The sequence below is a fragment of the Platalea leucorodia genome, assembly GCF_965183815.1.
Source record: "Platalea leucorodia genome assembly, chromosome: 7".
In the NCBI taxonomy this organism is placed as follows: domain Eukaryota; kingdom Metazoa; phylum Chordata; class Aves; order Pelecaniformes; family Threskiornithidae; genus Platalea; species Platalea leucorodia.
This window is the reverse complement of record NC_138829.1, coordinates 68,004,092-68,148,270: the sequence shown is the minus strand read 5'-3', so window position 1 is coordinate 68,148,270 and position 144,179 is coordinate 68,004,092. Positions and strand designations below refer to the sequence as shown.

At 40.4% G+C, this 144,179-nt stretch overlaps 2 protein-coding genes across 2 annotated transcripts; both read left to right on the top strand.

Annotated features, from left to right (window-relative positions):
• Nucleotides 1-24,151: 24,151 nt before the first annotated feature.
• On the top strand, nt 24,152-85,358 carry ANO5 (anoctamin 5; the record flags this gene model as incomplete). The annotated part of the gene is given in 23 exon segments (XM_082318430.1): nt 24,152-24,205; nt 24,208-24,319; nt 36,207-36,251; nt 39,021-39,091; nt 50,630-50,671; nt 51,864-51,977; nt 58,261-58,329; nt 59,537-59,821; nt 60,177-60,290; nt 62,381-62,496; nt 63,408-63,542; nt 64,787-64,892; nt 64,981-65,041; nt 66,674-66,825; nt 71,136-71,210; nt 71,871-72,093; nt 74,553-74,722; nt 75,851-75,948; nt 76,213-76,343; nt 78,212-78,417; nt 79,494-79,675; nt 80,793-80,898; nt 81,604-85,358. Coding segments are annotated over 23 exon segments (2,889 nt in total). The 3' UTR covers nt 81,826-85,358.
• Nucleotides 85,359-104,844: 19,486 nt separating this feature from the next.
• SLC17A6 (solute carrier family 17 member 6) lies at nt 104,845-135,967 on the top strand (the record flags this gene model as incomplete). The annotated part of the gene is made up of 12 exons (XM_082317735.1): nt 104,845-104,930; nt 107,827-108,079; nt 109,150-109,268; nt 125,826-125,940; nt 127,786-127,873; nt 127,973-128,059; nt 128,973-129,115; nt 130,348-130,497; nt 132,671-132,803; nt 133,577-133,687; nt 135,156-135,283; nt 135,635-135,967. The coding sequence occupies 12 exons, from the start codon at nt 104,845-104,847 to the stop codon at nt 135,965-135,967; spliced, it is 1,746 nt and encodes a 581-aa protein (XP_082173861.1).
• Between the last annotated feature and the right edge of the window lie 8,212 nt (nt 135,968-144,179).

Sequence of the window (144,179 nt, the reverse complement as noted above, 5' to 3'; positions counted from 1 at the left end):
ACAGGGAGTAAAAACAATCACAGTAAGAAGGAAGAAATTACTTTTAACTATGTCATTTCACTGATTAAGTAAAATATCAGGTATCAGTAATTTTAGCAATAGCAAGGCTTCAAGTAGCAGTTAGCAAGATGCTTCTGAAAAAAAAATATTTGTTATTCTCTTGGTGTCTGAAATAACTGACAATTTTTTGTCTTGATGTTTTCATCTTCTACCACTGCAATACCCAACCAGAAAAATATGTGATGTCTTTTGGGCTTCGTTTAGACTTCATCAATGAATGGTGGATAAGGGCTTTTCTGACCACCCTGAGGTTGGAATTCCTTTCTATTTTCCTGTGTCCATATTCCAGTACAAGTCTGTGGACACTTCACACTTAAAAACCACTGTGATTCATAACACAGACATTCCCCTTCATTTCTCACCAATAGGACCTAAATGATATGTTCTGAGCATGTTCAGCCCAATGAAAGAGAGGAGAGGAACTCTCCATAAAGTCATTAGAATATTTATTTAGGTACTGCACAATCCAGATCAAGAAAGCTTCATCACATAATAAAGCTGGGGCTTATCAAGCCTCCCAGCAGGACAGTATCCCACTGGAAACCACAAGACAAGTGCTTCTCAGTGTTTCCTTGTGAAGCTTTTCTTCTTTGCATAGAAAAATTAAAAATATTTGTCATTAGTTTGAGACAGATTCTTGGAATTCACATGGGGTAAAAGCAAAATGAATTAAATTCCTCGTGGAAATTAACATTTGTTTCTTAGAAGTAGAGAGAAGTTGGGGAGGGCCATGAGAGACAGGGAGCTCCCCAAAGCCACTGACATCTGGGCCGTCCCCTCTGCTGGCCTTCCCCATCACCTAGCCGTTTTGCCATTTCTGCACGCTGACTTTTATAAATCCATTTTTAGGTAAATACTAGATCCAAGGACTGGGTGACAGAATTTATAAACTTATCTCTGGGCTGTGAACTCATCTAGCCCTCTGGGTATGAAAAGTTAGGAATTACGTAGGTTAGTACTGCAGCAACAGAAATCCCCTTGAGAATCTACCCTCAATGTCTCAGTTCTGCGTTGCCTGAAGAAGGGCAGGGGTCAGGTTATTCTACAGAACAAAACATAATAAAAACAATAATTTTTTTTGCCATCTAAATCACCACCGCCTGAGACAAGAAGCAAATTGTAAGCTCTAATTGCAGGTTGTCAGAACCAAGTATTTTTCCCAGTTCAGTATAATGGAGAACAGTAGTGACAAACTGATCCCACATCTAAAAACATGACTTACTGTCTCCTATTTGTGACTTTGAAAAGGCTGAAAAGCCTTTGTCTTATTAATAGGGCATACATTTTTAGAAGTACAAAATACATATTTGTCCAGAATATTTCTGGATTAGATTTCAGGACAGCCATAAATCTACATTAGAAAATGCCTTGGCAAGCAGCTAAGGGTCAATTGTACAAAATGCTTCCGAGTAGCAGATTATGCTGCAAATTTTTTAAAGGCTGAAATCAGATCTAATCTAATCAAAAACAATTCAGCTGAACTTCCTGGAGGAAAGGAGAGGCAGGTGGACTGCTTACATGACATCTTTACTTTTTTCTAGGATTTTCAGAAATATGGATGTTAACGTAGAAATGCTCACACTCCAAAGCCACTGAGTGCTTGGAAAAGCCATTTATAGTAAAACTTTAAGCAGCACTTTGATGACTTAGGGACCTAGATTCCTTCTTTGAAAGTGAGGTAGGAACTGACAAGCTTAACTCTTCTAAAAATATAAGTGACTCAACACCATAATTCCCCAAGTCTCATGTACATAACCAATGTGAATTAAGCTTTTCATCTTTTAAAGAAAAAAATTATTGCAAATGGCAACTATTTTTCTACTGATATTCAAGCAAATAGACTATGTATACTTTCTACAGACTCTGTTTTTACATCCAGATCTGAAATTATTTCATCTTGGAGTTCGTTACGGGTAATTTTTTTCCATATTGCATTGAGCAACATCACTTCCATAGCTGTGGGTAGTTTGTAGTAGACAAAGAGCATCAAAACCAAACCAGAAAATACAAATGCTTATTATGAAAATGTTTCTATTTAGAACGGGGGTAAATATTTTAAATAGTTATTTCCATGGGAAGGGATTGCCGGAAAAGGAAGAGGGTGGCAACACGTTTGCACCTCTTGCTAGTTGGGAAAAAGAAAGGCAATTTTAGTTTCTTTCTACAAACCCGCTCTAGGTAGTCTGCCAAAATCTTAGCACCGAAGCCCCGCTCCCCTTCTGCCAGGTAAGGGGGCTGCAAGGCAAGCCGTGCACCCAAACCTGTATTTCCTTCCCTTGCCATGCTGTCTGATAAATGGTCCAACTCGCTGCTTCCTCAGCCTCGACACGGAGCTGCCTGCCTTTCAATGCAATCACTTGCCTTTCAATTTTGCTTTTTCCTTGCATCCAGAAATATCTTCAGTGCCTTAATTTCTCAAGTGGATTTTCCATCAGCTAAATATTTAAAAAAAATTCCCCAGACATTTTCTAACATTCAGCAATCTGCTGAGTTTTGGAGCAGATGATTACTTATTTGAGCACAGACTTTCCTTTTTCTTCATTTTTGTACAGTGCTTTGCACAAAAGGGGCCTAATTATATTAATGGTCCTTTGCCTCTAAAGCCTGTAGCTTGAAAGGGCCATTTCAGAGACGGGCATTTCCATCTGTGACAAGCCTCTAACAACCCATTATTCTGAAAAAAAAAAAAAAATTGCTAACAACATTTAAAGGATCTAGCAGATCACTAAGGATCTACTTGAGACAATAATATAAATATATCGACTCACAGAAACCAATCTGGTTCTATGAATTCACAGTTTGTTTCCAGACAGTATCAGATACCTTGTCTAAAAGAACTGCACTCATCTAACCTGTTGACGATAACCTTTTCCCATTTCATATAACACATACGCTGTGATGAACTAATACCGGTATTCGTACCTGAATCTGGAAGATAGAACACAATATTTGCAAACTCAACAGGATCACTCGATGCACTAAGGTACTCAGGCATAAAACTACTCGGTAAGGGATCTTAAACTTGTAAATAAATATTATTGAAGAATACTCCTGAGAGCAAGTGTGAAGAAAAATGGTTGTCAATAGTATATTTTAAATCAATGAGCTGCTGTAGTATTGGAAATTAGTGATGCTTGTGCCCTTTCTGACATTATGGTGCTTGCCGTGCTTGCTTTGTCTGATCAGAGCCTGTAATCTTTGCTGTTGCTATATTTCAAGCTGCTGATGAAACAGCTTGAGGAAGACTGGAAATACCTCTTTGAAATGCACAGTAGGATTTCTCAAAAATGAACCAACAAAACTTTGAGAAAACTCTGCTGCAGAACCAAAAGCAAGAGAAAACTATGCGCATTACAAGCGTACAGATATTTTGACGTCTGGGAAATGCTCAGATAGGATTAAAATGGAGGGCAAATAATTGTCTAAAAAAATAATCAAGTATGGACAAGAGTCCATGCACAGATGTAAGATTTCCCCAACTAAAAGTAAATATTTGTCCTTTATTGTTTCGCTCCCCTTGTGTATCCAGCAGATACACAAGGGCAGACGGACAACTAACCCCGATTCTTTGCCATGGTCTACATTAGGAGATATAGGGGTCACTTTGAATTATTTCAATTGCAGAAAATCATTTGGTGAAAGTACACAGCAAAATTTTTCTTTCTCAGATGAAAGGCTGGAGGTTGGGGGAACAGAAATTGATGATGATCTCCAACTGATGATTTCATGGTAAGGAGACAAATAGGAAGGGTTCTGTAGCATCATGCTACCAGAAAATTAGGACATTCTTTCTCACAAGGTTTTGCTGATATTTTATTATTGGTGACTTTTCTGTGAGTACTCTGTGTGCAAAAGATGGAGCACTGCACTACAAAGCCTGTCATGAAAAGCAATCCCAACCAATGCTGATTTCATTTAAAGGTAACAACACAGGAAAAAACTGAGCAGAAACCCAACACTCTCCTTTGCTATATGTGGAACTTTCTTGCCAAGAATAGTGCTCCAGAAAATTTTTTCCCTCTTTCTGCTTTTGCTACACCTGTAAAAGAAGATAACTGCCAGCATGCAGCAATCAGTACTACTTTGTAAAACAGATGATAAAACAAACCTGCTTGCGATAGCACATAGCTGGAACCATTGATTTAGGGACTTTCCTCCAGCGCTGCATTCCTATAGATGGTCATAAAGTATTTGAAAAGGAAGCCTTAATACGTTTTACTTATTTTATATTTACTTAAACAGAAGAAGCTTTAAGTTTCAAGCCTTGTGACCCTCATCAAGAAAAACTTCAACAAGACTTGTACATCCTGAATGATGTACATCACTGGTAAGTAAATTACAGCTTAGCACCTCAGAGTAGCATTGTGCAAAGGTAATACTTTGCCAATGTCACCTATAGGCAAACTGAATTACAAAGCACCCAGGACAGTACCTGCAACACCCTTCTCTCAAACAGCTGATCATTACCCAGGGACATAGCTCGCTTGGCACGCAGGTACTTGGGAGCTCTCTGCGGCAGAGACCATCTTGTTCTTCTGTGTATTTTTATTATGCCCCACGGCAGAAGGCAGTCTCACTTCACGACTGAGGCTCTGGGATTCTCTGGTGCAAATATAAATAAACAAGCCCACCAAACAGCACTGCACGCAGCTCTGACATTTTTCATGGCCTCTTCTGGAAATAGAAGCCGGCCTGTATATGATTGTCAGTGTTCACTCATTCTAACCATTTCCCTTCTCAGTCTGAGAAATGTGGCAAGATTAGAGGGTTTCTATTGGAATTAGAATTATTCATCATCCTTGAGCCACCTCAGGTCTTTAAAATATTTTAAAACAAAAGGGAGTGTTTAGTTTTACCCTGCACAGCGTGAGACTTATGTGCACTATATTAACAATTAATCTTAAAAGTGACCTTCAATCTAATGCTTGCCAAGTAAGGGGTAATGTTAAATACTAGCTGCCCCAAACTTGACCTGCTTAAATGGCGAGGAGTGTTTTATTCTGTCTGGAGGCTTGCATTGCCGCTGGCAGGCGGAGGCGTTGGCGCAGGCTGCCAGCCCCCCGGCCGGCTCCGTGCCGCCCGAGCCGCGCAGCCCCTGCGCAGCCCCTGCGCAGCAGGCTGGGGCCACCGCACCGCGGGGCAGCGTGGGGATGACTGGCAACTCAGTGTGAAAAAAACCAAACCAAAACAAAAAAACAGAGTCCCTTTTACTAAGGTTTACCTACCGTAAAAACAGTTTTAACTTTATCTATGTGTGTCTTGAAATATGCATATTTTCACTTTACATATGCACAAATTCATATGTTTGTGCATGCTCTGCAGTTTCCAAAGAGTCACTTGCCTGGCAGCATGTGCGTGCCAACAGATGCCCATGCTAACCACGACAGATAATCTGTGAGGAAGAGTGACCTTGACCCGTATGCGAGAGATCTGGGTTAGCATCCAGACTCTGCCCATGCTCATGCAGATGGACAGGGTTTGCTTGCTCGAGTTTCTTGCCTGCGAGGAGAGGATTTTAAGTAACACCTGCTTTATCTTGCAGGGCTACCCTCGGGGTGCACGATGGGGACCCTGCATGACCTGGAGGGCCTGGCAGCTGCCCCAGTCCCGCTGCCCCAGCCAGGAGCAGGGCAGCTGGGGGGCACCAGGGCAGCCCCAGCCCCGGGCACTGGGCACCTCCGTGGGGATGGGGATGGGCTGAGGCCAGGTGGGGACATCAGCCAGGCTCATCTCGGTGGGGCCCATGGCCAAGCAGGGAGGTGGGCAGGGCAGGCAGGGCTGGTGGTGCCCCCAGGGTCCTGGCAAGTTTCTCTTGTGTCTTCTGGGTCCTCCTGCTTCAACAGTCCTCCCAGCTTGAGGGTTTCTCTTCTTTTCTGCATTTATAAAGGAAAAGGAAAGGAAGTGCACCGATCTGGACACGGCAGGGGAGCTGGGCTCCCATGCAACACAGAGGGCAGGTTTGCATCACGGTGAGTGCAGGGCTGGTTCTTGATTATTAAAGCTGATGGATAAAGACTATTAGGTCTCCTTGCCTGCCTAGTATGCAAATTAAATACTTTCCTATACCACCCCCAAAGAGCTTAAACAAACCCTGAAGCAGATTAAGCAGCTAGGAAAAGGAAAATTTCCTAAATTTGGCAGGATGGAGTGAATAAAATAGTTTTTAAAAATATGAATAAGCATCTCAAAGCGGCCACGTAGGTCCTTAACTGTACCATCTCTAGGCTGCTCTGGTGCCCAACCAAAGCCCAGAAATTAACATCTCATAATCAGACATTTTTAGCACTTGTTATCTCATGTCACCAATTTATATTGAAAACATATATTTTAGTAGTCATGCTTAAAGCTGCCATTTTGTTTTGCTGCAGATATAATTTTTTTTTTTTAAATGTGAAGAAATAAAAGCACGATTATATGGAGTAAGTATGCAATTGGGACTTCGGAAATAATGGTCCCTTAATTAGTTTCCTTAGGATGATATCAAGTACCTAAGAAATAACATAATAGAATAGAAATTTAATCACTGGAAGGTTTGAGTTCTGGCAGGACTGCTTTCACTTATTATAAAAAGAACAGAACAAATTTCCCAAAATGTTTAATGTCAGTACTTGCAGTTCTCCTTTCATAACAGCAGGAGGAAAAAAATTGTCTAATGCCCAAAAATGACATCTGTGAAAAAAATCTGTGCTAAAAAGGACAAAAAGAACATCTAGTACAATTTATTCACAGAAATGCCCTTAATAGACTAAATTTACACCGTAAACCCCCTTTTCTACCCAATTTGTATAATAAAGAAAATTATGTTATTGACAGTACTGTTAAACCAGCTTTGTGCGGTATAGTAAATCAGACTCATGCTATGCTTAGCAGATGGACACATTTCTGCTATGTGCTAGGGACTGTATCACTTAGCCATCCAAGAAAGCCTTACCAGCACATTCATCCCTGTCATCTAACTTTCATTTAAGGGCATGACTAAAATCAGTAGCTGAGATTCAAAAGGTTGAGAAAGCAACCAGATCACTAGAACACTCTTTTCTTATACAGCCCATCTCAGATAGTCCTTGCCACAGATTTGAAACTGGTGCTGCAGGCAGAGAGCAACAGAGTGAAATCAAGTAGCAACCATGTTCCCAGAACAGCATTTGAAATTTCACTTGAGGAGGCACATAGTAGAGTCAACCGAATTAACATTTTCACCATTATTGACACTACAAGATTTATTACTCCCTGTTCAATTTAAAAAAAATTCCCTGGGGAAATTTTTAAGGGGTGCTTGCTTTATTAGTTGGTATTGAATTGGACCATTTGACAGCTTGTGGGGAATGCCTGAATAACAACATCCTTGCTAGAAAGAGATCAAGAGACCCCTGGTGACTGATACGGATGACATTGATTTCATTTTAGCATGATGCATTTAGTTTCCGTTATTAAAAGAATATAGCAGATTAATTTATAGAATGAATAGTAACTATATGAACTGTATACACAAAGGAGTCTGACTGGGGCTGACAGAACCTGGAGCCCTACACTGCCCGCAGCTCTTGCTCCCCCAATAAGCAATAAATTTCAGCAAGATTACTATATAGAGCTGGATTACTGAGGGGAGGAAGCACTAGGGCTGAACCCTACAACTTCTACGCTTGATATTCACAGAATCACTCCATTAGTGTATTACAGTGGCTGTGAGGTGGGGAGAGAAGGAAAGATGGGAGAGCAATATTTCTGTCATCTTAAAGCTCATGAATAACTTTCTTCCAGCATAAAGAAACCATGAAACACTCTTGTATAAGCAGGATGTTGAAACAATAGAAGTGCTCTGGCAAATACAAATACAGGGTGAATCAGAGTCACACAGTCACGCAGTTTAAGAGGTATGCTTTGAATTAAAATACAAACCACAAGGCTAGCTAACAAGCAACAAAACACTGTGTTAAGCACTGATAAGACTGGAACTATTTTTTCTGAGGGATTATGAGAAAAACAGAGAGAGTCTAGGAAAGCGGAGACAGGAAAGACCATAAGTTTAATGAATTCACCCAGACACTAGAGCTTTTATAGAACTATGCACAAAGACACCACCTTCCTCTAATATGCTGATAAGAAGAATTTTTAGAAAAGCAGGAGTGCATCAAGTTTACATGATTACATCACCAGCATCGTTTGCTAATTGCCATAACCTGTAAATCCCTCATTTTAGATTTAGTCAGTAATCAAAAGTTGTATTGCTGCTGTCAAAATGGCTTTCACTTTTCAAAGAACGGGTTGGTGAATATTCCTGTTACACCAAGAAACAGTAGGCAGTGGAGGGATATAATGTACTCAAAGATGGTTGAAATCAACTTATCTGAAGCTTAAACTAAAAGCTGAAGATTTTTTAAATGGACTTAAAATATGTCCTTAAAAAAATGCCTCAAAAAGTCTGAGGTGTTTCAATTTCAGATTAAGTGTCTTCTGGATGGGCAGCAGCTGTAATACATATTCTACACTTAGAACTGCACTAAGATACCTTTCTACCATGGTTCCAAAAAATTCCCTAGCCTCATGTATTTATTTTCCACCCCCTAGTCCCCTGGCAAATGTTTAGTTGTGGCCTGGTTGATCATCCCTACAATTCCAACCTGCGACCACTGAGAGCCTGAAAAATTACCATGTGAAGGAAGCAAAGGGGTTTTATTCAGTCTGCGAGCGTTTGGGGGCATATCAGATCTAAATTGTCCAATCCTAGAGTTCATCTGAGGCTTAATATGAATCGATCGTTAACCCCACATCTGTGCTACATACTGAGCTTTGGCAAAAAAGTGTGCCAGGCAAATATTCAGCTTATAGAAACCAAAGGAAGCCTGGAATCTGTTTCTCCAAGCACACCAAGGTTACTCAGCAGGAATAGCATTTGTCCCACTGTTTTTCTACCCATCTATACTTTGCTGTGTACAGCTACTGTAATTACACTTAACTCTCTCTGTGTTACATATGCTAATGTAATTTTCTGTACTGTGTTTGATTCATCCATAATTCACTCCTGCCTTTCTAACAGAAAGCTTTATGCCTGTGGGGCTGGAACACACAGTTGGTTTTCCCATATGCCAGATGAATGCCCAAACCTGTGAATTACCGTCAGTTTCCTTAACCTTGACTCTGTCATCAACAAGTCTGTAGAACAAAACAGTTTTAATAGCAAGAGATTCTATGGGTTAGGAGATATTCACAAGCAATAGCTCTAACTCACCACTTCTGGTGATCTGGCATTTCTCCATTGCCAGGTTAGTATCCTTGTCATTGACCTACACAATTACCTTGTGCTCATTTTCTCTTGTTTTGGCCAGAACAAGAGAAATCCTTTTTATAGAACAAAAAGAGTCTCAAGAATAGTAAACTTCTTACTAAAAGCATCAACTTCAAATTATTAACGTTAGCTCTTGAAAATCAACACTGGACTCTCAGTTTGAATGATACGCCTGTTGTTCCAGGTCTGAGACCAAAAAAGTCAGTAACTGTGAATCTCTAAATGGTGGCTAAAAAAGACAGAAAAATTATTGCCGGGTGTTCCCCAAATGAGAGCTTTGCACATCTTCCTAACTACTCTGCTTATAGGAGGAGCAATTCAAGGGAGCTCTGTGAGGTACTGCAGTGCAATTCCATTCCTTACACATTGCTGTATGCTGTGAAAGCCAAAGACAAGGCACAAATACTTCTTGAAAAGCGTTTAACAATGAAAGAAAGGAAGAACACACTTCTTCACATGAAACCAAATCAAAATACCATGTTTAAGAACATAGCCACAGATGACTAAACCTAGCAAACTGGATGATCATATGGTCAGCCACAGCCATGGGTATCACACAGCAAGCAGTATCCTGCAACCAAAGAGCAGCACGTAAGATGGGCCTCACTGAAAGAATGATTGATTGCAAGCAAAGAAGAAATTACATGGGATAGCTTTTTCTGGGGACAGTATTCTTCTTTGTGCTCTTTAAACCCAAGACAAAGCCTCTGGGAATGTAAGATGCTAATTTAAAAAAACATGAAAATGATTTCTAACTTGTCATATCAAACCCTTATATAAAAGCATTTCTATTCACTGTGTAATGCCTGTAATGCCTAAAGATCTTCTCAATTATATTTGTTTTCCGGTTGATTCTCCTCATCTAAGAAAGAGATACATTGCTATCTAAGAATGAATGCTTCTGACAGGCTTTTTCTCTTTTTCAATGACATTATAACAGTAACAAAAAATCTTGAGCCATTAACTTTAGTGCAAATTTTGTCTGAAAATGAACAAACTAAATGTTTCAGGATTAGGTCCATAGAATTACACCACATTAGATTCAAATAGATAAATATTTATTCACTGTGAATGATATCTTAACACCTCCAAAGGGACCGTGCTGGGAACAAAGGATGACAGTATCAGCAACAGCCCACAGTAGTCAGATGCTGAAGCATTTTATATATTCAAATGTTAAATGTCAAATACTTGCAGACAAAGAGACAGGGATGCATTCAAAGGTGACATAAAATACTTGCTGCTCCCCAAGGGTAACTGCTGGACACCGGGAGACGACTGTGACAGCACCTATCCCCTGAACCAGCAATCTCTGGTTCCTTTCAGACAGCAGGAAACCTAGATTCGCTAGGGAGGAAAAGGGAGAATATGTGGCTGTGTAAGAAAAGCAGAAGGCCAGTTGTGGAAGCAGCAAAAATCCTGCACTGTTGCCATACCCTCATTTCCTTAAGGGAAAAGCACTGAAAACTCTGAGAAGAGGAAGAGTTACTCTGAGCTGGCTGGGAAGAGAACGAGAAATGAACCTGAGGGTAGGAGGGAAGGCTGATTAGGGAGGAATGGAAGAAAGAGGGATATCAGAATCAGGTGGAAAGGGAAGGAATCTGGAGGTGGGTAAGAAAAGCTAGGTAGCACCAGAGGGACAAGAAGAGAACAGAGGTGGAGAACGCAAATGCTCTGGGAAATTCAGTTACATGCCAGAGGAATCCTTGGTAAAAAAAAGTTTGGAAATCACTGACATAAAAAATTGTACGAGATACAGCAGTAAACCTACACGAATTATTATTCAGATTACACATAATTTTCACTCTGTGTAGAAGTGTGAGACTGTAACAGGAAAAGAACAAAATAAGAGCTGTGAAGTGTGAAAGAAAGTAGAGAGGGGAGGACTTGTTTTTCTCGGGTTATGATTTTTACATACAGAGAGGAATATGTTTTCACCCTGAAATACTAAGAAAAACAATGAAAAAACTACAAAGTCTCCATTAAAAAAGAGTACCTTCTGGATTGATTCACAGTATTACACTTGTCCAGGTAGGACTGGGAGAGCTTAATGGAGACTGAATAGACTCTTCTATTAGGAAGTACTCCTACTATTCATAATCTTTTCTATTATACAGTGTTACTGCCTTGCTCTTCAATTTTGTAGGAAGAGACATACACAGGCAAATAAGAGTATATACTATACTTCCTACACAATTACAGCAGCCTAAGAAAATTGTTGGGAACATTGTGAAATACCATTTCATGTATTTTTGCTTTCGAAAGCAAGCTTTATGTGTGGGGAATTGCAAATTGTATATTAGGTTAGGTCTTCTGATTTTGCAAATGGACATTTTGTTAATAGATGACAAAACATTTCTCTTCAAATATCACAAAATTATTAAAGGACTGTACATGATATGACTTAAACTTGGATCCCTACTTTTCAGAAATTCACTGTCTAGAGCTGTTTCCACATATATCTTGCTCTGTGGTTTGTCTTACCTGTTACTTTTTCTTCTTCCAACTACTCTTTCAACATCTAAATCTGTATTTTAGATGTATATGCCTAATGATCCCTAGCGATTGAGTACACCTGTCACATATAAGAATCACCACCCTGCCAGCTCTGCTAAGTCTCACTCAGGCTCTATACTAGGAGATATCTGTATATGCCTCCTGCCACCAGGAAAAAGTATTATTTCTAGTCATGTCCACAACACAGCAGGCTCACTGAAAGGTGGTCTGGAAGCGAAGCTCCTAAAGGACAAAGCTGACTAAACCACATCAAAGCAGTGCCTTTTGAATTCGCAAGAGTGAAAAATTAGAAAAGAATTAGCAGGAGAATAGGTTAAGTTTTTATACCTGGAAGCCATTAAATTGTACGTGAGGTAGTTCAGGTTTTAGGATAACCTAGATAGGTATGAGGTGGGAGAGATCAAGGTACAAACTTAGGCAGGAGAGAAAAACTAAGCTAAGGTCAGATCACTCTGGCAGGAGTTAAATACAACGCTATTATGGACTGTAACACTAAGGGCATTGTGAATCCCCTACCTCCTCGTGATGCCTGCTGGTGACTTTGCATTTTGAAACAGCAAAGCGGGGCTCCAGCCAAGCTGTTTGTTTGGATTTGGCTCAGATATGTCTACGCCCCACTGAACCGACTGATTTCCCTGGCAAATTGATAGTAGCTTGAAACCTATCACTGGAAATTATTTGTTGCACAAAGCCAAGCTCACTTGGCCAAGTTCACAACAGGTGTAGTAAAACTAAGGAAAATTCTCTGGCACATTTTTCATACAACTCACCCAGGATCCTTTTTCCTGGCATACCCCTTATCTGCCAGCTAAGCAACTTCTGAGATGCATAGTGTAAAAACATGGAGCAATGTTCCTGTTGTTAATAATTTTATCACTGAAATTTGAGTTGACAGATTATCACTGGACTGTTTCGATCAAAAATAATGATGACTTGTGACAAGGGGAACTGTTCTGGAAGAGCGGCTGATGACAATGCTTATCCCATCACTGTCTGGGCCTGTTTTTTATCTGAATTAAAATCAGCAGTGAAAGGGTCAGTGTTAGGAATCCACACAGGGAAAGTTTCAAGTCTGTTTCTCATATAGTATCCAGTCATGGTGATTGCACTCGATGCACCACATAATCACGGTGGGGAACATAACTGTGTTTCAGAGTTTCTTGTGAGAGAAAAGCCAAAGAAAGAATCACATCATTCCAGCTCTAAAAACAACGAATGACACCAACAAGAAAAAATCAGTGAAAGGTTATGGGAGACACGTGACACAGGTTTCTCAAAATGTAAAAGAAGGGCTCATGAAGCAGTGTGGGATGCTGACTGTATTTCAGGAAAGGATTGTATAAAAGTTGCTTGTCTTTGGAGGAGGAAGCTCTCTTGTATGATTTAGTAAGATGAACCATAGTAGAAGAACACTAATAATCAAATCTCCATTGTCTGATAACACCACTAAAAAGATTAGTGTTAAGAAAGGTTGATTAAAGCAAGTGCTGCAACTGCTGTTGACCCTGACAACATATGCAATTGTGCTGAATTAGAGAATATGAGCCCCAATCTAGCAGCAAAGCATGATCTTGAAAATCAATTCAGAACAAAGATTATCAGATGTCTGGTTAAAAAGCATTACAACAGAAGAAGAATAAGAGATTTTAAACATGAGTTCTGGGACATGCAGATAGAAAAACAATGATGGACTCTTAGACCATCAGCATTTCTTAAGGGCTGTGGTATGGAGATACTAAACCATAAGCAGACAGCCAGAAATATTATTTTAACATAGTGTGGATGCTCGTAAGTGCAAGGTAAAGAGAAATGCTCTGCCTCTTTCAGCTTTCATTTGAGCGTGACAGGAAATGTGTGGGGAAGATATCAATTTTACAAACAGAAACAGAGGGATGAAGCTTAATAACTTCATTACTTTGTGAAAGTACAAAGGAAATGAAGGAAAAAGCTGCAGCAGGCCAAGGCAAAGTTAGCTGATACAGATCGTGCCTCATTGGCTAATGATTGATAAGAGCAGTGATTACTGACAGTTTTAAAAAATGTCATTCTATTTTAATTCTCAATATGTCAGACCCAGGAAAATTAAATCACATCAAAAGCCACAGACCTATTACTGAAAGGCCAATTTTTATGAAACTTTTCCTCAATAATTTTAACAGAGAGATTAACTAAAGCCTACTCCATTAACTTGAGTCAGACAAGTTTTAGGAGAACATGAGGCAAAAATGGACTAAGAACTGTTCTACTTACAGATCCTGCACGAGGCTTTGCTTCTATTTCCAAAGATTGTTTGGAAATCAAAGAGTAAATGACCTTGATATTCATAGTAGTAATATCGTTCAAGTCTTCTACCAAAACATGCAGATATGCTTGGAACTGAAAAATGAAGCAGCATCACTTGTCTTAATTAACGTAGGGATGGATCAGGAAAAGCCAGTGTTACCCCTCCTATGTAAAGTCACATTCACTCCTCTAACGCACCCATCAGAAGTGACGGGGCAGGGTAGGAGGCGATTCGGAGTCAGACCACTACACTTGCAAATCCTGATGCTGCAGCTTCTTCAGTAACCCATGGAAGGGCATGAAGGAAAATATTATGATCACCGAGTCCTTGTGCAATTGACCGGTTTTAAAAGCCAGGCCAAAAAGTGCTGTGTGTTTTATACTAGCTCATTTCTTGATCCATGCACAATCTACAATTGTGAAGCACGGACTACGCCTCTGAGAAGCTGAGTATGATTGTGCTAGAAAACTGTGAGAAAATCAAGGACCAAGTTTGGTCCAAGAAAAGGAGAGGTTATTCTAGACTATAAAGGTCCAGCTTGAAAAAAAAAAAAACAAAAAACCAGGAGTTCTTGAAAAACAGGCCTACTAATATATTTGCAGTCCCAGAGTTTACATACCAGATCACACAAATATCACTTTCTCCTCTTTACAATACAGAGGGCTTACGAATACGAATGTCTGTGCGTTCATCTTTTATGTTTGATGATAAGGATAAGCCCAATGATTTCAAGCATTTGATAGGTACACTAATACCATCTATCTTAGCAGACTGACTTACCTGAAGATTTAACTTAAAGGGAATCATCCAAAACTATATATTGTATGCTCATTAATAAGAGAAGTAATGAATTCAACAATCAGGAAAAATCTTCACAATTAATACAGTAAGACTCGAGGATTTCAGAAATGATCCAATTAGTAATCACCGGATAAGTAACTACCATGGTATCTTCTTGCCTCTTGTCACACTGGAACTGAAGTGTGAAACAGTAGAACTTTTAAAATGACGGAAACAAGAAATGACAAATGAGACTCTTCCTCATATATTATGCACTTGAATGGGTATCCAAGAGGGCATAGTTAGAAGGCACAACTAGTTTGTCTTCTGAGAAACAATACAATTTACAATTCATAAGAAGAACTATATTATAGACAATAGCAACGATCTCAAGAAAAGAGATTTGACTTTTATTAGAGATGGCATAGTTCCTCTTATGAATTCAGCAGTTTGACAGGGAAGGAGAATTAACATTCTGAGAGGTAGCCACCGAAAAAGTGTTCAAATAGCAGATTTGCTCTACAGAAATTACAGAATTATGCGCTGGCTTATTTGTGTTACACTTTGGCTTTCTTACCTGAAGCCAGAGGTAAACAGCAAAAAAAGAAATTATATTATTGGCACCAGTAGGCCTCTTTGAGACCAGATGAAACAAAGTAGCATCTTGCATTTTGAGGGCTTTTATCTATTCCCCTGAAATTTTAAATATACTTCCCAGCCAATGAACATTTTAATTTGATATTACATTTTTCTTATTTATTGCTTCTATTCTTTTTCACTCTGTTCTTCACAGGCTCTGCTTTTCCCTGTCTAGAATGTGTACATAAATTATTAGATTATATTGATTTCATCCTACTATTCATACTTCCTATCTTGCTTTTAAAGTACTGACTTTTAGATACATTTTTTCTGCTTAAATTTGTCACTTTGCTTTTTTGCCCGATCCTTCCAATTCTGTTTGATGTGGCTGAGGGTACCTGTGTGCTTGTGCTGGTTTTGGCTGGGGTAGAGTTAAATTTCTTCATAGTAGCTTGTCTGGGGCTATGTTCTGGGTTGGTGCTGAAAACAGCGTTGATAACACAGGGATTTTTAGTTGTTGCTGAGCAGTGCTTACACAGAGCCAAGGCCTTTTCTGCTTCTCGCCCCACCCCACCAGCGAGCAGGCTGGGGGTGCACAAGGAGCTGGGAGGGGGCACAGCAGGGACTGGTGACCCCAACTGACCCAAGGGATAGCCCACGCCATATGATGTCATGCTCAGCATATAAAGCTGGGGGAAGAAGCAGGAAGCAGGGGACGTTCAGAGTGATGGCGTTTGTCTTCCCAAGTAACCGTTACACGTGATGGAGCCCTGCTTTCCTGGAGATGGCTGAACACCTACCTGCCAATGGGAAGCAGTGAATGAATTTCTTGTTTCTCTTTGCCTGTGCATGCAGCTTTTGCTTTACCTATTAAACTGTCTTTATCTCAATGCACGAGTTTTCTTACTTTTACTCTTCTGATTCTGTCCCCCATCCCACGAGGGGGGAGTGAGCGAGCCGCTGCATGGTGCTTAGTTGCCAGCTGAGGTTAAACCACGACAGCGTTTCATGGCTCCTGCTGCTCCTGGATGCTTATCGTGTTCACAGAGCTCACACAACCAATCTGTATGCCCAGCCTGAGCTGCGGCTGGATGGACAGGCCAGCTGGGGCAGCCCTGACAGCTTTGCACAAGGGCTCCCCTGGGTGGGGAGATAAGCACTACATTATTCAGACAGGATCTGGGATAGGGATCAGCTAGGGCTAGAGACTGGGGAAAGGCTGGCAACCATACGGTCACTGTATCTCACACAGTTGCGTGGAAAAGCTGTGAAAATGAGGAGGAAATTGAAGGGCTGCAACAACCAAGAGCTACCAGCTCACTTATCAGTTTTATCAGAACTAAAAACAAGACCGTATCAAGTAGTACTGGATCAAGGCTGATGTCATCCACTATTTAATTTACCTCTTATGAGAAAGGCTCCCTTCCAGCATATATTAGTGTTACTACATCCATCGGGGTACAGGCCAGCACAGACATCCACATCCCCAGACAATAGCACCTTGAAGCACGCAGCTGGGTTGTGAGATGTTATCAGCCCGTGCACAGCCCCAAAAAACTGGGAAAACCTGTGCGTGCTTGGGTAGGGCTGGTTACTGCAGAAACGCCTTAGTCACCTTCCTTTCTGCCTATGACCATCACACAGCCTTCCCTAAGGCAGACAGCCCTGCGCACACCCCCTCATCTTGCTTGCTCCTATAAATGCTAGTTTCTAACTTTTTCTCCTTCTGTCCGATCTTTTCTGTCTCTATAGAAAACTGCATATTGTTTTCTTTCCTGCGCCATCTATCTTCACCTATTTCTGCTTAGAAGTGCTATCTGCAGCCCTTCCCCTAGACCACTCTGTAAGGTATGAGGCCTTTGCAGCTTCTTCTCTCTGCTTTTGCAGGGAAGGAGGAGAATGGGAATGCTGGCAAAGAAGGGGAAAATAGGAAGCTGCACGAGCTTGTGAAGGATGGAAACCTTCAGCCAAGGCACTGGAGCTAAGCCTGCAGAGCCTACCCAAGGAGATGGCCTAAAAAGAGATGATGTAGCTTGATCATTTGATGTCAGAAAAGCCAACATGGAAAGATGCTTCCTTTGTTTAAGTTGTTTATAGGGGTGCTGTATATGTCCGCTACAATGAATGGAAGCTTTGAAAACGAAGTGTAGGTCTACCAAATATGTAGAATTTAACAATAATTTATAACAGCGAATGTGACACATTTTCTTAAAGCTCACATTATAGCTACTATTATTCTTTGTGGAGAATGTTATAAACAGCAGAGCAGAACACGGTTTGTCAATACTGCCCATATGATTAGACAATCACTTGCACTATTATTTCTATTATTTTCACCAGCCTGCCAGTTAAATAAGTTGTGCTTGAATATCTTGCACAAAATAACTTGTGCTTGAATACCTTGAAGGGCTTATATTTTTCTAGAATTTTTTACAAAGCTGCTAATCTCTTGATATAGTTTTTATACACTGTGTAATAAAATATGTAATCAAGGACAGTTAAAAATGTGCACATATGAGAGATGCACAAGTAATTAAAAGGTGTATACAAAAATTTGTGGTTATCACAAATTTATTTGTGATGACACACAATATTATTTGTGTGTATCTCATATGTAACAGCATTTTCTTGTTCTCTTGTACTTTTATGGTACCTTTATCATTCAGTTCTGCTTTACTGTCCAAGCTGATTAATGCACACTGAACTGAACTGAATTTTTTAATGTTTTTGCTAGAGCTACTGAGCTCTCTGCATCATTTCAGTGCTCTGGCTTTCACACATCAGCCTCATTTACTCATTCCACAATCCTCTGTATTTCAAAAAATAATATAATTCGATTTTATTTATCTATTTTTCACTCTGGGATAATCAACAGATACAGGTAAAAAGCCAAAAGGAAGCATGAGGTGTCAGCACATCTAGTTTCATAGGCAAAAAACACTATTACCACCAGAGGGCACTAAACCCTGAGAAACGATATTGTCTATAAAAGGACAAGCGAGAAAATGGATGATTTCACTAGAAGCACACAGGAATTTACTAAGATGATGCAACTTCTTATCTTAACATTGTCACTTAAGTGACAGAACGGATGAAGTGGCTTTATCTCAACCCTACCGCATTGAATAATCTTTTATGTGAGCTATCAGTGCACAACCCATCAGAATTAAATACTGATCTTTGCTCATGCTATTTAGGAGCAGTTTAGCAAAATCAGTAGAACTATAGCCACGGAGACATGATGAGAGTGAAGAATCGTGCCTCAGACATTGTTAGTGAAGAGATTTTGTACATACTCAAGTGTCCTTAAGAATGTCTCTACCAGCAGGAAAGAGATTAATTCTCTCTACTCCCCAAAACACACTGAAGTAATTTTTTCCTGTCGTCTTTTTTTGTGGTTTCTTTGGATTATTTTTTTTAAGAAGGCTTTGATGGCAGCTGTAAACTGGGAAATCCATTTATGGGAGTGTAACTGCAGGATTACAGAACTAAAATGTCTGCTTGTGCTTGAAACGGGATACAGGCTTCTGTTAAGATTACCTTGATCTCTAGCAGCCCTCTCAAAAATCTCTGTTGCTCACGCAGAGCGCACAGAGCCGGTGTCCCCGTCTCAGGCTTTCCTCCTCCAGCAGCCAGCACCGCAGGGACGTGGCGGGGCTTAGCTGGGACCGCGCCCGTGCAGTTTTCCTTGCCCTGGGGAGAGTGCAAACTGGGTAGCTGATTTTAGTTCTCCTGTTGCAAATGTGTAGTAACTCCAGCCAAGAAGAAGGTCGATTATAGTCTGTAAAGTCATGTTTGTCTAGAGATCGTAGGTATTATTCTTTCCTGCACTGCTTATTGCAAACAGATGACTAACAGAAAAGTGATGGAGTAGAAAAAAAATGCAGTGAGTAATGATGAACTTTCACATGCTTTGTAAAACTTTTTACTTCCTTTGGGAAATGCTTGCATTCTGCTGCCCTGCACCACAACTCTTTACAGCACTCTGTTTTGTTTTCCTGATGGCTTTAGGGCAGTGTGGCAGCACGCAAAAAAAATCATCTGTCTCGATATACAAATTCAAATGCCCATCCCATCAGCAAGTGTTGCTGTATTTCTTAGTGCCCGACCCTGGAGTGGTATTCAAGCAGCTGGGTTCAGCCTTAGGAACTGTGTATAGCAGGAGGGGAAGGGTCAGATGTCAAACAGCCTCTGAGTAAAATGCAGGAGCTTAGGGAGCCCATACTGCATCTCCAGACAGACTGACTCTCTGGTCAGTGGCTATTACATTCCCTTCTTTACAGTGGCAACCTTCGCAGGAGAGCACGCAGTACTTCCCCGTCATCCCTGTCTGCTGCCTAGCTGCTCGCTCCCTCCCCACACCCAGCCCAGCCTGCAGGCTGGTGGGGCAGCCTTACCTCAGGAGAGGCTGAACCCCTCCGGTCACAGTAACTGGCCTGTGATCCCCCACACTCCAGGCAGGTGTGGAAACTTTAACTGATGTTATTGCCTGGGACACAGAAGCTGCGCTTCCTTTCTGGTGCATTAAAAAGAAAAAAGCTTGTGGAAGTTCCAAGGTTACGTGATAACTGAATGGCAGTTTTGGGTATCATAATGCTGGATTGGGGCACCTAACTTCCATCTGAGTCCCACTTTACCTTTTGAAGCCTGTTTTGTATCTGGCCCTACTGGTCTCTAAAAGATTCATTTATTTCCAAATGACACTATTACTTATATTCTAAAGGGCTAATTCAAAGACAGGGGAAGAAATTGGTTAGCTCTTCAACTAGAAAGCCTCAACGGCCTTTAATCGGTTGACAAAAGCACACTCACAGAGATGTGGGAGGCAGCAACAATTGTTTCTGGGATGCAGCTCATGTGTGCTGAAATCTCACAGCAAAGCGACCGTCTGTGTGGTTGTTCAGCCATCAGAGGAGAAAAAGCAGGCTGAAGAGGCTGGGAAGGAGATACACCGCTTCCCTTTTCTTCCCGTATTGGTTTCAAATTTGTGTTTTTTTATTGTATCTATTTCTAACTTGTGCTCACAGTCTGATTTGAAAACTTACTAAAACTCTGCATATATATACAAAACTTTTTTAAACAAAAGGAGCGTATGCAACACACATATCTTCAATAGCAGAAAGTTGCTGCACCTTCTGAGACTGACATGGATATATGACATGAACAGCATAGGGAATCCTGAAAGCATACATTACCTGAACAACTTATAGGTAGGTCCCCAAGTGGTAAATGCAAAAGCTGTATAGACTAGATTCTTTCCCAGAGGACAGATAATAGAGAATGAAATTTTTCAAAGCGTCTAACTGATAGACACAAAAGCTCCATTTTCCACATGATTTAGGACTCCAGGTCGTATTTTCAGAGATGCTTTGGTGCCAAAAGGTTTAGACAATCCTCGAACAGGACTTTCAAAAGTTGGGATCTCAGGTTGCGAGTTGTGAGTGGTTTTGCACAGGTCCTGGGGTACCTACCTGAGACAATGATGGGCGCAGAGGTATCTTTGATATCTGGCCCTCCAATCCCACCAATTTTCTGTGTTTAAATAATAATTTTTTAAAATATGAAATCAGTTCCATGCTTTTGAAAAAGCCCATCAATGGAAAGCAAGACTTTGTAAGGGCTACAAAGTATCTGCTCTCCTTTAGCAGATACAGTTAAGGATTATGCTTTGGTGCTGAACATCCTAAGTGTGATCACTACTAATAATTTCTGGTGTTGCTTATTACCTATACCCATAGCCTTCTAGGCATTTTTATTATTTCTGTTTTATTAGAAACAGTGTTTGAACTCCAGACCACCAAAAGCAGAAATACTATGGTGTACCTGGTTATTGTATTGCTATTTCAGGAATAAGATGGTCCTGCCGTTGTGTGATTCCCCATTTCCTCCTTTGTTTTGGCAGTACCTGTTGCTTGCAGCAAGTCGTGGAACTGAAAACCCAGGAAAAAAAAAAAAAGATCAGTCAGTTTAACAGGTTGATCCGACTCATTGTATCACCTTAGATTGAGCAGCAGTGAAAATGCAAGGTGGGAGGGGAAAAGGTCTGTGCCCTTTGAAGGAAGTGTGGTCCTGGATCGCTTAGGCATACTGTGAAACCACCGAGTCAGACAATGGCTGCTTAAACTCTGAATATAGAAGAAACCTCAAGGCTGGGTATTGCATGGACCTCCTGTGCGCCCGCCACGGGCACAAGGCCGTCCATAAATAGCTAATTCTGGGAGAGCAGGCTGCTGGCCCACCCCTAACACAGATAACTGTATAATTTACACAGATTCAGTGCCTCAACAAACCATGAGCTTGTCCAATTACAGAGATCCGCAAAATCATCTTTGGCATTCTGGATATGGTACTTAGACAGCTTTAGGTATGGTTGGCTTCGCCACTGCACATGCTGGGTGGAGCTGGGAAGAGCGAGCACGTAATTAGAAGGCAAAACCCAGTGATGGCCGCTGCAATTCTTGCTGTTTCTGGCTCTTATGGAATATTGTCTCTAATTGCATCTTGTATGGGCATAAAAGCATTTATCCGAGATACATGATGCTGTGAGGAAATTAAAGGCTTAGAAAATACAGCTTTTAAACTGAACCTTGGGACCTGGTGCGTTGTATGCAGTCACAAGCTATCTAAAGGCGTCCTTGGGTGCACCGTGGCTCTTTGTTCCTGCCACCCTGAATTGTGAGATTAAAAACCAAGCTAAACATTTCAGACTTTGGAAAGCAACCAGACACATTTTTAGGTCTTGCTCCTGGCTAAAAATATAATTCTCGAAGCAGTAATGCCACACAGTACTAATAAAGGCCTAATACTGTACATAGGCCTGAACGCAAGCCCAGCACCTTAACCGACTTACTTTACTTGATTAACTTTGTGATTAAGAAATCCTGTCATGAAACCGCTGTTGTGTTACAGTTGCCCAAGTAACAAAACTCCGTATCAGTTTGGTGCATAAAATGGTTACTTAGGCAGTAAAAGCTGAATATACAAAAAGTTAATCTGAAAGAAGGCCTCAGATTATATTAATGAACAAAATATATGCGAAATAGATGCACTGAACAAACAGCCTGCTGGAAACTACCTCAGATTATTGAAGGAAGCGATGAGGAGACGGGGCTGTTTGAGACACAGAAATGGCGCCAGCTCCAGGAGAAGGGACAGCAGCTGTGCCTGGAGCCTCGCGTCCTCCCCGGCACCATCGGGCTCTGGTCCTGGGAGATGCCCTCTGCTTCAGAGATCCTGAGGGAGCTTAGACTAGATTCAGCCAGACTGACGGACCAAGATGGTGTTTCTTTTCCGAAACCTGGAGTGAAAGACTTATGTTTCTTCTGCTACCTTTTCATGCCTCATTTCCCCTTCCTCAGGCTTTATTCTCACTTCTTTCTCTCTCCCGACTACTACTTGTAAAGAAACCGGGATTGTTAGCCAAAACAATGTTTTTGCTAGCTTTGAATCTGTAATCAGGATGGTGAACAGCATTATCCTTTATTGCCTGACACCAGCTTAAATTTGCCCTGTAGGCGGGAGAACTGTGTGCTGTTCTTAATGTCATTGCAGGATCAAAAGTAGGAATAAATTTATCCTCAGTAAAGAATAACCAGTGACTGTGCTGGTTTTAGCTGGGATAGTGTTAAAATTTCTTCATAGTAGCTTGTCTGGGGCTATGTTTTGGGTTGGTGCTGGAAACAGTGTTGATAACACAGGGATGTTTTTGTTATTGCTGAGCAGTGCTTACACAGAGCCAAGGCCTTTTCTGCTTCTCACCCCACCCCACCAGCGAGCAGGCTGGGGGTGCACAAGGAGCTGGGAGGGGGCACAGCAGGGACTGGTGACCCCAACTGACCCAAGGGATAGGATAGCCCACGCCATACGATATCACGCTCAGAAATAAAACTGGTGGGGGTGGAGGTTGGCAGGGGCTGCCGTCGCTCAGGGACTGGCTGGGCATCGGTCAGTTGCTGGTAAGCAATTGTTTTCTTTTGCATCACTTGGTCTTCTTGTTTGTTGTTTTTTGGTTTTTTTTTTGTTATTTTAAAAAAATTATTAAACTGTGTTTATATTAATGCCCTCGTTTTCTCAATTTTACTCTTCAGATTCTCCCCCCCCCCCCCATCCCACTGCGGGGGGAGCGAGCTGGGGCCTGTGTGGGACTTCGTGGCCAGCCAGCTTTAAACCACCACACGGACCCACGCAGGGAATATTACTGTACCCCACTTTCTTTCCCCTCTTCTCTCACGAAAGATCAACTACCACAAAAGACGCAGACAGGCAAAAAGGACAAACCCGTTGCTGTATCTAAACGAAGAAATCAAAGGGGTTGCTTTTACCAAATGCCACTAAAGGAGCAAACGCTCGAGAGATAATCAATAGCCACATTTTGGATGTTTTCCCAGTTCCTCTTCGGTCATTTCTCTCTACGTAGCGGAAAAGCAAAGGGTTTAATGCAGATTTTACAGAGGAAAGGACCTTCTCCCCGGCGAACCAGCCGCCCCCCGTCGGGCGCGGTTCCCGCCCGGGGCGGCCGACGGGCGGGAAACCCGCCCGTCGGCCGCCCCGGGCGGGAACCGCGCCCCACCGGGGGTGGCCCGCGGTTTCCCCTCCCTCCTCCGGTCCCCCCCCCTCTCCCCGCTCCGCCTCTGCGGACAGTGCGCATGTATGGGGCGGCCACCCAGCCCCTGACTCACCCCCTCTTCTCCCATCCGTTCCTCCGGAGGTATTTCCCCGCCGCGGGCGAGGAGGGAGAGAAAAGGCGGCCGCCATGAATCGCTTGGGGAAGAAAGGGAATGAGACCCTTATCGAGATGGCTCTGTCTGCGGATGGTAGGAGACGACGGGGATGGCGCGGCGCGGGGCGGGGGGGGGGGATCGGTGCTTTGTTCCGCCTCCCCCCTGTGAGGGGGGTGCTGCGGGGACGGGCGCGGCCGCGGCTTCCTGCCCGGCGGTGGCTCGGGGCCCGTGGAAGCGTCGCGGGTGGGAGGCAGAGCCGGAGGGCGGCCGGGGGTCCCGGTCCGCCCCGGGCCTCTGCAGGCGGGGGTCTGGGGGATGGGGCTGGTCCCGGAGGACTCCTGCCGCCTCCCGAGTCGGTCTTTCATCCTCCGGCTTCCACTCAAAACAGCAAGGACGTTTGCATGAGCCCGAGCGCGGTTTCATTAAGTCTTCATTAACCCTAAATAAACCTTGAACAGAACGGTTCCTGCATCAGCACGCTGCTCTGAACCAATACTAGACATAGCCCTTAATTTTTATTTTCAAACACACTTCAAACGCAAAGCTTGCCTTGGCCTAACAGCAAACTTTCAGCCTTTCGCGAAGCACCAGCTGGGTTCAAGGTTGCGGTGAGCCTTCAGGCCCAGGTGAGCTGCAGGCGGAGCTCTCCCAGAGGGGCTGCGCTGGCCGTGAGGAGCGGGGTCAGCGCAGACCCCGTCACCCCGCATCGGAGGGTGGGAGCAGCCCCCCGCTCCCGCCCCGGTGCCCGGGGCCTCGGCACCAGCTGCAGCGCGGCCGGTGGGTTCGTGTTGGGGCCTTGCTTTTTTGCAATAGCCAGGTTACAGTTTCCAATTGGTGTCAGCGTGTAATGTAATTACTTATACTAAATGTGGTAATAGTATGATTTCGTAAAATAACATGATGCAAATGCTAAGTGTGTATTTATCAGTACCTCACCTGGCAACATGAATCAACAGTCAGATGTGAGACAGTACGTTGATATTTTCAGACGCATTCTAAGATATTTAAAACCAAAAGAAAAATGCTGACCTAGAAAAATTTCTTCATGCTTTGCCATCAGTCCTAGAAGTGAAGATCTTCAAGCAGGAAAGAACCACTAAGAGCTTCTGGGTTGGCTGCTTGGGTTGTATGTTTTCCCTCACAGCTTGACTACACTCTTTCTTTCAGAAAAACATATAATGCCATTTTAAACACCTCAAGCACTAGTGTAAAATCATGATTTTCGAAATATTTGACAGTCTTGTTTCAGAGAGATAATGGCTATGAAAATTATCCAAAAGAAGCTGCTTACAGTGACAGCAAGGAGCGGTGTCCAGCTGCGGCGAGGCAGGTGTCCGCAGCAAGCGTCAGACAAACGTTTGCCCTCTCTGTGGAGGCCCGGTGGAGCTGGCAGGCTTGCTCGGGAACCGGAGCAGATGGGTGTTACAGCCTCTTGGCCAGCAATGCATTTCCAAAGTCTTGTGGGGAGGCCTGAGTCATTGCCCGTCCCGCTGCCTGTGAGCAATGAAAAGTGCTTAGGACTGAGCTGCTCTAACCAGTGGTTGTTCTTGAGACTAAAAAATATTTACAAAAATACGCAATAACCATTTAGGGAATGATGTTGGAAGCCAGGTTTGTAACTTAATTCTGCAGCATTCAGTTTTCCCATGAGCGTTTTGTGGGTTTTTTTGTACTCATAAACATCAAATATAAGGAGATTTGAGGGGTTTCAGTGAATGAGGATGATTTAGTAGGATTTACCATACAGTAGCACATAACTGTCCGTACAAAATCCTACACCACTTCAATTCTTTTTTTTTATTCGAACACTTTTCTGAAACAGAAACAAATTGAATTTGGGGTAAAGTGAGTAGACTTCTTAAAGTTTATGTTAATTTGTTGTCCAAAAAATCTCTCGGGGATAAAAAAAATAAAATCTTCTTTAAATTATTGTTTAGAAAAGTTAACAGTATGTATTTATTGCCGTTGGGACTTTTCATAGATCTAAACATCTGCTTTGTGCTTTTAAGGAACAGATAGCCTCTTAAGGAGGCTCCAGGCTATAGATGTCTGACGTGCACAAGCAGGGTCTGTGGGAGTCAATAGGAACAAGGCAGAAGAAAAAGCATCTGCTACTCATTTTCCTTAAATATCTGCTTATATTTGGATAGTACATGTATATTTAATTCTGGTTTACTACTGCATTTCATCAAACTTGAATGCTGAGGAACAGGTTGTGGGGGTGAAAAACTACTTACCAGCAGCAGAAAGTTTAGCTTGCAGAGCCTGTGTTTAGAGACTGTGTGCCAAAAGCCACCTTGAAGGAGGCTTTCTGGCTTCCTGTTGAATTACACCCATGTGAGGTAATAACTTCCATTTTCGTGTGCGTGATTTTGCTTTCTGTTGGAAGATGTGTGGCATTTATCTCAAATATTAAAAACTAAGAAAAGTGAACTTGCAAAAGCAGAATGCAGATATCAGAGGAAGAAGACCACAGTATGTTGTTAGGAATATTTCTTTATGTCCATGCTATCTTTCAGCATTTTTTTTCCCAGCATGAAATGTCAGTGCTACAGTAGCTGTGTTGTGGGATATATCCCCAAGACTGTGGATCTTCTGGAAACTCTGAATTGGCTCCATGACGCGATTTGAAATATGCTGCCTTTATATGTCTGGTTCCTTTTTCAAAACTTCCAGGAGTCTGGTTTGAACTCAAAATGCTCTAAGACTGATCTAAGTTCAAACACTTTCTTGGGTTGGTTGTCACCTTGCTCGTGTTCCTTCTGAGAAAGGCAGCAAAACATCGGGAAAAGCCAATGGCGTGACTTGCAAATGGCGCTTGTGGCAGTGTGTCGGTTTCTCAGAATGCTTCAGCATTCAGGGCCAAATACTGCTGTCGTTTAATAGAATGATACTTCATTTATTTAATCGGAATTATTATGATTCATACTTGTAAAGTACAGGCCTCTGTTCAAAACTACATCTGTCTCTATTTGCTGGAGCAATGTATGTAGTTATTTCTGATCTATTTGTGGAAACGCTGAATGGGATATCATGTTCCCACAGGGCCAAAGCAGAGGGTTTGTTAATGTGAAAGCTTTTTTTAAAGATTATTACTGGGTAATAAAATAAAAGCTCCGAGAATTTAGACACAGTTCAGAATATAAAAGGCAGGAGAGAAAATACTCCCTTAGACCAACCAACGGGTAGTTCCTGAGTGGAATTTCTTTACTGGCTGCGATGCGTCACTGCGGGGGCACAGTGTAAATGCAGGTTGGTTGTCGGAAGGTAAACCTCCTTTTAACGGAAAACTCTGGTTTGTAGTAGGAAAGCCTGCTTTTGGGAACTGATCCCAACAACTTGCATAATATCGCCTTATATATTTTTTTTTGTGTACATGCTGTGGTTCTTTTAATGAGAAAATGAAAATGTCAAGCCCATTCCACCACAGCTGTTAAATATGGATTTTATCCAGAGATTGTGTCAGTTTAAAAAAAAAAAAATAATTGCTCTTGGACTGGTGACTGAGATGTATAGCACTTTTCTTTTAGATGAGGACCCTGCATATGAGGTTAAAGTCACTTTTATACCCTCTCTCTGCAGCCTGGTGAGTGGCAAAGCAGAGCAGCTCCAGAGGAGGGATTAAGCGTCTCTCGCATGCCTTCTTAACCCAGTGGCAATTATGTGGGAAGTTTAGGCCATGCTTCAGAGAGCTGGGAAATACAGCTGAATTCCCTCAGGTAAAGAACTGAGTGACTGTGCTGCCCATTGCAGGTAAATGTAGTTTAGCCTCTATTTAAAAAAGGGGTCTGCAGGTTCACCTTTTTGCTGAGAAAATGGAAGAAAATGCTCTTCAGCTTTTTCTCCCTTGGACGGGTTCCTGGAGGAAGGGCTTGGTTCCAGCTGGGGGCAGAGGTTCTGGGCTGGGAATGCCAAATAAATGCTAAGGAAGCAACTGAAACCCAACTGCAATGTGAGGCAGAGAGATGTTCTCTCCGTGTTTCCTTCCCAGGCAGTTTCCAGCTAAGGTACTGTCTGGTGTGGTGTCCCATTCTGAGGTGTTTATAGGACTAATGGAAAGGCAGGTTTCCAGTGCATAGGGGTTTGACTATCTTTTTTTTTTTTTTTTTTTAAATAAAAATTTCACTTTGGATCTGACTAAAATTCAAAATTTTGAAAGTATAACTACAGCTGGAAAATTTCTAGTCTTTGCTGCTGGTCAATGAAATTGTGCCCTAAGTATGGTGTCACACCCTGGAAGTTTTTTTTAGGTAATTCTTCTCAACTTACAAACAAAATTCAAAGTTACTTTGCTTTTCAAGCTTTTATTTAACAGGTGCATTAGCAGCACGTGTAGAGAACTGAAAGCTGTGTTGAAATGTGAGTTTTTGCATTCTGGAAAAGTCTCTACAGAAATGAGATAACTGTATCATGAAATGGAAGGGCACTTTAACATTTATGTACAAATGATTAATAATTACTATGATGCAAGGAAAAACTAGGATAAGATATAAGGGAATTACTGAAAATGTGCTTTTAAAATTATGCTGAGAACTGTTGGCAGATATTTTGTAAAAAAACCAACCAACCAAACAACAAAAACAGCAAACCAAACCCCATTGTCTTCATATTTAGTATCTGTAAACTAATTAATGAGTTTTATATACACGTGGAGAAGTACAATCACGTAATATAAACGTGTAATTAAGAAGCTATAGGTGATGTAAAAATGTGGTGAGAGTTGCTGTGTCAGATGTTAAGCGGCAAGGTAATAATGCAGTGAACTTTTCCGCTAGTTTTTTATTGGTTTCTGGGGGTTGACCTGAAGGGCAGTGTAGTTGCCAGGTTGTGCCTCATTATCTAGCAGTAATTTCATTATATTTGGTAGTAGCTTTTCACACGCGCACGTGTATAAGTGCAGGAAGGGGAAGGAAGATCCTTGCGTCGTGTTGCTAGGGGTAGTTCTTGCAATTATAACACAGTTATGGAAGGATTCTGGGGTGTCAGCTATCTGCAGGAAGCTGAATAATATGTCAGAAATTATTTATAGATTAAACATTGTGTGGGGGAGGAGTTGATTCTAGGTTGGGACTTCGTTACTTGGATTATACTAGAGAGACGTGTGTTTTTCTTTGAAGGGCCTCTTGCAAGAACCTACAGCTGTTAAACCTACGGCGTTCATTGCTTTAGTCCGCTGCGTGCCAAGAAGAGGCGTGCTAGCAGGCTGCTTGGCTGCTGACGATAAAAAGGCGCAGCATAAGGCAGGACGCCTGAACCCGTGCTGGAAACTTCATGTCTTGTGCAACTGTGCTGACATGCGTTGTAAGCACTAATTACCTCTCTTAATGTAACGTAATACAATTCTTAACTCGCCTATCTGCTAGGCTAAGGGATGTAACGTGAAAATCTGTGTGTCAGTGTAGTTCTCCAGAACAGCTGAGAGAACACCTTAATTCCATACCTGCAATACTCGTATTGCAGTAATCCAATAAAGGCTTCTGAATCTATTTCTGTGTACTCAGAATACGTCCACGTGTAAATTTAGATCACTCTCTTCACACCGCATCAAGGCAGAACTAGCATGTATTCTCACACATTGTAGGCCTGCCTCCAGTCTCTTTAGCCCGTTTTCATCATTGATTTCTGCTAATGCAGGGTTTCTGCTTTAGTTGTATCTGGTGCCCAAGAAATGAGGAGAGAAATTGTTTTAGGTCCTGTTTGCACAGTTGTAATCTGGAATTTTCATTAGATCCTGTAGATTAAAGGGTTATGGGATTAATGACTTTTTTTTTTGCATTTGTAGTACAGTAGTCTGTTACAGATCTGGCCATTAAGAATCAATTAAGAATAGACCAACATTTGATGTTACTTGTGTTAAAAGACTTCATTCTAGGCTTCAAATCAGACTTTTTTTCCAGCGCACATGGGTCACTCATTTACACACAACAGTATGATATAAGCACCTCATTATTTCATCTTGTTGGTTTGTCTGGATCTTTTGGTCCAGTCAGAGCCATTCTCCTCTGGTTCTCAGTGAGGACCAGTAGAGGTAGTGAAGTTCCAAACGCTGTTTTTTAGGAAGTGAGAGTATCTTTGGGTGAAGTGCAGTCTTATAACTGGAAATCCCAAGTGATCCCCTTGTCTTCCTTAGCAGGTTCCCAAGGGTAAATGTGAAATTTGAGGCCTTTGGCAAGATAGCAGAACCCCAGCGAGCCATGTGGGTAGGGCTCGTGATGCAGATGGCTGGCCTTTAATTTTCTGTGCTAGCTCTAAATTAGAAAGGGCCTTGTGGTTTGTTATTCAAAGAGGTTTTCTTAACTATCAGGTAGGAAATCAGAGAGCCTATGTTTGCACAACTTCAAGTGTGCTAGAAATATACCATGCTAAGGAGTAATGACTAGCAGACGTGGTTTTGAGGCCATTGGCAAGTTGGATGCCTTTGGGTACTTCGGTCCTGTTAATCGACTGGTGCTTACATAAATGACTGTAAGTGATGGGAGCCATGGTCCATTGCCCTGCTCATTTTCTTGATTGATAGGAACTGTTTCTCTTTGGGGTCAGTATATGACTGCAGAGTTATTCTGTCATCTTTAAAGTAATTTGGACAGAAAATGTTATGTCTTGCAAACTCATACTTCAGAAAAAAAAATAATTGGGATTTGTTTATAGAAAGTCTTTCTATACCGGTATATTTTTATGTTGTTTAATATGAGAAAATGCAGTACTTGTCCTGGTGAACACAGTAGCAGAATTCTCAGTGACATATTTCATTGGAAGCATAACCAAAATAGCATTGAACTAGGTAGAGCATGAGGACCAGAAGGAACAAAAAATAGCAGATGAACTTGGCCATCTGAAGTTAAGTGTCCAGGTAGCATGAAACTGAGGAATACTGCCAGAGGATAGTAAATTTGAGGTGCAGTTTTTTATATATTGCTTTTCACTTTCTTAATAAACGTACAAGTCTCACGTTCCTAGTTTACGCTGAACTTATCCCCACCCTTTTCACTGTTTCCCTATCTGTAGTTCCCTGTTCACGTATCGCTTTTCTTTTACAGTATCTATAGAAGATCTCTCATACGAAGATGGGAATGTGCTGTGTGTCCGTGGAATCAACAGTAGGTTGGGCCCTCCGCTGCCCCTCCGCTACTGTTGAAAACTTGTGTATTGCAAATGAGGAAAGATAGCAGAGACTGTGTTGCTTCAGGGTTACATCGGTGATTCCAGTGGAAGTTGGAGAAATGCATTAATGAATAATGCTATAAGATTTTAAGTGTGCCTCTGGGAACACTGGGAAAGCAGGTCTATGCCTAACACTTTTTGAAGTCCTTGTGACTCCCTCGGGCTGTGATGAAAAGCAATACCACCGCTCCCCTTTCTTCATTCCTTTTCTTGAAGGAGATGTGAGTGCACCTAGCACTTTCTTATATGTGCAAGGCCATTGCCTGAGCTGTTTGTCTGCCTCTGCAGTCAGATAGTGCTGATGACATCTGGCCCTGCGCATATAAATAGTCTAAGTGCAAACAAGCACAGCCGTAGTGCTTCAGGAGTTGTCGAGACTTCTGCAGTCTGGTATTTTACCACTCTGCTCTTCTGAGGTTTATTTGCCGTTCTATTTCCCTTACTAACATGCATCTAAATGCTACACAATTTAAAAATACCTGACTTTATCCGGCTCTCTCTGGTCTGGGCTTTCTTTTTTTAATTGCATTTCAACCTATTAATCAATTTACGTGTGTCATTCTGCAAAATGATGATACCTAAAAGGTATAAGTGCTAACTTCAGTGCTCACAGATGCTTTAAGTCTTGTCTATGCTGGTACATACAATACGGTAATGGTTATTGCCTTAACCGCGTTAAAATGCCGTGCAAGTTCTGTGTTGCAACACTATGCTTGTGGTTTTTTTGCTAAAAACAGATTTACACAACTTTTTTTTTTCTTTTTTTTTTAACCCAGCGCCTTTTAATCAAAAGGGATTGGTTTTATGGTTCTTTAAAAGGAAGGCAGCTGAGGGTAAACTTCAGTTCTGATTTAAAGTACCCTTTTACTATACTAGAGATTAGAACTGTGGACTTCATGTCTTTTCCAAATACTAAATGAGATTTTCTTATTGTTAGGAACAGATTTCTCTTCTGTATATTTATGCCTATATAAAACACTGTTATTTTTTCTTTTGCTTTCTGTGTTGATAAATACCTGTTCTCTGGAATCGCTTGTTCGATAATAAAACACATGCTGAAAATTAAGATGTCCGTGAAGTAGACTATGCTTGAATGCAATCTTTTTTTTTTTTTTTTTTTTTAAAAGGGAATCATAAATTTCTTTTAAAATGTTCCCAATAAATTTTCTTGGATTTACTGAGAATTAATGTTTTCATTGTTAAGGAATAGTTTTAAATTTTTAGGAGCAGCTCTGAGTATGCATAAACCACCACTTCAAGCATAATTTTGAGATGGAATCTTTGGTTCGGCAGTGCAGTTATTACTCTTTAGATGATGCCAGGTGAAGGAATAACACTTATTTTACTTGCTCAGGAGCCAGCATACTGGGTGGGTCCTCAGTTCCCCTAGGCAACTCAGTTGTCCAGCTCTGGGAGGGTATGGTCAATATGTGCATAAATTTAGTTAAGAAGTCATTTTAAAGCCATGTTTTTCTTAGATACGGAAGCACAACAGCTTACTTGGAACGAGTGACCTTATTCTGGAGAGGTCTTTGTTCAGTATGCATTTTTGTTAGTGACTCAGTGTTGAATCAGACTCCTTATCAAAGATGGAAATCGGTCCACGTAGATCCCACTACAGCAGGAATTCCATGGTGACCTTTTGGGAGCAAAGGACACAGTACCATAAATAGTGCATTGATTTAGTATAAATAATAATGTTTTAAATTGAATTCTCTTTTCTGTCAGGCAGGCCAAGTTATTGAATAATGGCAGGGTTTTATTAAGATGGTAACTTCAAGATATCCAGGAATAAAATTTTCTTTCATTGCTTGGTGAGAATGAATATTAAGAAGTTTCTATGTAATGCAAAGTAGCTACCTCATAACAACTGCAATGTAAACTTTTTTTTTTTTTTATTTTACCCAGACCATCAAAAATTTGCTCTAGGGATATGTGCGTGTGTAAACTGATCTGCCGAAGGCATGAGACATATGCAGGACAGTATGACAGGTCTGAAAGTTGTTTTTACCTACTTGGTTTTGTTGACTGAAAGGGATGCTGTTACTATGTCTAAGAAAATTGTGGAAACAAATGGAAGCAGTATTTTGGAAACAATGTTGAAAGTAATAGCAGTACCGGTAGTTATACTGTCTTACTGCTGCTAAACAATGAACAGTTTGTCAGCACCTGCCTGAGAATCCTGGCTCCAACTTTGCCTTTGGAATAGCTCTGTCAGAGGTCTTAGGTGTGAAAGTGCAGATGATGTCCTAGTTTTAGTAGCAAAATGAAAATTTTGATCCCTAAAACTGTCTATTCAGCTGCCACTGGGCTTTAGAAGCACCTAATATGTTAACATTTTTACTGGTAGAAAGACACCTATCAAGAGCAGGTGAATCAGGGTGATAGAAGTCGAGAGAAGGGAGAACTGAAATGCCTTCTCTTGCTCGGTTTTCTGACGCAGAGTTGCTCTGAACTGTGCCAGACTGCAGCATCTACACACCAGCTGCTCTGTGCCCCGCTGTACCTTGAGTGCAGCAGCATCGACCAAGCTTTTTTTCCTTCCCATCTCCCAGCAGACCACAGCTTACCTAAGGATGCTGAAGTGACATAGATCATCATCTTCCAGGGAAATTGCTGTTGGGTACTGTTAAAGATGCTAGAGCATCCCAGGCTGTGCCTGTGCTAGTAATTAAAAAAGCCAAGAATTTTTCATTGGCCTAGAGGGCAAGTAGCACAGTCCAGCCACATCCATACAGCTAAACTCCCTTCTTCCCCAAGCAGGGCAGACTTCTCCAAAGACCAGATCTTGGCGTGTGGTGTCCTCCAGGGTGTGTTTCTGCTCTGTCGGGGAGAGTGCTAGAAGCCAAAAGCCATTCCACAAAGTGCACTAATAATTAAGTTGAGTGAGCAGTCCTGTGGCCCGCATCCTGGACCTTTTATTTTCCTAGTTGAGGCACAGCTGTTGTGACCAGGACGTGGCCTGTGAGGGGCTGCACTTCTGGAGAACGTGCAGCTCGTTTTTGGTGCGGAGGGATGCATCGCTAGTCCTGTGGCATCATTGAGCCGTGCTGCTTACCTTGCCCCAGCTGTCAGAAAATAGGAGGCTACAGGAGACCTTGATTTATAACAGCATCCTTACTTTTTTGCGACAGCGCTGAATACACTTATTTGTGTTTTATGAGGTTTTATAAATGAAATTAAACAGCACTTGTCAAAATAAACAGAATTTATTTTCAGCTGCTTGTTTTCTTGCAGGTGACTTTAATTTTTAATTTTATAAAGCCTGTGTTACCATCGTAGTCATCAAAGAGAATTTTCCACTTTGTGTCATACTGTCGTATAAAGGGTAAATAGGTCATGCATGCAGTCTCCCATCCATTTGTCTGATTTTAAGTACGTGACGGCCAGTCGTCCTTGAATAGCTTACGTGCCAATTCTGTAAACTGCAGCTACAGTAGCATCTTTGAAAAACTGTGAGCATGTTGGCATCTAGACCGCTAAGGGTTTTTGTGTTTCATCATGGAATGAATAGGAAGGTTTTTAAGGATGACTTTTTGGTTCCTGAAATACTAACCATATTAAACCACTTCTTTTAACCAGTAGATACAGACGTGGAATTTAATTCCTTTTATTTTTTCCGAAAATGTCAGTTTTGCAATGTAGAAAAGAAAGGCACTGTGAACAAAGTTAAACTATTGTAGAATGACTAATCATTTCATTACACGAGGGCCATTTTCCATGCTTGTTACAGGAATCATAAGATTGCACTAATAAAAGTACCTTCTTTTTGAGGGGGTAAACTATTTATATTTTAAGAGGCGAAATCAATCTTGATTATGTTCTCCAGTCTTCAGTTCTGAATGTTGATTTCTGTGAGCTGTTTTGAATTACTGTTGGTCTGATCATCTGGGTCTGTAATTGAAATAGAAACGGTCTGTAATTCTTAGGAGCAGCGTACCGAAAGTTTATACGTAGGTCGCCCTGCGGTAGGGCGTAGTCTGGGACAGCATATGTTAATACTGCAAAATTATAGGCCATGTGAAGCTCACTTATTTCCAATAATGTACAAACTCCTAAGGCACGCATGTTTAAGGAGTTACAAATAGCTGTGTGCAGAACTATAGGGCTGTTGGAGACAACGGTTACATTGAGAAAGAGGTATTTCTTTCAGATGGGATAGGTGCATGCCCATGAAAGGCCAATGATTTGGATAAATATTAAAATTATATATGTTTGAAACAATTTTAATGGGTTCTGATAGTCATAGTGTGGTTCTGGGACTAATTTTGAACAAAAAATTTGCAAGGAGTGACTGCAATTTGTACAAATGTATTTTATTTTGTCTTGAAGGGCCACTTATGTTTAGTAGGTGTCCTCATTCGTTCTCCTTGGTGTGCTGGCATTTCTAGATCTCTTTACATACAGTAGAGCGTGAAGTGTCGCAGAACAAGGCCGTTCCCTTAAATATGATGGTTTTATCAGAATATTATTGTTTTACTCCATCTTTAGATACGAAGTTGTAATTTCTTGAAGAATTTGAAAGGCGTTTTCTTGGCTAGCAGAAACTATTATTGGCCCCCCTGGTGCTGATACGGGAAAGTGGCATCCTGGTTTGTGTTGCTGAATAAGGTGCCTGGACAAGAAGGTGAATGTTGGCGTTTCAAGCAGAACCTGCTCCGTGCTTCTGTCTTGGCCGCAGCCTCTTGTTTCCAGGGCTTGCTCTTTTGTTTGGATATGGTGGCCGTAGTGTAAAGGGTAGAGGAGAATTATTAAATGGGTTCATGCTAAAAGTGGATTTTACTTCTGGTTCTTACTGAAGTGTTTTTTCCTTTTAAAGATGACATTGCGATTCTCACCAAGTTCAAGCCATTGCGGTCAGAAGGTATTGTACTAACCGGCGTTACGCCTTCCTCCCTTTTGTGTGTGTCCTCTGTCCTTTTTTTTTTTTTTTTTTTTGCCTGCTGAGAGCCTCTTGGAAATCAGACTTAAGTTTATGTGAGTCATCGATATCACATATGAGCCGAGTTTTTTTGCAATGTGATTTACAAGGCAATTTTTAGCTCTCTGTGGGCAGCTCTCTTGGTTAAGAACTAATTGGGCATCTCCATTCCTGGTGCTTGTTGCAGTTCTGGGTTGCGGCTCCTTTATACCTTCCTACATGACTTGGACATGCATTCCTTACACCCCTTGGGAACCTGTTTATGTGTTTTTCAAGGAGTGAGCATATTAAGTATGTTGTACTTCTCAGTTAATACATGTTTTGCATTCTCTTTTCTCCTTCTTGCGTGCTGCACTAGGGTTATTCAGTTTTATTCCCCTGGATCAGAGACACCAAGAGGATTTCCTTTCACAAGTTCCATAAGTAACCAGCTATGGTACTGGGAGAGCATTTAAAATATAGAATTCTGAATCCTGCTTGTCCCTGAGGTAAAACTTTCACAACTACAGAAAGGGTAATCCAGAAAAAACAAACAGCAAGGCTGCTGCTGTAGGCCGTGGGATCAGTTCAAGTCCTCTCAGCAGCACAGGCAAATTGAGCGTTACTGCTCCAGGGACAAGGCCGGGCTGCTCCTGCCATGGAGGGCTGTGGGACCAAATGCTTGGGCTTTCTGCTCCTGGGCTCGCTACCTGCAGCCAAAGCTGCCGCAGCCGCCTGCTGCCCCGGGCTGCAGGCAGAGCAGGCAGCAGAGCGTGGTGGTGATGATCCCTTTCTTCAATCAGGCAGCGGTCCGCTGTCCTGGGCAGCTGCCACGTTTGCGTGTGCTTAGAGCCAGCCCTGTATGAAGGTAGACCCTCTGCTTAGGAGTATTCTTGCAAAAGCAGTGCCTCAAGGAAGTTAATCTGAATATTTTGCTAGTTGTTTTTTTTTTTTTTGAGTCAAGACTTCTGTGTTCTTATTATAATATTCTCCCATTTTGTGCCATTTGTTTCTCATACATGTTGAACGCTTGTGCTGTGTTGGGAGGTGAAGTGAATTCAGTTCTATGCTGAAGCTGTTCCTGTAAACCTTTTCTGTGTTTGGTGGTCTGTCTTACAGTGTAGTCCCTGTAGCATTTATGATATATTTGGGTAGGCAGAATGATCCCAAATTATTTACTTCCACGCTAGCTTTTTAGTGGTGGCTTAACACTGGTCTCCCAACTTGTATCAGCATATGCAAACATCCTTCTACAGGTGCATGAATAAAACTTCGGTGTTCAGATTATATCAACTAATACAGATTTTGCAGGCATAGTTTGCTTTAGCAAAATAGCATGCAACAACTTTGAACGTCTTAGCATTCAGAAACTTCATTATATGTTATATACCATTGAATACTATTGCCCAGTTTCTCATCACATCATATGTGCAGTTACAAATTACAGAGACCATTTTCTGTAAGTCAGCTTAGGCACAGCTTGAGAGCATTTTGTTTCCTCTATTTTTTTTTCTTTTGTCTAAGTAGTTTATTACAAATTTTAGGAAAAACAGTTTATATCCTGCCTGGATGCAATTTTGACATCAAATATTTGCAGGTTACAAAAAAAAAAAAAAAAAAAAGTAGGTTGGTTTTATTGGTAGGAGTAATCTAGCCATAGCTGTCTGACAGTAGTCGAGTCTAAGCTGTGCTAGTCAGTCTGTCCAGTCTAAGCTATACCCATCAATGCTCCCTTGCTGTTTGATGAAGAAAGGAGTATGATGAATCCTTTTTTTTTTTTTTTTTTGGAAGAAAAAGGCAACTTTAGTAGATGCCTGCTCTAGGTTGTGATGAGCTGTTTTCAAAACTGCTTATCCTTTTCCATTGGTGGTGGAGTTATTTAGATGCCTGATTTAGAAGACTGGACCGTCTGTCTAATCAGCAGAGAGATGGTTGTTTACAAAAACTTTTTGGAGCAGGAGCCTAGCTTCTGGGCTCTGAATTGCTCTCCAGAGGGAATTGTTGACAGAGCAGGTTCAGCGCCACAAACCCAGCAAATGTCTCAGTATCGCTCAGGGGTCTGAAGATATTCAGTGTGATTTTTCCCTATAATGTTAACATTTAAGTAACAGCGTCCTTGGTGGACTGACTATATTTGTGGGTAAGTTATGTTGGAGTTCAGTACTGTTGTTAAAGTGAAGGTGGTTTTTAGTTTTTTTTTTTTCTTTTTGAACAACAAGTAGCGTGGTAATTTAAGTTGATAATACTATTCTTGATCCTGTCGTCATATCTCCATTATGTGGGCAATCTTGAGGTTATGCACCATTAATCCCTTAGCAACAAAAAATTAATTCAATTTCTAGCAAGCAACCCCAGAGATAATTGAACTTTCATAACTGAGGCAGCAGAACTCCAGTTGTGAGACTCTCATAGACAGTCACCTATCAGACATTTGAGAGAGGAAAGAGTTTTATCTTATCAAATAGGTGATGCTGACAGATTTTTGTTTGTCACATTTAAAAATGTGTTTCTGTGACTGCAAGGTAGTACAGACTGAGTATATTGTGTCTCGCAGTGTTTTTTTCCCTTCAAAGAGCCATTCTTGAAGATTTTATGTAGCTGAGTGTTATTTTCCATCTTTTGCTTTTGCTTGTTCATAGTTCCATGCCTTCAAGGTTCACTTCATTTTCAGATACAATCATATTTTAAAATAAGAAATGTATTTATGTGAATCTTTCTTTCAATGTTCCTTAGGGGAAGAATGCAATGGACCTTTGTGTGAAACTATTTCAACTTCAGGATCAGAAATCCCAAGCAGCTCTGAGGTAAGCTCCAGTACAGACGGCGTTAACACACTGCTGGTAGGAAGAAAGAAGAACAGTTGCTGTGAAAGAGAGAATTAGTTTTAAAAATAATATTTCTTTTAGATTGTCTTATACCTTCTTTTTCATCCAGGTAAAAATTTTCTTCCTCTAGTGTTCTGAAGGAGCAAAACCGTGAAAGCAACGCTGATACTCATTGAGTCTTATAAGAGGCTTCGAAGTGTTAGCGCTACAACACAGTAGTGGTAGTAGAAAACGGTATGGGCTTAACAGTGTTTCTAGTATCAGTCTTGAAATGAGAGTCACACGATCATTTAATGTTTTGGCAATTGGAAAAACATAATGCTTCTGCGCAAACCCAACACTTTTTTTTTTATGCTGCATATTATATTGCTGGCTTGATAGGGAAATCACGGCACTCTTGCATTTCTCTGCTCTAGGAACTTTTTGACAGTGCGGCAAGATTTATGAGAAAGCAAATGAAGATTTGAGTTGTAAGAATACCTCTTCCTTGCAACGTGTGCAATCCAAATAGCATCGTCAGCTATTAATTTTTTTCACAGTACCTCATTGCTTAATATGTACAGTACACAATAGCTTAAATAGGATAAGAAACAGATTAAAAAAGAATATTGAAAGTATGAATTCTTGAAATCGGTATTTTATTTTAATATCTATGTCTGATTTCTTTATTATGGTTATTATATGCTTAGAGGAAGACAGGAAGAGTTTTAGATAGGAAAACAAATAGTTGCTCAGTCAAAGTGGAGTCTCGTACTCGCCAGGAGCACTCATCAGAAATGATGTCTGTTGAATTAAGTGTTGGAAAATTGGTGTTGTTCTGCGGAACATGTAAAACATGTCCTCACCTACCTCTAAGAGGCAACTTTGGAGATGGTCCTGTGAAGGCAGAACTCAGAAGTGCTTCCTAGATTACACAGATCTTTATCTTGGTAGCGCATGCAACCATATCACCGAAATGTTTTCATAAATCTGCCATTCCATCTTAAAAATTGTTAGTATGTTCACCCTGCTACTTTCTCAGTCTGTTGTAGGAGTTGTAGTAATCTTTTTCTCCAGGAAAATTTTCAGTGAACAGCCGTATGGAATACTTCACTGAACACGATTTCAAATTACAGCGTATGAATCATCATACCATAATAAGCATTAGAGTCTGAAGCCGATGCTGAGCTCCTTTTGAGTGTCTCTGAGTAGACGGAGATGACCTATTTCACCAAAGCCTGAAAGAATTCACTTGATGACTTAGGACGTAGGAAAAGGCAGGAAACATGGGAGAAAGGGTGGAATGCATGAGTCATATACGTAAAGGCACGGGACATCATTATTTTTTCTTATAATTTGTTCTTAAACATCACAAAGATTGTCATATTAGCACTGTTAGTCTGTAGTTGAATTGATGACTCGGGTTTTTTGTTTTGTTGTTTTCCTCTCTCCCTCTGAGAAGAGACGGCTGATTTGGCTTTAGATAGTTTGTTTCTCCAGATCAGCTGGTTGCCTGATGTTCGCTTACATTTAAGTTACTACTTTTCTGTGCTTTGCATTATCCTAGCTCATGTCCCCTAATACAGTCTCATTTATCTGATTTTTGCTTTCTATGCATTAGCCACACATGAAGTTACAGAGTTACTCTTAATTTTGCCCAGTTCCACACTCTTACCAGCCAGAACAAGCTTAGCTCTTTATGATTAATGTCCTAGATATTCAGGTTAAGTCTATCCTTAAAGTTTTTCCATGAATTCATTCCAACAGTAAGATAGTCCTGATTTTTTTTTTTTTTCGTACAACGCTAATCCTTTATCTTCATGTGTTGTCACACCTTTGGTTTTCTTCTCTGTAAACTGGAAGAATTTCTGTTCCCTCAGTTCTTCAGTAGGCTGCCTTTTGTCATCCTTGATGCATTCCCATAGGAATTGAGCAGGGTCGTCTGTCCTGGCGTGAAAGACAAGCCATGGTTTCTCCTCTTTTCACCAAGACCCTTTTGAGCTCAGGTCAACATACATTGTTCTTGTTTTGACAGATAGCACATTTCTCTATAATTTTACTCTGCTGATAGTTGGTAACTTTCTTGTTGCTTAACCATGTACTTAACTTTGTTCCTGCAATTGTAAAATATGAATGCTTGGAAGTCTTAAAACAATTTAAGTCAGGTAATTTTAAATAAGAAATGAAATTCATTCATAAAAAGACCATTGGGAAAGAGTTAAATGAATTTACATTCAGGTCACAACTTCATTATGCTTGGGCTGTTTTTTCCTTTGGAAGAGAAGGAATGTAGCACACAATGACAGTATGCTTCTGCTCAGCAGTAGGGAGAAAAAGCTATGGCCTTATTGTTGATTTAGCAACAGAGGAGGGGAAAAAAAGAAATCTAGATTCAAATATGGAGAGCAGAAAACATTACCTATCCGTAATCCAGTGGCATTTTTTTTCTTTTGTAATCCGTAAAGGAATACGTGATTTCTACATAAGGAATGATGCAAGTAAAACAAAAATGAAGGTGAAACATTGTAGTGAAGTGTGCCAACATGTACAAAAGTCAGAAGAAGTCCAGGACTCAAAAAGCAATTGAGTCTCCCATCAATGGCGCATTTGGTCCTTCCTCCTGATTTTGCATTTGTGCTCTAATCCACTGCTTGTTCCCTACTTTTACCCTGTTTTTTTCTTTTATCTCTTCTTGTTGAGTCGCCTTATTTTTTTTCTTTTTAATCTCCCGCAAAGACAAAAGAAACAGGATCGCTTGGAGTTCAACAGCTTTTCATATTACAAGCCTTCTAGTACGCATCATTTCTAGATGCTTTGTCATGCAGGGAGGCAAGGAGGTGGTTTCAGCACGGTGCATCTCTGTTCAGTGATTATCATTGGTTGCTCAAGTTGCAAAGTAAATGAGGATGAGGCCCACTGACAAAACAGAGTTCCTATTCTTAAGAGGGAAGAAGGTCAGTTAAATAATTCAAGATTGGAAGAAAGGTTAAAAAATGGAATTTATATTAAATTTCCTGATAGTAAAATCTTAGGTCATTCAAGTGGGGTAATTGTAAAATTAGTACAGATTTTATGGAAGATTGAATCACTAACTAGTTTGTTGTTTATCAACATCTGTAAGAGGTGCATACCGAGGACTGTTTGTTTGTCTGCTATTCCAATTAAGTAGTACAAAGTCACTTAAAATGTTTGCTTCGTATGCATGTGGACCCTGAGTTTCTCACCCTCATAAAAGGCAGGTGCTTGCACTACTCTCTGAATAAAGCTGCAGGATTGTAGCCTATTCTAGTTGTGAGAAGATAGGAATTAATTTTGCACAGTTAGATATGAAGTTTTCACCTTTCCTGTTAATTTCACACCAGTGAAATGCTCACTAAAAATTTCTGTTCATCAGGATTTTCCATATGGTAATTTGATCATGAGAAAATCTGAGAACAAGCACTCTTTATTTAAACCAGGTTGGCAGAAGTAAATTGGCAGAGCTCCATCAAATGTATTAAAGCAATGCATTTTACCAAAATTAGGGGTATGACACCTAGATTTTTTTTTTTTTTTGAGAGCAGCAGGTACTGCAGGTGTTGCAAATTAATTGATTTTTTTTTTTCTGAAGAAACACCGTCGTAATGTACATTACTTTTCATGCTTGTTCATTTTTCAATTCAGACCAGTGGGTTTTCAAGTAGAGAGAAACATAAAATACCATTATTACTATTGTGAAGACAGACCAAATCAGTTTCAAAATCTGGAAGGAAATACAAAAAGGCTTCTTTCAAGTGTAGCTACAAAACACAAGGAGTATTTTGGGGAGAGAGAGAGAGGGCATTAAAGACTTACGAGAGTGGATTCCAAAGTACAAAGGACCAACCCAACACTGCTGCCACCACTGCCAACCTTCTTTATTCTTGGTTTTCATCTCAACAAAGGTGGACGGTTTGAGCGTTTCTGAAAGCGCTGGTTGGTTCTTGTTTCGAGGGTCATGTGTTATCAAGTTTGGAGCCCCTTTGTGTTGTACAGAGACTTTGGCATATAATGAAAAAGTGGAGTCTCTCTACAAGAGTCCTTACATTTTAAATGTGCAGGAAAAGGTATGTTGACTATCACCGGTTTTACAATACTTGCCCCCATGACTTGAGCTAATTGATTTCAGGCAGTTGTATTGAGAGCAGGGTGAGTTCCCTAGTTTAACAGGAAAGCATTTCACAAAACGCATGGGAATGTACAAAGGATTTTTAGCAGCTGGACTCTGCCAGCTGTGCGTCTTCCTCCCCCAGTTTACTGTTTCACTAAATGTATTAGAAGTTTATGTTGGAGTGAAGCAGTGTGGGCAGCATATGAGGGCAGTGGGTGGCTAAAACCCATATTTACATCTCATCGTGGAGGAGGTGGGAGGCTGTGGGTGGGAGGAGCACAGGGCGGAGAGGTGGAAGGAAAGCAGATGGAAGGGCGCCAGCTTGGACGGGGGCAAGTGTGCAATGGAGAGGTCAGGAGCCGTAGGGCAGCAGTGAAAAGCAAGGCTGCACTCTTATTGATGCAAATTCGTACAGTACTTTCCATGGCAAATATTTTCAGTGTATAATTGAAGAAAAACTTTCTGCTTAACTGTCTCAGCCCTTACTTCTCTACAACTAGTGTCATTTTTCCAGTAGCATCAGTGACACGAGGATTAGACTTCTAAACCCAGTTCAGACTATCTTAGGGCAAGAGCACAGTGCAGCCGCTTATATTTGCACTGTTTCTCATGTGGATTCCTTGCCAAAAAACAGATCGATCTTTTTGTGTTGATATGACTGAATTCAGAAAAGGACATTTGTATCTTATTTAGGTAAGCAAATGCTCAGACATAGTATCATTAAGAAGGAATGTAAAGATGTACGTATGTATTACTTGCAATATAAATAGGAACAAAAATAGCGTGTTTGTTTCACAAAATTATAGGAATGGACCTGTGTGGTTTCTCTGTAGTAAAATTGTAATAAAAGTGAAAAATACTCATTTCTAATTTCAAAAATCATAGACAGTACTTTATGCAAATTGGATTTTGGGAAATACACTTTTTGAAATATTACGACCGTAAACAAATAAATGATGATACAATAACAAAATTAAGTTAGTATTCTGCTTCTGTTGAAAGTTAATTTAATTCCATAGAGAACGGTCATATTTTCATAATGCGCTCGCACTATTCAGTTGCACTGTTTAAACCTGTCTGTGATTTGTTTTCAGATGCAAAAGAACAATGCGAGAAATTATTGACTACCAGAATTAGATATTGCAAAACAGCTTAGGTATTGCAGACCATCGTTCATTCCAATAGCGAAGCCAGATCTCAAAATCCCTTGCTCATGCAGTCACACAGTTGTGGGCCAGTACCCCAGGGAGCTTACGGACACGTCTTTGTAGGGTAGCTGCGCTCTGCAGGGTCCTCTGCTGTTGGTATTCCTGTCATCCCTGTGTGCAGCCTGGCCAGGGGACGTTGCAGCACCCTCCAGGCCCGCATACAGGAAAATAATGAGCACCCAGGTCTTGTACAATTAAAATCAGGGTAGGGCCTCCCCAGACGTGGATCAGAACGGGAAGCTGAAAAGCCCTCGCTACTCTCATTAGGCATAACAACTGCAATTACTGATACCAATTTGCCCTGTCTGCATCATGAGATTAATGATTTGTCTCCTCACATTTATTTTCCTTCAGTTCACATGGTGTAATTTCAGTTCGTATGGAAAAAATAGCCAAGTAAGGGGTGTCACGTTTGTTCTGAATGCGAGTGCGGCCGTCTGTGCTATGTACATTTTCTCTCTTTGATATTAAAATAACAAAAAGTACTGTTAGAAGCTGTTCTTTATCAGCTTGTAAATGGAAATCTGTGCCAAGTTGTTTAGACTTTATTTTTTATAATGGAAATGCTGAAGAGTACTGTATGGCTTTTATGAAAAGTTACTCTTATTAATATTTAAAAATCAGTATGGGCCATGTAAAAGTCAGTGGTGTAGGCTAGAGACCCAGCTCATCTGAGGAAGTAGAGGTTTGTTTAAACTTTGACTATCTAGACTGAAAATCCAACTATCGCTCAGAATAGCTTTTCAGCAACTTAAACCAGAAGCTACACTGTTTCTTCTGAAATAGCCTTTTATTTTAAAGCATCCTTTGCATCATTGCTAACAACATTATGTTTTTCCCGTGGTGCCACTGGCAGGGCCTAAACAGCACTGAGACTACTTTACTCATCCCTGAACATCAAGTGGTAAGCAGTAAGCGATATTCATGCTTCCTTGCATGAATTTGTGTGGCGTCTTCTACTACCGTATGCCAAAAAGTCCTTCACCAGAAAATTTTCCAGTTTCAAGGAAGCCATCCTTCCAAAAAGAATTGTTTTGCTAGCGTATAAAAATGAATGTGTTTTTTGAGTTTATTCCTAGTGATGGCTCAAATGATAAAGTCAAGCAAATCGAAAGGACAATGCACAAAATTGAACAGTATTGGTGGAGTAAACTGGAAAGTTTGCTTTTTTATCATTGTTTTGGTTTGATGGGCTATAGGATACATTCTGACTATGGTGTTATTAACAAATGTGGGATTCCTTTTCGTCATAATAATCTGGAGGGCTCTCTGAGTCAGCATGATACTTTAAAATGTTCTAAAGAGCAAGAAACAAACACTGACACCATTTGAAATGTGTTGCCTTTTTTTTCTTATTGTAGTAAGTAATAAGGAAAGGCTCAAAATATCCTCTTATTGAAATTCACAGACAAGATAATTGTATTAATTGTCAAATATATCAGAAAACCTAAAATAACCATTATTCTTTTATGGAGAAAAAAAATGATGAAAACTCATTTAAGCTAACGGAAGAAGTACATGCTGAGGTGTATTAAAACTGTCTGCTTGCTTACATTGGGCTCTGGTGTCTTACATTAACACATACGCTCTCTTAGCATATTTTTTATTTTTCTTTGTTCTGTTCTCGTTTAATGTGTTCTTTTATCCAGAGAGGCTTTTTCTGTGCATTTAAATTTTAGTGCAAACATCTGGGTGTCTTAAGCAGCTTTGAAATGCATGTTTTCAAGCTTTCAGATTTTAACGTGGTTCAGAATTGAAACGCAGGTGTGGTAAACGTGCAAAAAGTAGCTTGCAGGTTTTAGCTACAAGAAATACGTGGGGTTTTGTGTTTCTTTGAATGGGAAAGGTTATAGTTTTGTATGCAACTTTGTAGCCTGCATGAAACATAACTGGAAATTGGTGTGGCGTTAAGAGTGCTGTTATACACTTCTTTGAAGTGGGTAAGCACTTCAGTTGCAGGGATTCCTCCAAGGAAGAATATTGAAGAGAACTTCATGCAAAGGGGATCTCTGGTATAATGGGAACTGCGTTTACTATGCATAAACCTGGAATTTGCCTTTTTGATTTTCAGTAGAGTGCCTGTGTATTTTCATGTGTTGTGGAAATGCATTTCCAGGAGCTTTGTGCTTTTGGAAATAAATTCTATCAAACGGTTATATTTAGCACAGGGGTGCTTTAATCAGCATGTTTCTCCTATAGCTGTAAGCATGTTTAATTCTGTGAAAAGGGGGATATATAAATATTCTGTGTGAACTGGGCATCTAAGTGAGGGTGATAATTTTGTTTTTAAGCCATTGAATGTTTCCTACTCTTGCAGTTGTGGAGGCTTTTCTCGTATTTTGATTCGGCTTTCAAACCCTTATATTTTTGCCCATTTCTGTGTTCTGCAAATTTTTCTGCAGTGGATTGTTAATTCATAAATTGACTAATTGCTTTGTAATATAGCTATTTTGGTTTGTTATATTGTCTGTGATAAAATCTAATTTGTCTGTATGATTATCAACGGTATGCCGTAAATAAAATAAATATTTGGTTTGTAGACTGTATGTTATAAGTAAGCAAAATGTTGCAAATCAATTTTATTTTGTAATTTCAGGCAGTTTTCTTGTCTGGTAATGTAGGACTATGATAATATAATTCCTCGATGCACTGATGGGGATCGTGTTATTGATGTAACTTCTCAGCATGCCCGTTAGTCATAGCCAGAGGTTCTTCACTGCGCTGTAACTCTAATGAAGCTCACGTACTGGGTTCCTCCATCTCAGATTAGTGTTGGTTACTGCTTTGTTACTGAAATTGCTCCTGTAAACCATCTTCCCACTCTGAGATACAAAAAGCAGAAGGTGAAGGATGCTGAGGTCCGAACCTGCAGTCCCAGCTCTGCGAGACTGGACACCTGTGAAACCTTGAACTCCAGGGAATTGAATTTGGGATGTGTGTTTCTGAATGTAGGCCCCTAAGAAACTTGCAGTTTTCTAACTGAATATTAATCTGAAAAGTACTGCTCTAAGCCAAGTTCTTCCATCTTTGAAGTATGGACATGGAGGGGGCTGGGATATTTAGTACCAAGGTGTATTTGGAGGAAGCTCCGTTGCCTGCAAGGAGAGCGCTGTGCTGTAAGGACATAAATTTCCTGTTAGGTGGATGACCAGAAACAGAAAACCCTCTGACTCCTGTGAAAATATACAGGCTTAAATCATTCTAGTATAATCTGCAAAATATATTTGCTTTTCAGGCACTGCGATATCGTTAGACCACCGAGGGCTAGCTGATTGTACTGACCAAGGTCAGCCGTGTGTGCTTTGGTGGGTGAGCAGGGCCACGGAAATGTTTACTGCGGTCTCTTCAGCTTCAGTCCAAAGTCGTTTCTCTGAAGCACTTTCTGTTCCAGTGTTTAGCGGTTGATGCCACATCCAGCAGCTCCCTTTCCCCTCTCCTGCTCGTGGTGACCGGCGTGTTTGCTTTGGCCCTGGAGCAGCGTATCTGAGCCACCTCGGGGAGCGAGGTGGCCAAGTCCTGCTCATCAAATATTTAGCAGTGCGGGAGAGTTTTGATGGATTTGAATACAGCATGCGACCACCAGCCAGCATTTACACACCTTGTCCAAACCAGTTTGGGCAGAACTGAACGTGGGGTGTTACAGCCTGACTTTGTCTTGAGCTATGCTTTATTTATTTTCATACTGACATCTTGGTCTTTCCTGTCACCTGTCCCATTTGAGTCAGGATTTCCTACTGCAGGGCTTTAGTTTGTGTCTAACGTGAGGATTGCAAGTCTAGGTACTTGGAGGGTTGTTTGGTTGAACACGGTCCAATACCCTGACCTCCGCTGGATATCTAGACAGAAGTTATTGATTATGGGATAACTAGAAGTATTGATATGATTCCGTATGAATCCAGTAAGTTTGCACTTACGTAGCCACGTGAAAAGAAAATTTAGCTTTTCATGCTAGACCATTACAGCGTTCAATTAGCACATCTATCTGCAGGCTACAAGTCACCTGCTTCTTATGGAGATAATTAGACTATTAAAACTGGAAAGTTACTACAGGAGAACAGGAGGGCAGTATTTGTTTTTGAATAAGTATTTTTTTTCTAAACTTGCTTTGTAGCTGATGGATTTATTCAACTTTTTGGAAGCGCTGGTAAATGCTGAACGCTTGCAGTAACAGCATTTCATAGAATCCTACAGTGGCTTGGATCGGAAGGCACCTCTGGAGGTCTCCTTGGCCAGCCTCCTACTGGGGCAAGGCTGACTTCAAACTTAGATCAGGTTGCTCAGTCAGGGCCTTGCTTGGTCAAGCTGCGTGATCCCCGAGGGTGGAGATTACGCAGTGTCTCTGGGCAACCTGTTGTACCCGTTCCTGCTCAACCACACCCTCACATCCAGTAGGAATTTCCCTTGCTGCAACTTGTGGCTGTTGCCTCTTGAGTTTTCACCATACGCCTCAGGGCTCCATCTCTTCTGTAATTCCTCGCTGGGTATTATTCAATTACTGAAAAGCTTCTGTTTGCTATCTGTGCTGCATTGGGAAGTTTTAATTTGGTTACTTGTATTCCAGAAGGTACACGTCACAGAATATCTGCTCTGAAGAGGTATAACTTCATTTAATAACTGCAGGCTGTCCAAGATCAATTAATTTGAATACAGTTCTGGAAGGAGCTGTTAAGAAATAAGACATACTAATCCGTAACGTTTTATGATCCACTGATGCAACCAATGCAAATTAGTAACATTTTATATATTTTAAACCCGTAAGTGCACATGTATGCACAGAATTGTATGAATTTGCAAGACTGATCTTGTTCTTCTTGTGAAATCCAAATGCAGCAAAATGGCAAGGAATAATTTATGGGATTAATAAGTAGGCCTGTCACTATCCATGATGAATAATCCTGTGTACAGAAGGAGAGGGAAGTGATAAGTATTCCCCTTCTCAAAGCAGATCCAACAATGACTACTGCATCTTCTTAAATTGATAGTCAGACCTTCAATGACTGAGCCGGATTCTGATACATCTTAGAAAATGAGCAAACTTCAATGGCACTGAAGATAAAGTATTACTTCGGTTGTATGGAATAATCTAATTATAACCATGCTACCCAAAGAATTTGGGACAGTCCTTTGGCAGGAGCTTTTTTGAAGTAAATATTATTTATTGATTTTGTTGTTGTTGTTGTGTATGTGGATTTTGTTAGTTCACTAGGACAACGTCTGTGCTCGCACAGTCTCTGTCTTTTTAAATTAGTGGTTGGGGTGGTCTGTTTTTACGCTGATTCCCAACATTGTAAGTTGTCAGAATGCACTTTGGGGTTCACTTACTGTAATGCTGAATAATTACAGTACTGTTGATGCTATGTAGATGTCAGCATGGTTCTATGCACCATATTAATTTGATTAAATTAACATCTAAACAGTTGCAATTTGCTTGTAGTCACAATTATATTTAAAAAAAAAAAACAACCAACTGTAAGGACAAAATAGAATAGGAAAATGCTGTTTCTTTTCTTCAGATTGGACTCAATGATCTTAAGGGTCTTTTCCAACCTTAACGATTCTGTGATTCTATTGGATTCCATGATTTTTGTGAGCTTCTTAGTCTTGCATGATTATGTACTGCATTTGGAAGCAAAAGCATTTTTTGAGGTAGCTGTCCTGATTTCAGTCTTAAAAAGTAGTCTACTTTAATTGATCTCCTGTAAAGATTTCTCAAGAAGAAAGACAACAAAAAAAACCCAACAGAATTGCCAAAGAGGGAAGGCAAAGAGAGGATTTCTTCACCATGAGGGTGGTGAGGCACTGGACCAGGTTGCCCAGAGAAGTTGTGGATGCCCCCTCCCTGGAAGCATTCAAGGCCAGGTTGGATGGGGCTTTGAGCGGCCTGGTCTAGTGGAAGGTGCTTTTAAATCTGCTTAAGTATCCAAATGATGGCAGTTAGCATTATAGGAGTCATTATTTTAAAACACTCGAGTTTATTATCAAAATGGATGCCAGCACAGCTTTGCCTTTGATAAAAAAGACATTATAGTCATAACGTTTGTGGGTGCTTGTGTTTTTCTAAAAGTTGGAGCCTTTCCCTGGCTTTTTTAAGGACACGGATTTCTTGCTAACTTTAGTTGGGGGGTATGTGCTCGAAGCAGTTGGTTTGGGTCTTGGAGAGGAACAGTGGGCTTGCTAACTTCTTGTTGGTTATTCCAGCAGAGTGGAAGGAGATATAATCTGTTCCTGAAGCGACGTCTCAGGGTAAAACAGTGATGAATGATATTGCAAGTGGCTTGGATGGCTGCAGTAATAACATGCTTCACTGTGTGATGCCTTTTGTTAACCGGGAGCAAGGTTCGCAGTTATAAACATGCTGTGTTTCCTCAGAGAACTTTTTCACGTGCATCGTTGCATGGTTTAAGAGGGAAAAGACAGAGGCATAACCCTCTGAATTATTCTTTTTTGTTCCTACTCTAGTAAAATGAAAACCCAATTCAGTCCTATATACACTTCTGCTGATGGGTGTGGTGAAAAAAAGCCACCACCAGCCTTCCTTAGCGTGGTGTTAAATTCAGACGAGAGTATTAGCTTATCTATGGAGAGCACTTTGCTGTATGAACCTCTAGTCTTGTAAACAATTTGGTAGAGGTGAATACTGATATGATAATAAATAATATTACCTAATATTATGTTAACTTCCCTAGGAGAGTGAGGTGATAGTCTTTATTTGCTTAACATTAATTGCTGTAGCCTAATTGGTGAAAAAGATTAATGTTGTTATTAGGACATTCTGGCATGCTGACAAATGAAAATATGACCTTTAATAGATTAATTAGAATGCTAATCACCTTGTTGCATTGATACATTTTATTAGATTTTTTTTTTTCCCCGTAGAAAGTAAATACTCAGTTTTGAAAGGTAACCCCTCTGTTGTTTGTGTGCTGTTTTTGGACATGGTTGTTGCTGGGACATATTTCTCTGTGGTGGTTGGTTTAGTGAATCTTGTTATATAGAAGCAAATGCATGGAATTTACTTTTTGCTGCCTGCTTCAGGTCTATGAACTGTGCCCTAGCTGGCTTTTGGGTAGAGCGGCATTCTTACTAACTGCAGAAAAAAATCATGCTGTAAAATAACACTTGTCTTGATCATTTATGACACACGGTAAAGACTGTGAAAGCGTAAATGGTAGCATTGTTCACAAGTATGGCTACACTAACATACATGCATTCTTCATATACCGGTTATTTCCATGTAATGTTTGTGAATATAAGCAGTTAATTTTGAAATTATTTTAACTGGATATAGCCCTTGTTAAAACTTGCCCAAGTATATCTTCAGCTATGAAGAAACTGAAGAATTGAGGCAGCTTGGGGAAACTTCTTTGTCTTCTGTTATATTTTAGAGCAACAGCAATACTTGGTTTTTTTAATCATATGCCTATATCTTCCACAGATTGATAAAAGACATCAAAGCAAAGATTCTATTTTCTTCAGGGACGGTGTCAGGAGAATTGATTTTGTTCTCTCCTATGTGGATGATCTTAATAAGGAATGGGAAAAAAAGTTGGTAAGTTTGTCTTTCTGAGGTCCTCTTAATTCTAAATCTCTCTCTTAATTCTTTATCTATCATAACCTGAATATCAGTTAGTAAGCCTTTCAAATCACTACACTCTGCTGGAATCGGACTTAGCTAAAAATTTGATAGCTGCATAAAAAGCCATTACATGTACTGAAATTTCTGTGTCATTTACTGTTGTGAATTAGGACCCAATTTTATTAGATTTTTGGGGCTTTATTTACTGAATTGGTCACTCTCCATTACTTAGGCTGGTCAATATATCATACAGTCAATGCCAAGTAATCCAAATGATTTTGCTTCCTTCATTTAACAGTCTTAGCTGTGGCTTTGGTGAGACCATATTTGTAAATAGTTAAATGAAGGAGGTTTCTTCTAAATAAGCAAAGCATTATCCAAATGAGAGGTAACAATAACTTTTTTTTTTCCCATCCTTTGGCTTCAGTTAGAGCAGAAATGGATTCTGAAATCCAAGAATCCATGCAATTTTCCTTTTAAGACTTCTAAGACTTTTTTTTTTTTTCATACTCCGAGCAAAATAAACACAAAGCTCCTCTTTGAGCTCTTCCCTGTGCTTCCCTTGATCTCTACATATGTGTATTCATTCTTCTAGAAGAATATTTAAAGTGGCTTTGATAAGAGACCTCCTGTGTAACAGAGCATGAAGTACAGGCTTTCTCTAAAATGCCGGGCAGTGATCATCCCTGAACTTCCCAGCAAGACCCGGTTGCCTGAATGGTAGCAGCAGGTCAGACAGAATCAGTAAATTACATGTATTTGCTCATGCTGACACTTGAGGTCTAACTTGACTAATACATAAGTTCAAGCTATTTAAAAAGTCCGGTACTATGAGATGCAGTGAAGGTGAACAGTAAATTCTATATAAGCATAATGTTTAAAAAAATAATAATTGCAGGGATTTTAATTATTTTGTTTCTCTGTATTCGCTGCCTTCTTTCTGAGCCAAGAGAGGTTACATTTACAAACTAGTCTTTCCAATATATATCTCCAAAGTTTGTTCTTTAAAAAAAAAAAAAAAAAGACCAAAAAAGACTTCATTCTCATGTAATCACATTATTCTGAAAGATAAGGCTTTCTGAAGAAAACTAATTATATGGAGGCTTATGACAAAATCACGATCAAAACTAAAGGTCTGTGAAGTAAAGAACATTTCTCATCTGTATCTTGTCATATTAAAGTGTTTCATAATTAAAAATTATAATTCCCTTTGGAAAAAAAACCTGCACAATTGGGCTGTTCAAAAAATTGCTTATTGCTTACATTCCTTTATGAAGGAAATACTCTTTTCATTAAGGACTTATGCTGCCTGTATGCAAATATGATCCAGTGTAGAACACAGCTCCTGTATCGTGTTCTTGTTACCTTAAAAAAAGCAAGAATCTCTGTCATCATCTCCAATGCTTTTCCCAGCTTAAGCATCTCAATCTGCTTTCCTCAGCTAGCCACGTGCAGGAGATTTGCTTGGGAGACCAGGGTTATACTATAGCTAGGGTACCATAGGTTTATATAAAGGCATACTTTTTCAAACCCACACTGACTCTTTGTCAGGCTGTAATCCTAGCTAGATTCCTCCTTCTCCCATAAAACAAAATGCATTTAGAAAAGAAGGAAGAGGAGACACCAGTCAGTGTAGAGAGAAGAAAGGTATCCATGCAAAATATGCGAAAGCAACTCTTAAAATAAATTTTTCCATTAGTCATACTGAAATAACACGAGGAAAGAAACGGAGACTATTTAGGTAATGTTTCAAGTGGGGAGGAAAAGGAGCCAGATGCTGTCTAGTCACTGATTCGTGCAGCAGTTTCCTTCTCATTGCTGTATGGGTCACTAGGGCGTAGCAGGAATCTTTGCCAGAGTACATAGGTACAGGGGTGTCACTATTGACCGAGGGATTCATGTGGGGAAGAACCCAAGAGTTAGAAGCTAATGTTGTAGTTCCCCTTTGAGGTAAAAACACACTTAGTTTGGAAGAAACATCTCTATTTTGCAAAAGGCTAGAACATCCGCATCAACTTTCGTGAGATTTAATTCTGTACGTGTCTGTGACCCGCAAGAGAGCTCCTGGCCCCGTGGAAGACGGCGTTTGGTCTGTGGCCCTGTAGGTTAGCTCCGTGGTCACAGAACGGGCAGGCATGAAGATGTCAATGTTACAGCGCATCAGTTTTTATACAGTTCCTGGGGAATCTGCTTAGAAAATGAAATTTGCCCTATATTTATGTCCAGCATAGACCTTTATACAATGAATATGCCCATAAATTAATGCAGACTTCTTAGCATAGGAGTTCTGTGCTGTTGTCTTTGTGGGAATGAGATTTAAATATTGATGCACTGGAACCTTTGGCATTTGGCTGACATACTGTACTTGCTATTGTACAGTCATCACAGGAAAGAAATGTGAATGTCTTTTACTGTAGTACAATGATACAGCGAAATGGAACAGCTAAGAATAGAAATGCTCATAGAAAGAGACCAACGGTTGTGACAAAGGGTTTTGTTTCCTTGTCTCAAGGAAACAGCTTTATTCTGGATTTCTAAGAAAGGGATGAATAACTTCTTTGTGTGTTTCAACATAGCCCTGATACAGATGTAAGAGACAGTCTGCTCATCTCCTCCCTTAGCTTCGTGCAGAACAAATGCATTAACTTATTTGATGTTCCCCAGAAACTTTTCAGCTTAAACTCTGTTTTGAACTTGCCTTCTATAAGCTGCATGAATAAATCCTAACCACAAAGTCTCTCTAAACAAAAATTAGGATTACATTTTTGTGAGACAACACTTTATATTTTCCCTCAAAGCCTCCAGCAGATAAGTGGAAATATTTTACCCACACATGAAATGCGTGTGAACATGGAAAAATAAATATAATTTTAAAAAATACCTAACAAATTATTCATGTATGACCAGGACATGATCATTATTGTCCATAAGTGTATTTCTTCACAAGAAACTCCAGAGCAGTAGGGCTCTGGGATCTCTGTGCAAAGTAACTTGTTCCTATGTTTACTGGAAGCAAAGTCCCCCTGTCCTCAGTGGGGCATGGAGACACAGAAAGAAATGTTATCATCTAGTGCTTTCTTACAGGCACCAGATAGGCCAAAGGTAGGGAGCCAGGGGCAGCAAAAAATCAGATGCTTGTTGCTCCTGCTGCACGCTGCTAGGCTGCCGACTGGGAGAAGCCGTGTCCCCAGCTCTGCAGGAGCAGCTGAAAACTGGGCTTGATCCAAACGGGGCACCTCTCCCTGCTGCTCTGCAGCAGCCTGGCTGGTGCCTGCAGAGGGAAGGTGTTTGGCACCTCCTGCACTGGGGAGGGCACGCAGAGCAGCCTCCCCAGCCATGTGGCGGTCCCTGCGGCAGGGCCAGTTAGCTCAGCCCTCTCGCCAGTCCCCCGCTCGCCTGGCTGCCGGTGGGTGAGAGGAGAAGGAGCCGTTCGAAGCGGGCTCTGTCTCACCTGAAATGTTCTCGCCAGGGAGGTGCCTGGCAGCCGGAACCCGGACTGAACCCATCTGTGCTGGTCCTGTGAAGTGAATTGTGTTTCCTCGGGGTACAGCTAAGAGCAGAGTTCTTGTACGCTTTGCAGCAGCATGTGATTATTCCTGGAGGGCGTATTTATTTCCCAATATCCTACATGTGAGTGCAGTTAGAATAAGCCCGAGCATCCCCATATGTAAAAGGCTTTTGTAAGCTTGACACTCCCTGCTTAAAGGAACGGGAAAGTGAGGAGAAGGAGTTTGGTTAAGGAATAGTATGTTGTAAACTTAAAATTATTTCACTCTCCTGTTTATTGATTGTTGTTACTAGCAGTAACAGCATTGTTATCACGAAACAGGTTTATAACAATTGTCTATCTTCTTCAGGTAACTAATCACGCAGTGTTGCATCTGCATTGGGCATATTAGTGCCGCTGGACTTTGGATCTTGCTTTGTTAGTCTTATTGGGATGGTTCATTACAGCCAAGCATATGTTAGATGGTAAAGTTACTCTGTACACGTACGTGGGATATCCACAGCGGTGTTTGGAGAGGTGAGTGCCCTACTGGCCTCTCTCCTGTGTAGGCCACAGTGGTCTCAGAAAATGTGGTTTCAGTCTTTTACAGATGCTTTGGAGAGGCTTAAGAACTGGACTTAAACAAAAGGTGAGGAAGGGCATTAGTGTGCTATTACTGGTCTTCACTAATGTGGTTACTTTATGTTGCTTCCCTCTGTGACTGCAGTGGCATCTATAGCGGAGTCACAAATATATGGACCAGGTCTAGCTTTTTAGGTTTGGGATAGTAAGCTTAAAATTCTTACAAGTACATATTAAAACAAAACAGCACTGGTCCAAGGGTACATTTTGTCCGTTTTAAGCCTTTGACAGCGACATGAAGAAATCCAGTATTTGGCAAGAAAAGGGGGAGCATTGTTTTTTGCAGCAGATTGATTTCCTTTTAAAGGTGGTTGTTTCAAGTGACTGGAAAGTACAGTACATTCGCATGGGTTTCTGAGAAAGTGGCTTATGGGAAGAGAGCAAGGTGGTAAGAAGAGCATCGTTTCTATCCGAGCGCTGCGGTTGATCACGCTACGTGTATAGTAAGGAAGGATCAGTAAGACGGGGCCAGACCCTTTGGCTCTGTCTGTTCTTCAGCTGCGCAGCTGGAGGAGGAGCTGGCTGGCGTCTCTGGTGGCAGAGGACCCTCTGAGCTGACTCGCTTGGCTCTCCGCCAGTGTTCGCTGGGGCAAGAACGCACGCCAGCATGCTTTGTTTGGAGAAAATGTAATCCAGAATAGCACACAGCTTTGGATACCAGGCTTGAATGTCAGCTTTCATGTAGCGCTTTCGAATATAATCATAAATCACCTTTTAGTTGTATTGTTCTCCATTAGATCAGCAGGTCAGCAAATGAGTTCTCAGGTGTGTTTATACAGGTGCATGTAGGCAGGTTTGTGGGATAGATGAGTTAAAAAATAATGCATGGTATTGCATTTGCCCCCAGCATGTGCTAGAACTCAGGAATTACATATTTGCAAGTTTATCTAGGCCAGTGTCTAACTTAACATCTAATAATATTTGGCAAAATCAGATGTGACAGGTAAAAATGCAAGGCCACTAACACAGGAAAATATATCAATGCATCTTAAATATAGATTCGAGGGCCATTAAAGCTATTCTTCAGTCTGTATTCATTAACCTGAGTGGTTTATGCAAACTGAAATGCAAATGGGGCAGCCTGCACCTCGCAGACACGCAGGAAGAGAAAATTGGCTGAAAACTATGGTGTGTTGGGTTTTTCTAAGTGTGTTTGAAAAATATCATTTAAGACCTTTCAATAGAGAAAACATTACACAGCATTGCAGGTTTTAGCTAGAAATAAATTGGTAGTTTAGCTAGTGCATTCTAAACAGGCCAGGGCTAAATATTTACCTTAATAGGTAGTTATTCTGGCAGTTCTTGAGAAAATTTTATGTAATTAAAAGGACATTAATTCAGTCTCCCAATAGGAGCAAAAATTCTACAGAGAAGGAGGGGAAGAAAATGTTCTTAAGACACCACCTAGGAATGATGTGGCAAAATAGAGAGTTCAAGAAGAGTCTCAGACTCGCCCAAGTCATGCAGCCATCACGCACAGCCAGAGGCAGGTTTATTTCTCTCTGCGTGAAGTCCGTGCTGACTTTATGCAAGCTAAGCAGATGTAAGCTTACACGGGGTGATGTTAGTCTTATGTCATTTTACAGCTATGTTGTTTGTGAAGCATATCGTTTGAATTGCCGGTAATCGACACTTGGACATCTGTATCAGCATGATTGTTAAACTGGTAAATAGATGTTACTATAAGCGATCAGTCTTCCAGAATTTTTCTTCTCATCTGGTTTTAACATTCCCTTAGAAATATAGCTAAACTTGAACGATAACACACCACCCGCATCCCCCTCCCGAAGGGTCAGAAACGCTCAAGACGCATGACTTCATTTACTTCTTTGGTTAACAAGACTGGACAGTTTATGAGCCTGTTCCTAACTAACAGCTAGGTTTCCTGTTGCTAGCCAGTGCAGTTCCTGGTGTGTGGCCATCGCTAGGCTGGCCGTCGCTCAGAAGTGGCCTGGTGTGCATCAGCTGGTTTTGGTCCGTCGGTCTGCTTTCTTTTACAAAGGTCAGATAGCATTAAGGGGTTGTCATCAGGGCAGTCCGGAGGAGAGAAACTCACTGAAGTCATCAGTAAGTGATCAGTTAGTTGGTAACTTCATCACTTAATAAAGTGTATTTATTTCTCTTCAGGAGAGAAGAAAAGAATTTGAGAGCAACCTGCAAAAGGCTGGTTTGGAACTAGAGACGGAAGATAAGAAGGTAAAAAAAAAAAAAAAGGAGAAAAATTAGGACCAAAGAAATAGACCTGCAGATTACTGATTAATGTATACCACTTTGTTTCTTTGAGACAAATTATAAATTTTTCTAGCAGGTTGCAGTGAGGTGTGACTATTAAGTGAAACAAGCTTAATTTGTCTATTTGAATTATTTTTCCAGATACGTTCATAAGAATTGTGGAAAGTAATTTTAATTCCAGAGGACGTGATGGCTTTTGGTTTCATAACAAAAATAAAGCAGTTCCAAAATAGCTGTGACTTCATTTAAACGCATGCAAAAGAGAAGTATGCTCACAGCGAGGTTTAATCCCACCTAACAACCAGTAACACATTTGGAAGTCAGCGAATAGATTAGCGTATGCCCACTGGATGTTGTAATTACGGTGAGGAAGGACTCTGGTGTAGCAGCTTGAGGATATTTGATTAGTGTTACTGCTTTGTTTCATAACTTGAGAACATGGGATGCTGACTCCTTCAGTCAGCGTGCTCTTTTTTTCTGCCAGAGGTTGAGTGGGGTAAAATAACTCTTGATGAAGTTTAGACTCTGTAACATCCCTAGATGGGGATTCATTGAGCAGCGTGTTAAAAATACCTTCTGATTGCCATTTTCTCTGTGTATGCAGAGGAACACTAGAAGAACATATACTGTGGGGTGAGGCCTCTGATAAGATTATTCCTTAGCATAGCTGTGAGGCTGTAACAGATCTGAGCTCTGGCTGGTAACTCCTTTTTGCAAGGAGCCTTGTGTGCTCTTCTCCGCTGGATGAAAACTGCCCCCTCCAGGAAAGAGAAGAGCTTTACAATCCGGCACGGTGGGCTGCAGGGCGGGTGGGCTGCAGGGCGGGTGGGCTGCCCCGTGGCCAGCCCGGCACAGCAAGCCCATGTGTTTCCAATGCACTCACAGTCTCGTGAGAGTTTTCAGGCCTCAGTGTACAAGGTTAATGTAGTTTGGAAAGCCTTTGTGAGCTTTTAGTAGTGCAAAGATTATCTTTATGAACAAACAAGCACTCAGATAAGCTTTTCAGTTAAAAAAAAAAAAAAAAAAATCCCCTTATTCCCCCCTCTTTTCTATATTTTTAAAGCTTTCAAAAATATGTAAAAGGCAATAAATTTTGTATAGCGACTATTCTCATAAATCGTGCAATAAAGCACAGTTTAGTCTGATGTCTGATTCAACGTTCCTGGGGCAGGAATCTGAAGATGGCAAGATTTATTTTGTGAAGATTCATGCCCCGTGGGAGGTTCTGATCACGTATGCAGAAGTGCTGAACATTAAAGTTCCCATCAAGGAAAATGACATTCCCTCAATGGTGGAGAACCCGCTGGACTGTATGCTTGCACCGCTCAGGCTTCCCGAGAAGGTGATGCACCCTGAACCGGATTATTTCACAGCCCCGTTCAGCAAGGAGAAGCAGGAGCTGTACCTCATTAATGACCAGAGCACTTTCTTCTCACCGTCCATGAGAAACAGAATAGTACGTATGTGAATTTGTCTACTTTTTTTTACATGTAGATTTACACGGTCCTGTAGGAATATTCATGCAGGAAGGAGTATATAAACTGTGATATCTTTGGGTAAGTATGAGGAAACCTAGGTGCCTGTGCATCTTTCTTAAAAATCTGGAATAGTGTTTGTTGGAATGGATCTTCTAGATGTCTACAAGGCAAGCGTGCCCTCAGCGGTCTCATACAGGGTGGAGCCTTCTGAAGAAACACTTTTTGCTTTTGCATATTACTCCTGCAGATTATACACAGTGCACAACCATTAAAGGTTTCTGTTAAATGGCCTTAAAGCAGGAAAGGTCTGAAATCCTTGTGTTTGAATCTCAGGTTAATTACATTCTTACACGTTGCCCATATGGAACAGAAGAAGGGAAGAAAAAATTTGGGATTAAGAGACTGCTAAATAATGGCACCTATTCAGCTGCATATCCTCTTCATGATGTAAGTATTTTAGCTTTCTGCTCCCTTGAGCATTTCCCAGTGTTTTTACTCTTTTACCTACTGTGACATTTGCTGTTCCCAGCAGAAATGAAAACGCACTCAAACCCTTCCATTTGTCCCAGTAATTGATTCTGTTTTATAGTACACAAGGCATATCTACCAGCCCTATTATTTGGCTTTTATACGCTGAAATGTTTCTTCCTATGCACGCGTACAGGAGCTGAGTTTCTGGGATATACTTGTGTGTCAGTCACATAATGTGTAAGAGATTTATTCCATAGACTATTCCTATAATGTTTATGATACGGATTATGCGGTAGTACATTAGGAAGACGATAACAAGGAACGAATACCTACTGTAGATGCATACGTGCAGCAGTGTGTGTGTATAGGGTGTGTACGTACAGATACGGTGGTTATAGGCGTGCTCTGGGGATCATGCCGTGGTGGGACTGAAGGCAGATGAGTCGGGTGAGCCCTGCAGTTCAGTGTGGGGCGGTCACTCCTCCATCTCCTAGTGAACTTCGGTGAGCAACTGCAAATACTGCAAGTATGGTCAGGGTGGTAAATACTGGTGTTCAGTTCTGCTCTAGGGTCAGTTTTTAATACAACATATATGAATTTAGCCCTGAAATCCCCTGGAGAAAACAAGAGAGATGGATTACCATATTTTCTGGATTTTTTTTTTATATTTCTTTTTTTTTTTTCCTTCTGAATGTTGTGTTTAATTTGTTGCTTAAATCTTAAATTCTCTCCTTGTTTTTAATAGTCATTTGAGATTTGTCACAATGCTTTAGTGAATTTATATTGCTTATTTCTATCTGTGAATTCTGTCACAAGATATTTTTAAATACTTTATATAGATTCATATTTTTAAATGTTTTTAAATATTTTTTTCTCCCTTAGAAAATGAAAAGAAATGGATGAAGGGACATTCTGTAGGTTGTCAGGGGGAAAGTTTAGCTGACCAGAGTCTAGGCTGGGAAGTACTTTATACTGTTGGGACTACCAAAAGTACAGATAATAAAAAGCAGTTGTATAAGAATCTCTTCTGTACAAGTACAACCAACCTTAAATGCTAAGAAATCGTATGAAGAAATTCCAAAATCATGGGACAGACTCACAAATTATTGTCTAAAAAATAACTATTTAACCTTTCAAAATATTCTAAAAATGCAAACTTTAGGTTGTTTAAACTTCTTGATTTCGATTTAGAAACCAATTTTCATGCTTTTCTTTGTGATTGAGAGACATTCAGAGAAAAAGGAAAACCAAGATCACAAACTGAATATTTGACATAGCCAAGTATTTCTAAAGGCAGAGTTCTACCATACAAAATAAAATTACAAGAGCTGTCAGAAACGGCAGTTATTTTGGGCTGTTTAATTTCTAGGAAACAGATGAAGTTCCAAAATTTTCTTAGTATTTGACAGGTAGATACATGATAGTGATGAACACCACTGAAGCTAATTAGTGTCAGAACTTCGTTTTGCATATCCTCGCATTACAGCTTGAGCAGCGGCAGCAGGGAGTGCGTTACAGTGCTATGGCTGGAGGCAGGCAACAACTTCAATTTATGTCCCCTGCTTTCCATCTCTCGGTGAAATGCTTTTGGCTGTGCAATTCACAATGAGAGCCTGATTCAAAAGTATAGAGAACAGGGTTTAAATTTGCGTTATTTTTAATGAAGCGGGAGTAAAATGGTCGTTTTCTACTTCAGGGAAGCTTGAACGTCTGCAATTGCATATGCTACACCAGTGTAAAGGACCAAACCAGTCACTGCAGTAATCTACCAGTGCAGATGAGTATCTTGTACCAGCACAACACTGGTGTAAAGTAACGTGATGGTTACAGGACAGGTTGACTTAATGTCTAGATTGGATAAATGTTTTCTGACAACGTGTATTATCTTAAAACATATATAAAAAGGGTTCTACTTAAATAAAGTGGTGAAGTAGTGCTAAGTTTGAACTTCAAATAATTGGCATAATCTTAAGAGGATGCATCATCATCATTAATGTTCATTTCTTTTAATGAAGTACTGGAGTCTGTCGATGAGGTGTTTTGCCTTTACTCTGATTTGCTTGCAGTGCCAGTACTGGAAAAAGGCAAATGATCCAAACTGTGACAACGAGAGATACACGCTGTACATGGAGTGGGCCCGTTTCTTGCGGTTCTACAAAGAGCAGCCCTTGGACCTCATCAGGTAAAATACTGCCCGTGTTTTATTATATTCGCTTGGTTTTCACTGTAATACAAGCGTGTATTCATTTGTAGCTTGATCCTGCCGGGAACTTTTTACTGCTTTTAAGATCCAATGAGAATTGGATACTTAGCTGGGCACTAGGTCCTTGGAGGACACGACACAGGTTTTTACCAGCAACTGGAAGAACGCTTTATCTCAAATCAAGCCCCTTTCAACCTATCCAGTGCTCCCAGGGTCAGGTATCTTACAGATAATTCAGCTGTAGAGGAACACATAAGAAGAATACCTTGCGTTTCATAATCGGTGTCTGCCACAATTTTTAAAGATAGATTTGGAATTTTGAAATTTCAACGGAGACTTGAAAAAACAGTGATAAAATCAGTTTCTGAAGCTTGACTCTTAATTCAGTACTAAACCCAAATTTAAACTAACCTTACCCTAGATTTCTTTGATTCAGTTCATATGATGTAACAAAAGCATTACTTTTTTCACGGGTTACAGTTGCCCCATTCATAACACAACCAGTTGTATTTCTGTGAATTACCCACTCATTCTAACCATATGATCGGAACTTGTGCCCGGTTTCATTTTGTGTAACTCCTTGGAAAACCAAAGAAGTAAATCTTCGTTTACATTATCCTGTGGGAAGGGGAAAGAGTGATTTTAAAGCTGGAGCTTCTGCTAGGAGGAAAAAAAGGGTCAAAAGAGGCCATATATTTTGTTCATTCAGCTTGCGTAACTTCTCCCAGCTAGCTTCAAATCCCATTTTTCCAATGTACATCAGTGCATTTACTGTTCTGTTAAACGAGAATTTTGCCAAGGGTTTCATTTTGACTCTGGCCAGTTTGCTCTATTGCAGTTTTAAATTTTGCTTTGTATTTCTATTAATGGCATTTTTTTTTTGCATTCAGGAAGTACTATGGTGAGAAGATTGGAATCTATTTTGCCTGGCTAGGATTTTACACTGAGATGTTATTCCTTGCAGCAGTTGTTGGCTTAATCTGTTTTCTTTATGGCTTGTTTACAATGGATGAAAATATGAGCAGGTGAGTGTAATGTTGACGATCTGCTGGGCCTATAATGGAAAAAGCTAAGCAATGTGAAAACTTTGTTCTTGCAAAAAAACAGGTAACAAGCTTTTAAAGCTTGTCAGAGCAGACAAATTTCTTCTTCAGCTATCTTTATTGACTGAAATGGTGGTGGGCAGCTCATGCAGAACTTGTACCTATTAATTAGTAAGACTCAAGTTGTAGGTGAAAAGCAATATTGTGTTGCCATTTGGCAATAGCTTTTTATACTGGAGTGCCTGCAGTACATAAAGTCCTAAGACCACCACGGACTTCTCTCAAAATTGTTTGTTTCAAGTGTTTATTGTTGCCTTAAGCTTTTCTATTTTAATCTCTCTTGCAGAGTAGTCTGTTGACCTTTTTGTGTAGGTCATACTAACTACGAAAAGCATGAGTACAGGACAGATCAGTGTTCTCCCGTCAAAGAGGGATCCAGTATCTCGGAAGCCAGAGTTTGCTTCTTTTTAAATAAGCGTTGTATTTGTTTCTTCAAGGGCCCCAAGATTCATTGTATTCAGGGATTTGGGGAGGGGTGGATGGGTGGGGAGAGGAAAAGAGGGTTGACATTTCATTGCTCACCCTTTTTTTATAAGAAGGCTTCCAGAAAACTTTGAGTTTTAACGATAAAAGATGAATAGTGGGTTAAAATTCTCATCCATTTTATTGAATTGTGTCATTTTGAGTCTTACATTTTAGCTAGGTTCAGAATTCACCTGGGAATGCTGCTATACATGTTCAGATTTCTGTGGATACTGAAGGACTATCATAGGATTGTAAACTTCGCCCACTGTAGTTGTTAAATTGAAGTAGCAAATTTTACTGTAGATAGCAAAGCTGAATTAATACCTCCGCTTTAGAAGAGGTGTTTTGAATGCATTACTAACCTGAAGAGAAATAACATGTTTTATGTCTCACCTGAAAGCAGTGCATGTGCAGTACAGCTCCTTACAGACTTCTGATTCATTGCTGATAGAATCAGAAAGCCCATACCGGGTGAATTGCTAGTTCTCCTCCTTGTAGCAGGTGCTACGTTTCTTGGCTTGCCCTACCAGCTACAGGTTAACACCAGTGAATGTGACAAGACTGGGCATCTTCTCTGTGAAGCTGCAGATGTTGAGCTTTGAACAAATGAAGCTCTTAATTATTTTTTTTTTTAAATAAATTTCATATAGCAGCTCTTAAGATGCTACGAAAATAGATACTGTACAATATTTTCTCCTCAGCAAAGAAATCTGTGACCCTGAAATTGGAGGAGAGATCATCATGTGCCCTCTTTGTGACCGAGAGTGTGAGTACTGGAGACTAAACACCACCTGTGTGTCCTCGGAGGTCTGTATCTGGTTCTCCAGCCACTTGTCATTTTTGTTCACGCTGAAAACTGTTTTGGTACCGACCTGTTCTGTGTATTCTGTTGCAGTATTCCCATTTGTTTGACAACGTGGCAACTCTCTTTTTTGCCATTTTCATGGGCATATGGGGTAAGTATGTTCGATAAGTTTTACATGAAGCAATAAGGAGATCTTGGCCAAACTGCTGAGGGACACTGGAATTGGGAAGAAGAGGAATAATGGCTTTGCTTTAATATCCTGCCTCAGATGCAAAAGTGATGGAAGAGTAAAAATAATTTAGTTACAGTGGGACTGGACTTAAACAAAACCAAGCAAAATCCAGCAGATATCTAGGATATCATAAGCATTGCGTACTCTAACTGCTAACATTTGTTTCTTGCCTTAGTAACCTAAGACAGAGTGGTCCAACCTTACGCAATCCTTGTAAGAGTCCTCTCCGCTGAGCCCTGCACGTTATCAGTGTCCCTGTAGGGAGCAGAGAGCTTTTGTGTCCTTTCGCTGGGTGGTGGTCCCGCACTATCGCTTCATGAGCAGCACTTTTAGGATGAGAATCAGTTGGCTTCTGCTCCAGTGAAGTTCATACGTTATAGTATGTTTTGTTGATGCAGAAATAGGTAGATTTCCCAACTCTCCCTATAAGTAGGGTTGCACACCAAGCGATACTCATTCAAACTTTTAAGATCATATTGTCTTGAATACATGTTCTTTTCATAAACTTTGTGAAGGTTCATAGATGCAGGATAGTATAGTTATTGTTTCTTATTTCCTTAAATACCTTGTCTCCTGTTTCATACTGTTTGTATGAAATATCATAATTAAATCTTCAATTTGAATAGTACACAAAGATCTCTGTGTACTAATAGAAAATCTATTTGTATATGTGTTATCGAAGGACCTAGCCGCAAACTTTTTTGTAGAGAATTCTCAAAAAAACATTGAATAAGATGATATTGTATGGCTGTTTTCCTAAACTTTTCTTGGTTTTGAGCACTAGCCTTTGAGTGACATGGATTAGTCATTCAGGAAGTACCAGGAAAAGATTTTAGCACTGCAGAAGATAAGCTTTCCTCTGTTTGTGTAAACCGTAAAGCCTCTCCGCTTCAAATAAGAACAGTTAGGTCACCAAAGGTTTACATTTTAAAGTAGTTTATAGAGGGCTTTTTAAATGTTATATAATATTACAACTTTTATAGTTCTTCATTTTATATATGAAATCAGTTCCCTCTAGTGTCTTAAAAATTTCTTACACCAGCCTCACTCTTGATCGTATGAAAAGCATCAGACATTCACTGTCTTTAAAATCACCATATCAAATAATCACCAAAAAGCAACAGAAATCTTGGAACATCCTGCTTGAAAACAGTTCTGCTGATTTGTAATAGTTGTTCATGTGTTACAGGTTTATACACAAGCAATTAGTTCAATTATCATGTTCCTTTGTTAATTCTGTGTTGCTATTTGCGTATGAAAAGTAGTTAAACTGTAATTGCACATGGTCATCATAACCATGGAAATACCCATATCCTGTCCTGGCATCTTCCTTGTCATCCACTTCTGGAATTCAATTAGCTAACGAATTACTTAATCCATATTATGGTCTTAGCTGTGAACTTTAATAGCTAGTCAATAAAAATAGATGGGTCACACTATGAGGATAAATAATAGACAGCAGAATAGAAACCAGCGCAGAAATAAGTTTAACGTGGTTCATGAACTTGTTCATTTCTCCCTTAACTGTATTTTAACATTTCCAAATTGCAGTTACGCTTTTCTTGGAGTTTTGGAAGAGACGGCAAGCTAGGCTGAAATATGAGTGGGATTTGGTTGATTTTGAAGAGGAACAGCAACAACTCCAGCTGAGGCCCGAGTACGAGGCAAAATGTACCCAAAAGAAGAAGAATCCTGTGACTCAGGTAAGGAGCCTGCTGGGCTGACGTGCATGCACATCAGCTGTGTGCTGAAAGAGAGTTTGGTAGTGGGGGAGTTCTGCCCCAGGAACAAGTCTGTATCTCATGGCTAGGTAAAGAGCTGTGACATGCCTAAGCAATGCCGCATTTATATTGGAGCAGGGCAGGCCCTCAGCTATTAAATCTCCACAGAGCAGCATTTATGGTAGCAGTGAGTTTGGCTTACATATGTAGAACGTGATGCCAACCACGCCCTCACGGAACCCAACAGATTGCATTGAATATCAAAGCAGAAGTTGGTAACGCGTCGTTTTCTCGCTGAAGGCATCCAGTTGATGAGTGCTAAGGTTTGTACTCTGATTGACTAGTATCGGAGAGAAACACTTTAACTGCCGAAAGCAGCGTAGCTGTGTTAGCATCAATAAGTTCTGGAGCTGATAGCCCTGCCTTTCGAGGGTCTGTTTGCCCTGGCGCAGGGCCGTTGCGGTGTGGCTGTCCTGCTTTCCAGTCTGAAGGTGACAGTAACTGAGGGCGCTCAGCACTTCAGCCTCCTCTTGCACATGACAAGCATGCCCCATCTCTTGGACCGTGGCTCTCTTCTTGCAGATGTCTTCTGTTATCTAGGCTTTTGACACAGAATAAATGAGAACATGGGGGAGAACTGCCTCTGGAGCGTGCATAACTTTCGTTAATTATCCTCTATTGATTTTAATTTCCACAGGAAGCTGATTCATTAAATCAGAAACGCAAAGGCAAAGTTTATAGCTTTCACTTGGCTAACACCATCTTTACAGTGTCCTTCACATTTCAGCGGAGCGGTCTCTGAAATCTTCATGCCTTTAAAAGCACTCTTTCCCATCCCAGCACAACGTAGGAAGGAGCAGTCGTCTTGATCTAAAGACACAAAAGTGGGACTAGCTGTGGTTTTGTTTCTGATATACAAGCACTTCGGGGAACGCTAGAGAGACATGAAGGTTGCTGAAGCCCTTTGTCTGAAATCTAATTGAGATACAATTAACCACACTATTTAACTCTGTTAAGTGCTCTATGTAAATACCTACTAGATGTTAATTGTCTTCATTTAAATTTAATTTAGGTAGGAGTTATTTGACAAATTTAGGGATCAGATGGCTGCATTCTGATACAACATCTACCACCTCAATTTGACGTATTTTTAAATCCTTCCTCTTCCTAGAATTGTTCATTAGTCATACGTAGACTTAGATAACACAGTCTTCAGAAAAGAAATAGCTTAGCCAGAACATGGGAAGCAGCATTGCTATATAAACAGTAGCCCTGTCTTTCAAGGGTTTCTCTCCTTAATTATTTGGAAATATGTACACTCATCTTATTTCTCATGAGAGACAGTTTTTCTGTCTCTCCTTCCCCGTCTGCACATGCAGCATTAATGCTGTTGTTGTTAAACCTGTAGCTTGTACGCTGGAGTCACACAGAGAACTTTGATAACCATGCACTGTGATTTTGAGTGTAGCTCTGCCGAGGTATTGATTTCTGCATGCTCAGGAAAACAGTTTCAGGTAAATCAATTTTTGATTAGCTAGTTCAGCTAATTGAAAACAGATGCCCGCCTGTTGCCTGTTATTTGCTAGTTTGCATCCCTGTGTGTGCTCAGGCTCAAAACCTCCGCTTTCTTCTATGGCTGCACAGTGCCCAAAACCAGCTGAACCCCTGTGGTTCTGCTGCAGCTGAAGGAAGGAGCAGGGGGAAATCAGAGAGGCGGTTCACGGCCCTTGCATGCTCTGAAGTACCGGGCTGCGGCAGAGGGTAATGGTGTGAGGACGGGGAAGTAACGGGCTGACTCGCAGGCAGTGGTTACCTACGGGAGGGACCAAAACCCGTGGTCTGGAGAGGTGAATCAGCCGCAGCAGATTACAGCCAAAGATGGCATGGGTGAGGTGCGTTTGTGTAAGGGACAATTCCTCCTTCTGTCCTGAGGGAGAAGATTGTTCTCTCTCTAAATTCATGCAGATCTCTTCGGTAGGATGGCTTATTTGGACTTTTTTTTGGAAACAGAAGTTGGACCGTAATATATTTTTCTTATTTCAGAGTGAGATACTGCACTGTTCTGTGCTTTCTAAGTATGCATTAACAATTACCATAAAAATTCAATCCTTTATTTTATGACACATCAATTTATTACCTTGGTGGATTTTCAGAAGCTTTTGTGCGGCAGGGTGTAGCAGTGATCCTTACCAATCCCCAGTTACAGCAAACCATACGGGTTAGCCACGCTGTGCTGTAATTTCCTTTCGTTAGATCACGTGCGGTACTGAACACGTGAAAGGACAGTGATTTCAACAGGACAAGGGGTGATTGTTTCAAACTAAAGGAGGGTAGATTTAGACTAAATACAAGAAAAAAAATTCACAATGAGGGTGGTGAAACACTGGAAGGGGTTGCCCAGAGAGGTGGTAGATGCCCCATCCTTGGAAACATTCAAGGCGAGGCTGGATGGGGCTCTGAGCAACCTGATCTGGCTGTAGATGTCCCTGCCAATTGCAGGGGGATGGACCAGATGGCCTTTAAAGGTCCCTTCCATCCCAAAGCATTCTATGATTCAAATAAGTTAATTCTGCAGAGTGATAAGATAATATGGCTGCAGGTCACTGAGTTTCTTGCATCCCAAGGCTGCCTTTGCTTTGCTCAGAAAATTGTTTCCTCATTATTCCTGGCCATGATTCAAAATTCTAGGTGCCCTGAAACAGAAATTGCCCATCTTGAGGCTTTAATTAACGCTTCATTTGGTCACGATGCTAAACTATTTAGCTAGATCATAGCTAAAATCTGGTTTGGCTGATGACAGTAGAATCTTAATTTACATAAATAATGAAGTGTTCCATTCAGACCGAGGCTCTGTCATTGCACATCATTGCCTACATTTTATTCTAAAGTAGAAAACTTGTTGAATAGCCTAGAATGTGCGAAACATTTGTTCTTAGTATAGAATATACGTATTATTTATTAATACATAATAGGTATAAAATGTTATGAGCCTATGTAAACCCACCTGATATCTGTGCTTGTATCTTACCTTCAGCTGTTTTTTTAATAGTTCTGTTAATAAAGCCTTGAACTGTTACCATCATCAAACAACTTCCGACTCGAGACTACAGTATTGATAAGGGTGTTTAGGTAGACTTAGGCAGATACAGGGAGTATCTCTCTCCGGAGAGAGCAGCACTTTACACTTCAAACAGAATCACATTGGTATGAGCATGCTGAAGAACGGCGCCATCAAGAAGCAACGCTCGTCAAACAACTGCAACTGCTTGGTTGTGTCAGGGAGAAACGTGCGGCTCTGTTGCGGCTGCTATTCTCAGCGTAATTACACCGTGTTATGCCAGGGTGTTCAGCACATTCTGGGCTTTTGTGCAAGGGAAAATAAACTCCATTCCACAACCTTCTACAGGTTCGGTATCTTCTGTTGTCAAAACAAGCAGTTCCTGGTTCAATGTGCTTATTGATAATATAGGCAATACCGCGCTCGCCTGCAGTAATCTGTGCCCCTTTGTCTGAGAGGAGCGTAAGCATACTACAATGCCTTATCCCAAAGATTTATCAAATTCAGACTATTTTTTACTAAATCTTCTCCCACTGGCATTAGTTCTTAGATGATCCTTTCTTAATACATGTAATCTGATATTTTAGGAATTAGAATTGGTTGCGAAAAAGAGAACTTTACACGAACACGGAAAATTGTTCATGTGCTATATGGGGATACTCGCTTGGGTAAGACCTAGCTGCCTGGGGCTGCAGCAGAGATTGGCAACTAATGAATGTAGCCATTTCTTCAATTAAAAACAAAACAAAACAAAAAATTGAAGGAGTGGAGGAAAACACTCTCTGGCTGTGTGGAAAGACATGGTACATTGAACTAAACGACCATTTTAAGAAACCTTGACATGAAGAATTTCTTAAATTCAGTCCAGTTTTGGACTCCGAGCTGTAAGAGAGCTGACCTAGCATTACAGTCCTAGTTCTGTCCTGTTCATCTAATGAAGGAGGTGGTCTTTTTCCTTCAGCTACCGAGTGATTTTTGCAAATGTTTAACCATTCTTTCCAAGTACTGCCTTTACGTTCAGCATTGTTACGGCCACTGCTGTCCTGATCTTTCCCCCCCCGCCCCCCGCACATTCAAACTCATGTCCTCTCTGCCCTTCTAGAGAGGGGGGTTCTGAATGGCTTTGCTCAGATGCGGGTGCTTTCACACAGCTGATGAGAGCTCTGTGTGCTGCTTGATATTAGAATAAAATTATGGATTTGTGAACTGTGCTGTGCTTGCTTGACTGTTTCAGGAGATGGAGCCTTATTTGCCTATAACTAGCCAGGCTGTGCGGTTCTGCATCTCAGGAACTACAGTGTTGTTCTGGGTGAGCATCTTTTTGAATCCTCATTTTAACATATATCAGAACTGCTGATCATCACTAATCATGACATTAACACATGCTTTTATTATTGTCCTGCAGATTTCCTGCTGTCATGCAAAATGCATTTCAATTCAGATTTAAAAAAAAGACTTTGGAAATCTGTCATTAATTAGTAATTTGATTGGACATTTTAGCATAAGAATAACTTTTTCTCTGGCTTATGTGCTGTTAACATACCATACTGAAAAAATTCATAGTAAAGGCAAAAAGAACCCCAAAAAAGTATTGTTCACTACAATGAAATATGTAGATATTTCTCTGTAGAAATATCTGCAGAGTGAATTTCAGGGTGGACAATATAATCTAACTTGTCCTTTCCATCTCCATTTCCATGCATCTGTATCCTTCTGCATTTTTTTTTTTAATATTGGTATTGGATTATCTGCTTTTCTTGTGTTAACAAAATAATTTTGTTGGCTTTAATATATCTAATATAACAAAGTATTTTGCCTGTGCACTTTGCATGTCAGTGCTGCTGAACTCATACCCATAAAGAAGAAAATTTAAAAACTATAAAGCATGGTGATTTACATCTTATTTCAGAATTTGCATGCATATAGCTATACCGAGTAAGTGTATTTCAAATCTCTGTCCTTTCCTTAGGTGTCTCTGATAATAGCTAGCATGATAGCTGTGATCGTGTATCGTCTTGCGGTGTACGCTGCCTTTGCCAGCCTGATGGAGAACACTCAGACTTTACAGCCCATCAGTGGGTTACTGACCCCTCAGCTGGCAACTTCAGTCACAGCCTCATGCCTGAATTTTGTCATCATCATGATACTGAATTTCTTGTATGAGAGAATAGCCATCTGGATTACTGATATGGGTAAGCAGTGCGCTGGAAGACAAAACTTTCAAGGAATCACTGAAGGTGGAACCCCTCGAGAGGTGCTCTGTGTAGCTGTTCTCCCCTCGGGCCCAGTGGGAGCACTAGGACATCAGTCCGTAGCTTGCAGCTACAGTTGTATCCGTGGCCATACTGAACATTTTCCCTGCATTTGAATAGTTACCATAAGCTGGTTTCTCTTGGTGTAATGTTTGCTTCTATTAAAACTAGTCTACAGAGACAATCATAGTTCTGAACATAATTAAAAATTATCATGTGTTATATTAGGGTCACCAAAGCAAGATCAAACTGTCTTGATTTAGCAGTATTTCAATTAGAAAGCCTAATTAGAAATTAGATATATTTTTAAAAATAGATTACAGCTTTCACAGCCATCTTTACGAGAAAAAAGACTAAATAATCATGTCTCTTACTTTGGGGGGAAGGTAGGAGGCTGGGGGATGGGATAGGACAGTATATTTTCCCGGGTTTTCTCTTGGCACTGTGTTCCTCAGCTATGGATTCACAGATTTGGAGTTCGTACAGAGGGAAGGCAGAGCCTGAGGAGGCTGAGAAGCTGGGCCCAAGACGTGTCGTCGTGGCTGCAGCCGGTGGTGGCGTTGCCTGCAGCAGGCTCGCTCCAGAGCTGGCAGAGCCGGCAGGCAGGCCCAGAAAGATCTGTTTGGTTTTGTAGCGATTTTATGTTTGCCTGTTGCTTGCTTGCTGGAAATATCCTTCCCTAGAGCCCTTCTTACGTATTTTAATTTGTTTGCCCTTAATGATTTGATGTACAAGTCCCTGCAGGTGCTTTATAGAAAGAAATAATGGCAGAATATTCAGCTGGGGAGGGAGAGCTGAAAGTGTTAGGTGTTTGTAGTTTGTACAGCTGTCGTAAACACGGCTGGGTGATCTTTGTTTTATGAGGTCTTACAAGTGGCACCAAGAATTGAAAGGTTTCTTGCAGAAACTTAATGGGATGTTACATTGGGTTGATTTTGATTTATGGTGGACCATCTCTTGTCTCGGAGATCTGTATTGCTTATCTCACGTGGCCAAATTAGACCAAAGAAAGACGGAACAAGTAAGAAGTAAAATTGCTCCTAGCGAGGAAAAAAAAAAAAAAAGGAAAAAAACCCCAGAAAATCATCATTTTTTTAAATCTTTCTTTCTTGAAGGGCATGAATTATAAGCATGAAAGCTCTGCAATGTTATTTTGCTGCTTGCAAGTGTGGAGGATTAATTTCTTAAGTGTCAGCACTAGCTGTGGTTATCAGTTACAGAGGGAAAATAAATCTGTTTACTTCTGTGGGACTGCTGCCCTCCGCTGGCGGCCGTGGCTCTGCGCTTAGGCCCGGCTTAGAGGCACGGCTGGGTCCAGGGTACGAAATGTTGGCTGCGGCTGCCAGGATTGCCTGTTCTAGCTCTTTTCACTCTTGAATTCGTTAAAAACGTTAGGCCAGGTTTTGTTTTCAGACGGGCAGGTATAACCGACCTCTGGTGCTCTGAACAGCGAGTGTCTGACGCAAACATTTGAACAGTTCACTGCCAATAAAAATACTTTAATGAGCTGCAGCCTAGGCAGGCTACCTCACCGGAGTACTGCCTCCTCTGTAGCACACTACAGGTTCTCAGTAAATGCCTTCTGTCAGGCAAACTTATGCCAAGCTTGGAAACGTTAATTTACTCGGATATATAAAATAACTTTGCCCCAGGGGCGGTGAGTTCAACACGTCTGCCAGGTCCTGACCAATTCAGAGGGGTGTGAATGCTTGTGGTGTATTTTCTTCCCCTTTCACCCAGCTTGTATTGGTTATATGTTAACATTTAACAGGACACTTTACCAATAATGTGCATAGCGCTTCCTGCTACCTTTAAAAATGTAAACATGATCGAGAATGCGATTATGAAGGCGGCAAAACCTTAAACAAAGGCTTGGCGATGTTCAGTACCACCAAGATGCCTGTATCCTTCCCTATTCTTCCCCCCGCAATGAGCCCATCTTTCAGAGGGACAGGACCCATCCAGTTTCTGCTGATTTCAATATAAGTTACACACATACAGCATATTGAAAAAAAAAATACTGTAACGTACTTCTCTACCACAAAGAAGAAAAAAAAAATTCTTTATCACGTGCATTGCTAACAGTGATTTTTTCATAGTGTAGAAGACCCTACTAGTTCATGTTTGAGATTCATCTTGGATCTCCTAAAAATAGCATAAGATTTTGGGATAGACAAGTGCTAGTGGATAGTACAAAGAAGGGGAAATTGAAGCTTATAAATGTTTCAGGAATGAATTTCACTTGCTTGTCTACTCAGAGCATTGCATTGTAAATTAAGGGCAGGAATTGCATCTGCTGAATTGGGATGTAAAGGCACTGGGGGTGATGAGTAATTATGAATCTGTGTCCTTTTAAAGGGAATAAAGGAAAATAAAATTACTGTTTTCTGGTTTCACAGAGATTCCCAGAACTCACATGGAGTACGAGAACAGGCTCACTATGAAAATGTTTCTGTTCCAGTTTGTCAACTACTATTCATCCTGCTTCTACGTGGCCTTCTTCAAAGGGAAGTTTGTTGGTTACCCGGGTGCCTACACATACATGTTTAATCGCTGGCGAAATGAAGAGGTAGGACTTTCTTGATTAACGTGGATTGAATAATAATAAACTAGTTTAAACTCTTTATCCCCTCCAACCTGTGCAGTCAGAAATTGCCAGCTGCAGGTTTGGTTTGGAATGAGCCGGACCTCAGGTGGCCTTCCTGAGGCTGATGGGGGGGCTTCCAAGGCCTCTCCCTGCTGTTGCCAGTCAGGGAAGCACCAGCAGTGAAAATCTGTGGCTCTCAGTCACAAGGGTGGAAAATCAAAAAGCTTTTCTTGGCCCCAGTTCTCCAGAAATACCAGTGGATCTTGCCATAGGTCTTAAAAGTGATTCTCTAGGTTGAAGCAAGCTAGTGTAAATGGAAATGGTCTCTGGCTTTTGGGTGTCTTCATAAGCTTTTTGAGGCACTACAATTTCAGAAAAACCGTTTGGTAAGAGGCTGTAAGCTTTTGCTCTTTTCCCCTCATTTCATTGCTAATTATGCTGTTTGTACAGAGATGAAATACAATATTTAATGTGAAGCATTGCTTGGGAATCAATAGTAGAGGAAAAACTTCATGCAAAACACAACGAAGTAATGCAGTGCACTTACTGAGGGAGTATCTCCTAACACTGGTCTGGCTGCTAAATTCTTAAGAAGGCCTCAGTAAAGAGGTGAAACTTTAAAAGGAGTGTTCTCCGCAAACAGCAGAGACCAGATACCGGCAGGTATTTAAATACCTCCGGTGTCGGGATATGAATAGAAAATGCAGGGGGTTGCTAGGTCAGGGTGGGTCTGGTGCTGGGAGCTGACCAAGCGCCATAGAGTCACCTCGCTGGGGCTGTGGGGTGGCTGCTGCATGCGGGCCCTGCTGCCCCCTCTTCGTCTGTCTGCGCAGCAGTCAGCCCGAGGCATCGCTGAATTGCTCCGTCTTCAAACGGTCGTTGTGTCTTGGTGTCTGTTTTGTCAAGCACGCTGAGCATTGAAAGCCCTTCTGTAACAGCCTTCCTGAGAGGGTATCGTAGCTGGCAGTCCAGCTGAAAATTAAGTATTGTCCTAACAAGTTTAAAGAACTCTTCTTCTCTTCTTTCTTTCATTCATACAGTAGTAGAATGTAGTTTATCTGGGTAATGTGCATTATTGGTGTCCATTAACGCCCCATTTGTCTCTGCCAGTGTGATCCTGCGGGCTGTTTGATAGAATTGACGACACAGCTCACCATAGTCATGGCTGGCAAACAGATCTGGGGAAATATCCAAGAGGCCATTGTACCGTAAGTTCTCTCTTACACTGAGACGCCCATATAGACAGAGGAAATGCTTGGAAGGAGTGATAACAAGTATTGCCATATGAAGAAGCTAAGAAAACTTCTGTAAATTAAGAACAAATTCTGACAAGACGACTCATTCTGTAGAGGCTTTTGGCCTTTTTTTGTGAAAGCCATGCTTGTAAAAGCATGTTGCGACAAGGAGCTTGCTTAGAGAAAGGGGTATTGGATCTGCTTCTCTCACTGTTAACTTTTTTTCTGCGTGTACAGCTGGATTTGTAACTGGTGGGGACGCCGGAAAGCCAGAAATAATCCAGAAAATTTATACAGTCGCTGGGAGCAAGACCATGATCTGCAGATATTTGGAGCCTTAGGCCTGTTCTATGAATATCTAGAAATGGGTAAGTTTAAAAATACACATTTGGAATTGAGGACAAGACACCTTGTACTGACAGTTCCAAAAAAATAGCTTCTCAATTAATTGTTATGGGTTGATGCCACCACTTTCATCTGGTAAACAGTAGACGGATAACTGCTGGAAATCATTAAGTAGGTCAGCCCAATGAAAAAAAAAAAAAAAAAGCTGCCTTTGCATCTTAGAACGCAGGGAATTTCACAGAAACGCTCCAAAGACTGTTTGTTTCCCTCATTTGAATGGGGAACATTATTCTCAGTGCAGCCAGCTGTCTCGATGTCTGTTCTGTTCTTGTTCCCAAGCATATTCGCAGCTGATGTCTGTGGAAACTGTACGTATGGGATGAGCGCCAAATATGCTGTACGGATGGGTGCTGCAGATAGGAGATCTACAAGCTGAATCGGAGCGAATCCGTTCAGGTTTAGGTTTGCGCCGATGAGTGCTTCCCTACAGTCCAGTAGGCCAGCAGAGGGAGCATGGGGAACAGAACAGGATTTTTCAAAGGTGACGTGAAGAGGCCAGCATACAAAATTACTTTACAAAACCTGAGAAACTAAAACTAGAAACTGAAGCCAAACCAAATCTAAATGACACTAAAAAAATATTAGTATTTGTCTATTAGAAGGACAAAATTTGTTGAAAAGTGGTCCCTTGTATTGTTTTATTTGCACAGAAATAATTACTGCCTAGAGCTTTGCAACTCTATTATTGTCGCTTCGTACACTTCATGATATTTCATCCAGGGCTGCGATCTTATAAAATTCATACACAGTGTCGTCAGCCGTGCCTGTTAATAGATGTCCTTGCTCTTCCTGAATCAGAACTGAACCGGTACGCTCCGGCATTGTCCTGGGGCTGCTAAGCTAGTAGGAATTTTGTTGCTTGTCTAAGATGAAGGACTGGTCGCTGAAATCGGGGAAGAACTGATGATTGCTGTATGGGAATTTATTTTTATCCACTGCCTGAACCAGACAAGATGTTCTATTTCCTGTCTTTAAAATATAGCGGCAGTATTGGCTCTGCTGAAGAATGTCACATTCTGTACCAAGAGCCATTTCATTTTGGTAATGACTAAAGGGATCATTTGTGTACTTTATTTGCAATTCTTAAACTCATGTTAAGACTCCCCAGTGGAACTATTATATACAGAATTGGTATTAATATTTTGGCTAAATCAGTAACAATAGGTGGAGGTAAGGTTGTGATAAAAGTATTTCCCCTTTTTCATTTAGGAGAACGGGCTTCCTCTGTGCAAACTGCAGGAGAGGAAAACTAGCCTTTTTATTCTATTCTATTCTATTTTCTATTCTATTCTATTTTCTATTCTATTCTATTTTCTATTCTATTCTATTTTCTATTCTATTCTATTTTCTATTCTATTCTATTTTCTATTCTATTCTATTTTCTATTCTATTCTATTTTCTATTCTATTCTATTTTCTATTCTATTCTATTTTCTATTTTATTTTATTTTATTTTATATTACTCCTGTCTTGTAATTCAGAAATTGGAGGTATGAGTACCTTCCCATTCCCCTACAGTTAGGTTCCATTCATGAGAGGAGAACTGCAGCACCGTGGAAGCCCTGGCATCCAGCACTGCTGGCAGCATGCTTTGGCAGGACCCGACTGCCCTGTTCCCTCGGGTGCTGCTGAATGGCAGCCTGAAGAGACTAGAGACGTCTGGGGGCTGGGGCAGGTCGTCCCGTAGCTCAGGCCAGGGCTGGAGATGACGCGTCGTGCAGCCCGGCAGAAGTTTGCCATTTGTCTGCGAGCGGCAACTTGCGTGTTTCACCGTCACCCTGAGGGTGCTTTCGTAGGGGCAGATTTTGGCACTTTTCTCTTCTCCCTTGCAGTCATTCAGTTTGGATTCATTACTCTCTTCGTGGCGTCCTTTCCCCTGGCTCCCCTTCTTGCTCTGATGAATAATATCCTGGAGATTCGAGTAGACTCCTGGAAATTAACCACTCAGTACAGGAGACCTGTGGCTGCGAAAGCACATAGCATAGGAGTTTGGCAAGAAATCCTGAACGGAATGGCCATCTTGTCTGTTGTCACTAATGTAAGTATGTTAACTGCGCTGTATCAACTTCGATTCTTCCATGTACTCAGAATTTGCAAATCTAAAAATCAGCCGATGCTTTTTCTCCTTCATCAACAGTATTTACTTCATCACGTACTACCCTACAGAGACATGGTCAAACCATTGGGTGGTTTGGCTTGTCCGTATGTTGATGACATGCAGCTCCCAGTCCACGTTTCATTGGACCATAATCTTTCACTCATTTGTCTGTCTCTTCCAGTGTTTTGTCATGGCATAAGCCAGTGTGAGGCTTAGTCTGATGAAGCACGCTGGTTGCCCGGAGGGGACTGCAGGGGACAGGAGAGGTGGATTAATTCTGTCGGCCAGATGACATTTCTGGCTTGTCCTTATGAGGCCTATTCTGTGGGAGCTCCGCTCGTTCAGCTGCTTCTGGATGCTCCTGTGGGGCAATGCCTCAGAGTACTTTTTATAAACTGGAAACTAAGTGCTATGCTAGTATTTCATCTTAAGTTGAAAGTAAAGCAGACTGCTGAGCAAGAGAGTTGCCTCTCTTTAACGTAGAATAGTAACCAGTAGCAGATCTGCAAGTGTCTTGGGCAACAAACTCACTTGCAGGTATTGCCCAGTTAGCAAGGTACCGGAGCATCTTAAGTATCCCAGGTTTCTTGGCAAAATGTGCGGGTAGCCATTGTTTACTTTTTAAATACAGCTGGAGAAAATGGTTGCCCTTCTTTCATAAAGTGATCACACACTGGATTGAAGTTCATCCTTTCTCACAAGAATGCAAACCCACATCTCCTCTTTCAGTAAGCAGTGCTGTTAGCACAGATAGAAGACAGTTTGGTGTGAGGGGATATTTGGGATTCGGTGCCTCTTGTAAGGACTGCTCACATATTTTGATCACTGAGTGCCGATTCTTGCAGCAGAGGCTGCAGTCAGCATCTCGACCAAGGTAAAGTGCCCCAATCATGCTCACCCTTGCTTAAAAGATCCTGGGCTATGCCACAGAGTCACAGTACGAAAACCCTTTTATGAGTCTGCTCACAAGCTTTGTGTGCTACTGCCTTAGTTTCTTTTTCCATTTTCTTTTTCAGGCTTTTATTGTTGCATTCACATCAGATATGATTCCTCGTTTAGTTTACTACTATGCTTATTCTGAAAGTGAAGACTCGCCTATGTCTGGCTACATAAACAATAGTTTGTCAGTGTTTCAAATCTCAGATTTTCCTGAAAGAAACAAGCCTAAACTGAATCCAGAAAACTTTGTCATATGCAGGTTGGTGTTGGTGTAATAATAAATATTTTATCCACTTTGTTTAGAACACAGCATAAAAAGTCAATGCAGATCTAAGTAGTCCACTAGAAATTAAGCGATGTCATTCTCATCATTCCGAAGCGCGAGAATTTAAGCTGTTAACAAGGCAGTGCTTGAGATGGTAAGAGGTCATGCCAGTGACGAAAAAGCTACCTTTTTGTTGTTTAATAGAGTCTCATTGCTAACGTTTTTTTGTCCGTTTTTGGTTTTTTTACTTAATTAAACTATTGATTTTTTGAGTGATGGAGGAGATTTATGTCCCTGAGGTTGCAACTTTAGCCTATATTTCAAGGGTTTTTCGGCTGCAATGCCTAAGTGGACAAGGAGGTATCATTAAGGGGCGGTTTAGATTCCAAAGCTGAAAATGAGGTGTGGTATTTCAAATCAATCGTTATTGTGCTAGATATCACTGAGGATCTGGGCCATCCTGCTTTCATTAAAAAAAGTCCTTTCTCACTAGAAGAAGCGTTGAAGGTTCTAGAAGAATTGAGAAAGAACTTTGGAGAAATCCGTGGTAAAAGAAAAGGATTGATTTAATGCAAAAAAAAAAAAAAAAGCCCAAAACAAACAAGGCAAACAAAAACCCGCCAACATTTTAAGAAGCAGCTACATTTGTATGACGTTTTAGCTTTAAAGCCCCAGGAGTCTTTATCCTACTTGTACATGGGAGTGGAGAACTCAGGGCTGTCCTTCCATTAAACCGGCGTCTGTCCACTCCATAATCTGTCAACATCTGTCGCACTTATTCAGTACTTGTCCGTTACTGGGCGATACGCTCCATCGCTCTGTCCTGTATTATTTGATCATTGCCCCCCAAAAAGTAACCTCTGTACAAAATTGCACTTCTCGCACGTCCTCGCCTCTACTCTGTTGCTGTGACTGTGAGGGTGTTTAAGCAAACATAAGATAGAAACAAATGGAGCCGCAACCTTTTTGTGCAAAAGGAAGCAGACCATTTAAAACAAGGTGAAAAGGTTCCTTAAGTGACAGCTGTATTTGCCTGTAAGTGTCACCGAGCTTGTAGTCTGTCTCAGACTGAACATGACATTTCACCTTTCCATGTCTTTCTATCCAACAGGTACAGGGACTATCGATACCCTCCAGATCACGAGCGGAGATATTTACACACTATGCAGTTCTGGCACATTCTCGCTGCAAAACTGGCCTTTATCATTATCATGGAGGTATGTTCCCTGCAAAATTGCATTCCGAAATTGGTACCTTACAGATTCGCTAGGTAGTTACTAATGTTACAGAAAATAGAATTGCTGAGAGTATGAAATAGTTTCTTCGCTAAGTAATAGCAAATATTCAGGTCCTAAATGATTACTATAACTAGGTCTTTTAACTCCAGGAAGTTAACCTCACAGTAAGAACAGTGGAAGCCGCTGAGGAGACTGCTCGATTTGATTGAAGTAAAATAGCAGAATAAAAAAGGTCTTTACGCAGATGGAAGAGACACAAACCACCAGGACTAGCACTTTCACTCCTCCTGGTTTCATTAAAGTATCGTATGCAAGATGACTGAATCCAGAAAGCATTTTGCAGTGATGTATATCGGCTGAAAAAACTGGCTAAAAATAGCTAAATGAATAGTTTGGATAACTGGCACTTCAGTGTTAAGCCACTGTCTTGCAAGTTCTGAAGGGAAAAGGGAGTTTGGAATTAAAGTTTCTCTTTAAAAGGAAGGGTTTTAATCCTTGTGCACATCTTGGATACACATTGATTTGTTTTGTATTCTTCCAGGACAGCCACATGAAATGTATTCTGTTTGTGAACAAAAAGAGAAGTGATCTATTTGCTGTTAGATAAACCAAGAGGTGTTTCATTTGGTAATGAGTTGTTACATTTCTCCTGGCTTCCTTTTATTTCTTTTTTTTTTTTGGCAGCATGTTGTATTCATCGTCAAATTCTTTGTAGCATGGATGATTCCTGATGTCCCTGCAGACGTGAAAGCCAAAATAAAACGTGAAAAGTATTTAACACAGAAAATCCTACATGAGTATGAACTTGAAAAACTGAAGGAGCGGCTGTGTCAAGGTGATAAACGAGCCACGGAAAAGGAGTTCATCGCCACAGAAGGGAGAATGGAGTTATCCAGGGCAATGTAGTTGAAAAAACAACTGTTTGGGATTTAGCTCATTTTAGCTTTTTTATCTGTGATTTGCTCAGTATGCATCGTGAAAGCTATAGGACAGTTCCAACCCTTTGCTTTCACTCCAAAGATTTTAGACTTTTCTTTGAAAGTCTTACTGAGCATCCTAGGTTTAGTAAATCTACTTAACTGTATGACTTCAGCACTGTTTTCTATTTACCCATCACTTTGAGTAATAAGTGTAATCTCGTAATCCTAGAACTTGGATTCCCAGTATAGGGAACGTTACCCTCAAAGGGCTCACAGGACGTGGTAAGGTCATTACCACCAAGCCCTCCCCCCGTCACCGAGTGCAGAGTTCCAGGCTGTATCCCAGCTGAATGAAAAGGATATTATAGAGGACTCCTGCTGTGGAAAATGCTGAGAATTATTATTTTTATGACATGATCATTTAAATAGGAGAACACTCCTGATACAAGGGTTTGGGGCTTTTTTTGTATCCACTGTGTCTTATGAGACGTTTATTTGCAGCTTTGAACTTCTATACACTTTCTAGAAGGAATGGATTTTTAAAGATGTGTTGGCTTAATTCCACTTGGAATTATTTATAGGCACAGAATTCAGTTAATACATACTAATGAAGGAAAAAAAAATCCATAATTTATTTTCATAAAGATATTATCCGCCAAAGAGTTTGCTCTTTAAATGCAAATATTATGGAATCATCTAATGACAGTGGTTTTTGAAAAGATGTATACAATTTGGAGAAACACAGCTAATTTATTTCTCAGTCTCAAAAACTGCCATTGGAAGTCTTGCTTGACGTTAGTTTTGGCCAGAGCTGCCCCTTGGTTTGGATTCTGTGTTTGGCTTCGCTGTGAACGCCAGCCCAGGGCTAAAGCCGCGTGTCTGCGCTGGGTGCGCGCTACGGGGGGGCGACTGCGCAGCGCGGGGGGCTGGGCCGCCACGCTGACTGATCGGCCTGGGTGGTTTCTGCATCCATTTGTAGTCAAAAGATTTTAAGCATGCCAAATAATCCATGTTTACGATGTTATTGTCCTTATACATAGGAGCCTGGGGGGTTGGGTTGGTTTCTTTTCTTTTTAATCTTTAAGAAGAATTTTTTTTTCCTGTTTTGTCATGAGGCTTTTCTACAAAGTTACTGAGTTTATAAATATATAATAACTACTTGTGCAAAGTAGCTACCAACTGTTTATGAATGTGCCCTCATTTTATAATTTGAAGCAGTTTGGCAGTTTTATGATTTTGCTGTATATTTAAAACATATCAACACTTCCATGCTTAGTGCCTTGTTTATTTGCATTTGGCAAAAGATGTGAAAGCGATCGCTGTGGGGAAATGCGTATTTCCGAAGTGTGCTTGCAGGCATCGTGATACTGTGAACCTGCCCACGGAGCTGTACAGCGTCAGCCAAACCGCGCCTGCCTCGGCACGCTTCTGCTTCAGTGCTACGCGAACCGGTCACGCAGAGCCGTTCGTACCGAGCCTGCTTAGATAAAGTAGCAGCAGACTGTTGAGCTCTCTCATGCTGAAGTACACTGGCTAGAGAGATTAGAAATTTTACTATATTTGCACTTTGAAAGTTATACTTCCTTGCAAGTATGCACAAAAAAAAAATTTAGATTTGTATTCCATATCAGCCAAATGATGTACTGTTTACTAGATCCACAACTTAAGGTTTCTGTATTTTGTTTTAGCCGACCTAGCGTACGTCTTGGAATACTTGGCTACTAACCTTAATGTTGTAACAGTTTTAAATCAATGTCTTGGGTGGAACCGTCATTATTAGCAACAGTTTTAACGTTGAAGTGCCTACCTCGACCAAACATCACATGGTTTGGCTGCCAGTCAAGGAGCTGAAGCAGATGTACATTTCTCGTTACTGTAAGTTATTCAGCTTTGGTCTGGATGTTTGCTTGATAAAGCAAGCATATTGGCAATTCATGTTCATGATGAACTGACCATGTTCTTGAATATTCAGATATATTTGAAGTAATGGATTTATTGGAGGGGTGCATGTATAAATAAATTAGCTCTGCTGCTTAATGTATAAGCCAAAGAAGAGTGTCAGTCACCACAATTATGTATGTGACACCAGAATTTACACAATGCAAGCACTTTGCTGCTTCTTACACATATCCTGTTAACTAAACTGCTTAATTTAGATTTCATGGGTTTGTTACTGTTAGCAATGCAAACAATTGCTTCAAACGGTAAGGTAATGAGATGCAAAACGATATTTCTATGCAAAAGATACAATCTGATTGAAGCTGAAAACAGAGTTGAAAATTCAGCATTAGATGCACTATTCCTGCTTACAGAACCTTAGTTTCTTCAGGTCCTGTAGTAAAGTGTCCTAATATACTGCGTTTGAAAAGATGTCAGCAAAATGGATGTGTTGTGAACAAGTAATGCTATTTAAAAGCAAGATGGAGGAAAACAAGGAGGTGCCTTAGTTTGGGACACAGCATTGATGCGCAGGAGCCCTGCATGCAGACCCTGAATTTGATGTTTTGACCCCTACTTCTTGCTTCTTTCAAACTTGTTTTTTTAAATCACTTCCTATTTAATGCTATTACAAACAGATGTTTTGCATATGTTGTATCATACAACAGAAAGTGGAAAAAATCTGGGATCAGCTTATTTAAAAAGAAATATATATATCTTAAAAATATATCATTACCCTTCATAGCATTACTTCTTCCTATATAGAAACTGTTGAAAAGAGAATGTCTTGTCCTATTAAGAGCTAATGTCACATAACAAAATAAGTCTAACACCTCTTTATGTAATCGTTTGCCTTCACTTGTCATTAAGCAGTATTTTGACAAACGGTAATTAGTGTGATTGGATTCTAATGGCTCACCTACCTACGCATTGCCTGAAGTGTTCTTGGAAAGTGATGAAAATAAGGAAAATGGACTGGTCAGTTTGGGAACGTGCTTACTGTTACTGTTGGAATATTTGATTTTGTTGTGTTTAACATAAGCATCTAAAAGTGTCCTTGAACAAAAGCAAAGATAGTTCTGCATTGGAACTACCGTAACTCAAGCAACAGTAGATTGTTTCATTAGAATTAGTTAGAAAAAGAGAATTGGCCTTTCAAGTGTAATACAATCAGGGAATTTTTTTTTCCAATTAAAATTTAGTATTTTTACTTTGGAAAGGTGTAGTGTGGTATGTTCTAAGCAAACGACTGCAAAATAAGCGTGCTACTATAAGACACTATACTGTTTTTTCTAGAAGACTTTGTTATTATGCTTTTACTTTTTTATGTGATATACTATCGGTTTAAGACAACAGAAAGGAGTGACAATAGATGGACTTTCCTGCTGTTCGATGTGTACTGCTTGTTTTGACTTGTACTGTCGTGTAATCTGAGTGGCGTGTTTGTCTGCTAAGTATGTTGCTGATATACCTATGACACACTAATGTTGGAATGAAGTTTTTATCAGTGCATTCAGCTAACTTATATATGTACATTTAGTAAGATCTGAATCTGGCAAATAAAGCAGTGTTTATTTTTAATGTGCTGTCAACTTGTTTTTGAAAATTCCAAGAATTCAGAGAGGAGCAGAAGTATTAAAAGCTAAATGCCCAGAGAACCTCATGGGGAGAAGTGTCCATACGGATTTCTGCAACTCATTGCAGGATATCTGGGCGCTGCGTACAGATTTCCTGCAGCTGTAACTTCATGAGTTTCTTCCTCAGGTTAGTGAAGGCGGCCTCCGTCTGACTGCCATCTTCCACTTGATAACCACATTGTGTAACTGGCTTTTCTGTCTTCGTGCATTTCTTAAGAATGAATTCCCAAGGAAAACCAGTACGAAGTTCTGCCTGTGTTGGAGGTAACGCACAGGACCGAGATGGCATGAGCGTGTGATAGCCCAGGAGGGAATTTAGCTTTGCAAATTCCTTGCATTAGAAGACCACAGTTCAGACAAAAAGGCTCAGCGCTTTCATCTTCCTTTAGGTACGGTACAAGCAGTCTGGTAACACCCCTTCGTTTCCAGCCAGGCTGCTTTTCCCTTCATTCTGTGGATACGGTTTTTATTCTTGAGATGCCAGGACCTGAGGTGACTTCTCAAGTTCTCAGTCAGTCACACACACGGTTTTCACACGCAGCGCGAGAGGTTCACGTACGTGCACTTAAATAGCTTTGAGCACATGTACTGGAAAATATGGCAGAGCTGAAGCTTTTCCAAGGGACTGGTGAAGTCGTACTCTTCATAGATACCTCTACATATTTTAGTCTTTCTTAAAACTCACTTCTGGCACCAGTGTAGGGCTTTGGATTAGATTTCAGAGAATCTGGATTCAAGTTTATGACTTGGTCTCGACAGATAGCAGCAGCACGTGTTATCCCTCGAGTTACACCACGCTATCAGAACTTCTCGGGGAAGAGCATCACCTGCCAGCCCTCGTAGGTCATTTCCCTTGTAACTTTGAAATGATAAATTAAGAGAGATGCAATAGCAGCAATCGAATGAAAGAAATGTATGAGATAAATGAAACAATCTTGTCTATATTAAAAAAAAAGGAATGAAAAAAAAAAAAAAGAAGAAAAGACCAAAACAAGCAAGGTTGATTCTGTATTATGCTACTACCGCTGTGCTGGTTACTGAGGTGCGATAGGTTACTTAATTAGGTATCAAAAGGAAAAATAAAGTGTTGAGAAAGATGGAGAAGAAAGTGGTAGCAAAAGGAAAGTGAAAAAGGAAGAAAAAAAAAGATGAAGGCGCAGGATAGAGGGGCTATTTGTGTATTGGGAAAGTGGTAAAAGTCTTCAGGTGCGTTCAAGCTTTGCTCTTGAAGGTAAAACCTTGCCTCCATTGAGGCCTGTGGTAAATGGGTAATGAAGGTTAATTGGGGATACAATTTCATCCAAAACCAATTATATTTTATAAGAAAGAGTAATATGGTAACGTGTGAGACATTCACAAATCCTGGGACATACCTACTTGTCCCATGATCAGAGATTGTAGCTACCCTTCAAAAGTCTTAATTCCTTCATTTATCTTGTGCAATAAATGAAGAGGTGCGCCGAAATTTTGGTGGTTGTACTTTTTGCATCGGAAAAACAGGTAAGGCACCTAATTTGCTCAGTGTCTTTGTCCACTCAGATTGAAGGGTCTTTCTAAAAATAAGTCCTTCTTTATTCCATGCAAAAAATGGTAGGGAGTACTGAAATAGAAGACGTTTTGAACATGTGCATCTCAATCAAACTGCTGTAAAATACATTGTCTCACAGGAGTAGAACTGTAGCCTATTCACTAGTAGATCAGTGGAAAAGAACGGCAAGATGTGGAAGAAATGTTATCCCAACCTCTGCAGTCTGCACGTTTCATGCCTGTTTTGGATGTGTGGGCTCTGCAACAGCTAAAATCTTGTCTAAAGTTCCTCAAAATGTTCAAAATGAAAAGAAAACCTGTTTTTCTGACAATAACGTCTTAAACATGCCAGTGAAAATACTCGAGGTCAGCACAACTGTGCCAAGGGCAGCTTCTGCACTCTGAGAGCCCGGCCGGTAACTGGGAGGAGATGTGGAAGAGCACGCGGCTGAGAGACGCAGGGGCCGGGGTTCCCAACGCCTGGCGCGGCAAAGAGAGGCAAAGGCAGCCCTCGCAAAGGGCTTGTTTAGACAGGAAAATCTTTCCTTCCCTAAACAGATGGAAAGAAGTAAAGGGAAAAAAATGATGATCATTGCCATATGAATGGTAACAAAATAATTTCCAGAATATTTGAATTACTCTGTAACCTCATTAAACCACAGCTACCCTTTCTTGTCTGCCTTTCTGCATGCTCAGGGTGGTCACAACAACCCTGCGGCATAGTCTTGGCATCCTTAAAAAGGGATAGCTAAATTAAATCTTGTTCTGGTTTTAAATAATGAGTTGTCTCTACCCAACACTTACATCATTCAGATGCAGCTCAGGAAGTTTTTTTTATGTAAGCATGTGTACCGAGAAATCTGCTGGGAGATGGGTAGGATGTGAAATTCAGCAGACATATCAATTTTTGGAAGGTGCATATGCACATTCCCCTGCACTAATTAGTGACTATGCTTTCTCAGTCAGCAATGAGTCAGTCTAAAACATTTAGTAAGGGCATGATTCTTTTTAATTCTTTTTTCAACTCCTCAACAAACCAGTGCTGTTAGCTACTCAGAAACAAGTTTGTGTTTGAATTACAGACTGACCTAGCTTTGTCCTTGGGTGTTCTGAACATCCAACGCTATCCAGTATTTCCATTTTGGTACTGAACGACGTAGGGGACGTCATAACTACTTCTGCAGTCAAGAGGCATTGAATAAATGAGCCTTTTTGCTATGTTGTCCCTTCCATACCACAGCAGGTTTGACATGGTTGACATCGCTAGTGTATCTGAACCATACCAGCAGCAAGGAAAAGCCACGGTGGAAAAGTTCTGTATCTGATGGCCCCGAGCTCCGGGCATCTCCCATGCTGATGGCTTGTACTAACCTGTCTCAGCTGGTGCTTGGTGCGATACAATAGGAAGCCAATGCTGAAGCGGCATGCGCTGCATGCTCCCTGGCTTTTAAAATATGGTTTCAAAAAGGAATAAAAATCCTCCAGACAGAAGGTTTTAGCAGGAAAAGCTGATAGTAAGGCTGGATTCTCTGCCATGTTACCACCGCATCACAACAGACAGTTTTGCTATCAGATTCTCCTGAATAAACACTTCTGTTGACATTAGCCCGTTAGTAGCGTGTCAGCAAACAGTAATGCCACAGTTAAGCCTGTTTTCTGCTTGCGGCATCTATATTATTCTTCAGATAAAATCCTGGCTCCATCTATACTGATGGAAATTGCACTATTGTTTTCAGACGTGGCCAAGATTGCAACATGTCTCCAACAAAGATCCAGGTAAAAAAACCCAGGTGAAATGGGTGGGCCAAGAGATTTCCATACAGCTCTCCATACATTGGCAATCCGTTCATTTTAAGCTGTCTAGCCTTCATGCTGCTCTAAGCAAGCTGCTAGTGCATCGCCATCGGGAAGGATTCCCTGCTTTCCCCTTTTACATAGGATTGCCTCTGTGTCATGACAGCTTTTCTGGCGCCCTTCCTCAGAGGCAAGGTGGCAGTAGTACCAAACACCGAACCCTAGGCGCCGGGTCACACTTCCACTCATCTGCTACCAGAGGCTTCCTCGCGCGGCTTTCAGTTTCTCAGCTAGAAGTGAGGTTCATGTGCCTCCAGAGCATCCTCCCAAGGTGCTGCAGAGCGTGAAGGGGCACAGGCCAGGCAATAGAGGATTGCGCTGGGGAGAAGGATGTTCGTGTTGATGCCACGTTGCATGAACGTTTCAAGAAATATTCCTTGTATCTCAGCCAAGAACCCAGAGCATCCTGAGTTAATGACGGTTCCTGCCACTTCAGCTCCACTGAAGCTGGCGTGTGTAGGTTCAGGCCAGAGAACCGACGAGAGCTCATCCTGTGGGGTGTCAGGGGTGCTTCCTTGGGAAAAGGCAAACATTCTAGCCCTCTACGTTTTTCTTTTTTTAAAAAATGGGACAGTCTGACATATCACCATGAAGGGCTTTTTTCCCAAAGATTTCTAAGTAGAAAAGTCCCAGGTTTTGAGTGAGGGAACAACAAGATCCCGTGAGTTTTATGGTAAGCAATAAGTGGCTCAATGCTTTTTCATTATATTTTTGTTGCTTTGCACTCATGTGAAAATAGCAAATGACTCCATGGCTACAGCCAGCCTGTCACGATGACTCGTGTTTTAATTAGAAGGTGCCGAGTCGCCGTGTACCAATGAACAACATTCCACTTTTTCATCAAATGAAAGTACTCTCCCTGGGACTGGTGAAAAGATGATGATCTGGTTAATGGGGTCACTACTGTGATTAGAGCTGAAGGAGGTGACACGGGTAGAGGAAATCAATGCGGAAAGCAAGCCGCTTTGTACTTTTACTGGAAGTTCAAAGGGGTAGGGTTACCTGCTGAACATGTGGAGGGAACTGAATGTAGCAAGGAGCTATGAAGTCCTTGATACAATGACTGTATCTTTAAAAGGGGGAGGGTGAATAAATGGAAGTGTAAAGGCTCATGAACTGGAGAAGACAGAAAAACGGAGGCACCAGACAAGCTTGAAGCCAGACCGTGTAGAGAAACTGCTATGGAGACTTGTTAATATTCAGATGTGTGGAAAAGGCCTTTAAATGGAAATGCTAGTCTGTTGGCAAGTCTCCCCTGCTATGGAGAGAGGAGCCAATTTTATTAGCAGTGAATACAGGAACCGAAATGGGGCATCCAAGAGGTTGATTCTGCGGGGAAGGGGAAAACGGGCTTTCCTCTGCTTCTGCACCTGGAAGAAATTAAATGCAAAGAAAGCATTTGGAGCACTTGCTTCACCTTCAGTGCTAGGATAAACTCTGCTTCAAACGTCTATCCAGCATAACCAGACACCTCCCCGTGCACAGAGCAGCCTCCCCATCTCCTGCGCACACACCACCGCTCATCAGCGGCTGATTCACGCATCTGTCACTGCCGGGACCTGACTCATTCCTGGGCACAGAGACAGTCCCAGGAGCAAGCGCTTTGCCCAAAGAGCTCAGGGTGTCTGACGAGGATGGGGCAAATGCTGAGGAAGGTAACTTCAGGGGTTTTGTGGCGAGAACAATTACAACTTCCTATAAGGCTGCCTCGGTGGGTTTCTTCATTCGGCAATAAATGCCAATTATTTGGCGTATATTTGGCACACACGCACAAAATTCTGAGTCATTCTGAAACTTTATAACTAAACCTCTAGCCTGCAAAAGGTTTGATATTATTTAGCATAAGAAAAGCCAGTGATACAAGATCATTGCCTTCAAAGAACATGTTCCTTGTCGCTTTTTAAAGTGTGCTGGAACAGCAGCTGGGCCTGGAGGTGTTTTGATAGGGCCAAGCCAAAGCAGTAGGTAGGCATTTTTCTGTCAATTTTAAGGCGTTTGATCAGACCGTAGTGATTTGTCAGTAAAACGTCAAACACCTAAAAAAATGAAGATGGTCCCAGCATAAATCTCTTCTCAGAACTGGCAATAATGATACAGGCAATCACAAGACGTTCGTGTTAACTGTAACGCAGAGAGGAGACGTCTGTCACGTAAAGTGGAAACATCGTGCTTTATGCCTCTGCATTTGGACAGAAAACAGAAACAGATTTTTGTGGCAATGCAGATACCATCTTGGACACTGTTCACAGGAGTCTCCTTCCAGGGACTTTTTCTTCGTCCCATCTGTGGGGCTGACTGAACATCTCTGTTATCTGGATTTTCATCTTGCAGGGGAAATGCTGGACTCAGAAGCACGATTTTCCCTTGCAGCCTGCTCTTAGCTGAAACCATGTGGCTCCTAACCCTTCCCTTTCTGATTGTCTGCCATTTGAACCAGCTCCACTGTATCTTTTGAGATGTGGTTTGCAAGATAACCAGGACAGTTTACCATGTTTGCTACTACAGTACGATCTATTTTGTCACATGTCGGAGCGCGGCTCACTATTTGGCCCTGATGCATCCACTAAAATCCTTGTGGGTGTTAAACAGTGGTGGGTTCTGATTTGCCTCCCCATACGGACGATGACTACCCTGACCAGCGTGCCATCGCCTCCATTGTCAGTGCTCAGATGTGTCCAAACAACAACATTATTTGTTGCATCTATGTAGTTTCCAGCTTCACCTCTCCAACGCTCCCCCTTTCCTTGAGCTGCGCAGTTTCTGGCTGCTTACCTCCCGTCGTTGGTATTTGCTACTCTTAACTGCAGCAGCATCAGGATGCTGACAAATGAAGCCCTCCTTTCCTTTTCTTAACAGGAATAATCTCACCAAACTTAGGTATTCCGCTCTGATCATTTTTGCCTTCCTTTGTTTTCCTTTCCTTGTGAAGAAAAACTTGCATCTTTTCGAGAGCGTGGTGGCCCACTGCCAGGAGACCCACTGGCTGGGTGGATACTTCTGCAAATGGCAGCAGGCAGCCTAAATACTTGCACCAATCCTTTCTTCTGCTTCTTAGCTGGTGGGGATTTTTGAGAACAGGTTGCTGTCAGAGTAGCCTCCTCATTTTGTAACAGAACAATTCAGAAAAGTCAGCAGTGGAGGGCATCTGTATAACCAGTATAATGCCAGCCTCCCGCAATATTAGCTGAAGAAATGAAAACTTTTCCGCTGTTGAAATCCAACAAAATTGGCCCGCAAAGCCCCATCGACTTCCCAAGATGGGGTTACACCATATACGTTGGAAACATACTGACAGTCATGCTTATATTGTAAAGACTACTAATTTGGGCAACTTTGGGAACCATGCAAAATGCCTTTAGGCACCGCAATTGTCAATCTCCAACCCTGAATGTTCTGTGATTTTGAATGAAGTGAAGTAGGCAATGAGCAGAGCCGGCAGAAAAACTAAAACCCTGACAAAAATTATGCTTTTAAAATTTTGTTTTGAAGACTCACAGCTGATCTCTCGATCAAGATTTGTTCATTTATTTCTTTTATTGCTTTAATACAGCCCATGTACTATTAAAAATGCCAGTGAAAGGAGTTAGCACATTTTGACCCACCTTTTTTTGCAAATGAAATGATTCCCCTAGTTTTATTTCCTGGTTGTTAACCCAACTTTTCTAAAATAGGATTTTTCATAAACACCAAACTTCTATGTGGACAGTTTTTAAACTGAAAAAAAAATCCTACAAAATTTTCTAAACGTTTATTAAGTATGCTTTTGGGAATATTTTAAAATATTAAGAACCGAAGTTTTCATTACTTTGTGTTATCACCAAAGGCAAAAAGTTTTCTACTTCTTGTGATTCTCGATCTTCCATCTTGTTCTGCAAGACTGAGTTGCCAATTCCCGCATTCAAGCTGCATTTCAGCTGCTTGCATGTGCGGGTTGTCATGTGGCCATAATATCAGTCAGATTATATAGGATTATATATATTCATATTAGCTGGAGAACTAATCTCAAGCCAATTAATAAATAAAAACCCTGAGAAGTACCAGGTATTTGAATGTAATCAAGAAGAAAGAAGTTCTTGCACACGCTCAGTTTACTCAGTCTTCCCTCCTGATGCACAGAGAACAAAGAACTTCTGAGCCTGATTTCTCTTGGAGTAGCTACTAGCAGAAAAAACGATGAAGTTACACTTCGGTCAAGTATTTGTTAAGGGTATCAGAATTGGGCCCAAATGTTTAGCAACATGATCAACTGCTTAGCATTATTTTAATTTTGAAGGTGATCTCTTCTTGTTTATGTCCCTCTAACCTTTTGCGAAATAACAAGGATTAAATTAAGAAAAATCTTGGAGAAGAAGGTGATTCAGCTGTCCTGTACATTTGCCATCCCGCTTCTGCTGATAACGAGACATTCATTCAAACTCCGGGAACCACTGGATCTGTAAACTGCTTGTTACCCTACTACAGGGAAATGGGGTAGATGAGGCATGGGATGATGAGGCATAGAGTATTTTGGACAAAAGGAATATATATGTGAAACAGAAACACCCTTCACACACCACACCCCCCCGAAAAGGCCTAGTTACGGTCTGCTTTCAGGCTGATAACCTGCCTGTGGTATGGGAAAGCAATTCCAGAACGTGAATCGTTGTGAGATTTCCTGCAAAAATGCTAGCACTCATGAGAAGGTCCTATTGTATTTAAGGTCATATTCCTTGAGATTGAGTTCAAGTAGAGAAATTTGGGCTGGTTTTTACACTATCTGACTTCCCCCGTGCTTCACATGGACTTAAGGATTGATGAGGATCATTTTGAAGTCTATTAGAAGTGCTGGAGAGTATAGGGCAGCTTTTGAAAGACAAGCAATCGATTTATGAAGCCTTTTGGAGAACACTAGTCAAGGTACAAGACATGAGCAAAGGAAAGATGCCCATGTAGACTGGGAAAGCATGCGCTGCACGAAGGCCTTAGGTGTAATGTTAACCAGATGCGAAAGTACCTCTCAATGATTTATGATGTGCACTGATGATGGAGCACGCACCATTCAGAGAGTGATTAATATTCTTGTCATAAATGGAAAGAAATGGGCAGCCTGCCAAGTAAATTTGTCTGTGAAAGCAGAAGACCAATTCAATTCACCAAGAGTGACTCAGTAATATGAGACTGATTAAACTCCTGGATTCAGCAGAGATTTTTATTAAAGATAAGCTACCTCCAGGGAAAGGTGTTTCCATGAGCCATGGGGGCCTCACAGTAAAGGAGAATTTGGAAGTGAAGAAGATGTGACTGACAGAACGGATTTTTAGGGACTACTTGCTTTCCAGCCATTCAGTTAGGGGATACGTAGTTATTTCAGACCTTTGATTATTATATGATTATTCCTAACAGAGAGTCCATGAACAAAAACCATGAACCTTGTTGTTCCAAAGGCCACAAAGGCTAGCCTTTGCAATCCTTCTTATGTGTTCAGCCCTTCAGAAAGCAGAAGACATCCAGAAAAAAAGGAATATATAACATGTTAGGTGTGAATGAATTGGCAGTCTCAGACCAACAACTGGACACATGCATCACTCCGAACCAAAACAAAATAAAACAAAACAAACATAAGTACAACTAGTACCTTCCTTACTGAGTTAAAAGTCAGTCTATCATGATAAAAGGAAAAAATGATCTGCATAGAAAACATATGGCATGAGTCAGATCACTGTAAGAAAATTTAGATCCTTTGTTCTGGAAATAGCCCCAGTGATTTTATTAGAGTTATATACAAAGTAAGACCTACAGTTTGGAACCATAGGAATATATTAAGTGAGAGAGAACAAGAAAACAAACAGCTAAATTTAACAAGTTATGTATTGCAGAAATTAATTACCTAGCTGCAGCCCCCAGGGTGTGATCTCAGGACATCTGGTGAACAGCAACAGAACTGTGCTCATAGCCTACCTTTTCTTACTTATTTATACACATCTCAGTCTTGATCTTTACTTGGCTGTAGCGTAATGCATATTTTTCATGGCTAAGGCAGGCTTAATATCTAAGAAATATCAATTCCTCAACAGGGCTTTAGAGCAACCAAATGGTAAGACAATTTTTGGGGAACTGGCATCACTTCTGACAGGAGAGCATAGAGGACATGAAACTGTGTATGGAAGGGTTCTCAGCTAAAGAGAGACCACTGGTGAAATGCAATGTGCGCATTAAAGTTAGTTCCATCCAGAAGGCCAAATCCTGAATTCCTTTCTTGATATTCTGCAGAGACATGCCTCCTGCTGAGCTGGGTAGGAATACAGCCCAAGCAGAGACTTTGACATTTGTCTTTTTCCCCTTTGAAATTGTTATTTTCTAATGGATTGAGAAGTTTGTGTAGCACTAAAACAGAGAATAAGTACCATTGCCTTAGAAGAGCTTTCTATCTACACTTCAGTATTTGGCTTTGGCAAACAGAGTGGGATTCATAGATCATACACCAGAGCATACAGAGATAGCACTAATGGTAACACTGATCACTTCTCCAGCTGTGAGAAAAAAAGCCGGTTAAGAACTGCCCATAAAACAGTGCCCTTTGGGTAGAAAAGGGAAGCAGCCACAAAATCTTTGCCACAAGAGAGCCAGAAAGTGCCTCAAGTACAGAATGAGTTGTAATAATCAGACATAACGCAGTAAAAGTCCATAGTGAAGGCCCAGTAAATGTCAGCTGTTAAGCTGAGGGCTGTTGGGCTGAAAAACCAAAGACAGAAAAGCTTGTCCTGGCTTTCCTGATGAAAATGCCAACTTAAGCGACAGCCAAGCAAAGCCTGAGCCTAGTAAGGTCTTTTGAACTGTTTGAACTTCCAAATCTTGTAATAGAGACCACTAAATACATAATTAAAATTCACCTCCCCTGTAGAAGAAGCCCTGGAATAGCTAAAGACATCAGAACTGGTCACACAGAGATTGAGCCACGCAAGAATTGATGGGCTCAGTTTGACCCAGATGGAATTGAATAAGCCAGAGGCATTCCTTGAAATATCTGAATTTCTGGCTAACTACATCCAGAGGAACCTGGGAAGGAAGAGGAAGGACAGACTTGGAAGTGAATCAGGATCATGCTCTTAAATGTGTGGAAGTGCCTGTCCTTTATCTGGTATTTCTATATATAACATTAAGGTGCTAAATAAGGGTCCAGAAGCACCCCAACCATTTCAGTTTGTGCCTGTAGAGCCTAATCATGCTAGCGCAGTGCCACTGTAGTGTAGCTGTCAAAGCTAATATCACCCCATGGCACTACACAACGCATTTGGAGCCACAGCTTCCTTTGGTGGAATCAAGTAGTTAATCCACCAGCTCTGTGACGATTTATTTATAACAAACAGTAAGAAAAAATAGATATAAAATATTTACTCTTAAACACCAGATTATAAAATGAAATGCACAGGAAGGCGAAGCTTGAGGGTGTTTCCTGTGACATTTAGAAAACGGATCTGAACTGAGAACTTGATATTTTTAGTTACATTTAGAGATCACAGGTATTTTGAAATGGATGGGTCGGGTGCTTTGGCCTAAAGCTAGCAACGCGATACCCCGATCTTCCCCCTGCCCTGTGGAACACAGTGTAATCACCATTGAGCTCATTAGCAGTGCCCTAAAATAAAGCAGAGGTTTTCTTGTCATCTTGATTTATGTGCTGCTCTAATGTTTCCAGGGGATGAGGAACATCTTATGTATTCAACAAACCAACAGGAACAGCAGTTCTGTGCTCAGATTCCCTCAAAACCTTTTACAGTCTTTGGTTTTCCTTTGTATCTTGTGGTAAGAAAAAGAACATTTGGGCTTTTCTGTCTTCAAACCCATGGACATGTTCTCCAAAGAAGGTATCTAGCACTTCTTAAGTATTTATTGTATAAGAGATGAGACCTTTGTGGTTTATAGAAAGCAGAGGAATTGTTTCTCAGAAGATAGAGTAATATCAAAGATAACTTGCGCTATTAATGGAACATGAGATCAACAAAAACAACATCTAATGCTGATTGTTTCAGTCCAGTTTTCTAATTAAATGAGACTTGCACATTTTTTTGTGTGGCCGTTCCCCTTCATAATCACTGTTGAAGCTATTTTGGTCAAATTTGCCAGGAACACAAAAGTGCCAGAGTTTAGAGTTCCCTACAATTTTCAGAAGAATACTTTACTAAAAGCAGTTTTTTGAAGAAAAACAAAAGAGACACGATGAGGGAGAGGGAAAAGGCATGCTGATGGCATGACAGGAACTACGGATGCTGTCAGGAGAGCATTAGGGAACAGGCAGGGGAGGACTGGAGTTCCCGTAGATCCTGACCAGAGCCTGGTGTGAGGAGGGGGTAGTAGAAAACTGGGGTTACTGAAGACAGGAAGCCTCAGGGAGCCAGATGCCTTCATTCTGATGCTCAGAGAACGAGCAATAGTTGATTTTGTAGTATAAATAAAAAGATGGGAGTCTTTTGATTAAAATACTGGTCATTTGAGGATATGCTGGCATTGCTAGCTTGGATTAGTGTTGTCTGATGCAGATGCAAACACATGACATAAGAAACACCCTTATTATTTTATATTATTTTATTATTATTATAATCCCCCTTATAATTTCCTATTTTCCTATTTTGGATCCAGATTGGAGACAATTGTATTAGGCTGATCCCAAGGAATTTTAAGACATGAAATGTGATTACTTTCAGTCTTGAATTCATGTGACAGTTGTCAGCTTGTCAAGAAGTAAAACTAAAGAAGGAAATATGGGATGAATGGAAGCCTCCCTCAGTGAAAAACATGGTTCTTTCTTGGGAAGGCATGAGAATCACTTTCTACAGACTCCACTAACCCCAAACATCAACTAAAGACACATGCTTCCTCCTTATTTATTTTTTGCTACAGTTATACACACTGTCTCAATATCCTTCTGCAGAGAAAAGCTATGGCATGGCAGCTGAAAATACACAAGTGTCCTTAGATCACTGGAACCTCTTCTGGCAGAGTCTAGTGGTGAAGGCGAAATGTGTTGGCTGCCTGTATCATTAGCAAATTATACTTTGTGGATGCAGATTACTAATTACAGTTTTATGTATGTGTTTCTCCTTAGAGAAGCCACTTTACATGTAGTAGAATCTCCATACATTCTTCCTACACAGCATTTTGTGTATTTTGGTTTAATTCAGTCTATTGACAAATCAATATTTGTCCTAAAGAAGGATTATTCTCCCTCTTTCATAACCAAAAAAAATGAGGCATGGAAAAAACGAGTGACAAATTCAGGCTGTAATATCAATCCCAGACCCAACACTGTAGTCCAAGAGTCTGCCCGCAAACTCAGATGTCAGTTCCCTGTTGTACTAAGCACAACTATTTTCCAAATATCTATTATGAGTTGTGTTGGGTTGTTTTTCCCCACCAGGAATAGTTTCCTGATCAAATGATGTATCTGAAGTTACCTTTGGTATCTCTTTAACAGTTCTCCTAGCAAATGATTGTCTATAATAGATTTAAGCCCTGTTCAAACCAGTGCGACCTGTGATCTGAATCAACAGAAATTCCTCCCCAAACTTCTCTTAATACATTTTAAAATAATGTTAAGAGACAAGTCAACAGAAAAGAAAGGACTTCTGCAGCCTTAGAAAATCTGGTTCTGATTTTGTAATTCTAGCAATAAAAAGGCATCATAATACAGTCTTCAATGTGTACATTGCCCTCAAGGTTTTTCATGCGGTGAAAAGAGACCTGACTATCACTAAGACCAAGCTGACTCTTGCGTAAAAGCCTTGCCTAAGCTGTTAAACAGTCCAATGATGGACATCATGGAACAAGAAAATAATGACAGATTAATGATATAGAAGCTCATTAACCATCATATTAATAAAAGATAGGATAATATGCTGCAATCCTTGGCTAAATTTCATTGTGGGTAATTGCATCCCACTCACCAAGTGTTGCAGAGCTCTCTTGTCTACTAAGAGAATTGTTACTCTGGCTCACCCCCAGAGGTAGGTGCGTTTCTGCCTGTGTAACATGACAGATGGCTCGAAGTCCTTCGGGATCCTGTGCATTTAACTCATGGGGCAGTACAGGAATTCAAAGGAACAGATGTTCCTGTAATATCTGGGAAGAAGATAAGCACCCCCATTTATTTTCAAGATAAATATACTCGATACTGTCAAATTTCTCCACAGATATACCGAAATAAAAGAGAAGATTTTTAATATGAATATCATTGCTTTCATGATTTAAAGGGCATTTGCCATTGCGTGGATTTTTATTAGATTTTCTTTTTTAATCTAGTTGCTAATATTAAAAACAAACTAGATTTTAAACAGAAAAGGGAGGGCGGAGGAAATAAATAATTAAATCTTTATGTAATGTAACGGGAAAATTTCCAGCCATGGAGTAGTCATATATGGTAACTGCAAATCACCCAGAGTTTTTTTTCTTCACGGTGAAATCCGCTATACTAGCAGAACATAAACAGACTGCACTTGTAGCGCCTTGATGGCTTTTACCACTAGATGGCTGAAGCAACAGCGTGAACACGATAACGAACCTGCCCTGCTACGCGAGCCAAACACACCTTGGATTATCTGAAAATTAGGCATTGCCATTAGAGTCAACACTATGAATTTATATACTTAAACCCAAGATATTCCTTAATACAAAAAATGCAGCTTTCAGATACTTTTATGCCTTTTTTTCTTTTTTTTTTTTAAAAGACCGTTGTTACCTTCTCAGAAACCAATAGCAACTTTCCAAATACTGGGGTTTGTAGCAAGTCATTAGACTATTTCATCACCTGTGTCAGTGCAGAGATTTCTGGGCAAAGTACCTCCAGTTCGGCTTAAACCTAGAAATCACCCTGAAAAATCAGTGTGCAACTTCTGTCCTCATTACATATCATTTCTTGTGCTTATTAGACTATTGGCAAAGCAATGTAATAATGTTCTAGCAGCCGCATGGGGGCATCTGGAAGAGAGTAGCCCAATTTACAAGCTCTAACTTGTCATATATCACACTTAGCTGAAGTAGTGGAAAAGCTACACAACTTTGCTTGACAAAATCCACAGTCATAGTTTATTTTGCCCCTGCAGCCAGCTTCCCGCTAGATTTTTCTATTTGTCCCTGTGATCTTGGCCCAAAGTTCCAGACTTCTATTTCCAAGAAGCACGAGCTGGTTGAGAGTGACCTTCCGTGTGAATGTGTGTGTTCTGCCCAGATGCAGGCATTCTTTAGCGTGTTTCAGCTCAAGCGTGTTCTCTTTGGGCCACGAAACGAGAAAGACAAACAGCCTTTGTGCTGTTGTAGAGATACAGAGCCAAGATCTGATCCAACAGTTCAACTTCTGCCATGTTTATTTTATAGCATACATTACCAATCTGTCCCGCGGTTCAGGAAATTAAAATATCATTCAAGATGTAAGTGACACAGATCAGGAGGAAACAGAAAGAAATTCTGTGAACTTCTAACATTACGGCACATTACAGCTACTCCTTTCAACACGGTTGTGTTATACACTTCTCAACAGGCCATCACAACCACATTGTGCACACAACCTAGGTCTGGAGTTATATGCACAAAAAAGAACAGGGCCATTTCATAAAATATATGTTTAGCCACTGCTGGATATATCTCCAAAGGGCAAAATCATCTATAAAGTATTGTCAAACCAACTTCATGTCGTTTTAGCTGGGATTTGGGAATCTTTACAGGTTGGAGTGCAGGATTCAGCAGAGACGCATCTTTAATGTGCCAATACATGGACACTACATCTAAATCCTCAAATTGCTCCCTTGTGTGATTTTTCAAGAGACTTGTCCAGTTGTTGCTGTGAATCAGCCTTCATGACACCAAAGGATGAAACAAAAGCCTACCTAAGTTTTTCTAGGGAGTGACCCTCACAAACTTTCAGGGAGAATGAGGAAGCTCCTGGTTTAAAACAATCTCTTCGCCCCCCCTTTTCTGCCTCTTCATCAAGGGCTTGGCACAAGATTTTATATCAATAATTTTTTGAAATATTGAATATTTTTTTCAATAAATAGTTTACTGAAAAAGAGTTTACAAAGCTATTGCTTCTTCCAGACAACCTTCTTCCTGGGGGCCTGACAAGCAAGATCATTATTTTGGCACTGCTTTGGGATTTTGCAGTTCCATAGTCCCAAAGAAGGTAAAAAATTGCTTTGTTCTTAAGGTGACATCAAATTCCTTTGGATTCAATGGACAGCTACCATAAATAGGAGTGAGAATTAGATCATAATTTTTGAGGCGTGTCCCAAATGACTCTGTATTACAGACACGCATTTCATGGCATAGGTAAGATTTCAAGCACATAATTTATTTCTGAAGATGATACTGTATCATTGAGAGCAGTATTTTGTCACCTTTGAGCAGATGGGAAAACAAAATCTCTTAGATTTTACCTGTATGATCATATGAATTAAAAGTAACACTTATGATTATTTTTCAAAATGGATCATAAAATATGTATTCATTTATAAGCTCTGCATGCATGACACTTGGGAAAGAGCAAATCCATATTGCAGCGTATCAGTAGCAAAGATAAGGTCAAAAATGGAATTGAAATAATTCGTATTTTTAAATCACTGGTATGTATCACTGATGAAAATTTTAGATTAGGGTGTAGTTTGCTTCAGCAAGACAAAAACTTAGAGAAAAGAAATATATATTGCTGTGTTGACTTTGTAGTCCTCTAAAAGGATTATACTATATTTAGACACTATTCTGAGGGTTACTGTGGAAAATTTTGAGATTAGATATATAGCAATAAGAAAAATCACACTAAGAACCACATCAGTAATTCTTCAGCTCTTTCAATTAACTTGTTGAAATAGCTCAGTCAGAAACTTGTAAAAAGGAACTATTTATAGAAACAAAAGGGCAGGTAAGGACTCAATCCTTTAGCCTTCACACAAGCAAAAGAAAAACAAAATATCAGGTGAAGAGAATTGTATTTAATTACAAGATTTCAGGATTAAACAGTAAGCTTTCTGCTCTATGTGAAAAACTGCAGGCATCTGCAGCATCATGCATCATACCATATCATCCCACGGATATTCTTAGAGCTTTTTCAGAACGGCATTTTTTACTGGGTGACTTTTGACTGAATCTCTTTCCTTCTGGTCAATATGTGAACATTTAGCAGTGATATCTGGACTAAAATTTTCTTCATAACTTCCTATTTCACCTGCCACTGACACCAGTGGAAAGAACTCACAGTGGTTTCACTGGAGTTTGAATAAGGCCTTTTGTGAGAAGAGTCTGTCTGTGACAGGTATTCATCATAGAAATAATTATTGATAACGATTTTGATAAAATAAATTAATACTATGTGTTGTTTCTTCCAGAAATGGCTTATCCTACCAAGGTTAAATAACTAACATACAAAGTTAAAAAAGCTGACAAGTCTGTACCTATTTTATAACACTAATGACATTAGCTTTCTACTGCTTTTATTAGTACCTCATGTGAAACCAAAACAGCTGAACTTGATCAGGATGGGACTCAGTAAGATACGGGTATCACATGTGGTAGACATAACATTTCTACTTCGGATGGCTACAGCAGCAGCCTAGTCACTATAGCAGTTTACTATACCAGGGTTGTTTGCTATTTTGCATATTTTATCCAATTCAGGACTAACTAATTCTTCTCTAGTAAGAGTCTATACCCAGGAATGTGTCATCTGGCCTTTAAATTCATTTTTGTGTGATATGATAAATTATTCATCTTTCCCAAAGCAGTCATCATTTACTTATTAAATGCTATTATTTTACAAATAATTATTGCTGCCACTTAGTACCCATAGGATCAAAAACAGGCCAGTGCTGAGCGTTCTAAAAAAAGGGCCGGAACTCCTTGTACGTAGTGTGCAAATAAACAAAGCACCCTTGCCCCGCAGACTTTACTCTCTCCAATTTCAGCTCAGAAAAGGGCTCGGTACTTTTCTGAAATGCTTGTGTTATGGAATCCAGTCCCATTTCATCCCTGCTAAACAATTTCCTCTTCCTGCTGCCCCTCAGGAAAATCTATTACTCCGGGTTTCCTCTGAGCATCTGCAATGGCACAGTGGAGCCATGAAACACTGGAAGACCTGCTTATATAACTGTGCGGCTTTGCGTGTGCTGGGAAAAATCCTTTCAGCAGCGTGCCGGTAGTGAAGATGCTGCACTGAAACCTATGCTGAAAGCCACATTCAGTACCTACCATGATTTAGAAATCAGCTCTGTGTTATGATGCTAATTAGCAACATTTCAGTTACATATAGATTTAATTTATTTTCTACTCTAGTACTTTGTAGATCTTCTACAACTTTGAAAGGAAATACTGAATTCTACATGGTTTAGTCTTTATGGGAATTTCAATATTAAAATAATTGGTCTTTCTTGCATAAACGTGCTTTGCTGCTGTAAAACTTCATTAACCCTCCACCAGAGGGCAACATCAGAAAAAAATGTTTATATAAATCCAAAGAGCACTGGCTTTTAGGACATTGCAGCTCCAACGCATGTTTTCCTCAGGGAATCTTACTTTTAAAATACATTTTGTTTACATTTTGTCACCAACTAGGCAAGTGAAGGGGCTTAATAATTTTAGAAGGATTTGTTCAGAGCACAAGTAATACACTATTTTTTTAAATTAACAAATCTACAGAAACTTTAAGACTAACATGAAGCCTAAGAGAAATATAACGGTTATGACTTAGAAAGAAATACTATGTTTTGCATCTTCAGTCTACTTCAAAGTAGTTACAGTCGGAAAATTAGTACTAGATTCTGGAAAGAAAAATAATTCTGTCCAGAATGTGCCCAGCTCATTGCGGTGCTGTAAGTCCCACAAATCAAGTCTAAATGCTACGCTGGCCTGCTCAGAGGCATGAAAGCAGAGGACACAAAAGAGAAGGAAAATATTAAATGCGTAAGAGAAAGTAGTCACTAATGGATGCCTAATATGATATAAAATAAGCTGTGCGAGTAAATACGGGTATAGAGATAAATATACCTTTAGAATAGACGTTATCTATTTATAGCAAGAGCAGTGTTATTTGCAGTTAATGCCCTCTTTCCCCCGAAGCGCGGCCGCCTGCAGGAAGGCCATGTCCTTTCCCCGCCCGGCCAGCACAAACGGATCAGTGACACTCGCCCCGACGTGCGGCGAACCCCGCGGCGCGGCGCTGGCCCCGAAGGGGCGGGGGCGGCCGAGGTCCCCCAGGAGGCCCCGCTTGCGCGGCCCCGTCCCCCGCGGCCGCGGGCGGAGGCGGGGGCGCGGCTCCCCGGGGGCTGCGGAGCGCGGTCCGCCCCCGCGGCGCGGCGTGGGCGCGGCGCTGCCCGCGGTGCTGAAGGGCCGCGGCGCTGCCCGCGGTGCTGAAGGGGGCGAGGCGCCCTGAGGCCGCCGCTCGCCGCCGCCGCCGCCTCGGGGCGCGACCTGCGCGGCCGCGCGGGGAGCAGCGCTGCGCGGGGGCGGGCGCGGGCAGCGCGGACACGCCGGGGCTCCTCGCCGCCCGAGGGACTTAGCCAGCGGCGCCGGGGCGCGGGGTACTTCGCAGCTGTCTGCCTACGGCGGCGAATCGCACCCCTCCCCCGCCCGCTCTACAGCCGGGGACACCGCCAGCGCCAAACCGAGACTGCTTTGAAACGCTCCCGCAAAGGGATCTCCGTCCCCTCCCAGCCGGGCATGGCACTGCCTCCACCCGCCACCGCTGCACCCTGCAAGGCCGAGAAGACTTTCTGACCGTGCCTGGCAACTCGGCGCTGCCGGGAAAGCCGGGGGCTGCCTGCAGCGCTCTCCGGCTCCCCGCTCGCCGCCGCACACAGGCGCGCTCCCTCGCCCTCGCCCTCTCCCCCCCCGGCTCCGCACGCCGTCTCTCCCTCTCCCTCTCTCACACACACACGGGCGCGCACGCTTCCTCTCGCTCTCCCTTCGCCCGGAGGTGCGCTGATAGCCATTTAATGAGGGGGGAAAGTTAAGAGATTAAACCAATATGAACCATCGTTGCTCGTAGCGGTGCCCTATCCAGAGCAGAGCAGAATCCAGCGAGCACCCCTGCAGGAATGGAGTCGGTAAAACAAAGGATTTTGACCCCTGGCAAGGAGGGATTGAAGAATTTTGCTGGAAAATCTCTTGGTCAACTCTACAGGTAAGACTGAGATCTCTTATAGGACTCTACTTCCTAGAAATAATCGGAAGCTTTTCTTAACCGCCAGCTGCTGAAGGAGGGCGAATGCTTTGGGGAGGTTAGTGGCGGAGGGGCTGGGAGCTGCTGAGATACTGCTGATATAATCTGGATCCTAGAAACTAGTGCTGAAGCTTCTCAATATGGCACCCTCGCAACTTCTCTATCTGATTCGCAGACGATGTCAGTAAATGTGTAGCGAAAGATTACCCCATCTTTCTCCCACAAAACCAGGATCCCATCTTGAAATCATAATCACGAGAGAGCAGCTCCCTGTATTTTTGTTCCGTGTTAATTTTGCAATGCAGTCACAGGATCTTTCCCCCTGCCCTTACCAATCATTAAAAAATAATAATAATAATCTTTCCTGGTTTCGATTAGTCTTGTCCCTTGTGTAATTCGTCGTCAGAGGAAGATAAACATGGAGATGTATAAATAATTGATACCCGAACGATTTTTTTTTTCTCCTGAAGCTGAAACACATAGAGGGATGTGTTTAATTATTTATCCGTCTGCCTTGAGAAGCATCCACTTGTCTTATAAGTAATACACAACTGCAATTGCTAAACTCAAAAGCATCACTCAACGGTATGTTTCTGTGTGTACAGATCATTTCTACCGTCTTCGAGCCCTGCACAGCCAGATAAAGAAGCCCAAATTCTCGCACACCTAAAAAGTGTGTGCGCTCAAGTTGACACACCGTGCTCCATCCGATCTGGCGACTTTAGTGACCTCCAGGACGTTTGAGAATAGTCTGTGAAATTCCAATGTATTTTCGATTGTCCCCTCTGCTAGAAATTACCCCGAAGGTGTTTTTGTTTTTGTTTTTCGAATTACAGATTAAAGGTAACTGCGGATTTATCTGCCTAGGGTAGGTCACGTAAAAGTCTTTTTTCCATACCTATGCGGCAGTGTTGGGCACCGGCACAAGGCTGTTCCACAGCATGAGTCACAACTTCTGCTGCCATTTTCAGGAAAGGGGACATATCAGTGAAGTGATAAAGACAAAATTAAGATTTCCATTTTAGTAGGAAGGGTACAATTTTGAAAAGCCAAAAGCAAAACCAAAGCCATCAACAACGCAGTGAATATCCTATAGTTTTTGGTCATATTTAAGTCATTTTCAATGGTCAGAAAAAGAAATACTGATAATCCAGAATAACTGCTTAAAATATAATTAAGGAAATAAACCTCTTTCTCGCCCTAAAAGTCGCTACAACATGTAAATAAAACGGTCGTGTCTACTGCTTTCTATGTAGTCACACAGTGAGTAATGGGGAAACGGTGTTTGTCTTTTCCAGCAAAACTCCGTTTGAGCTCCCCCTTCATTAACAAATGCGCGATTTACTGATCTTTTTCAACGCACGGGACTCAACTATTTGGTTTCCGATTCTTAGGATTAAAATAGTTGCCCCGTCCCTTATACCTCAGTGTCTTCCCGAGGACAAGAAGCCCATTCAGGGAGAAGACACTTCTACACGATTTTTTATTCACACGAACGAATTTTGAACATAAACCCACGGTGGTTTATTTTATTCACAACTTTAAGACATTTCTTAATGCTGCCGTCTTTAAGCATGGAAATAATTCTCCCAGCAAAGAAAAATCGGGAGGATTTCGACCGAGTATCTATCGGAGAAAATCCCTGTATTTGGAGAAAATATTGGAGAAAAAAGCACGGAGAACCTTTTGAGCCTTATTCTGCTAATTGGTACTGCCCCATCAGCCGGATGAGTTAACCTCAAAGAGGTGCTCCTCCGAGGAGAATTTCTGACGTGAGAAAACGCTCCTAGAGCAGGGCTGAGGGCGGCGGTGGGGGAGCCCAGAGTGTCGGGAATCGGTCAGGGAGGCGCTCCTCAAGAGCTGGAGCTGGGCTGGAAGCCGCCAGGTTTTCTGACTTTTAAATACCTCAGTGACTACAAAAGCAGATTAAGAGATTCAGCATGGGACACTTGTGCGATAAACCCGATCTTTCTAACTACCGACACGGCATTTTTAAAGCTTTTGCACCGAAGAAGAAATAAAATGAAATGTTCTAAGTCACCTTTCGTGGATGGCAGGGGTTTTTTTTCGGTAGTTTTCTGTTGATTCGAAATAGCTGCAAATAACCGTTCCCCTTCAGATTCCTGCACATTGTTTTCTAGGAGGTAGGATTCTCACGTAAAAACAAGGGAGTGGGGGCAATGAGATCGAGCTTAGAGCCGATCTGGGAAGGTTAAACCTGCTAAGCGATCACGCAATGGGTAGCTGATCAGATGCAATCTTTTGGAGACTCCTCCGGAGATGCCAGTTCTCTAAAGACGGTCATGTTTTCTTCCACTGCATGTGACAGCCATTTTGCAAATCTAAAATAAGTAGCAATATCGTTCCCCCTCCCTTTTTGTTAATATTTCTTTTGTTCCCAGACCCGAAGCGAGATGCACACCAAGATCACCCCGCTTGGTGTTTCTAATAGAGCAAGGAGGGAATAAAACCTTCTCCAAAAGGCTGTTTTGGTGTCCATACTGTGCCTCTTGGGGTGCCCAACATGGCGCCTCTGCAGTGGCTACAGATGATGTCTTCTTAATGCGTCCTACATATTTCAGCAGAAGTCTTTAATGATAGATGAGCAATTCTCAGCTAGAGCTCCTCCCTGGGCTTCTGCGGCGGGGTGGCGGGGGGAGCTGGGGATGACTAATCGTGACTCCCACAGGTCATTGCTAAAGAACAGCTGAAGGTGAGTGGAAAACAAGGAATAAATCCTCAAATCAATCCAAGCCGAGCCAAAGGGGCGGGGGGAGCGGTGAACTTAAGCCTTCAGCTTCCCGAAGTGGCTGAGCGTTCAGGCAGGGGCTTGACTTTCCCTTCTTGTGTCGGGCAGAGTCCTAGAGAAGAGGCAGAAGCCCGGGGACACCATCGAGCTGACGGAAGATGGAAAGCCCATGGAAGTGCCCGAGAAGAAAGCCCCGCTGTGCGACTGCACCTGCTTCGGGCTGCCCCGGAGGTACATCATTGCCATCATGAGCGGACTGGGATTCTGCATTTCCTTCGGGATCCGATGTAACTTGGGAGTGGCCATCGTGGATATGGTCAATAACAGCACTATACACCGAGGAGGAAAAATTATTAAAGAGGTGGGAACCCTTCCCTCGTAAATCCCATGTCCTCCCAGTACAACTCCCAGCTCAAGCCCCTTAGAGCAGGCGAGAGGGGCTCCGCCGGGTCCGGGGCATCGCCCCCCGCTGCAGCCCGCCGTGCGCCCGGCCCCGCCGCCGCGCTTCGGAGCAGGGAAACCCCTTCCTGAGGGAGAAACAATTTCTACCGATTTTCCCTTTTCCGTTCCCAGCCCAAAGCCATTTTGCGGTATTAATTTGCGGGCAGATTTTTTTTCCCTTTTGCACACAACCTTTTAAAACGTAAAATAAATGTAAGGGATGGGGGAAGGAGGGCGTCGAATAAGCGACTGCCAAGGGATGCTCCGCGCTGAAACGGAGACGGGGAGGTTGTGCAGGAATGTTTGAAAACACCAGGGTGAAAGAATTTGCGCTGATAAAAGGCGCTAAATGATAAGACCCGTTTTAAAGCGACTTATAGCGCAGTGAGAAAGAGGTGGATGCTAAATACAGATGAGTGTTAAATACACAAGTCCGGAGACAAACCAACCCCTACAGCTCACTCCCTGCCCAGGCGAGAGGTAGGTGCTTACAGGGCAGGGAGGGCACCGCGCCTCCGCCCCCGCCCGCGCAGGGCTGGGTTTGCCAGGCCGGCAGGCACGGCCCCAGGGTGCTGCGGCCGAGCCCGCCGCTCCCCCGGCCCCGGGGCCCCTGCCCCGGCCCCGGCCCCGGCCCCGGCCGAGCGGCTCAGGGTACGGGGGGCTCTGGTCACCCCTGAGCGACCTTCGTGTCCCAGAGAGGCACGGAGGGTGCTATTTTTATTGCTGTTATCGAGTTTCGGTTTGCTGCTTATTTATCCGGCGGGCAGCTGGGGTATTGGCTGTGGTGGGCTCAGGCAGAGCGAGCAGTTTGGGGGGCCCGGCGCCCCGCGTCCTTGTCCCTGTGCCCCGGCCGCCGAGTGCCACCGCCGGCGCCAGAAACCCCCCTCGACTGCCCGGTATGAAGCTACTGCGGGGAATGCTTTAATCTGGCACGATTACAGCCTTCCTCTTCTCTTTCTCTCCTTCTCTCCCTGTCCCTTGCATTGGAAGAAAGCGAAGTTTAATTGGGATCCTGAAACAGTTGGCATGATCCACGGCTCTTTTTTCTGGGGATACATAATCACCCAGATCCCCGGCGGGTATATCTCGTCCCGGCTGGCAGCTAACAGGTAACGACGGCCTAAAGAGCCCCGGGGTCCTGGGCGGGGCCGAGCGGGGGCGGCCGGGGAGCGCGGGGCGGCGGCGGGGGCACCCCCGCCCGGGCCCCCGCAGCACCCGCCCCCGCTTCAAAGCAGGGGCGTTAGAAACGGGAAGGGTCCCTTGCAGGGCGTCTGGAGCCGCGGATGGGACGATGCGGTGGTCACCTATCTTCAAGCTCCCTCCTGGTTTTGCGGGGGATATCTCGCGTTGGTTTCTTTTTTCCTTTAAAAAGTCATTTAAGGAGGTTGTGCCATGATATTCGAACAACCTGTATTCAGAGGGAAATTCAAAGAGTCGCTATTTCATCAACGCTTGAGAGAGTTTTTTTTTCCGTGATTGAAAGAAAGAATTTTATGATTTTCGTTTTCATGAAAAGGAAAACCATCAGCAGGAATTTTCCATTAACGCACAAATGAATTTAGAATGGTCGAAAAACATGTTTCAATGAGACTTCCACAATGAAAAGAAAGTGCAGATGGTGCGAGGACTTAAGGACTCGTTTCTATGGTGTCTGGCAATTTTTCAAGCACCCAGGGTGCGATTCTACCTGTTAATTAGATCCACTGAGTATTCAAGACACATGAGGCTTTCACATCCATGCTTAATGCCATAGGCTCATCGTTTGCAGAAGTAGCGAAGGTCCTAGTGCCACTCTTCAAAACAATAACAAACTAGGTGTAAATGGATACTAAAATCAGCAATATATACCTTTAACTCTTCTCAGGAGTGGGCAACATCAAAGGTAGGCCTGGACGGGCAGAGAGGCTTTGCCTGGCGAGCAAGCTTCCTTGTGTTTGTTTGAGAAAGAGGGGGAGGAGAGAGGGGAGCTACCGCAAAAATGCTCTCTCCAAGGTAAATACATTTTAGACAGAGACCTACATTAAAAATAATGACTATTTACTAATGGACAGATGCTCTGTAACCGACATAACCCCAATATCCCTCCTTTTAAAGCAAATAAAACAAAATACAGCATTTATTAAACCGGGGCATCCATTGCCTGTCTGTTTACAAGTGCCATCTTTCTGATAATGGTTCAGCAATGTAAAAAGCTATTTCAAACAACAATTAACAGCCAGTTAAAGGGTTCTTTTCCTTTTCTTCCTCCTTCGAGCATTTTTGCATCTTTACACAGTCTGTAACTCCTCAGGATTAACCGGAGTTTTGCTTGAGGAAAGACTGCAGAATTTCACTCAGAGAATCAAAAATCTGTCTTCCTTCACTGCAGCAACACCAGTAAAGTCATTTGAAGCAATCCACATTTAAAGTGGTGCAACTACAAAGATTTGCAAGACAATGGCAGGGACATTCCCACGAAAACTTAGTAGTAGAAACACACAACCTGGCGTATGTGAATCAAATTTCCCTCCTCTTCACAAACATTTACATTTACAACAGTAAATGAAGACTAATTCCAGTTATTAACCCGGGTGTATTTTAACTCAGCAATTTTCACAGATTAGTGGTTAGTTATTACTATTGTGGAAGCCTCTGAGACAACTCCAACACAAGGCTAATGACTATGTAAATCACAGATTTAATTAAGGAACTAGCTACGACATACCTGCCAGTAATTGCAAATAGTAAAATATGGATAGTGGCTGTGATTTGTAATTAGTTTGTAGGTAAAAATGGCAGAGAATAGAGTGCCGAGTGGTTAGATGTAGTGGTTGGAATAACAGGGTATTGAGGAGGTGAAAATACAAGTTAGCTCCTGAATGCTACAGAGAGATTTTGACATTTACACGTTGAACTTGCAATGAGCAGGATGACTGTAGGGTAAATGGGCACCCAAAATAGGGTGCAAGCCTTGATGTCCATACCCTTTCCAAGGAACTGCATGAGAAAAAGTGAGACAAGCGAGTACGCAGGCCTGCAGCACCAATAGAATATGAGCTACTATAAAAGTCTCTGCTGATTTACGTGTCTCGTGCTACAGCCACAACTGGTCCCTTCACACTGTGGTGGATGACAGCCAAGTAACTTTTTGTTTTTTACAAACCTCACTGAATATCTTTGTGACGTCAATGGTTTCCTTTGCATTCAGAACAAGTCTAAATTTATACAGACAAAAGAAGTTCAGATGTGCTCTACATAAAAAATAATAGACTCTAGAATAGCATCACCAGATTCAAGACGATCTGTGAGAAACTCAGTCTTGAGCTCAAGAAAAAGGGAGATTTTCAAGAGATTCATTCTCTGGAAGGGAAGGGGATAATGATTACATGGAAAAGATAACATGAATGGAAAACTGACTCCAAGATGCTAAGGGGAAGGAAATTGGGAGGAAGGTTAAGGTGTGCTTTGTGAGCTTAATTTGTTATTGACAGGGAGTTGCTGAGTGTACGGCACTGAGTTTTCTTGACATTATGCTTCAGTCTAGCAACCAATTATAGAGATTGGGTTGGCATAATTCGAAAGTTTCTCTAAGGTATAACACATGGAAGAAATGACCTTCCTGTGGTATCAAGAAAACCTTTCTACAAACAATGCATTAATTTCAAGCTAGGCTGAAACCCTTTATTTTGATTCTGACCCTGTTTTAAAATGCTTCCTGCCAATCAAGAATTAGCAACCCCGAGCTCTGAACTCTCTCATATGTTTTCTTCAACTGAGTCTGTCAATGGGTAGCATTTTACTGAGATCCTTTGCTAATTGTAGAACTCAAGGCTGCTGCTGCATAGTTATTCTGTTCTGCCTTGACCCCTGCTCTTATCATGCCTAGCTCCCCATTACTTCTGACAGATCAGACTTAGTGATTTACAGATTTACAAGTAGTAAATGGAGTTTCTCAGGAATTTGCACTTGATAGCTTGGGTCTCAATTTATCTCATATTGCATCACTGAGAATTTTCTGTTATAGAGTATTTTCTGCCCAACACTAAGAAAAATGCTTTATTTAAAAGAGGTGTATTTACGCTGCTGTAGTACCAACAAGGTCAAACAAAACTGTGTTCAAAAATTCCAGAGAACACTGAGGAACAACTCATCTCCTGAGCACTTACCTCTCAGGTGGTCAATAGAAGTTGGGCTAGTACATTACAAAGGTCAGTGCTCCTGACCACTATCAACCTCTACTGACTTCTGTAGGAATAGGGTACCTTCAGTGCACTGCAAGACAACATTTTTTTTCAAAAGACACGGACTGGGCCTCAGGTGCCACCTCATTTGCAATCAGTGAAGCTTTAAACTTGAATCCCTTGAGTAGTGTGTGAAAATAGAAAAGGATTCCCTTTTGCTACAAGGCTAGAGACCTCTTCTCCCAGAGGAGGATCCGCCTCTGGAAGGTGCTGGTATGAAACCAGTATGCAACCAACCACAGGAGACTGGAGGTGCAAAGGAGGCACCATGTGGAGTGCCATGGGTAGGGTTTATTACAGCTATACCTTTCCTCAGGGTGAAGTTCTCAATGAACAATTAACCTGGCCATTGATTAAGCATGACACAATGAGAGCAGAGAGTATTGAGCAGGCTCTAGTAGTTTAGAGAAGGCATTTTGTCACATGGACATCCAAGTTTGCAACTAAGCTAGGTTACTTCTCCTATTGGAACATACATAGCTTCACACTAAAAAAAGCACCCTTCTCCCCAGGCTGCAGTACACTGGGAGTAGAATTCATGGTCCCTGCAGAGATCTTTACGTAACTATCTTTATCAAGAGAAAATTGGCTATAATTCAGAGCTTTTGAGACTGTAGGGGCAAGAATAGACAAGCAGATTCCAGAGACAAATCCAAAATAATATAAATGTTTATTGGTTATAACCCTTTCTGATTAGTAATAGCAAAGCTTTCTCCCCAAAAACTGAATAGTGACACTTTTTTTGAGATTGTTGGGGATTCAATGCTATGTTTTTCACTAAATCAGTGCGTTTTGACTAGTGTGAGAAGGGTTTTCAGGAGGAAGGAACTGAGTTGCTTTTGCATTGTTTAAAAGTATTTTTCCTTGAAAAATACAAGAAAACTGAAAATTCAAGTGTGATGCCCTAATACCACATATCCACACTATTTAATTGGCTGAGCTATTACTCATAATGGCAGTTAATGCCATTTAAAAGCACGTAAAATCTCATTAGAATGCTTTTAAACTACAGGTTTTAATGTCAGCATTACAGAGGCTCCCACCAGAGGGGCTGTCATTATATGACTACGATGCGACGTGAACAGAAAGGGTATGCGATGCTGACAGTCCTCCAACCCCACCTAGTCTTAATTTCTACTTAGTCCATGAAAAGAACTTTGTCTAGGGCTGATCAGAATTCATCTCATCTTGACAAATTTTAAAAAACAATCATCATTCTCAGGGATTGAAATCTTATTAGCAGAAAGAAAAAGAAATTTGTGGTTCGGTGGTTCTTCAACTCTATCATTCAAAATTGATTTAAATGGGATGCATTTAAACATCAATGGCCAAGATGTTTAAATGTTTTGAAACAACGCAATGAATGCAATATTCTGATATGAAATTCAGAAATGTCACTTAATAATTACATTCTTTTGTAGTATCTTAACAACTGTATTATCAACAGATTTTGCTGTTCTGATGCTTTGAAAGCAGCAAACTGGAAATGGGTGCAGTTTTTCTTGACTTTGCGCTCCTCCAGGAAGATTTATATAGTTTAACTAAGCGAGTGAGTTAACAAGCGCTTCAGACCTCAGGTGTACTGTGTCATTCCCAGAACATGCCTATCTCTGCCTGTCTACTGTATAGGGACCCCAGATTACTTGGGGTATTTGCCTGGGTCATCACGAGGTGTGATGAAACCCCTTCTTTTGTGTTTTGCACAACCAAGTAAGTGCCTGTAACGGGACTAGTGATATTTATCACACTGGGAGACTGATGATTAACTGGCTAGTGTTTATGAACCTTTCAAAGATTTAGATATCATTATGATACTGCTGAATAGTCCTTAAACAAGATCTACTGTGATCTTCACATTTCATTAGCGATTTTGGGAATACATATAAGTGCTGATAAACTTGTGGGTACAAAAAGGACCAGACAATCAGATGATATATTAAATACCATTTGGTAAACTGGGTTCTGTTCAATATATACGACACTCAAGTGAAAAGTAACATCTGGGAGTAGGGAACCACTCTGGAAAGCAGTCATGATGAGTGGGATCTTAAGCCATGCTGGACTAGAAATCCATCATAAGCTTCCAACATGATGCTCTAATAAGGAAGTCGATGTAATCCTGGGATATTTATTTTTCTGTATGTAGTGCAGTCAGTATATTTAGGTCAATAACACTGACCTTGGATTGTTGCAGGTAATTTAGGTACTTGTATATTATAAAAAAATTAGACATTTATTTAGAGCTTTTTAATTACTTAAAAGATTATAGTATATAATGTCATATAGTGAAAGAAATAGCAAGAACTATGTATTCAGTATATAACAAAGAATGCTAGGAGGTAATGTGATTACAAAGTATGCATATAACTCCACTGGTAAAAATTGCTGGGTATAAACGTGTGCTTTAGTCCCATGGAAACATATGACAAGAATCAGTAAATGACAGCCATATAAATGAAAAAAGCATAAATATTAACAATAATGACTAGCCACCACTGGTCCAACCACAGAAATTATATGCTAGATTCTTCTTCTTTGGGTGTTTAATTCCTATATTGGAAGTTATATTTTAGCTATTATGAACAAATGTTTTCAGTACAGGGATAATTAAGCAAAATATAAAGGATAAATACCATAGAGAATGTCAGGCTAGATTGCCTTACAACTAAGCACTTGTTTTGTCTTTAATCTAGAAATATAATAATTTTATTTAAATTAATGTTTCCTATTACACATTCATGCTATTGCAAAGCTGCAGCTGTCTGTGAACAAACTACCTGCTGTGCTGTCACACATAAATGGAAAGGTGTGAAACTGTACTGGTTTTTACCACCTCATCTCAGGATAATTTAAATATTGTTATATTTTAGCTTCGATGCACTCTTAAAATTCTTTAAAAATCATGCTGGAAATCTACAATAAACCCCTTGCCCATCAGAAGCATTACCAAAATGCTGTGGCAGTGTTTCCTCACTGAGTTCCTAGGTGAACAGTTTAAGCACTTAAAATCAGTAAAGATTCTCTGAAATTAATGGGTCATTGTTACATTACACAGGATAGGGAATTAATTCACAAGTTTGCAGTTATATATTTAAAACAGAAATGCAGGGTTTGACTGTACGTGCCAAGTACTCTTTCAAAAATAGATCTGCAATAATCACAGACTTTTTTTGGTAAAACAAAGCTGAGTGACCATTTTAGCTCATTTGTATATACGCAAACATTAGAACTCCCTTACACAAAGAAATACAAACAGCAGAATAGAATGACAATTTTTTAAAAATTAAAGTCACCTTATAATTCTATGATAATGACATATATTTCTCATTACCTGTTAAACAGCAAGTCCTGGCACTATTCATATTAAGAATCATCACTACATAACTATACTAAATTTCTCTACAAGGCAATTATCTCTCATCTATGTTGAACTCTTCATCACTGTCGCATTCTAACCTGAATGAAAATATATAAATCAACCTTTCACTTCAAATTCATCTTTGTTTTCAAAGTGCCATTCATCTTGTTATTAAGGGCTAAATCCTTCTTCCCAGCAAGTAATCCGATAGGATTATTTGCATGAATAAACTGAACGATATTTCAGACAACTGTATGTCAGTGCATCTCATCTCAGAGTCCCAAAGATTTTCACTGAATCTGTGTCATTGGTGTGTCAGGGAAATCAGAATGTTTCTCCCTAACTCAGCTTTAATGACAACAAGCATAAAAAAATGTAAGGTAAAGTATTGGTTTAGAAATGCAAGTCCAAAGATTTCCTAGAACTTTACATCTTTACATTTTCCTGGTTTAAAGAGAGAAATTATTCACTCTCCTTTAGCAGGTAGACATATTGTGTGTTTTTCTGATTTGCAAACGATGTATAATTCACAGCATGACCAGGGGATTTATGGATGGTTAGACAAGAGCCAGCTTCTCAACTTCTGAAGACGTAAACTGGCCTTGCACTGTAAGAGAGAACCCCGAAGTTGTACTTGCCAACCCCACCTTTCACAGTCAGTTCAAAATCCTGCAGAGTAAACTGGGCTCTGATCCCAGGCACTGGTGTTGGGTTCATCTGCTTCCAGGCAAAGAAGCCAATATTGCACAAAAAAACCAAGACAATTTTGTCACCCTACTGCATTGCAGGGTCTTTTAAGCACCAGTCACTGCAAGAAGGGGACTGGGGAAACATCTACGGGTGGCTGGTACCGCTGCTCCCTCTGCCATATGGCTCAGGCTCCTTCCATTTTTCTGTCATGAATGATGAAGCTGTTTTCACAATTTAATGATGCAACAAGGGATTTGGATGGGGGTTTTGGTTGATAAAAGGGGGCCTCAGATGTGTGACAAAAATTAATAATGTATCCAAGCCCTTATTATACTAGATTAGATGGCGGGAGGTCGGCTTTTACATATTAATGCTTCATGAAGGGCTTATAATAGGATTTAGTATGAAGGGCACACAGACACATCCCCCTCCTCCCTTGTACACATATGAATGAAAATAACCTGTTTTATCACGTTTTAAAAAAGCCAAATAAAGCTGCTATACTATGGCTTCTGGCCACAGACTGTTGTTAAAGAGGATCGGTTTTAAGCAATTCTCTCATGAAGCATGGTCAACCCAAGACTGGCACTTGGGAATAAGTGTTCCTCTCTAATGTCAAAGGTGGCTTATTCTGTCTGTTTTGCTGGGCAGCTGAGTTCATCAACTACTCTAATATTCATGGCATAATCCCAGCTTTGTTAGCCCTATGCTTTTTTATGCAAATTAAAGGCCCGATTCAGAAAAAACCCACTACCTTCTGTCTATCATTTATGAAGCCATAAACTGTCAGGGTGGGCATTTCACAGGAATATGTCTACAGTAGAGGGGTCAACAGAGTCATCAGGAAATTAGCCTATACTAGAGAAAAGTTAGAATGATGATATATGTCGCAGAATAGCTAAAGAGTGTCTCCCATACCGGGTTCATTTCCACTTAGTCCATTTCAAATACATAAACATAAATAGAAGTTGTTCCAAGAAGAGTAAACAGCATGATTACAGACTGAAAAGACAACTAGAGTAAGAGAAATATTATGAGGAGTACTTAGGTTACACAGGAGATGAATAAGTGACATGATAGGTACATACTGAATAAATATCAGTACAGGTAATGTAAATATTCCAAATGAGTGGCTACTCACAGTTCACAGTCGAGGAGGTAACCACTGATGGACGGAGCAACAGCTGAAAAAATGAAAAAAATTGTCACACTATATTACCGAGGAAAAACACTCTTTCAGAAGTCAGTAAGAGCACTGTTTATATTTACAGAAATTGGAAGCAAGTAAACCATCATTAATGGTGTTAAATTTTTAGCTTCCAAGCAACCCTCAAGCGAGAACATTATAGGCTAAAATATTATTTTCTCTGTTACTGAGAAGCATCTGTATAACTCTCAGTTCACAAATGTGGACTTTTCCAACTATTTGGATATAGAATGGCAGTGATCCTCAAGACAGTAAATGCAGAGAACTACGTTTACTCTTGATGAGTTACTTCAGGACTAAATATAAAAATTTCAGAATTTGGCCCAGCTTGTTCAGATATAACGAACAAGAGTAGGATTATGTCTGAAATTTGGACTTATTTTTGCATTCCATCCTCCATTGATCCAAATCCTTTGAAATAGGTATCTGTAGAAAATTTGCTACACGGTTTACATAAAATTACACCAGATGCTTTCAGACCAAGCTGATAAAGAAACTTATTATTTATTGGGATTATATCATCCAGATATGTCAATACTGTCAAATAACTTTGCTCCCAGTTCTCTCCCTGGTCCCAAGCCTCCACGAATCCCTACTGCATGTATGATATCTCGTAACCAGGGTCCCTTTCAGAGGGGAAAAGACTAATCCTCTCTGAAACAAAACCCGCGTGTGCTTCTGACATAGTTCATTCCGGGCACTCTATCCAATAGGTATCCTTAATCACCTCTACCTGCTTTGATACTTCACCCCAATACAACATGTACACCGGATTTCGTGCAACAAAATGCTGTGTAGGTTGGTTGCGTAAAAACACCAATGTCACAGTCACTTTGCTCTGAAGGAATCTGCATTTGCCCTGAGCAATCCAGATACGATCAGCTGTAACACGTGGCCCATATGTCAGAAAACACTCCACAAAGCAGTACAGATGTAGCTTTTGAGTCCAACACATGGCGGTTAGCCTCCCAACCAGCTCCACAAAAGATTTTAAAGTTAAAAACACGGATGATTTCTTTGATAAGTGTATTATATATCTCTAAATCAACAAAGACAGTTGAATCACAGCCAAAGCCCTGGAACTTGGTAAGGTAATTTGAATGAGATGGTCTTGGTTTGAAACATGATCTAGCAGATTACATACTTAAAGAGCAAGCCATCCCAAAGCTAATGAGCTAGAAGGAATGAGTCAGAGTTTTATCTAGACATATATGGATATAATGAGTTGTAAAATGAAACCGCAGGTTTGTGAGATTCCCCAGCTGAATTCAAACAGGAGACAGAGAGGGTTGGTAGGGTGATCAGATGAATGAAGAATAAAGATGATGAGGTGAAGAGGGCCTGGCTGCTTAGCGATGCAAAAGAAAGAAGATAGGCTTGCTATTGGAGTAAACTGCAGAGATTAAAACCGCTAAAATAAACCAGCATGGGTACGAGATAGCTACTGGATGTAGGAAGTAACAAGCTGGAAAGGTCTCCAAAATAAGTAGGGCAAATGCTAATTACTTCTGAGTTGGAACCTGATCTGCTTATGAAAGGATGATGTAATGCACTTGCTGGTAAAAGCAACGGATCAGAATTTAATGACCCAAGAGTCTTTTACATTCAGCACCGATTGCAATGATGCTGTCATCCAACAGTGGCCAAGTTCTTCATAAAATACACACTGACATATCAAAAATAGGTCTGTGAACAGGCAATGGAAGGTGCAGGCTGAAAACTATTTAGGGTCTTGGTTTGCCCTGTATGAGTCAGTGGCATTAGCGGGGCTTGGAGAAGGCAGAATGCTAAAGGGACTTTGTGTTACTGATACACGTTGAGTTAGTCTCTGCATGGCATTTCACTCTGGTGCTTGATCCAGTCCTCGTATGGTCCGTTTTGCTAAAAGACTTGTGAATATTTTGGGATTTATTTCTCTTCAAAGCTGGCAGATCAAACCACAGCAAATTCAGACTGTCAAAATGTTTGTGTTCTGTATCAAAGTCTTAGAAGGCCCTCATCACACCTGATATGGGTAGAGACACACTTTCTAAGAAGGGAAGTGCTAACTGGCAGCTAAACCCCTGACGTTTCTATATGTTCAGTCACTGCACAGCTCAGAGAAAAAAATAAGTTAAAAAGGATGTTCACAAATTGTCATTGCTAGCAACATTTTCAGAAGGAAGGATTCTGAAAAACTGCTGCATGCCTACAGGCATTCCAGCTAGCTCCTGTCCTGTTTCTCCCTAGACATTATGTTTTGCTCCAAAAATTAAGCATTTAATCCAGCATTCAGCACTGCAGTTCCTCTCAGACAAGAAATTCTTTGGGTTGTATAAAAATATAACACAATCAGTTCTATGTTGTGTTGTCGGGCTTTTGCACGAGGAGGTGTGTCAAAGGCGAATGATAGTAGGTAGACTCAGAGTAAAAGATAATAAATTTTAGAAATCTTGAGCTGACAGAGTAGTCTAAAAAGTCACTTTGTGCGATATATGTTGAGCTTCTCAGAGCTGCTGCTCCTCTGGGACTCTCCCAAACAAGCACTGTTCAAGAAAGAACACCAAAGGATAGTCAAGACCCAGTTTATTTTTTATATATGTTTGATAAAATAGATCTTTGTTCAACATATTTTAGTGTTTTCTATAAGGAAAAGGAATGGCAATAACCAGCTCAGCAGCTTGAATCCAAATGAATTTCATTTTTTTTAATGACAGAATTTTCATCTCATCTTTAAACTAGGTTGGGAAAACTTTGCAAGGAAAACTCATGTTTTTACTCCTCTTTAGTTTCCACCCTTACCTAACAAAGGACTCTCATCTAAGACTAAGAAAAATGTTTTATCACCATTTACAAAGAAAGTATTTGCTCAATACAGATACTTTACGTAATGAAAATAACATCCTCTATAATATGATCAGTATTACTGTAAAATTGTCAAGTGCAGAGGTTGTATGTCCCAGAAAAGAACATGCACTACATTTTCCATAGGTTCCCATTTACAGTCAGAATAAATCACCTTACAGTATTTTGATTTAATTTATTGTAGCAGTGTGAAATGCTTTCATACACCCCTCTCCCATGATTCCCTAGAAAGCTAACAAAATAATCAACATTTCCTATTGCGTAGATAGGCCTTCCATGAAATGATGATCAGTGGCTTTTTGGAGGTGAAAACTATTCAGTTACAGTACTGAATGAATTTTATATTGAAGCCTTTGAAAGCTTCTTTAGGTTATCATGAAGAGTGATGCGAAACCTTCTGTGCCTTCATAGTTCTCAGTGTAAATCCATTATAATATCTGCAGGCTTGTTTTGTAGTTGTCAGTGACCAACACTTACTATTCTTTAATTATTTTGGATTTTAATGAAATGGCATTCATAATTCATTGATACAGCATATATTTAAGCATCTTAAACGTACAGTATTTTGGCTTTTAAATAAATACAAAAATGCTGTTTGGAACATACAGAGTTACTCTTTGATTTTTTTTTTTTTTTTGAAAGATAAACTTTAGTAAGGTGCTTCACATGCTTTGGAACAGACTTCTTATTTCTTTTCCATAACAGTTTCGTTTTCACAAAGTTGGACCATTGGTTCAGAGAATAAAGAGACATAGATAATTGTGGAATTTGTCAATTATATTTAAAAATGACATAAATAGAAATACACGGGATTCAGACAGCTGAGGAACTGACACCTCCCCATACACATATGAAAGGGATTTTAGCTTTATAGAGGCATTGTAGCAATTTTCATTCGCAGTCATTGGGGTGAAAGGATGCTTCCAACCAGGACCCCTTACTTTCAGATATCATATGTGTAACCCAGTATGTCACCCATCTGGCTTTCAGCATTTGGCAAGCGTCTGTGCTCCCACTGTTCTCAGCTCAGTTTTTGAGCTGGCAGTTCTTCCAGACGAGCAACAATATCTATAACGCACTTCCATGCAGAACGCTCATGTAATACGAATTGCCTGGAAAAGGTAGACGAGAATAGTGCTGTACAGATGCAGAGATTAGAAATCCAGAGAAGAAAATAAATACATTTCTTTCTCTTTAGTTTGTCCCCAAAGAGAAAAATGAGCCAATTGGCTTGAAACCCAAAAAGATTAATTCCCCCTGCAACCTCATTCCATTCTAAGCATTTTTCCTGAATTGTCAGAGCCATTTCCTTCCTCCGCTCCCATCCCAAATGTCTCTTAGTCAAATATGATTTTGCTATTATTACTACTTGTGTTACAGGAGGACTAAGTCACAGCTCATGACCTTCATATAATGCCAATGTCAGTAAAACACTGAGGAGCGATGTTAGATTCTGTCTTTTGGGACTGAGTCTACTGAGTCTACAAATAGAAATAGATAAGCAAAGCATAATTCTTTGTTTCAGGGCTTATTCTGGTCACTTATGAGGACCAGGATTTACTTTTTTTCCTCTCCTTGACATACTACTACTGTATTTATTCATCTTCCTCTATATATGGTTATTTTCTTCTATAGATAGTTATACAGTTGCTGATTTTGGGTCAGAAAGGAATTTTCCCCTAAGTCTAGGGACTGCTGAAGGCATGTCAGGGCATTTTAATTCCCTCCTAATGCCAGGGCCGAGAATGATAGCTGTCTCTGTGGCATACTGTCGTTTTCCCAGAGTTTACCTTCAGTCTCTTCATTTGTGCCATGGCATTAAAGTATGTTTTGTGGGGTTTGGAGTGCGCCCAGCGTGAAATGGATGTTCAGGGATACCTCTGAATGAAGATTCAACAGCGCAGCTACATGGAATTCCTAGGCTGGGCTCAGCCCAAAGGGCACCACGCAGCGAGGCTTTGCTGACTCTGTAAGGGAGGTGAACCCTAGTGGTGTTGATGCACAACAGGGCGTGGCGGCTTTAAGACTGTGTATTCCCTAAGGGCCACACCTGTCCATTCAGGGTGATATTGGAATATCAAGTGGAAAAAACAGATACGTGTATAAAGAATGCAGTGGGGTGTGGAAGAGGAATGACTACTCCTAAACACGCTAAAAGTCTTATTTTAAACAAGGAACCGTGTGTGTCTGAGAATGAACATAATCCACCTTCGACTGCAATAAATACAGCTATGGAACCCCACATACCGTCAATTTGCCATGGAAACATAAGGATCTTAAAGAAAAAGATGGTTTCTAACCCATGTTTGGAGTCGACATTGCAGCAAAATTGAGCAAATGAGAATTGTTTGAGAAGCAGAAATGAAACTAAAGAGCATAACAGATCATAAAACACTAGCTTAATAAACATAACAAAAAGGTAAGCACAAAAAGAGAGCAACACAATTTTGAGGTTTGATGTGTGGGTTAGTGAAATGCCTTAGGAACTACCAGAATGTTCCACTTCCCAATTAAATATATTAGAATGTGAGCAGCATTCAAATATATTTAGATTTATTGTAGCTGAAAATCATTCTTATTTGATCTAAATGATAATAAGTGTAGTTAGCTGAGATATTTAAAACAATAAAACAGTAAGTTTGGACAAAAAACAGAACTATATCACAATTCTCTGTTAGGAAGAAGAATTTAGTATTTATGGAGGTGAAATAAATGTAACGAGAAAAGAGCACAAAGGAGAAATACCGATTATATTTATGGATGTGCATTGAGAGATGCAAAGCAAATGTAGGAGGATGTATTTGCTCTTGACTAAGAGTTGCAGAGGAAACCAACTCACTAAAATAGGCATGCACGAAATTCATGGTACCACTTTTAATATGCATTCAAGAAAAAGGATAAACAAGCCATTTCTGACAAGAATCATAATTTAACTCTAATTTATTCTACCCCTAAATCCATAGATTTTTTGGGGAAAAATTGATCTGTTTTTGAGAAGGCTGTTCCGATAAAGCATAGTTCCGAGAGAGAATTGACTTACTAGTGACATTGTGGAATTATTTCTTTATCTGCTCCTCGATGTAACTAAATATTCACTGGTACCTGTGTGTCTAAATACAGGCAAGATTTTCATTTGGAAGATGCATGTGTCTGATCATTCCTTAAATTACGTTTTCCTTTCTCTTCTAGAAGGAAGAGACTCAAGGAAACAGCTTCTCTTTAGTGAACATGAGAACAAAGGCAATTCTGGGAAACACAGCTTTCAGTTGTGGCAAACAGAAGCTGATTTCAGATACAGAATTGAAAAACTAGAGTAAATTTCCTTGAAGAAACAGTTACATACCATAACAATTTTGCAAATCTCATCCTTAGAAAGAGATGGCATTTTTTAATATTCTATCTTAGCATGATTTTAACAGGAATAGTGATTTAGAAAGAGTTGCGCTGATTCACACTAGCTAAGAATCTGCTCCAGCAAGACTATGCACAATCACAAAGATAAAACCGTATTGCTGCATTAGGCATTTAGCTAAATATCTATTCAGAAAAGAAACAGGAAAGGCTACGAACCAAACCGTCCTTTCTTCCTGCTTACAAGCAAATAAGGATTTTCTTGACGAACCTTTAGGACAGTTACAGTCTATTGCTCTTCAAAAATTGCAAACAGGAACATCTAACTTTTTAAAAGAATTTGTAAAAATCACACGTAAAGCTCCTATGAGTCCCAAACTCTTCTCATTAATAAATAAAGAAAAAAAGCAAGTGAAAACCAAGACACCATTGTGGTTTATATGAACATATGGGGGGGTATTAAAATGTAAGGAAATGAACTGCACTTACTTTTGGAGTGGAAAATTACACATAAAGAAATTAAGAGTAAAGACAGAATTCAGGCCAAAATAGTTCACACAGCGCAACACAAACACATGCACCAGTCAGTCCCAGTAAATGTATTGAACATGCTGCCAAACAAAGCCAGAAATGTACTGCACAGTCAGCTAGATCTTGTTTAACACGAGATGGGGATCACAGGGAACACAATGAGGAGACCAGATTTAGAGCTATTTAACAAAGCTTCCTTACCGTGCCAAGAAGCTTTTTTACCGCTGCCCTTTAATATTTGTCAAATAGAAGTGGAGTATACTCAGTTTGCTGTGTAAAGATTCGTATCAGGCTGTAATTCTAAATAGAGAATGTGAAACATAGATGTCTTGGGGAAGAATTTTCATCTTGAAACTTATCGCTGCTTCCTGCTTCTTTAGCCCAAGGTCTGTTTCTCACTAACTTATGGCACTGTACCAATTTCTGAAGAACACATGCTAAGGCTAAAGGTGTCTGTCAAATCAGTTCCACATCAGATACCGTGATGTCATATGTTAAGACATCTCCAGGATTTATCTTAGCATTACATAGTTTTGTATAAAGAAAGCGTCCAGTCATTGCTACTGGCTTCATCCCTTTGCATAGTTCCACTGAAAGGGGAATGGGGTAAAAAAAGGATTATTTCCACAATAAAGGAATGAATGAACATGAAAAAATGATATAATAATGCTGGAGAAAAGGCTTTCTCCTACAAGGGGCAGATATTAATTGAATCAAATTAAAATTTAGTCAGAGCAGTGGGATTTTGAAAATGAATCATCACTTCACACATTTATTTAGACCTTGCAATGTGCCTTATTTGAAGCAATTCCTAGGACACTGTTGGGGTCAAAATCAGCACTACTCAATGAGTGGCCTCTGAAAAACCAGCAGAAAGAGTGATCTGCTTTCTATGGATGTGTGTTTCCAGACTGATTAACTCTTGTGTTTAAGAAAATCCCATCTCTGTTTGAAATTCTTCCTGCTGCTTTGGCATTTATAAAAGTGGATTCTCTTCTGCTTTCTAAGTAGTGAATGCATGGTGCCACTTTCTTACAATTAAAGCAGTAACGAGAATCTCTCTTTTACTTGGCCACCTCTTTTAGCAAACCATTTGGAGACCTGATTTCTAATTTCTCTAGAGGGTGGTGAATTCAGTCAAATTTGGTTGAAATAGATGTCAAAATTAAAGGAAAGAGTAGGGATTTATAGGGAGAGTAAGATCTACACCTGTGGCTGCATAAGATGTATTTCCTTAGGAAATTCAGCTAAATAGATGTATACATCCATGTTTGGTCTGGGTCTTATCAGACAGGTTACACTAGATGGAAGTAGACACTAATCCAGTCCAGCAGTTAGTATATTCCCTACATAAAGAACATATGTTTAAATACATCTATATTGATATGTAAGCATATGTGGAATAAGTCAATTGGAAGAACACTGAAGTTACTTCCTTTCCTTTTTATTTTCCCCACCTTTGCAGAGTATTTGGTGCTGCTATACTGCTGACATCCTCCCTCAACATGTTGATACCGTCTGCAGCCAGGGTGCACTATGGGTGTGTCATCTTTGTCAGGATCTTGCAGGGCCTTGTAGAGGTATGGAAAAATTAGAAAATAACCAGTAAATGTGACAGATGCTTGTTAGCTTTTAATTAGCGATTGTAACTTTTCAAGGGAAAATGAGAACTGCTTTCAGTTTATTACTGATTTTTGGTGTAATGGATTTCAATGTATGAATTACAGCTATTTGATTTTCCTTTATCTATAAAATTACATAGCAAAGTTTTCCCCTGCTGAGAAGCCAGTGAGATATGTATTTAACACTGAAGTTTCACTGAAATCCTGTACTGCATAGGGCTTATACTGGTGCCATTTTCAAGAGTTATTTGCTCTCCAGCCTCCCAGATTAAATCTATAATAACAAATTAAGCTTCTATCACAGGCCCTGACCATGGTCTTGTTGGTATGAATGATTTACTGTGAGTTAAGAGAGAAAAAAAATTGAGCCTGACTTTTAAATTTATTTGGGTTTTGTTTCTTTCCTGAAGGACAGATTTTTAAGCCTGTGATTGCTGGTTCTTTGCTCCTCAGGGCTACACATTTCTGTTGCGTGAGCTGATTTTAACTCATGCGCTTTATTGTATAAAAAGACTCCAAAAGAGGGTACAGAATGTGCCTGAAAGTCAGGGAACCATCAATCAAGTCCTTAAAGTATACATGTATAAATATGGATCCATTGCTGAGAAGTGATCTGGATGTACAGAGGTGTGCTTGACTGCAAAGAGGAGAGGAACAGAAGCAAGTGGGTAATTACAAAATAAAATGGCTATTTTAAACCCACTCATTTCTGTGCTACTGTTCAAAGGAATTGTGAATGCAAAATATCTCAAACAGGACCATTTGAAGGAGGTTTACAATAAATCGTGACAATCTTAAGATTACGTCCTTATATTTTTTTGAAAAATTAATGAAAGACTGAAATGAACGTAAAATTGGTTATAGGATCTTCTTTCAAAACAGAATAACGTATTCTACAATTTTTTTGTATATTGAGACTGATAATCTCAACATTTATGATAATCTCAACATTTGCCAAAAGTTATTAATTTTTTCTACTTCTTGCATAGGAAACAAAATATCAAACTAAGAGAAAAGTGACTCTATATAACTATGCATATATAATCACAATTTTTAAGCATGAATTTTGTGGAAAATTAATGTGTATTTCATATTAAATTTTCTAAAATTCCAACACTGCAAGATGCCAAGATTTCTGTGTAGGTTTCCTATCATTAAGTTAAAGGCTGGTTTTGAAGAGAGACCTAAAAATAACTGGTTTAAAATCAAACTAACTAATATCAGCCAAGTATTGCTTTAAGTGTTCAAGAAGATTCATTAAAGACAAAGGTAGTGAAAAACTTCCATCTTAACATCATATTTTTAAGCCCTTATTGATCTTATCTTCTAGTTTTAGAGCAGTGGAACAGTAATCTGTATTTCCTAAGTCATATTTTAAATGTTAGATCAAAAAATGTTAGAAGACCACCAAAACTGAGGGGTGGAGAAATGAGCCCAGCATTAGAAAGACTCCAGAGGGTCTGTGTTTTCATCCTTCCTTTGACTCCGGTACTTGTGCATTAAGATTCTTTCTTTTTAATTCTTTGCAATTCTTTCCTGGGAGGGGGAGGAGGAGCAAAATGAAATAATTATACTTTATATCTGTTTCACAAGGCCTTTTTAATGATTTGGAGTGAAATCCAAAACCCATTTCAACTTTAATAGAAATTGAAGTTTTTCTATGGCTGTGCTCAGACTTGACTATAAAAGTGCAAAGCATTCTCAACTTCTTGTTTGTAGCAATTAAAAAAAAAAAATCACGCAAAGACAATGAACTGAGTGCTTGATCAGCATTAGCTAACTTCTGGCACACCCATTCCCCAGGGGGTCACCTACCCTGCCTGCCACGGTATTTGGAGCAAGTGGGCCCCCCCATTAGAAAGAAGTAGGTTAGCAACCACTTCCTTTTGTGGTAAGTAACTTTCCATTTTTGTCTTTCTTTCATTTGTAATGTAAAAGTATTTTGAGACTGAATTTTTCTCCCTTTTCATCCACACGTCTTGTTTTGCAGGTTCCTATGCAGGAGCTGTTATTGCAATGCCTTTAGCTGGAATTCTAGTGCAATATACTGGGTGGTCTTCTGTGTTCTATGTGTATGGTAGGCATTTTTGCTCATCTCCCTCCCATATTGTATGACCTTACTCTACCCTTTCTAAAAATGTAAAAGCTACTGCTAAGAGGCCAAAAAAAAGAGAACTGGGTCTATAAAGCTAAAAATACAGCCTAGAGAAAAGGACAACGAAAGAACAGAATTTAAAGGAGAGAGCAGGAAAGCAACATTATTAAATAAGAAGAGAAGCTAGTTCATGGTGAAACCTTCAGCACTTGTAGTATAAGTAGTGCAAACTGCTATGCAGATCTATAGAATCTCAGGTCATGTCACGTCGCGCTTTCATTTATACATCTGTAAGTTTAGAGTACCTGCCCTGGCTAAGTTGTCCTGATTTTTGTCTGAAGACCTACATAACTTCATTCACATTAGTTGTGCTACCTGAACTAACACTGATGGAAAAAAATGTCCCAAAGGAGTTCATTCTGCAGTGTAAAATTGATGTGAATTAGGGGGAAACGTTATAGAAATTTAACACTACTCAGGAAGTGTATTGCTATGTTGAAAACAATGCCACAATCTTGTATTTTGCAGGTAAAAAATTTAGTGCAGTAATCAAACAACTGTGGCTTAAAGCAGAATGGAACTTCATTTACAGTCTGGTGAAATGAAATGGAAGCTGTTTCACTGCATTGCATTGTACAAATTCATGTTAAAATATCAGTGAATATTCACAGTGAAATCATTCTGTAAATGAAACAAAGACGACTTCACTGTGGTCCAGCTCTGCATGTATTCTGCACAAATATTATTTGCAGGATCTGACTCTCTGGTAGAATGACTCAGTAGAAGAGCAGTAACAACAATTGCCATTTAAATTTCTTATGATTATTCACAGATTTTTTTCCTTGTTTGCTGCTTTACTGTGTGTCTTTTTAAAGTCTTTCTTTCCATTCCAAAGGGAGCTTTGGTATAGTCTGGTACATGTTTTGGCTTTTGGTTTCATATGAGAGTCCTGCAAAGCATCCTACGATCACAGATGAAGAAAGGAGATACATAGAAGAAAGCATTGGAGAGAGTGCCAACCTCCTAGGTGCAATGGAAGTAAGAATATTACTCATACACTTGTTTCCTATGAGTTAGTAATAAAACCCCCCAAAACCAAATAGAAACAACAACAAAAAATCAAACATCCTCTTCTTTAAGACAGAAAAGCATGTTTCAAACAATTGAATTTTTTTGGGGGGTAGGGAGCTCATGGTTTCTTATACCTGGAAGTCCTTTTGAAAATCTGACATGAAATGAGATACTTCAAAGGATGTCCGTATAATTCTAATTTGGGCTGGATAATTTCTGTCTGTTCTCTATCGTTGCTTTTTAATTAAACATTTTTTGGAAGTGATTAGTTTGTATCAATTGTTCAGTTGCTTCTAAAATATTTAGGCTGAAATTCTTCCCATAGTATCAAGTTAGCTTTTCTGGCCGCCTTTTCTTTAATTAAGCCACACTTAATCCTTAGCTCTCACTTAAGTGCAATTTAATAGGTATAAAAGGTATTGCATATATCCATCTATGGGCTGTTTTTCTTTGAAGAAAAGCCAGTATTCAAATCAACAGTAGACCAAATTCAGCCTGAAACCTTGCTGAAGCGATTTTCAAACACTCATCTGGGTCTGGATCCTGTATTTGGATGAACACAGATGGGCAGAACCCTGGGCTCATGGAGAGGTGCTGGGACTCAGCAGGATTGTAGTTCTCTCCATCTGTCATTTTTTTTTTTCATTATGCAATTCATTTTAAAAATACAATAAAATTAACAAAAAATGTATTGACCAAGCAGTTTCAGCTGAGGCTTGATAAAAAAATTATTCAGAACACTGAGATTAAGATTTAAGTGCTAAATTACATGTCTAAAATAAATCTGGATGAAATTGTGCACTTACAGTGTAAAATCTGACTGTTGCCTTAGATACAGCAACATTGTCTTTTAAAGACATATTTTTATTTTGCACTTAGTATGTTCATGTTTACATGATTGAGATAACGGCACTTGTACATGAGTGTTGGGATACAGCTAAGTATCACTGAGTTTCTCCACTTGTGCATTTTGTAGTAATTTTTACTTGCTTATGTTTTTAAATTAAATCTTGATCATTCAAACGTGGATGCATGTACTTTACGATAATTGAAGTAATTAGAATTCAGATACGTAAAGCTGTGCATATATGAGCTTGTTGGAGTATAGGTAAAAACAACAGATAGAAAAAGGGAAGATAGATAGATAGGTAGTTGATAATGATCCAAATGGTGACTGGATCCCCCTTTCTATGTTTCAGAAATACAAAACTCCATGGAGAAAATTTTTTACATCTATGCCAGTCTATGCAATAATTGTTGCAAACTTCTGTAGAAGCTGGACTTTTTACTTGCTGCTTATTAGTCAGCCTGCTTACTTTGAGGAAGTGTTTGGATTTGAAATAAGCAAGGTACGTGAAAATAATGTGACGCTTTTATCTTAGCTAAGTAAGAGCTACATTTGTGGTATTTATCAGAGCTACATTTGTGGTATTTATTAGGAGGAAGAAAGAAAAGTGTTCTGTGTCTTTATCATGGGTTTACAAGTCTTAAATCTTATCCCTCCCAGTTACTGTTCCCTTGACCAGCACATACAAGGGAAGTAAGAACAATGACAAAGGATTGGATAGGGGAAGGTGAAGGCAGGATGAGATTTAGTGACGATCTACCTGGGGCCATACTGCAAAAAGCCCTTTGGTTAAGCGCTTGAAACCAGAAAGGTATTAGAAAGGTATCGAGAGACCCATTACACTGCTGTCCCTGACACCCCAGGGGACGCAGGATCCCACTCAAGCTGTAAAGAAAGCATTGACAAGTGGTTCCATTTTTCCAGGTGCATTTTACAAAGCAGGACCACCTAGCTTTAGGAAGGATAGTACAATTTATCACCTTTCTATATCCCCCTTTAATGTAGTGAGAACTGTTCCCCCTTTTTCACTTAGGAGGTGAAAGAGATGGTGGCAAAATCTGAGACATAGGGATGACCTAAGGTTCCACATAATTCGTAGGAATTTTAGAGCAGACCTGTAATGTAAATACGGATACACACAAACAAGCCTTCAGAGTGTATGGTATGCTTTCTACTAACACAGATTTCCTTCTTGTGGAAGTGTCGGGGGCTTGTGCTTTTGAGAGACCTGTATTTTTCCGGTATTGTTCCATGAGGTGTTGTCACCCTGAATTGTGGTGCAAGTGACAATTAGATGAGTAGGTTCCGAGGTGTTGCCGTATTATGGAGTATTGTCAAAACGATGTAATGCCATCCTGCATTTAGAGATGGGTTTCCCTCTTTAGCTCAAGTTATTTTAAGAAGCTTTGCTATGCTTGAAACATCATGTGTTATACATGCAATAAGAATGGTCACATCCTATAGAATTAATCTGATCATTTTGTTCTAGAAGATTTTTCTTAGAGTGTATTCAAAGAAATGCGGAGCTTTGTAAACAATGACAGCAAAGTCAGTTTTCCCCTGCAGTGGCTATGGATGCTCATACATGAGTAGTTAGCATGTAGCCAGGAACACCTCAGAGCAGTAACTGCAATACCATCGTTACCTCATAGTTAATATCTGGCGTATTGGGAGAAACATCCATTAACGGGAAGCTAGCTGTCACGACAGAGCTGCCACATACATAAACTGCAGTGAAATGCACAATTTCACAACTTTAATTGAAGAGTAGAGAAAACTTGTTTTCTTTTTGTTCTCATTGAGTCTGTCTGCCCTGCACGCTGATGTAACTCAAGTCAGACATCAAGGGCGGACTGATACACCGTTCAGATAGGAATTGCGCAAAAAACTCTGGGCGTAAGCACATGTTCAGATATGCACAATAATCAGAATTCCCTGTTAGAACAAAATGCCATGCATACTGAAACAAAACTGCAAGGCAGTTATGTCAACAGGAGACAGCAGGCGGCAGTTTGTGCCACACTCACTTTGAAGGAATGGTCTCCAAATAAATTATTATATTTTGGGACAGTCATCGCAAAATTACTATGTCTTACTTTGTTAGCATGTACAGCATTTGGAATATTGTCAACGGATATTTAGTATGTCATCTTTCACTATGTACAGAGTTTCCCAGAGAGATCCTTTGCCTGCCTGAAATTTGAAGCTTGAGGGATGGTCAGAAATCAAAGGCAAATGGCCATTGTGCATGTGAGGATGGTCCACAGGGAATCTGTCTAGACACATTAGGTTTGCTGGGCAATGCTACACCAAACATATCACCACCAGAAATGTAGCAAGTCAGTTCACAAATTTTCTGAAAAGAAAGGGCAGAGGGACTGTAAGTCAGGGGAAAAAAAAGCCATTAGCTTAAATACAAACTGTGAAAACAATCTATAAACAAAAAGTGTCATGGCATCAGAGATTCTTAAAAACTCTGGCTGTCCTTCATAAAATACAATGACAACTTAAGATCGCCGGTTTTGTTCATTTAAGAAACCAAGTTAAGATTTTTAGTTTTAGCACATAGCCAGAAATTGAAGAGAAACAATTAATTAGTCGCTGAATGCTTCAGAAAATGAAGAATCAATATTCTCTTACGGTTTATTCTCTGCTACTTCTAATGATTATTTTAGGTGGGTATCTTATCTGCTGTGCCGCATTTAGTGATGACAATTATTGTTCCTATTGGGGGACAAATTGCAGACTTTTTAAGAAGCAGGCAGATTCTTTCAACCACTACTGTGAGAAAGATAATGAACTGTGGAGGTAAGTTTTCCTGTTTTATTAAAAAGCTTCTTGTACAGATTCAACGTCCATATAGCATGCTGTATACAGTAAACAACAAACTGCCTGGTTTTATGTACTTATGAATCAACACTTTGTGCATTTTTTGTGTTTACAGATGTGGGTACTAAAGTAAACACAGTTGTTCCTATTCCCAGTTTCGATATAGATGTTTGGTATTTGAAAAAGCAGTTAGGTTGTTATAGAAACAGATGAGCTTTTGGGGGGTAATTTGCCTGCCCTTAGCTACTTACTGAATCTTAGCTCCTCATCTAGCTTTTGGGGGGTAATTTGCCTGCCCTTAGCTACTTACTGAATCTTAGCTCCTCATCTAAACACCCTCTGCACTAAGAGAGCCCAGACAACTACCTGAGATGACACAGCTGACGGTTTCTGAGAGGTTACAGTCACATGAGCTGAATCCTGGCTGTGATAAGGGCTGCAAAATTCATAAGCAGGTTAAGCGTATATTCCCATTCGGGTTGGCTGGAATGACCTAGCGGAATCACAGGTATTTCTTTTCATCTTAAAACTGACAGGAAGTAACAATAAATTAGCACACAAAGAATAAAATAAGGATTATTCGAGCTAGCAAGAACACGTGTTTTTTAGGGATGAAAGAAATACCTGGTTATACTCCACTCTGAGGCAATGTTTTGCCTCTGTCTTCCTATGAAATGTTACCATATCCTAAGGCCTGCAATATTTGAGAGGGAATTAAATCTGATGCCTGATTTTCTTTATGCTTTCTGCAGGTTTTGGTATGGAAGCAACTCTTCTTCTCGTGGTGGGATATTCTCACAGTAAAGGAGTGGCTATTTCATTCTTAGTGCTTGCTGTAGGCTTTAGTGGATTTGCCATATCTGGTAAGATTTTATTACTGTTATTAGCAAATTATTTTATCTTAAGAGATAAAACATCTCATTTGGTTTTTATTCAATGACAGTAATTTGAGCAAACCTCAGAATTGCAGATGACTATTTATGATCATTACAAAGGAAAGTACAATCAGTACCACATCTTCTATATTAGATTATTCCTGTTGAAATACTTAAATCGTTTCCATATTCATTGCAGCAAATCAGACTTTCTTTTCAGTGAGGTGCTAATGTACACCATAGATTTTTCTTGAAATCAAACATAGAACACAAATGGACTGATATTATACAATGATGCCTAAATTTACACGTCTTTGTTTAAATATAGGCCTTTTACTGTTTTTTCCGCTGTGTATTAGTTAATGCTTTGTTAGTGTTGTGGTTTTTTACTACTTTGGGGCCTAATTACTAGCAATTTTTTTCTGAATTAAATTCAGCTCTTCCCCTTTCCTGCTGATATATCACCCCTTTGCCTTTGCCTTCGCCTTCGCCTTTGCGTTTGCCTTTGCCTTCCCCAAACACAAGTTACCTGGCCTTCCCTTGTTTTCCCACTGTGATCTTCGTATCCTCTCCCATGCTGGTTCCTTATGTCTAAAACAGGGTCTCTTCTCTTTTGTGCCAAACATCTAAACTCTCCTTAATCAAATCTGTCCTTAATCCCATGTATTCTGCAAGGTATCACACCCGTTTTGTACAACTTGAAAAGTGTATTGCACTTTCTCTAACAGTTATCCATATCATACTGCCTGCTTTTTCCCTTTTATTATATTCCTGCATCCAAAGATTTAGTTTGTTTTCACTTACTTAAGCGCTCATTTTGCGGACAATGAGTTCTGTCACTTCAGAGAAGCATGTGTTTTTTCTAAGACTGTTTAAATAATCACTGCATAAATTTGAACAGAATTAAGCTGCTGGAAATGCAAGAGAACAAAAAACTATTTATAAAAATAATTAATAAATAATTTATACATACTGTCTTTTTACTCCCTTCATTCTACCACTCAAGAACAGAAGGGAACTCTCTCCTGCTGGTCTGTGTGACAAAAATAAAAATGTGGGCAATAGGAAAGGAAAATGGTACAAGCTGGAAGAAGAAATGCCATGTTATTTACAGCATGAAATAGTCATGAATGGCACTGGGAAAATACGAACTTTCTCCCTGCCTAAATATCTTCTGGGTTCTCTACTCCACACAGTCACTACTGGGATTTTTTTAAAAACTGGAATTTTGGGAAGAAAATACATTTGGTGTCCTTTCATAATATATTTTTAAAAGAAAATGAAGACCCATAGTTTCCCTAGGAATATTAAACAATTATGAGCCTTTCAGAGAAACAGAAATGCAATTAAACAGCCCGAATATGTTATAGTAAAATTGTCAAGTGATAGCATTACTTTTCAGAACTGAAGTAATGCTCTGCTTTGGTATGAATGTTTGCTGACCTTTGTATTGCAGGATTCAATGTCAACCACTTAGACATTGCCCCGAGGTATGCCAGCATCTTAATGGGGATTTCTAATGGAGTCGGGACCTTGTCTGGAATGGTTTGCCCTATAATTGTCGGAGCAATGACAAAGAACAAGGTAAATGGCAATACAGTTTTAAAATCTTCCAGTTTAATATCATTGGTTTCAAGAAAAAGACCTTTCCATGTTACAGCTTGCCAGAATATCCATATTGGAGTCTGGGACGCTAGGGGATAGCATCCGGGAACTTAAGAATTTGAAGCATGCTTCACTATATGTTCACTAGGTCAATGCTTTTGTAAGCAAATAAATAGTGATTTTTCAAAGGAAGAAATAATTAGAAACTGGACACTTAAATGTTTTAGTTGTGCTGACTGTCACTGCCTCAATCCCTAATTTAAATCTTTCCACTCAGAAGGGTTAGATAAGTCTATGCACTAATCTGATTTAGCAATTTCTTCTTTACAGACACGTGAAGAGTGGCAGTATGTCTTCCTCATTGCTGCTTTAGTTCATTACGGAGGTGTTATATTCTATGGCATATTTGCTTCAGGAGAGAAACAACCCTGGGCAGACCCTGAACAGACAAGTGAAGAGAAATGTGGCTTTATTCATGAAGATGAACTTGCTGAAGAGACAGGGGACATTACTCAGAATTATGTAAATTATGGTACCACCAAGTCTTATGGTGCTACAACCCAGGTCAACGGTGGCTGGCCTAATGGTTGGGAGAAAAAAGAGGAATTTGTACAAGAGGAAGTACAAGACTCATACAACTACAAGGCAGGAGATTATTCATAACAAACATAAATATTGGATATATTTTGTAGTGTTTGTGATTAAATTCATTGTGATTGTTTGCACACAGGAATAAAATGTGGTATAAACATGTAAACACATATCAAACAGGAAGGTCTTACTGTAAAAAAAAATCCATTAAAGTGCAATCTGTATGAGTTGTGACATGTCATCACTTTCATTAGGTTATATTTGTTCTATAAACATTAGAGTTTTAAGGGTTTACTGGTCAAAACTATAGAGGCAATTAGATACTTACAGTATACAAGAGCTAAAACTCATAACTAAGGATTAAAGCACAACTAAGAAACCAAGTTGGCACATCTAATGCTCTTTTTAGAAAGCCAAAATTACTTGATCATTAAAAATGCACTTATATATTTGTTACACTGTATTGAAAGAGATTGTGTTAAATACACACGTTTACTCAGTGCAATGTAGGAATTGTGTGTTTAGTCTAAGACAAGAGCTTTCTTAAAGAAGAAAGGTTGAGTCCTAGGCATTTACAGAGGATTGATCCAGTTCCTTTAATGGTAATTGTATCAAGCCTAAAGAACAAATAGGGCATATTGTATGTTTATCGTGATTACATGCTGCAGGCTACTCTGTGATGAATAAAGGAATTATTTAGGAGTTTTATACTGAATGTTCGGGCACAAATTCTTATTTGTATTCTTTACAGAATCTTATGAAATTATAGTCATTGTCATGTTCTTCCCTGCATTTATCAACTAATATAAAAACAATATATAACGTTAAGTCTGACTTTTCATGCAGACTGTCAAATCCCTTTATCAAAACCCAAGTTTTATTATTCTTTTCTTTGCAGTATACTCCAACTTTGTACTGGTGTCTTTAGAGAGAGAGAAAAAAACAATATAAGCTAGAAAAAGATATAGTCTTCTACAAAATTCCAAAGAGAAGTTTACTATGAGCAAGTAGCCCTATGTAAAAGGATGTATTTGTTTTGCAGAATATTTTGAAGCCAATAGAGGAAACAGAGGATAATTTAACCCTTATTCTTCCCTTAATAGCTTTCATATTTTTACACATTGTGCCACAGTTGTATACATAGATATAAGTTTATTGAAGATACTGTAATTATAGAAAATGTTGCTATTTTAGAAATCCCTGAAATAAAATTGTATTTGTCTTTCGATTAAACCTAATAATAATGGACACTGAATATGAGTAACATATAAACTCACAATAAACCAAAGTGGCAAATAACTAGTGTTGGGTTGAAAGAAGCCAACAAGCATCACGCTTGTCTTTTTAGCGTAACTCAACGGTGACTGCAACATTAGTGTACCAAGCAATAAGTGCAATGCATTATGAAGTGCATAATCTTCTAGACTATATATTAACCTTCATTTAGCTTGTTGTATATATTTGGGGTTGTTGGGACTAAACCAAACTGAACCAAACTGAAGTTAGCAACACCAGACCACTTCTTAATACTCTAAAATGACAACAATGATCCATTTCTTAATTCAATCAAATGATTATTATTGTATGTAATAATCCATTCTGGATTCTTGGTCTGTTCATTGTATTGTGCTAGTGATTGGAAACCCTGCTACCGCCATATACAACTTGAGGATTGTTTCTTCTCCTTTTTTTTAATGCAAATCATACCTTGACCTTAAGAAAAAAAATATTTTGCTTTGTGCCTCAAAGTGATGTAAAATGTGACCATAGCTTTTGCTGTGTTTAATGAAAAAGATGTGGACTGTGTCACTTTTGTTGCTGCAAAAAGTGTTAATAAAATGCTCTATTTATCCTTTTATATAAAAAAGGACCACTGTAGTTTCTTGTCATTTTTTTAGATGCACTTTAATAGAGATGACTAAAATTATAGTCACTGCAGAACAAATTCTGCTATCGATATGGAGATAATATCTTATGTCCCATCTGAGAGGCATGCTGAATACCCAATGTCCTGCATTGTCTACTCTCTCCTCCAAACATGTACAGATGTGTGGTGGGAGCGGCACCTAACTCTAGATTGCTGTTCCTCCTCTCATAAGGATGGCTGGAGTAGGCATGGAAGAGAAAGGAGGAGGAGGAGGATCAATGTGCCAGCCAATGCAGCGAAACTGTGTTAGCTAAAGAGCTGGCATGGATCAGCATTCTCTAAAGCAAATGAAAAGCATCACAGACTGCTGTTCTTGGAATTTGTTTCCTTTCTTGTTCCTGCAACAAGACTTCTTAACTGAACCATAATGTTACTTTTTGTCCATCTTTGGGTTGACCCTACAGGAATCAGGGATAACAACAAGTCCTATATTAAAAGTAAGTCCTTTTCTAACAAAATTTTTACTCTTCAATAATTTTCTTGCACCCAGTAGAAGAATGTAGAAACATCAAACTGAACAAAAGGCTGCAAAACACTAGACAGAACAGTAATGGGCCCAGTGTTTCTCACTGATAGCCATGAGATGCTGAGTTGGGTAACACACAAAGTTGCTGCTAATTGTTTTGATGGACTGGTGTGACGTTGCCATGGAAACTTCCTGAAAGATTCAAAAGTGGGATAAATAGGGGCTGTACAAGTACTGTTGTATTTATCGTGGTAAGTGGACAGCTCAGAAAATGAAAACTAATTAACAAAATTAAAATCAATTCTTCTTAGTTTTCAGTCTAATCTTACAGGTTCTCTATCTTTCAAAATTGTTTCAATAATTTTCTTTCATTAAATACAGGTATTTTTTTTCTTATTAGCTTGAAACCTTTTAATTACTTAGAACAAAGGAGAGACTTTAATCTAGGCATTAGACATTGCACTGTCCAGCCATGCACAACTCAGTCGGAACTCAATTGCCTTTAAACGCTACACCACTCTAAGATCCTCCACAATTCTCTTTCTTGCTCTCTGCTTGTGCTTTGACTCCCTTACTTCCTCTTTAATGGCAGTGCAGAGGAATCCGTTCTTCTGGGAAGAAGAGGAGAATGACAATTTTTAAGAGCTGGGTCTGTTTTAGGGAAAAGGAGAGTTGAGGGGACACGACCCTTCATCTAAACTGCTATATTTCTTCTCAGTAAATAAGTTTATGTTTCTCCCTTGCTACTTCATTTTTGTAAACTAGCATTGCTAAAACATACCTCTTCAGCCTCTTCTGAACGGTGCCCTTTCTGCCCAGAGATGTCTTTTCTGCACTCAGATTCAAAGACTAGCTCTGCAGGCGCGTCGCACTTGTACGGAGCAGTGTTCCTCTTTTGGATCTCTTAGCAGCTCAAATCATCCCCGTTTATCAATCAGACTGTGTTCACAGTCACTTGATCATTTTGTCCTGTCACTTATTTCTGTTCTGTTTCCATATCTGATTCCCCCTGCTCACTTACCATGTTGAAAAAAAGGAAAGAAATTGTTACTCACATTTTTGTTTATCAGTTAGTTACCTTTTCAGCAAAGAATAATAAGTAAAAGGAAGGGGCAGAATCCAGGCTAAATCCAGTTTAGATGGGCTAGAATATCGCCTCAAAAGTTCACCTTTATGTCCTCAAATGATTTCATATAGATAGTACTGCTCAACCAGTGACGATTTTTTAAATATTTGAATCTGCATTGGTCAGATCCCTTCTATTAACACACACTCTTTGTTGCAGAGATAAAGCTATCATAAAGTGCTCTTTGCTTTCAGAAGTGATCACGAAATTCAATGGACCAAATTTCATAAAAACACTTTTCTACAGGGGAAAAGAAAGCCTCAAGGTAAAGGTTGAATAACAGTGACAAAAGAATATCTGCAAATATGAATGAAGTCCTCTTTCAGCATGAAGCTAGGAATAGGAATGTATGTGGAAGTCAGAATAAATGTCACAGTTCAAAGCCACACTGTTAGAAGATAACATCACAGTCTTAGTTGCTGCCTCTGAAAGATGAAATGTTTTGTTCCTTTCAGGATAAGCTGTGAAGGAGTTTGAAGGCTAGTCTACGTCTAGATTAACTACTTAACAGCAGCTGGTTTTGTACTTATTTTGAATTTGTCTGTGTTTTTTGCTTGAATAATTTTCATTACACTGGGAGATTTAAGAGTAAATAATCAAAGGACCTAGAACTACGGTCAGATATTTTAATTAGATATCTATGTATATCCTCTCTGATCCAGCTAGTGTGCCCGGTGTTGCTATTCTACATTTGCTTAACACTTTTTCACTCTGTTGTAACCCGAGGCACGGCAAAGAATGAAATGTATTATATATTTACATATGTACCACTACTGAAGCCTGTGTATTTAGTTATACTGAGGTCAAGTGTTTAGACAGTGTCTTCCATGTTTGAGAGTTAATGTTACAAAATGATTGTTGGCAAATGTCTCCTTGTTAAGGCTTTTAACATTAGAAATATATAATCCTTGCAATTTTTGCTTTAGGTGAAGCTGCACTCTCTCAAATGCCACTGGTGAGGCACTAGAAAACAATACAAAATAAGATTTTGAGCGACAGTCCAACCTCTGGCAGGCTCTTATCTGTTAGAAAGTAAGTAGACAATAAGTATGAAAAGCAGATGTAATGTCAAACATAACATATAAGGATAAGTTGGAAGTTACAGGAAATAAAGTGTTGTAGGAAATTTAAGGAAAACCTTAGAGAAGAGTTGCCAAATTTCCTCACTTTTGCTCATGGCAGTAGTGACAAGAAAAAGACTGAAGATGAAGTCCTAAATACCTGGTCCACCCTACCCTGAGTCTAAGGTATGATCAAAAGTTGGCTCAGAAGCTGATTACCACATTCTGGCTGCACTCTACCTTGTCCTAACATAGTTTCTAACACATTTCTGAGTCAGGGCCACGAGGGCACCTAGAGGCATTAATTGCCCTGAGCATCCTGCCCTGGAACCCCCACTTGCACTTGGATTGGGATCCATGATCCAGGAGCCCCGTTTCAGCTCAGGCCTGGGCTTCCCTGTCTCTCATCTCCTGAATAGAAGTTGGATCTATGTTTTACCCTTGTCTCCAGTCCTGCCCCTGGCCTACCTCCTGTTGCTCCTGAGAGGGCTCTCTGGATGGACCCTGGACTTGATTCATTCCTTGCTGTCTCTGGGACCATCAGTGGAGCTAGCAACCTGCTCTGCCCACGCTGCTCAGACCCTGTGGGACTGCACCCTGGTCAATAAGGGCACAGCCAGCAGCTGGGTCACCCTCGGCTCGTGGCTCATTTCCCTGCTGAGCTGCCTTTCCTGCTCTTCCTCCTCCCTGCTGGACCTTTTCCGTGTTGCGTTGGTGATAGTCCAAGGGGACTTGCTAAACTTCACCCTATGAAAGTGCATATGGTTAATTCACAATCCTGAAATTAAGCACCATTGCCGGTCCCTGAAGAAGCAGAATGGTGCATAATGATCCCATCATTATTTTCTTAAAACACAGTGAAGCATACTGATGTGTTGGGCAGGAGATTTAACCTGTCAGAGCATACTGCTTCATTAGTAGTAGGTTTTGGATTCCTACTTAAAGTCTGTCTCTCTCACAAATGCACTCTGCCATCATGGATATAGTCAGGGTGCCAGTTTCCTTTTCCAGAAGGAGCTATGTTTCATTTCTTAGTGTGTCTTAATGGAACCGAATCAAGTTTTCATCCTTGCACCCACCGCAGGCTTTCTTCACTGTGTACAGGAAGCTGCTGTTACTATCCTCAGTCCTTCTGCTGGAGATGATCAGCAGTTACTTGTACTTTAACTAGTTTTTCAAAACTGATATATCTTTATACTACTTCTGGTTGGGCACCGTTGCATAATGGCATACTCTCTGCTTACAAAAGTATGCAAGCAAATGATGTTCTTGATCTTTGCACTAAGCAGGGTCAGCAGTTAAAACTGATGGTTTGCAAAACTGCCGATCGAGGCATTATAAAGAGTAACACAACCTTGTACAACTGACAAGGAGCTGATGACAAGGTGCTACTTGTACCCCGAGGATCAAATGGCAGGTTCTGTGCACAAAGAATAGTGAATGAGATGAGCATTTGACATGGACAAACAGCACAGCTATATTTGGTTTAGCAAGATCCCAATTCATACTAAGTAGTATGAATTCATTCACATCTACTCTGACTGTGGCATCTTGAACACTCAATATATAATTTATACATGTGCAAATTTACTTCCTCTACTGCTTTTCTTCCAGAAAATACAGAGATTACACATGTCATTAGCAACCTAACAAAATAAACCCGTTAACTTAATCAGCAACAGGAAGGATTTTATTTCAAATGGCAAACATATCTTATATGAGAAAGATAGCAGCTGTCCACAAAAAAGATGGTTATTAAAATTAATCCAATTGTAAAACTTCACTTAAAATTTAACCTGAACCATGTTAGAGTATTCTTCTAGATTTGTATATACATACACATACATGTACATACAACATGCACATATATATGTACATAATATACAGGTATTTGGAGCAGTAATAGGAGAGAAATCTCAGTGTACACAGAAAGATTTTAGTTCTCTTTTGACCTGATCAAAATCCTAATGTATCCTTGGCAAGTTCAAATAACGCTTACATAAGTGTCCTCTCAAAACCATTACAATCTACAATAAACATGGACATCAGCAAGAAGTAACAAACATTTTAAATCATACAGAACAAGTTTGGTTGGTTTTGTTCTCTCTGAGAAGATCTTGAAGCCTGATAGCTTGAGGGAACTTCAGAACAGCGACCCAAAAAAGGTCTGTAAAACTGAATGGGGATATTGGCAGGAAACACTCGGTGTTATATTGCTTATCTTGACACTTCCACCAGGTCACAAATCTAGAATAATCTATTATTTATTTCCCCATAGCAGGAATGTAGTACTTAGGTGACTAGTACTTAAGTTGATATAATTAAGGTTCATAATATTTCTAGAGGTAAGAACAGGTTAATAATATTGCCCAATTTAAGGGATCTCCTCGAATTCAAAATTTACTTTTTCAGAGCATCTCTATTCTCTCATGAAAAAGAAATGTGAAAAAGAGCTTTCCTTGAAGAATGGAATTTCTTTCACTTATTCAAATGGTTGCACTCCTCCTGCCAGGGTTTTCAAGCTTCCTGTGCATCACACTTACTGAAAAATCTGAACTGATTAAGTAGGACATGCATGGTAAAAATGATACCAGGAACTGTTGGACTTACTATTTCCATGTCACGTGGATGAACAGCACACACACTGTAAAAATGTGTCAAGGTCCACACAAACAGTGTTTGGTTTAAATCAGTTGTCAGAAGATGCAAGTGGATGGCTGGATGTCCAAGGATCCAGAGAGAGGCAAAAATTCCTCATATTTTGAAAAATATTTCTGCATCATACAAGGAGTCATATCTAGAAGAATCCGGATACATGTATGGTAACCCTACTCACTTATCTAGTTTTCTCCACCTTTCTGTAGCATCTGGGAAGGTCAGCAAATCAAAGAGAAAGGCCATTATTATGCCAAAAACAGATGTAAGGACAAAGTAAAAATGATGCTTGGAAGCAGAAAATGAACTAGATAAGAAAGCATTTCAAAAATAAAGGATAGCATTGTTAAAACTGGAAGATTGCCATTTAATTAGAGTTTGTCTTGTACAATCAATTAAATGTGTCAACACTGGATAATTGCCATAGATGGCAATGAACTAAATAAGTTTGTGAGGAGGGTATGATAATTTCCTTCAAGGTAAACATCAGAACAATCAACAGAACTGCTTTCAGTTTTAATCTGGAAAGTTACAATGTTATCTTCTTTTTTGTAAATGCTGCTTTGTGGAATTAAAATTGAATCAAATAAAGACAAGGTCAACCAAAGCTCAATGTTTTTCTCAGCTGTGTTTTTCTGTGCAGTTATGTCTGATCATAGGATCAATAAAGCACAAACTGCTTACCCTCTATAGATGAAGCACCAATTAAATGTGATGCATGAAAAATGCTTGTCAGCATGTAAAAGTCTTACACAGAAAGTCACAAGGCAGCACTGTAAGGTGAAGACTGACCGTCTATCTCTGCTCTAGGAGTCCTGAAGACAATGGTCCACAGATATTTCTTGACTGGTAATGCGATGGTATGTAATAGGATGGGACTATGAAGAAGTGGACTGGCTGTGCTTTGTGAGTTAGTATTCTCCATTGCATGAACATGCAAATCCCAAATACTGTTGACAGGTGCCCTTTAATAATAAAATTATAATAATACTCTCAGCCTAAAGTCTAATCAGAAGAGCTAATTCACATAACATGTGTGTATATATCCT